At 33.1% G+C, this 121,896-nt stretch overlaps 4 protein-coding genes and 1 long non-coding RNA gene across 5 annotated transcripts; 3 read left to right on the forward strand and 2 right to left on the reverse strand.

The window, feature by feature from the left end:
* Positions 1 to 20,909: 20,909 nt before the first annotated feature.
* On the reverse strand, positions 20,910 to 22,391 carry LOC134704810 (uncharacterized). Its single transcript, XM_063563593.1, has one exon. It carries the CDS (start codon positions 22,389 to 22,391, stop codon positions 20,910 to 20,912), a length of 1,482 nt encoding a protein of 493 aa, XP_063419663.1.
* A 17,124-nt stretch (positions 22,392 to 39,515) lies between these two features.
* LOC134706400 (uncharacterized) lies at positions 39,516 to 64,369 on the forward strand. Its single transcript, XM_063565309.1, has 7 exons — positions 39,516 to 39,984; positions 57,727 to 57,893; positions 58,693 to 58,839; positions 60,341 to 60,445; positions 60,690 to 60,893; positions 62,208 to 62,465; positions 62,991 to 64,369. The coding sequence occupies exons 1-7, from the start codon at positions 39,842 to 39,844 to the stop codon at positions 63,014 to 63,016; spliced, it is 1,050 nt and encodes a 349-aa protein (XP_063421379.1). The 5' UTR covers positions 39,516 to 39,841; the 3' UTR covers positions 63,017 to 64,369.
* On the reverse strand, positions 41,729 to 45,758 carry LOC134708592 (protein LIAT1-like). The gene is made up of 3 exons (XM_063569240.1): positions 45,603 to 45,758; positions 42,143 to 42,751; positions 41,729 to 42,058 (listed from the first exon to the last, which is right to left on the reverse strand). Exons 1-3 carry the CDS (start codon positions 45,756 to 45,758, stop codon positions 41,729 to 41,731), a joined length of 1,095 nt encoding a protein of 364 aa, XP_063425310.1.
* Positions 64,370 to 70,127: 5,758 nt separating the features above from the next.
* Positions 70,128 to 89,367, forward strand: LOC134706402 (uncharacterized). Its single transcript, XM_063565310.1, has 6 exons — positions 70,128 to 70,617; positions 81,595 to 81,752; positions 82,148 to 82,297; positions 87,531 to 87,614; positions 88,200 to 88,400; positions 89,192 to 89,367. Exons 1-6 carry the CDS (start codon positions 70,511 to 70,513, stop codon positions 89,284 to 89,286), a joined length of 795 nt encoding a protein of 264 aa, XP_063421380.1. The 5' UTR covers positions 70,128 to 70,510; the 3' UTR covers positions 89,287 to 89,367.
* Positions 89,368 to 106,475: 17,108 nt separating this feature from the next.
* Positions 106,476 to 121,464, forward strand: LOC134704878 (uncharacterized). Its single transcript, XR_010105426.1, has 3 exons — positions 106,476 to 106,579; positions 114,023 to 114,092; positions 121,407 to 121,464. It is a non-coding gene; the product is annotated as an uncharacterized LOC134704878 (long non-coding RNA).
* The last annotated feature ends 432 nt before the right edge of the window (positions 121,465 to 121,896 follow it).

Genomic DNA, 121,896 nt, shown 5'->3' on the forward strand with positions numbered 1-121,896 from the left:
TAAATTGTTTTACGTTGTCATTTCGGGGTCTTTTATAGCAGACTATGCGGTATAGGCTTTGCTTTTGAAGGCCGTACAGTGACCTATAGTTGTTAATTTCTGTGTCATTTTGGTCTCTTGAAGAGAGTTGTCTCATTGGCAGACATACCACATCTTCTTTTATATATATTTCAATCATTTAACAAGACATCAAATTGTTATTTTGTGTTATTGTTGCATCTATAATTCTTCGCAAAAATTAAAAATTGTTCATGTATTTAAAATTTTGTTCAAAGTCAATGGATTTTTCTATTTGCACCGCTTTAAAAATAAACATATAAAGAACCAACTTCAAAATCTCTGTACTTTAAGCGGCATTTCACATGAGTATAATATAAGGTCAACGTTTGAAAATTTCCGTGGAACAACGTCAAAATCGTCGTTTTATTAGGAACGTCGTGTAACGCAAAGTGGCACCAATACCGTGCGTAACGTCATACTAGTTCAGTGATAATGAACGCCAAACTAATTTCCAAATTGTACACAAGAAACCAAAATCAAAATAATACAAGACTAACAAAGGCCAGAGGCTTCTGACTTTGGACAGACACAAAAATGCGGCGGGGTTAAACATGTCAGTTATGAGATCTCAACCCTCCCCCTATACCTTTAGCCATTGTAGTAAAGTAATGTTCACATGTTTTGGTGGAGACATTTGTATACTATTTTATTGAACTTGAATATTAAAGAGCGTAGATAACATTAATTCGCCTGTATCTGAAAGACAAGCTTCATAACTTTACTTTTAATAGTATTTGTTGATCAGACAAGGTGCTTATGTTTTAGTATTTTATTGATACTTTTGATAGTTTCATGAACATGTATTTAATTGTCTTACTATTTTACATCAACGTCTAAAATTCGCTGTTCTAAACTTGTTTTAAACAATGATATATTTGTTTTCGGACATATAATTTTTGTTTTACAGCTTCTTTAAATACCGGACCGCTATTCGAATTTAACTAATACGATCCGCGACAAATTGCATTTTCAATCGCCATTTTCTTCAGATTCTAATAGTGTATTATATATGTGGAAGTTTAACTGTACTTTTTGTATACGATTTTATATATAATGTACATAGCCTTTTTAGAGGTTATATTGTAACTGTTTGTTCAATCAAAGTAAAGCAGTCCATGACAATAAATATATCAAAAGAAAGATAATATCAAAATTTAAAAGAAATAATTTTTCAATGATATTACGTTACATTGCATTGGTATATAATGGATTTATAGAATCAAAGAAATTGTATGAGTCAAAGAAACCATCGTGGTAAATGTCATCTGAAAAACTTCTTTCACTGATTAATAATTATCAAATATCCTCAGACACGGCTAAACCAATTGACAACAGAAAACTAAGAATTGCCATGTTGAAAGATTGGGAAAAAAATCTCAAAACTGACTCAGAAGGAAAACTTTGCACATATGTTACCTTTAAATCAAATTTTGGTTGTGAAAAATATCTTAATATTGTCAAAAAATTTGAAGATAGACGGAGTCTAACAAGATTTCGCATATCTGCTCACCATTTACTTATAGAGAGAGGTAGATATAGTAATACTCCCCGACACAATAGAATATGTAAGAGATGTTGTAGAAATGAGGTCGAAGATGAAACACATTTTCTTTTCAACTGTGATAGTTTATCAGATCAAAGGAAAGACATGATAACAATGATAAATAATTGCTGCAAGAATTTTCAAAATCTTGACACTAACCAAAAACTGATATGGTTAATGCACAATGAAGATGAGAATTCATTATCAGAATTATGCATGTTCATTAAGAAATATGAAAAGTTTTAATGGGATTTATCTCCCTCTACTAATTGTAATTTGACCTTTATATTTTCTCCATAGTGATTTATAGAGCACCGTCCCTTGATGAATATTTCCCAGTAGCAATGTCAACCCTTGCTACTGTGCAATAGTCATGAGGAGAATCACTATTGGAGTAATCTCATGTATCTGTAGCTAGTTCTAAAGGATCTCCCCTTGATGACCTTTGCATTGTTGTGATGTAAAAGTCCCTCACTACTGTGCACTGGTCATGAGGAGAACTACTGCAGAATGAGATACTATATTCCCGGTTCTATTTTTACTATTTTTAGTTTCCGTATTTTAAAATAAACTAATATCATATCCTTTTAATATTAAATCGGCCTCGTTACACTCAAAGCCTCTTACCATAATTATATCCTACATTGCTCATATTATCAATTTATTATTTGTGTATTACTTATGGTGTATTTCACTAATGTTTATATAATCATTGTATTATGATGTTGTTGTATCTTGCCTAACAAGAGCCCATGATTGGTATAATAAAATAATGTCTAATATCTAATGTCATAGAAAAATAAATTATGTATGTGAAGTTAGCAGCCGGTTCGTTATTCGAGAATGGAAATGGGGAATGTGTCAAAGAGACAACAACCCGACCAAATAATAAAAAAAACAAAAAAACACAACAGCAGAAGGTCACCAACAGGTCTTCAAAGAAGTCTTTTTATACATGATATTTATTAAAACAAAAAGAAAAACCGATAACTTTAGAAACATTTAGGAATATGAATAGATGTATTTATGGAACCCCCCCCCCCCAAAAAAAAATATAGTGAAAACCTACCTTAGACCGCTTAAATGAGGATGAGACACCCCTGGTCTTTCAATATCCATAAACTACAATTAAATCATATACTCTGTATATATAAAGATTGTATTAGAAGGATTTCCCAGAATATGTTTATCTTCGATATCTACAGAGGGCTTAGTTTGTCACTGTTCAGCAAAAAATTGTCAAAATTTTAGTACAAAGGGCACAGGGCAATGGTGAGAGCCCAAAGATCTCTCTATATTTCTAATACTATGCAGACATTTAGTTAATAGGTAGATACAAAAAGGAATTTGGGTAATTTTTCTGTCTTTCATGTTAACAGAGCGCTCAAAGTGCCAGTTGGATATTCAAAATATATAGTGAAAACCTACCTGAGACCGCTTAAATGGGGGTGAGACACCCCTAATATTTCAAATGTCCACAAAAGATGACATTATTCTCGGAAATCCTTTTGATACATTTTTATATATATACAGAGTCTATGAATTAGTTCAATTTGATGTACATTGAAAGAACAAGGGGTTTGATCGTCATTTAAGCGGTCTCGGTTAGGTTTACACTATATATTTCTTTTTTGGGGGGCTTTCCATATTTATTTCTATTTCTATTTCTAAATTTCTAAATGATTCTAGAGTCATCGGTTTTTGTTTTTGTTTTGAAAATATAATTCTTATATCATTTGCATATCTATAAATACTTGAATTGGATTGGTCAAGTAGAATTTTTCTCTTGGTTTACACTTCGATAAACCATGTTTCCAGAACTACTTTTGTAATCTATTCATGCGCGATACACATTATTGCAGGGATACTCGGATTTTCAGCAAGTTGAGATTATAAAACAATTGCATAACAGTTTTTTTCTGTTCTAATGCATATATAACCAAAAAAAAAAAATGAAATAAAATAAATGCACTAAAGCTTCGAAAATGTATAAAAATAAAATTTAAATTAAATTCCGGGAAATTTCACGAATGATTTGGCGAATTTACGTCATGGCAAAACACGACGTCATACGATTGAAAACTTTCAGACGGGAGATTAATTCGTTACTTGTACGCTTCAAATTCGGAAAATATCTAATTAAAATGAAGTTTTTGAGGTAGGTGCTAGTTCATTTTAGATTCTGTTACATTTATTGAACATTTAAGTTTTTTAGAAAGTCAAGATGGCGGCGTACTCCTTAGTTACGACATGTCATTGTGCTTCTGATGGTACATATAGTAGCCATCATAGTAATAATGTAAATTAATAATCGCGTATGTTTGGCTGAAGAATTATAAGGATTAAACACATTTTTTTCTAGAGGTTATTGATGTGTAAACCTGGTCTCTAACTCACAAACTTGACATAAAAGTCCTTCGGACTTTTATTCAGTTTGTGAGTTAACCGCCCCGGTTTACACATCAATAACCTCTAGAAAAAATGTGTTTAATCCTATAATAATTTATAAAATAATATTTTTGATGTCATTTTATTGATAAAAACCTATATATTAGAAAAACAAATATTCAATTTACATAAGCATTGATACGGGTTTATATTCGAGGACAACGAGAGTGTAAGACAACTTGATGGGGTCATAAAACGATTTCTTACGTATCTTTTCGCTCTTTTCAACTATGAAAATCATGCTTTTCATGTTATCAAATTTTATATTGTTTTATGATTTTCAAATAAATTTGAATATCGAATAACGAACCGGCTATTAACTTCACATCCATAGAAAATGTAAGTAAAATATAACAGTGATTTAATAAAAAAAAATATTGTGGATTGTTATCCTATGTATATTTCTTGGTAAAACTATGTACATGGTATGCAGTTTTGAGAATATTTGTGAAATAGCAGATATGTAAATCTGCTTTTTTGAAGCCGTCGACTGTTGTAAAAAGGATTGCCGATGTAGGTAGAAGTTTTATTGTACTATTATATGTGGATAAAATGAGAACTTGCAAGATCTTTATTTGTTTGAATTTTCTACTGTTCTACTGTCTGATTTAAAGAGAATATCTTAAGGATAGATGTGTTGGTGTATGATCTTATAGAATACCACTAGTCTTGTTTGTATACATCTCAATTATAATGTTGGCCACTGTAGGCGATCAAGCACATTTGAGACAGAGCTGGTATTGTGATATCTATGACATGTATAGCGAACAGCTTTTTGTTGGACCATCTCAATTTGGTTGATTTGATTTTTGTTGTGAGGGTCCCAGACGCAAGAGCTGGTACTCAAGCTTAGGTCTAACTAATGACATGTATGTTTTTTTTTTAATTTGTTTGGATGAAAATTTAAGGTATGTTACCCCAACTTATTCTGATTGTTCTCCAGCTAGCATGATTGTCTCTGTACGATGGTGTAAAAAATCCCCAATCCATTCCAAGGTATTATTGTCTATGCCGTAATATTTTAATTTGTAAAGTAACTTTTTGTTCGGGACTTTGTCAAACGCTTTGGCAAAGTCTATCACAACGACATCATTTTTTACGTTGTTATTGTTGTCTTTTGTTAGTTCCTGTATGAAAGACAGTAATTGTGTCTCACGACCTAACTAAGTCTACCTAAGTGTTTTCAAACGCAGGACATCAGTTTGCTCCTCTATATTTGGCTCTGGTTCATCGTCACTAACTACACTTGTGCTACTTCCGGTGTTATAGGTGTATTCAATGTCAAAGTTATAAATCATTGGGTGTCCTTTCCAACGCTTGTCTTAGTATATCTGTTATCCATGGCAATTTCATATTGTGTGTTATTTTTTTTTGTGTTATGTTAGTCCTGATGGTTTTAAAAGATCTTCTTTGAAGTTCATTGGTGTAACTTTTATTATATATAGTTTTTATATTTGTTTCTAGTACTTGTATGTCTGATTCAATGTTTATCCAGTTTGCTTTTTTGAATTGACAAATTTTTCTTGTTGGTGTTTTGTTCCTTTTCAGTGTTATTTTAATATTCAGTGAATACGATGTCATGATCTGCATTCCCAATAGGTGGCATTAATTCCTGTTTATTTTTTATGTTTGATGCATTTCTTAAGATAAAATCGAGTATTCCTTCACCTCTTGTTGGTTTGAAAGTAAGGTTCTATTCTATATCTCCATCAGGAAAGGTTAATCTAATAAACTAATCATAGATACCAGGATCAAAATTTTATATTTACGCCAGACGTGCGTGTCGTCTAAAAAAAGACTCATCAGTGACGCTCGAATCAAAAAATGTATAACAGGCCAAATAAAGTACAAAGCCGAAGAGCACCGAGGACCAAAAATTCTAAATGTTTTGCCAAATACAGTTAAGAAAATCTATTCCTGATGTAGAAATGACTTAGTTTTTTTCAAAAAATCAAATTTTCGTTAAAAGTTGATTAAGAAATAATTCATGGGGGCTTGAATATATCGTGATTTTACCACGGGTTGGCCCTTTATGACAAATATTTTACCCTGAGCGATGAGCGAGGGGTAAAATATCGGCATAAAGGGACAACCCGTGGTAAAATCTAGATATATTCAAGCCCCCATGAATTATTTCGATTCTAATAGGACAAATACGGCAATTATTTTGGATCGGTGATGGCATTATTTGCCGTTCCAATATATAAACGCACTATTAAATTGACGTAAAATAACGGAGCAAACTGAATAAATGATGATGCTTAAACTATTTATAATAACATATTTAGATAATTTTAGATTAATCTAATTATTATTGTACTTATATGTCTCATATGTATACAAAAACGGCTAATATAACTCATTTTAGCATCATTTGTTAACGTTTCCTTGTTGTGATGATTTTCCGTTTCACAAGCGTGTATTTTCCCGTAAATTGCTTATATTCTGACGTCATTGTTCTATGACGTCGAGTCGCTCATTCATTAAAAAACATATGACGTGGGGGTACAATGGGAACAGCCCATGAAATATATTCATATTTTACCACGGGTGTGTACTCAAAGCGTTTGAAGGACGTCATGTTAGAAGTTATAATAATGAACATATCAACGATAACTCAAGTCAACAAGGAAGTGCTGACTACTGGGCTGTTGATACCCTCGGGGAAATAAATCTCCACCAGCAGTGGCATCGACCAAAATCAGGATCAAAATTTTATATTTACGCCAGACGCGCGTTTCGTCTTTAAAAGACTCATCATTGACGCTCGAATAAAAAAATGATTAAAATAGACAGTGGCGGATGCAGGAATTTCTGAAAGGGTGGGGGGGGGGTGCTAGCCCAGGGCAAAAGGGGGGGGGGGGGGGTGCAAAACATATGTCCCGATTCAAATGCATTGATCGGCCAAAATTAAGGGGGGGGTGCGCACCCCCGGAACCCCCCCTCTGGATCCGCCACTGATAGAGTACAAAGCCAAAGAGCACTGAGGACCAAACATTCCTTAAGGTTTTGCTGAGCGTTTGAAAGTAACATATCCAGAAATGAACGCCACTTTGCTTATTTGAATATTATACTAAAGAAATCGGATACGGGTCACGGAATTTACTAAAAATGATAGGGAATTTTGAAAAAAATGCTTTTTTTAATTTAATTTAAGTGATAGACAGGTTGCCGGGGCAGAAAATGAATATACACAACAATATACACCATTTAAACGAAACATTATGACTGTTGTTGCAAAAATACAGGTTCCTGAGCTATTTTAAATATCGAAGCGAGATGCCTTTAACATTGCAGTGTAAAATACAAGCTAAAATGGCTGAAACGTCAAATTTGCCAACTTCGTGCTGAAAATTGGCTTACAAGGTCATTTCAAAAACATGTTGCCGGGGTGGATTTTGAAACTTGAATTTCCAAAGAATAAGCAAGTCCAAACCTTGTATGTGTAGTCGTTGAACTCTAGGTTCCCACGTAAAATTAAAATGTCACTATTTCAAGAAGAATAAACTCACGAAAGCACGAAAAAATCACTAAATTCACGTTCATTGTTTTGATTTTGACCGCCTGACAACTTTACGGAAATATCAAAGTGATTGTAAATAAGGACTCTGTGACGGGCAACTTATAATATCCGTGTTTTAAAGATTTTAATGAAATCAAGCCTATCAAGCCAGTCAAGTTCAAACTACTATCACGTGGTACAATTCTCATTTACATATTATGAATATTAATTAGCAAAACCACTACTCATTTCTGGCTATGATATTCTAAACCTGCCTCAGACAAGGTTGGTCTTAAAATTTGAAACTAATGTTCTATACCTACCCCAGGCAAGGTTGATATTAGATTTCTAAACAAAGGTTCTATACCTGCCCCAGGCAAGGTTGATCTTAAAGTTTGAAACTAATGTTCTATACCTACCCCAGACAAGGTTGATATTAGAGTTTGAAACTAATGTTCTATACCTGCCTCAGGCAAGGTAGATATTAGAGTTTGAAACTAATGTTCTATACCTGCCTCAGACAAGGTTGATCTTAAAGTTTGAAACTAATGTTCTATACCTCCCCCAGGCAAGTTGATCTTAGATTTTGAAACTAATCTTCTATACCTCCCTCAGGCAAGGTTGATATTAGAGTTTGAAAGTTAGGTTCTATACCTACTCAGGCAAGGTTAACCTTATAGAGTTTGAAACTAAGGTTCTATACCTCCCCCTTGCAAGGTTGATCTTAGATTTTGGCTATTCTTTGTGAACACTTAGCTTCTTACGATTTTTACGTTTTTAATTTATCATTGGCCTTCATTTGTTTATGTTTAATTCATCCGATTGAAAGTTAATCCAGAAAAATTGTAATTTTCAGTTATTGAAGCTAAACCTACGTCATCCTATTCAAAAACGACCCATCGAATTATACCTTTATACTTTTATACCTTTATCTTCGGGTCGTTACATATGCCAAAGGCTTCTACTGACCATCTTGGATTGTCGTTTATGATTTCTCATCTCATAATAATTTATTTATATATAATATATTACTCAAAAAACACTTATTTATCAGTTACATCAGTTTAAGGCATTTTGGATTATTCCCCTTGGTACACATAATCTACTTTATTTAATATAATGAAGAACTAGGATACACTTCATACTATTTAACCATTATCCTAACATATTTGTTTTTAATTTAAAAGAGTTTTGATTCATATTTCTTCATATTTTTTATGACATTACTGCTTATAAAAAAGAAGATGTGGTATGATTGCCCGTGAGACAACTATCCACAAAAGACCAAAATGACACAAACATTAACAACTATAGTCGCCGTCACGTAAAATTGGCACCATGATTTTTGGCAAAATTTTCTTAACTATTGACCGCGTTTACTCGATATCATGTTTTTCAATTAGCGGAATAAAAATCTAATCCAAATATATACTACTGTCCTACTTTTTATTGTGTTTGCACTGTATAATCCTGACCTTCACAAAATCCAGGATTATTTTGTATGGTGGAATCCGACATTGTTATTACCGGAAGTGTTGCCGTGGAGTCCACGTGCTCTCAATTTTCTTGTGTCTCTCGGAGCTGTGCGTCATCTTTATGTAAAAAGCGCGGGAAATCGTATCATCAATGACAATGATATTACCGGAGAGTAACGAATGTTATGTAGTAAGGGATCCTCATAGAAACCAAGATGGCGGTTTTACAATGAAAACAATCTTGAAAAATGTAAAGGTCAGGATTATACAGTGCAAACACAATAAAAAGTAGGACAGTAGTATATATTTGGATTGGATTTTTATTCCGCTAATTGAAAAACATGATCTCGAGTAAACGCGATCGATATTAAGAAAATTTTGACAAAAATCATGGTGCCAATTTTACGTGACGGCGACTATAAAGGTCACCGTACGGCCTTCAACAATGAGCATAGTCAGCTATAAAAGGCCCCGATATGTTTACTCCCTGGGTGCTGTTCTTTAATTAACACAAGAACACACCCGTGACTGAATTAAAGTATACTAGTATAACTATGCTCAAGCCTTACTTTAGTATTAGTATTGTCATCTGATACAGTCATGCCGATTATAAGATACACAGTTTTCTCTGCTTTCAAATCTTTCTGTTTAAACCCGTCGAACTATAACTTATCAATTATTGGTAATATTAATTACTTGGAAAACAAAAGGTCATGGAATGGAGTATTTTTTAATCAACAGCATTGTCCTATATTAGTTATAAATAAAGTTGAAATCTTTGAGTCGCTGTTTTACGTCCTACCCGCTAACAAATTGAAAACTGTACCTTTACGCCTTATTTTTGGTCCACATTTTTAGCATTCGTACTGTTATCTCAGAGAGTCTTACTGATTAAAATACTACAATAGGTAACAATTTTACAATTTCGTAGTGTCAACCCTGTGATTATGACCCGTGTATATGTAACAGTAAATTTGGTCCGGTAGTAAAGTTTGTCCGCCAGACTTTTTTTGCTAGTTAATCAAGTCCATGTTAATGATTTTACTAGGAATATAAGTCCTAGGACAAACGTTCCTAGGAAACTTAGTCCATAGCTAGTAAAATATGTCTGGCACTTGTTTTCCTAGGAAAAATTGTCCCATGACTTGATTTTCTAAAAGTTTTATTGTATCTAAAAAATATTCCAAATAGTAGGAAAATAGATCTTAGTTGAGTTTGGAAAGTTTCCTTAGTTTTTCCAATTAACACAACGGACATTTCCTTTATACATGTTATAACTTAATTAAAATATGAATATTGAATTTCCATTGCTTATAACATTTTCCTTTTATAATTAGAGACATGGACATGATTTCCTAGGAAAGTTAGCCTGGAGACAAATTTACTTAGAAATATTGATACAGAACTCTTTTGTTCTGTCTTTAATAATATTAAAACATATTACATTCATGTTCATCTTTAAAAATTAAGGGCATGGACATTTTTACCTAGGAATACTAATGACATGGGCATGATTTCCTAGGAAAATTAGTCTGGGGACATAAATTTTATTTAAAAAATTGATACACAACTCTTTAACATTATTAAAACCTATCATTTATATTCATCTTTTAAAATTAGGAGAAGAGACATTTTAACCTAGAACTATTAATGACATGGACATGATTTCCTAGGAAAATTAGTCTCTTTTGTTCTGTCTTTAACAAGATTAAAACACATTTATTTTCATTTTTAAAATTAAGGGCATGGACATTTTAACATAGGACTATTAATGACATGGACATGATTTCATAGGGAAATTAGTCAGGGAAATTAGTCTGGGAACAAAATTTAACAAAAATATAAATATGCAACTCTTAAACATTATTAAAACGTTACATTTAACATGTTTAAAATCCATGGTTTAAATGTAATTGAATTTTTATAGGATTTTATAGGACATGATTACCTAGGAAAATAAGTCTGGGGACATATATAACTAACATCGGACTAAATATACTAGTAAATTTTGTAACCTTGGACTTTTTATACTAGTTATATTTGTCCACCCAGACATATTTTACCAGGACAAATTTATCACTTACATATATAGCTTATTAATCATGAATACAACGTTTGGAGGTGCGCCTGTCAGATGCAGAACGTACAGATAAGGTAACAGGTGAATATACTATTGGTATCGGTATCGGACTCGACCCGGAACTTCTTAATTATTGGCAATATTAATTACGTGGAAAACAAAAGGGCATGGAGTGGTGTAATTTTTAATCTACAACTTTGTACTATATTAGTTATATATAAAGTTGAATTCTTTGATTCGTCGTTTTTACGTGATGACGGCTGAAAAATTGGACCTCGTTATTTTAGTATTATAGATAGATACACACGTGAATATCCCCATCTTTTCTCTAACGATATCCACGTTTTGTGCATCGGTTGTAAAAGAAGAGGGACGAAAGATACCAAAGGGACAGTCAAACTCATAAATCTAAAACAAACTGACAACGCCATGGCTAAAAATGAAAAAGACAAACAGAAAAACAATAGTACACACGACACAACATAGAAAACTAAAGAATAAACAACACGAACCCCACCAAAAACTAGGGGTGATCTCAGGTGCTCCGGAAGGGTAAGCAGATCCTGCTCCACATGCGGCACCCGTCGTGTTGCTTATGTGATTACAAATCCGGTAAATTGTCTAATTCGGTAGGTCAAATTCATGAAAGGGAAGGGGATTGTAGTTACGACATGAGGAACATATCCGATATCATTGTAACATATATCTGGTTGATCTTCTATGTTCCATATCTAACTCACATGTGTATTTACTGATTAAATTTGAATTTTTTTTTGGCGATGCGAATCTCATAAAATGCTCCTGTACTCAACTGCTAGTTTTACAAGGAAAATGTAGAAGTGAGAAGACAGATCTAAATCAACGGGACATTCCAACTCACAAGTAAAAAGTGAAAGTAGAAAATAGACTGTTGGTTTCACTAGAAACATGCAGAAGAGAGATAAAAAATACCAAAGGGACATTCAAACTCACAAGTAGAAAATAAACTGTTGTTTTTACAAGGAACATCTAGCAGAGAGGCGAAAAATACCAAAGGGATATTCAAATTACAAAAGATAAACTTTTGTTTTTACAAGGAACATGAAGAAGAGAGGCGAAAAAAACCAAAGGGACATTCAAACTCACAAGAAGAAAATAAACTGTTGTTTTTACAAGGAACACGTATAAGAGAGGCGAAAGATACCAAAGGGACATTCAAACACACAGGTTGAAAATAAACTATCGACGTAGACATTGTCTTCTTGGTACTGAAGTGAGTGTGGATGTGTAGCGATTTTTTTATTTGTCATTGGTGTTTTGTATTTCATGACAAAGAGTACCTGCCATTATTCATGATATAATTTCATTTCTCACTTTTCTTCCCTGAGGACTAATTTATCTAAATCTTCATTAGGTGTATTCTAGTCTAATGTTACATAATAGTTATCAAAGGTACCCCAGGATTATAATTTAGTACGCTAGACGCGCGTTTCGTCTACATAAGACTCATCAGTGACGCTCATATCAAAATATGTATAAAGCCAAACAATTACAAAGTTGTTGAGCATTGAGGATCCAAAATTCCAAATACGGCTAAGGTTATTTATGCGTGAGATAAGAAAATCCTTAGTTTTTCGAAAAATTCAAACTTTTGTAAACGGGAAATTTATAAAAAATAACCACATTATTGATATTTATGTCAACACCGAATTGGTTAGTTTAAACATATTTATTTATAGTGGATTGGGAAACAAGTTTTGCAACTTATATTAATCGCTTTCCACTTTGCGGTTGCGAGTGCTGCCTTGTAGCGGCATTAGCCAACTCTTTTTCGAAATCTACAAGGGTGTCTTTAACGTGCAAGAGATGTGGCTCTCTCTTAACACGGGCCAGCCATTTATCGTCCCCGTCCGAGGGACTATCATCGTTTCCTCAAGACCATACTCGCAAATGGTGTCAAGGGAGAGCCGAAAATTGAGTTCCTGAAATTTTCATCCCAAACGGGAATCGAACCAGGAACCTTTGTGTTAGTAGTCCGATGCACTAACCACTACACCACGGCTCTCAACCGAATTGTTGACTACTGGGCTGGTGATACCCTCGGAGTTTAATCCACATTTTTCTACATATGAAAATGTACGTATCAAGTCATGAGTATGGCAGTTGTTATCCATTCGTTTGATGTGTTTAAGCTTATTTTTTAATTGTCCTCGGAGTTCAGTATTTTAGTGATTTTCCTTTTGCAACAAATGTAGCTTTGTGATATTGATCTGTTATTTATTGGTTAAAACTTTTGTCAGCTTTCTGTAAACTGTTCATACTTTTGCTGTATTCCACGACTTTGGTACTTTACCCCTGTGTTTTAAGATCTCTAGAGATAAGTTTTAAGAGCATCTGAAATCACCCCCAGGTTTTTGTTGAGTTCGTGTTCTTTACTCTTTAGTCTTCTACGTTGTATTTTATGTACTACTGTTTGTCTGTTTGTCTTTTTAGATGTTTAGGCATGGCGTCGTCAGTTTTTATTTTAATAATGGGTGGATTTTTACATATATAAACAACTAAAGGTAACAGAAGTATACGGCTATTTGAAAGTCATAAATCGATTGAGAAAAAAAAAATCCGGGTTACAAACTAAATCTGAGGGAAACACATTAACTATATATATATAAGAGGAACACAACGAAACAACAAAAACTCTGAAATGCAACAAAAAGCAAACGACAATGCAACACACACAGAGATATAAATGTATGTTGGAATTGTAGAATTTTTATGTTAGCTTTATCCGTTGAGTTATCGTGCAGTAATCCTGTTGATTTTATTGGTGGTAAACTGACGGTTACTGCATGTTCCTTATCCATATGTATCGTAGAACTTGTTTCTGTCCTTGAGCCATTCCATTGAATCTGAGATTAAGGATAGATAAAGGCAACAGTCATATACCGTTCTTCGAAAGTCATAAACCGATTGAGAGAAAACAAATCTGGGTTATAAACTAAAACAGAGGGAAACACATCAACTTTAAGAAGAAATAACGAAACAACAAAAAACCAAACGACAATGCTAAGTTAAACTTGGTTTTGTAGCGAGCCAAAGTCTCGCGCTTTTATGGCAATTCTAAATATAACACTAAAAGGACAACATTACATGACAGGACTACAGTATAAATAACTTTCATGACAGAGTAATACACTAATAAACAATCCAATCATACATTTCGACATGCTTATAGTTATTAAAGGTACCAGGCTTATAATTTAATAACAGACGCGCGTTTCATTTAAATAAGACTCATCAGTGATGCTCATATCAAAATAGTCAAAAAGCCAAACAAGTTTAAAGTTAAAGAGCATTGATGACCCAAAATACCAAAAAGGTGTGCTAAATACGGCTAATGTTTTTTATGGCTCTGATAAGAAAATCCTTTATTATCTAGAATTGTTCATACTTTTGCAAACAGTAAATTTTTTTTTTTAAAATACCATATAATTGATATTCATGTCTGAGAGAATTAATTGTTTTATCTAGCTATTTCTTTTGAATCAAACTGTAAAAAAACAACAAATCGCGTACGTTTACATAAATTATCTATACTTTAGAACAGATAAAGTTAATTGTGCATTATATATTGACTTAGCTGCGGAACCGTAGCTTTGCTTTGGGTCCTTGTGTTATTTTTTGACTATTTGCGGACCATAGAGCTACGGATTTTTCCTACTTCAAAACGTTCGGAATTTTGACCCAGGTTCAGGTCGCACTTATTTCCCAAAAATCTATTGCTTATAAGCCATGCAAAGCTTATCAATACATATAGTTCGTTTCGTTTGATATTTTTCTATGATAGGACGTACCTATTTATATTTGTATATTCATTTCCTTAACACTATTATCTAATTATTTCCATTTAAAATCTGTATTATGTCTTGTCCGACTAGAGCTTCTTTTGGGGTTTTGTAGGTATTACTCTTCTCCAATCGACGTCTGTTTAATGAATTTACCACAACTTTATTAAAGCATGAGTTAACTCAAAAGGTGTTGAAAAAGATAATAATTGACTGTAAACTTGAAAGCTTTCTATTGTATGAGTTTGCCTTCTTTATGTTTTTCGATTATCTTTGTTTTTTACAAAACGAGACAGATGAATTAAGCAAAGGTCAATTCTTATATGACGTTCGTTCTTCTGTAAAAGAGGGACGAAAGAAAGGTACAGTAACAAAGCCATCTTCTGTTTACGATTGACATCACAATTGAAATTTGAACGTCAGTTGTGTTTTGACCAACGCCTATATTTAAAATAAACATTTGTATTCGTGTTGCTAGCAAGTAAATTAAATTAAGTCATTCTAAATTTAACTAAAACTAACATAAATCTGTTAATTTTTTAATCGTGAAACGGTTGATTTTCTATAACGTTTTGTCTTCATAAAATCAAAATGGATGCTTTTCGAAAAAAAATTTATAGGTTCACTTCGAAGTACAAAACTTTCCTATTATAATCGAAATAGTTCTATCATGGCTTGTTTATAGATATATGAAGATGTGGTGTGAGTGCTAATGAGACAACTCTCCATCCAAATAGCAATTTTAAAAAAGTAAACAATTATGGGTCAATGTACAGCCTTCAACACGGAGCCTTAGCTCACACCGAACAACAAGCTATAAAGGGCCCGAAAATTACCAGTGTAAAACCATTCAAACGGGAAAACCAACGGTCTTATCTATATAAAAAAACGAGAAACACGTATAAATAACATAAACAAACGACAACTACTGTACATCAGATTCCTGACTTAGGACAGGTGCAAACATTTGCAGCTGGATTAAACGTTTTAATGGATCCAAAACTTCTCCCTTTTTCTGAAACAATAGCATAACATCACAACATAGAAAAACACACGATAAAATATCAATTCGCAGGCCTAACTCAATCAAAAAACGTAAATTAATACACTATGAACGAATAAAGATCGGCGATATCTGAATGCAAATGCACTGTTAATAAAATATTAGGGACGAACATTCAAGGCAAAAAAGCAAACAAACAAGTTCAAACAAAGCCATGGCAAGACACCACTGCGAAATATTTAACCCTTCGAAAATTTTCACTTTAGAAAAACAGTTTTAATAATACAGGTAAATCTTGAAGTTTATACAAATGTAGTAAGAAGAACTGAAAATTTGAAGATATTCCAAATAAGTTTATGCCTATTTTAACATGTGAATGTATTATATTTGTCAACATTTCACACCTCGCTGGCGCTCAGTATAAAGATATTGACAAACATAATGCCTACCAAACTTAAGCTGAGCATAGAGCATAGCATTCATGACCTATTTCATAATTTAAAAGATAAATAATTGAATGAAAAACGTTTGTATATATACCAGTATTAGAAGATTCGATTGTTTTCCGTTTTTTAGACCCTTTGTGATATACTAGTAATCGATATATTCAAGGAGTTGTGTTTCGCATGATCTTTTTCTCCTGAAGCCATTTCTTATAAAACAAATTATAGTGTCCATGCATTGTTCATCGTTTATTTAAGACTTATTGTAATTCGGATATATATTTTAAGTATGCTATCAAAATCAAATATGAGAATTTGTGGTATATCAGTGAATATGAATTTGACCGCCACATCCGCTATAAAATAGATACTATACTATAACAGTGCAATTAAGAATAGTACATGGTAGAACAAACAAACTATAGTGTTTCAATGATGACTAGCATTACCTGATATACAGCCAAACGTACCCAGTATGCTGATATTATGTCGAAATTCATTAATGGAAAGGAATTTCATAAACATGCATTCATGTAGGTCTATGCATGTACTGTATTCATTTCTTTGGGTGGTATTGTTATTTTAGAATTGAAAAAAATAATTTAGAATTTAAAAATTACTTCAGACTCAAAACATTATCTTAGTATTTTAAAGTTATAAATTAAAATCCAGATTTTGTTCACGTTATTGTGTACTATTATTGTTTAAATCTGTCACGATTTTAGTAATTTTGCTGGCACTTTCTACCGATTCAACGTAAAAATATCTTAAATGAATAAATAAATAACTTAATAAATAAGTTGCATAACTGCAAAGAAATACCTAGCTGTCTGTCTGCTGTCTGAGGTTTTTAACCGTCCTTTTTTTTTTACCAAAATAATGATGCAAAATGCACTAAGAAATAGGTGATAGTGTATGATTGAATAAATCAGATAAATTGAAAATATTCTATACGATACAATTCGTAATATGCAGACAAAGTAATGAGACTAAAGCAACCACCTACATCGATTACTGTTCAAAAGTGAAACGTCGTGGTGATCCAGACTGATTAAAGTGTGATCTTTATCTTTAAAGAGCTTAATGGCTTGTAGAAGAGCATCATCAACGAAGTCGCTAATTGAGAATTGGAAGCATATTGTCAAAACAATTTACTTCACACAGCGAATATTGTTGATTTGGTTTGGAAAGCTTCCAAACGGATGTTTTCAGTATAATTTTGCGTCGAAGCAATTTAAACTGATTTAAAGACTTTTTTGTAGGTAAATGTTATTCTGAGATATAAAACTAAGGTACACATTACGACTTCCACTGTTTTCTTTAATAAAAGAAGTTATGTTAATTTTGACTTATTTGTATATGTTAATCTCAATAGTGTTTCATTTTTACTTTTTATGATGTTTAAACAAATAAATGTCATATGTTTAGATGTATATAAATACATTATTATATGTTGTGCCTCCTCTCTCTCTCCCACTGTTCTTTCTCTCTCGCTTACTCCTCCTCTCTCTCTCCGGCATAGTAATTGCAGTATCATCCTTTACTACATACAAAACATAGCTGATCTGAGAGATATGGTATATTTCTTACCCCTATCCATCATGTACTGTGTAACTCCATCAACAGACTGCCTTGTTTTGAAACTATAGGCGTTACCCATGTATCATCACTCATTTCACAAACTTTCTTTAACAACAGCTGATCAGTAAGCTGTATATTCTACTTTTCACTATAAACGACATTGATCAACATAAGAAAGCTATATTATTATATAGCCTAGTGGTTCCAGTGGTATAAGTCGCTGGACACAATGCTGACGGTTCTGTCACGACGGAAAAATTGCAGGGCTTCGACTGCCGCCTAGGGAAGAACACTAATAAGATTTATAGATGATTAGGCTAAATTTGAAACGAATTATTTATGTTAATATTTGATAAAATACGTTTTAATAATAACAGAAGTGTTATATTAGTTGCAATCGTTTCGGACAGTACGTTGCGGTGAATATATGAGTTATCACAATTTAATACACCCTACCTCATAGCATAATAATATAGAAAGTTTCATTATACTTAAAAAAAAAAAAAAAAAAAAAAAAAAAAAAAAAAACACTCTTTCTTGACTTTCAAAACGCAACATCTAAGTGTTATTTCCATCTGATGGTACAAATTTCTTATAACATTTTGCCGTTTGTTGATGCGTTCTTCGATGGTTTTCCTGTGTGACTGGTTTTATACTAATCATTTTTTGTCCCTTTATAGCTTGTTATTCAGTGTTAAAGGCCGTACTTACACCTATAGTTGTTAACTTTTTATAGACTTGCAGAGTTGTCTCATACTACTCGTATCACATTCATCATCTTCTAACAATGTATAGACAATTTTCTAGCAATTGCAAGATCTTTCCAAAAAAAAATAAGAAAACAAAGCTTTGAATCTGATTTATTTTTAAAGGTAGTCAAATACAATTCTAATTCCTAGAATATAACCATCGATGTTTTTATCAGGAACATCTTATAATAAGCTTTGGTTTCGTGCATCACTGAAGGAACATTGCTTGTAGAAATGCGCATCTGGTGCAGAACAATTTGTACCGTTTATGTTCATTTTTAGATCTGCATACTTGTGTGAGAGATTCCCCGAAAACACCTTTCTCAAGAAGAAGATCAAAGAAAAATTCAAGCTATTGCATGTATTTGTGAGATTGACAATAAATGACAACCCCGATGCTATATATGTCCAGTATTTCTTCAACTTTATACTTGTTTGACGTTTACACTATTTTGATCTGAGCGTCACTGATGAGTCTTAAGTAGACGAAACGCGCTTCTGGTGTTTCAAATTATAAGCATGGTACCATTGATAACTGTTTCGTCAAATACACTGCTTGTATATTGTCAGTTCTCTGAGGCTATCGTCAGTTCAGTGATCCTTTTTGTCGACACCACAGCCAGCATATTAGTTTAAACATATTTTATTGTTCCAAAAAGAGACAAATGGATTAGACACAAGTTTTCCAACTTAGTAACGTCTTCTCCAATATATACATAAATATACACATGAATGAACATTACATAAATCTGACTTTAACCAATTATTATTTTAGCATGAAGATATAAAAAATAAATTACATATAAATTTTTAGAATCGAATCAATGGATATTTAACACTTAATATAACCAATCGAATGCGCCTATTTTCAGAAGAAATAAATGCAAACACACCGAACTGTAAATTAAATATGTCACATTCCCATGTTACTAGTATTATCCTTATGTGTTCGGTCTTTAGTTGATACCTCGTCTTGTGATCTGTAAGTCAACAAGGCTATTTTATTCACCCACATAACAAATGTTCTGAAGATACATACATTGATGCACTGTTAGACCATGAGCCTTAAAGTTTCATCAGCTCAGTCGTCAGGCAGCACTGGCTTTGTCCAGGGTTATCATCCGCCTAGTGTCTCGTATTTTATTGATAACACTCATGTTGGTTTGCCAGTAATTATTGATTATCATCAACCATGTATTTATCTGCCAATTGTTCAATGTTTTCATCGATACAGGAACATGTGTTCTGTGAGTCCATAAGCCTTTCATAATCTTGGTGTTCGTTGTTTCGCAGACACAAATGCAGGTACTAGGTGACATTCGCCGATGCTATTATTTGCTCAGTGTTCCATCGAGGCCTCTGATCCACTCTCCATCATCCACGTAGTTTTATGTGTTTTGTCGATATCAATGCCGATGTTCTGTCATGTTGTGTGGTGTATATACAACCATGTTCAATATTTTGTTGATATCATTTTTAATGAACCGCCATTAAACTAGTTTTCAGGGTTTCGTCGACGCCATCATTGATGAAATGTCAGATAATGATGCTGTAATTCGCTCAGTTTTCAGTATTCTGTCAATATCATTAACGGCACGCTGTTTGTCTTGAAACTTTCATCCGTGTTGTGTTAAATATTTGGCAGGTACCAAAACCGGTGTATTTTCAGTCCCAGAACCTATCATCTGCTAGGTGAGAAGTCTTGTATATGTGCTTATACTATTATCAGTTTTATGTTTCGGTGATACCACTATCAGCATACTCCTTTATTCAGATGAAATCACCTGCCTATTGTATCGTTCAGTAATTCGTTAATAAATGTCGTATTTGTAAATACCTATTCCGTATAAATATAAAATATAAATACGGATTTATTGTCCGTCAACTGAGACTATCATCAGCTCCTTGTTTAGTGTTTCTTTGATACTATTGTCTGTATTGAATGAAACTCTATGATTCCAAATTGATCATTCGTTTTTTATAAGTTCGTTATACCACTTCCATCTCGTTCACTGTTTTATCTTGCGGCTATAAAATGCTCCGTGTTTACCTGTGTAGTGACCTATCGATGTACTGATATAGTCAACAATCAGACAAGTGAGCCAACTCTTGTTTTTCAAGTGAGTCTGTCTCTGTGAAGTTATCCTCCATACAGTGTGTCTTTGATACCACATTAGGCCTACTGTAGATCCTCGAGATTTCCTTCATACAGTGTGTCTTTGGGCGCCTTCGTCGAAAAGTATATTGGTGTCAATTGTTTGTCCTCTGTAGTTTAGTGGTGCAATTGCGGTCTTCAACAAAACATTTGGGCGATCACGGCCTAGAGATGAATATAAAACTGTTGTCTCAGATTCCTCCGCGTTGTGTGTTTGTACTGTACATGTACTACTTGTACTTGCAGTTTCTTTGTCGTGGTCTTTGTTGCATAGGCTTGTGTGGTGACGTCTTTTACATTTTTTGCAGTTTGATTTTGATTTACAATCTGCTACACTGTGTCGCCCTAAACAATAAAAGCACAGTCTTTCCTTTTTTACAATTGTCATGCGGTCGTTTGGATCAGTATATTTAGTACATTCTGATGAATAGTGGGGCTCCTTGCAGTATGCACAGTTTATGGTATGAGATTTCTGTGTTGAATTGGTTGAATTGTTTTTTGGCCAGATTTTACGTGATTTTGTATTTGTGTAGAACGTAGCTGTAGCGCTCGGACTCTCACCTGTTTCTGTACTCTTACCAGACTCTAAAATGGCCAGCTCCTTAAACCAATCTGTTGAACCGTGTTCACGAGTCAGGTTTTTGCGTATTTCACTGGGCATTTTGTTGAGTATGACTGGTACTAATAACGAGCCGTATGAGTCTTGAGCCTGTCCGAGAGATTCAAGGCCACGTATGTATGTTTCTGTCCTGTCGTAGTAGCTTCTAAGGTGCGTAAGCGTATTCTTTGGTGGGGGTATGTCTAGTAATGCTTGCATGTACGACTGAATTATCTTATGCTTTTGTCCGAATCTTTCATGTATGAGTTCAATAGCTTTGTTGTAGTTTGTGTGCGTAAGAGCAAATCCGGCAATGGTGTATGACGCTTCTCCTTCTAGTAAAGATTTTAGGTAGTTGAACTTTTGAACGTCGGTTAGAGTGTTGTTGTTGTGAATTGCGGAATCAAAAGAATCCCAAAAGGATTGCCATTCAAGTACGTTTCCGTCAAATGTAGGTAAATTCAATTTCGGTAGTTTATGAAAGTTGCTGCTATTGACGCTTGAATTTGAACGTAAAGACGTGAAATTGAGGTCAGTATTTTGTGAGTCATCTCTTATGCTATATACAGGACCAACATTTTGAATGGGTTGCAGTATCTCATTATGTGGCGAAAAACTTCTAGCGGCTGCATTTAAATTTGATGTTTGAACTTGAATAAATTTACGAATTTTGCGTATTTTGGTCTCTAAATTAAATTTATACTCATCTGTGTCAAGTATCTCTTGCTCTATATCCTCCTCTTGTACACTATCCAAAATGTTCTTATCCAAATCCTTTAGAATATCTTGCTTTTCCTTCAATGTATCCAAAATTGTTTCTAACTCGTCCTCTTCCGGTTTATCTTCTGTTTCACTTCTCTCCTCAAATCTTCTTAAAATCCTAGAAACTGCGCTTCTGTGTCCCGCTCGAATAGATTTAAGCTTTGTAGTCATCTTCATCCTGGTCACGGCACCAATATCGTAAAGTGGTTTTACTAAAAACTGCATGTAATAACAAAGACGTCTAAACTGTATGAATTTGTATTGAAGACTAAAGATACAATATTAAGGTCATAAGAACACGACGTCCGATCTACAATAATGGCGCGTTACGTTAACGTTCTTCTGTGCGTAATTTCTAACAATACCACATTAGGCCTACTGTCGGTCCGCGCGATTTCCTTCATACAGTGTGTCTTTGATACTACATTTGACTTACTGTCGATCTGTGAAGTTATCCTCCATACAGTGTGTCTTTGATCCCATATTTGGTTTACTGTCGGTCCGCGAGATTTCCTTCATACAGTGTGTCTTTGATACCACATTTGATTTACTGTAGATCCGCGAGGTCATCCTCCATACAGTGTGTCTTTGATACCACATTTGATTTACTGTAAATCCTCAAGGAAATCATCCATTCAGAGTTTGGATGATACGACTTTTGGTGTGCTGATAATCCTCAGGGAAATCATCTGTTAAATGATTTTTGTTCGTTAATTCAGTGTTTCCTGTTTTTTATTCATTTGTTTTAGGACCTTCCGTTTTAAATTTTTCTCGAAGTTCGGTATCTTTTGTTATTTAACTTTTTTTATACAACTTGGTGTACTATCATTCTTGAAAGTTATTATACGTTCAATGTTCAGTGTTTGTTTCTTCTACTTTGATCATACAGTGACCGCCTTCAACAAATTGAAGATTATGCCACACGAAGATAACATACAACTAGACATAAAGTAATATATATACAAATTAGAATTAAGGAAAAATTAACAATGCAATTAATTTTATGTAAATAGTTAAAATTAATGCTTGATAATTGAAGATTTGAAGGAGTCTGCTTTTAACAATTGATGAAGTTTTCAGATAGTTTGTTCCAATCGGTTATTATTCTCTTTTCTGTACAGTGTTTCGCAGGATCGAATTTGGGAGCTGTTCGAATATGAAAGACTTATTTGTCTTTTTAGTGGAATTTATTTTTAGTTTTTATGTATTGCCACCTTTTCGTATTTTATTTTGTATAGCATTACCAACAGTGTATCTTTTCTGCCATCAGAAAAGCTGTACATATTTATTCATAGTGGATTGGGAAACAAATTCTAATATATTATATAAATCCCGTTCCACTTTGCAGGTGCGAGTGCTGCCTTGAAGCGGCATTAACCTTCTCTTTTTCGGAATCTATGTGGGTGTATTGTACGGACAAGAGATGTTGTTCTATCTTAACACGGCCATTTATCGCCCTCTTCCGACGGACTAGCATCGTTTCTCAAGACCATACTCGCAAATGGTATCAAGGGAGTGCCGAAAATTAAATTCCTGATTGTTCTCCTGGTGACGGGCATCGAACAAGGAATCTTTGTGTATGTAGTCTGATGCGCCAACCAAAACTCCACGGCTCTTCATGTCTTGTTGTAAATATGGACCCCAAACAGAGCAAGCATACTCACTTGTAAACTAGCTCTATAGTTCATGTTGAGCTAAATTTCAGGTTGATACCATTTTTGGTGTGCTGTCAATCTTAGAGTGTATCAGCCTTCAGTGATCCCTGTTTTCCTTGATAACACTTTATGTTAACTGTCTGTCTTCAAGATTTGAATTCGTTCATTGTTTCGTCGATACCACTTTTGGTGCATTGTCGGTCAATGAGGTGATCAGCCGTTCAGTGTTCAGTGTTTCGTCGATACCACTTTTGGTGCACTCTCGGTCAATGAGGTGATCAGCCGTTCAGTGTTCAGTGTTTCGTCGATACCACTTTTGGTGCACTCTCGGTCAATGAGGTGATCAGCCGTTCAGTGTTCAGTGTTTCGTCGATACCACTTTTGGTGCACTCTCGGTCAATGAGGTGATCAGCCGTTCAGTGTTCAGTGTTTCGTCGATACCACTTTTGGTGCACTGTCGGTCAATGAGGTGATCAGCCGTTCAGTGTTCAGTGTTTCGTCGATACCACTTTTGGTGCATTGTCGGTCAATGAGGTGATCAGACGTTCAGTGTTCAGTGTTTCGTTGATACCACTTTTGGTGCATTGTCGGTCAATGAGGTGATCAGACGTTCAGTGTTCAGTGTTTCGGTGATACCACTTTTGGTGCACTGTCGGTCAATGAGGTGATCAGACGTTCAGTGTTCAGTGTTTCGGTGATACCACTTTTGGTGCACTGTTGGTCAATGAGGTGATCAGCCGTTCAGTGTTCAGTGTTTCGTCGATACCACTTTTGGTGCACTGTCGGTCAATGAGGTGATCAGCCGTTCAGTGTTCAGTGTTTCGTCGATACCACTTTTGGTGCATTGTCGGTCAATGAGGTGATCAGACGTTCAGTGTTCAGTGTTTCGTTGATACCACTTTTGGTGCACTGTCGGTCAATGAGGTGATCAGCCGTTCAGTGTTCAGTGTTTCGTCGATACCAATTTCGGTGAACTATAGATCCTGGGGGTGATCACTCGTTCAGTGTTCGCTGTTTAAGTTGATACTGTGTTTTTGTAAACTGGTAGTTCTCTAGGTTTTCATCCGTTCTGTGATAAGCGTTTCTTTGATATCACATTTTTGGTGACTGACTATCGGTCCTCGCGGTTATTATCCGCTCAGTGTCCAGTGTTTCTCAATACCTTGTGTACTGTCAGGCTCCAACGCTATAGTGTGCACAGTGTTTCGGAATTGAACATTTATTTACTGTGGTATTAGGTTTGTAAAACACTGCATTTCACGCAATTCTGAACTCGATTCTTTGGCTAACTGATTAAAATAATATTTGGTTTTTAATAGTTCCGCGTGTTTTTATTCCATACTTATGAGTCAAACTCTTAACTCATAGTGTTTCAGATAAAACTTATCTAGAAATTGCGTGGAAGGCTAACAATTCACAGGTTACACCCTGATGTAATTAACTAAAACAACGAAACATCATTAAATTTGACTTGTTATTGGAGAAAATTAAATCAATGAAGACACTTTTTGAAACACTGAAGATAAAATATGATCTGTGTATCTTTATGTTTGAAAACCAGAGACAAAATTAGCTTGATGATATATATATATATTGTAGAAAATAGCATTTTGAGGGGAAAAAAATTGCACTGTCTATTGGATGCACTGTAATACCCCGTTTACACTTGTACGAAATTGAATCGATCTTAAAAAGATCAGTTTGCGTTGCACAATATTGCACAAGCAAGATCGATCGGGATCGATCTTATTTAACCCAACTAGAACACACCCGTGATATCGCGAGTCCGTGACTGAATTAAGGTATATAACTATGCGCATGCCTTATTTTAGTATTAGTATTGTCATCTGATAAAGTCATGCCGATTATAAGATACACAGTTTTTCTCTGCTTTCAAATCTTTCTGTTTGAACCCGTCGAACTGGAACTTATCAATTATTGGTAATATTAATTATTTGGAAAACAAAAGGTCCTGGAATGGAGTATTTTTTAATCAACAACATTGTCCTATATTAGTTATTAATAAAGATGAACTCTTTGATTCGCTGTTTACGTCATGTATGCCCACTAACAAATTGAAAACTGTTCCTCATTTTTAGTCTTGTTATCTTAGAAAGTCTTACTGATTAGAATACTACAATAGGTAGCTATTTGACAATTTAGTAGTGTCAACCCTGTGCTTATGAACCGTGTATATAGCATATTAACCCTGAATACACCGTTTGGTGGTGCGCCTGTCAGATGCGGAACGTACAGATTAGGTAATAGGTAACAGGTGAATATACTATTGGTATCGGTATCGGACTCGACCCGGAACTTCTTAATTATTGGCAATATTAATTACGTGGAAAACAAAAGGGCCTTGAGTGGTGTAATTTTCAATCTACACCTTTGTACTATATTAGTGATATATAAAGTTGAATTCTTTGATTCGTCGTTTTTACGTGATGACGGCTGAAAAATTGGACTTCGTAATTTTAGTATTGTAGATGCGTTTACACTACAACATAAAAAGAACCTGTCTGACCTTAATACCTCATATTTCGTAAACAAATAATACTAGAAATAGTATATTAAAGAAAATTTTGCATTTCGCACACACTGCAAAATGATGTAGAAAATAGAACCCAAAATGGCAAAATCAAAAACTCATCACATCAAACGCGTGGAAATCAACTGTCATACTCATGACACGATACAGACATTTATTATGAAGAAAATTAGGGTTCAACAGTCAACACAGTGTTATAATCTTAATCATTAAAATGTAACAAAGAAGCACAAAAGTGCACATAGACAAAGCACATAAGCATAAAGGAAAGAATAATGAATTCTACCATGGCACAATATCACAATGACGGAATGTACAGAACTACGTCATATGTTACAAAGAAACACAGGATGTATAAGTACACAGTCACGTCAAATGGTTATCACCAATAAAAAGAGGTATTCATTGAGACACATAAAAGAATACTATAACACGTTATCAAGATAATAAACGTCGCCAGTACACAGAAACTGTACTTCTTTAAGGTGTTGGTACCTTCCAGTGAACGTTTTGGTAAAGGACGATACGTTCTTTGACATACCCCCTGGATAATCAACTTTCTGCTCATACACTAGTGATGTTTTGATGAAGGACGATACTTTCTTTGACATACCCCTGGTTAATCAACTTTCTGCTCAGACACTGGTGAAGTCTAAATAGGAGCTGCAAGGTCTTGAATACCGGGAGTGAGTTGAGAAATGTATATACCATATACAGGTGAAATTGATTTACTGCTACTTAAATGATCATTTCAAAATTAAAATTCGTCTCTTTTGTCAAAGATTCTGGTACTGAGATGACCGTGTATGTCAAATTCGGGAAATAAGTCTAAAAATGAGACGTAGGAAGCCGTGTCTGTTGTCAATTAAATTTCTAATTTTGGGGATATATAAATGGAAGCTACTCAGTAATGTTTGGTTTGTTAATGAAAAGAACCTCATCAATATAACCTGGCTTCTTTGATCTTCTTGTTGTTGACAAGTGTTTGGAGGAATTCCGATTCATATGAAAATAAGAAGAGGTCGGCAAGGAGAGGTGCACAGTTTGTTCCCAAAGTCAGGAAAATTACCATTGTTACATTATATTTCGTTTCTGTGTGTGTTACATTTCGGTGTTGTGTCTCTGTTGTGTCTTAGTTCTCTTATATTTGATACGTTTCCCTCAGTTTAAGTTTGTAACCCGGATTTGTTGTTTCTCTATCGATTTATGAATTTTGAACAGCGGTATACTACTGTTGCCTTTATTTTTACGCAGAAGGATTTGAAGCAAACAAAAAAAATCAACAAAAAACACACAAGTAAGCAAAAAACATTCGAAAGTGTTTTAAAAACATGATTCTATAGTATTTAAAGGAAAGGAATGATACGTATGAATATGTGTTGTCCACCCTCCTCGATGCAAACAAATTGTTAATGAATGAAACAGTACGCTGTATAATGATAAATGCTGATAGAAGTAATATTTAGGGATAACCTAGTTAATCCAGGATGAACGGTATTCATATATTTTTCAATCTGTTAACATTAAAATTTTTCCCTTCCACATGTTAAGAAAACATGGGATTCATCTTCAACCTCGATAATATTGCAAAATTTAAAAATTCTATTTTAATTTTAAATTTATCATCTTTTTCTATTTCCAAGAATTGGCCACCTACTCACATTTTTTTTCCTTTTCTATACTGAACGACTTTAAAACGCAACACTCGTTTTGTTAATATTTTTTTTACCAAATCTTGTTTGATTCTCGTATAACTTCTGTCCATACTTTTCATACTTCTTTCTCCTTACAAAAAATCAAAATCTGACTTACCTGTGGTTATTGAACATACCGAATTTTTGAAGTCGCAAGAATTTCTTAAAGCGAAATTTTGGACCCATGAAAGATTGTTTCAGGTTGTTATGCTTTGTGAAACAGTTCTTTAAATCCTTTGTCTCACTTAATTCAGTTTTAAAATGTTGCATCCCCATTTTGCCAAGACTGAGAAATAAAAAACTGAATTATCCCTTAAGAATACTGCAAACATGAAAACATAAACGTGCTGACTTCAGAAACTCGTCTTACTGTCCTTCCGACAACGAAACAAGTAGACCAGATTTGTTTTTAGCCATCAATGAACAGATCAACGTGTAGTGACAATGAAACGTCAACAGAATTTGAATACGCAACGTCATTTGCCGGCCGCAACGTCAACTGCTTATCAAATTGCCGAGTGTCATTGAGTACAGATTCATGCCATAAATGTTTCCCATAAAATGAATTACCAAAGAATCGACTGAAGGAAAACCTTTAAAGCCCTCAAGTTTCAACCGCATAATTGCCAAAAGCAATTAATGGGTCGAACAAATGCAAAATCAGAAGGTGTAAAACAGAACCTAAAACATGTCAGACAGTATTTGTTGATCTTTCTGACAATCATTTTGGCGTTTGTAACAGGCAGTCATCGCTTTTGACGGTGACACATTCATTCAAAAACAACACAAAAATAATCTAGTGTTGCGTTTCTAAAGCCGTTCAGTATATTTCCAAATATTTTTTAAGAATATATTTGCAAACCGTATTGTGTCTTAGTTTAACTGAACAAGGAAATGTTCATTCTTATATTTATCTTAACATTTTTAATATTTTAAATTTCTATCTGTTTAAAGTTTATTTCCTGTATTTTCTTTGTGCTCGATATATCTTAAAAACAAGAACTGTTTGTGTTGATTCATTAGGATTTAGCTTAAAATACATTTAGCTGTTATTACTGAAAAAAAAAACGAAACAAAACAAGAACATTTATACCGTCTTGATCCTATAGCAAACTTTAAATCTAAATCTAAATCATTTTAATAAAACGAGTGGCAACCGTTGTTATCAGCTCATCCTAGACAATATCTAGTAAAAAAGGACTGATTCTAGGAACGAAAGATACGATATTTGAGTTAAAGCCACAGGCACTTGTCTGCTAAAAAAAAATCCTATATACCTTAATATAAAAAAAAATCTGTATACTTAAATTTAACACGAGTATGTTAATATATTAAGGTATATAGGACACTTGGTTTTTTTTCTGAGACAAGTGGTTGTGGTTATAGCATACATTAATCCCGCTGCAAATGTTTGCACCTGTCCTAAGTCAGGAATCTGATGTACAGTAGTTGTCGTTTGTTTATGTAATATATACGTGTTTCTCGTTTTGTTTATATAGATTAGACCGTTGGTTTTCCCGTTTGAATGGTTTTATACTAGTAATTTTGGGTCCCTTTATAGCTTGTTGTTCGGTGTGAGCCAAGGCTCCGTGTTGAAGGCCGTACTTTAACCTATAATGGTTTACTTTTTAAATTGTTATTTGGATGGAGAGTTGTCTCATTGACACTCACACCACATCTTCCTATATCTATTAGTATTGTATTGAGGAAGGTTGTTTCTTCGTTGATATAAGTCTGTGTTAGACAATCTCTGCAGGTAAACTTGTATATGCTCAAATAACTTGTTATTAATTTTAAGATATGTGCAAGAAAAATTCATTCATTGAAAAGGTTTGTGAATACTACTATTAATGACCATGTTGTAGAACTACTATTATTATAGAAATAAAAACAGATATTTTTATATGAATATACATTGTGATTCAATTACAAAATACAGTTGTAGTATTCTGTTAATAATAACGTAAACCGTCAATCATATAAAAGGGTCAGTAATTATTATTACAATTCCAGGGTCAGTATTTATTGTTATATTTCCTCGTTCATTGATGATGGTGTTGTAAACTGTAAGATACAGATGTTGTTATTGTTGACTGCACTGTGTGATCCCTATCAAGTGTACAAACTGATTGAATGGTTGCCAAAGTTTTCCTATGAAAGCAAACAAACGATGAATAGTAAATTAAACTCTCGTCGTTCACTATAGATTGTTTTACGATCAATTGTTAAAGTAGGCAAGACAAAAAAATCGTTTAGGTTAGTTAGATAAAACAAAAGCAAAATATATTCATTGAAGTTTAATTCTGTGTGACGGATTTTGTGAATCAAAATAATCGAGTGGTAAAAGAAAATAAATTGGTCTATACAAGAGAAAAATAAACCCAACCAAAGAATAGAAAACAGCACAAGGCAACCAATGGGTCTTCAACACAAGAAAATCCACCATAGTATACATATTCTACTCGGAATATGATGGTTTGATTTCATTGAATCCAATAACGAGACAAGCTTAACAGGTAAATTGTGTTTCTCCCTATCTGTCAATACTACGGATATTAAGTAGAAGTGGTAAATTAATTGCAAAAATGAAATAATGAAATATTTACCAACATTGAATAACTACTCTTCATTTCTAAAGAATCGTATCAAACAAAATTTTAAAAAGCATCGTTTAAATGCCAAATCTATCTGCTGTAACTCATAAGTCCTTCGATCTGTAATGAAAATAGTAAACACGCTAATTGTACGTAATTAAAATGTGACGAGATGACATTAAGTTTATACGTACATTCGTCAACTTAGTGTATCGACAGATTATAAGTATTCCAACGGGCACAATTTGTACCCCACAGTTTATAGCCAAACACAGAAAAGAACAGTCTTAATTCCATTTGATTAATAAATTCAACACCACTTTAATACCATGGTCTTCATGATATTTTTCATCAAATAATCACGAATAATCACGAATAATCACGAATAATTACGAATTCTGTAAATCTACTGTCGACATTTTTTCGAAGGAATTTACTTTAAAAAAAGAAATAAAAAGCAATAAACTTCTCTTTCCTAGATTTAGATATTTTAGTTTTACACGGGAATTTCGAAACAAAATTTAGATAATTTTCCGGCTAATTGCAATGATGTCCCTTTGTTCCCAGAGACCATTATATGACATATTACTTATGTATTTTTGGTAAATTATTCAGTCACGGATTTTGTTATCACAAATCACTGAAAACCTTTACTAAATACTAGACGAAACGCGCGTCGGGCGTAAATACAAAATGTAATCCTGGTATCTATGTTGAGTGTATTTACAACCACTAGGTCGATGCCACTGCTGGTGGAGTTTTTATATGCTATTTGCTAATTCCCGTAATTGACCCTAATATTAATTAGAGACCTTTATTTTTGTTGTCTCCCTTTATGAGGGACATTCATTTTTATTTACAATTGAGAGCTATAGCAGAAAGAGCAAATATACCTGTGCGTAATGTGGGTAAACTGAAAAAGCAACAGGCTATGACAATCTATTAAATGAATTTTTGAAGGAGTGTAAATTAGCCCTACTGCCACTGTTATGTAAACTTTTTAACGTAATACTTATTACAGGTTGGATTCCAGAAATATGGGTCAAGAGTGTTTTAGTTCCGCTATTTAAAAAAGGTCAAGTTGATGATACAGGAAATTACAGAAGAATTTCGCTTGTGTCTCATGTTTGGAAACTGTTTACTTCTGTTTATAATACAAGACTATTAAAGTGGTGCAAAGAATACAGTATATTGACTGATGCGCAGTTTGGATTTGTCCCTGGATATGGTACACACGACGCGATTTTTGCCCTTCGTTCTATTGTATCAAAAAGTTTAGGTAAAGGAAAACGTCTCTATTGTTGTTTTATTGATTTTGTCAAAGCCTTCGACAGTGTGTCACGTTATGTTTTATGGCAAAAAATGTTAAAATGTAGTATTAGTGGAAATTTACTGAATCTTATTAAATCAATGTATTCTAAGTTAAAAACTTGTGTTAAATTAGATGGTGAATTTTCAGATTTCTTTCATTGTAATGTTGGCCTAATGCAATCTTTCATTGTAATGTTGGCCTAATGCAAGGCGAATCATTATCACCATTTTTATATGCAACTTATGTAAATGACATAGACATTGAGTTAATTAAACAAGGAATAGAACCATATGAAGTAAAATTGTTAAATCTTTATCTTTTTATGTATGCTGATGATACAGTTCTCTTCAGCGAAAGTATTTCTGATTTACAAACAATGATAGTCATTGTATATGATAGTTCATACAAGAATGGTCTTGACATTAATTTAAGAAAAAACAAAATAGTTGTTTTTCGTAACAAAGGTGTACTGAAAGAGAACGAAAAATGGTATTTGAATCGTAAAATGATAGAAATGTGTGATCAGTTTGTATATCTTGGTTTGTTATTTAACTATAACGGTACTTTTACTGTAACACAGAAAACACTATCTGAACAGGGTAGAAAAGCTGCATTTTGTTTATTGAGTAAACTGTATGATGATTGTTATAACACTGAGACTTTGATATCCTTATTTGATACATATGTAACAAGTATTGTGAATTATGGTTGTGAAATATGGGGTTTCCATAAGGGAGCAGATATAGAAACGCTTCATTTGTATTATTTAAAAAGAATTTTGAAAGTGAGAAAATCGACTGTAAACCATATGGTGTATTTTGAACTTGGGCGTTTACCATTGTATGTAAATAGATATTTAAGAATGATACGTTACTGGTTGAAGTTATTAGAATCTGATAATTGTATATTGGATAGTATTTATGAAGATATGTACGAATCTAGTTTTGTCAAACCGAATGATAAACTCAATTGGAGTTGTAAAATAAGAGACATACTAAACAGGTATGGATTTAATAATATATGGTTAGCACAAAGTGTTGGAAATAGTCAATTATTTTTGCATGAATTTAAAAAAAGAATTGTTGATAATTATACAGCTGAAGCCTTGTCATTTTTTGAAAAATACTTCAAAATGTAATTTATATCAATATATACATGATGGACATACTTTGCAATTTTATTTGAATCGACAATTGAACAGTTTATACCAGTCATATGTAACTAAATATAGAATCAATTCACATTCACTTAATGTAGAAACTGGAAGATACTTTAATATTTCCAGAAATGAGCGTGTTTGTAATATGTGTAATAAGAAAGTAATCGAAGACGAATATCATTTTATATTAGAGTGTGATAAATATGTAAATGTCAGAAGTAAATATATTAAGATATATTATTACAGAAACCCATCTACCTTCAAATTAGTTCAATTACTATCTGTAAGAAATATTAAAGAATTAAATAATCTGGGCAAATACCTCTATGAGGCAGAGAAAATTCGTAACACTTGATTTATGAACCTTTATTACCAATGTAAATTATATGCCAAACTCCGCTATATATTAATGCTGTATATGTTTATGTAAACTGTATAATTTTTGTATGTATTTAATCCTATGAGCTGTATATTTGCTTACGGAATAAAGAATAATAAGGTTTTTAAATCTTTTAATTACATTACTTGGTTGTTTAATACAAATACTTTTGACATCAGAAATTATTTTTCATGAAAAATTAGTTTAATCACTTTCAATTCATCATGCTTTGCATTGGCAAAAGCCAATTTTGTCCAGTATGGAACCAGTCTACGATTGACAAAGGGAAGAAGTTTGTTCAAAAAGTGTGTAATAATAGAATCAAATCGGTAATTGGCAAATGGACTATTCCCCGAGGGTATCACCAGCCCAGAAGTCAGCATTTCTGACTGACATGAATTATCATTGACATGGTCATATTTAAAATCTAACTGTTTACAAAAATTCGGATTTTTTGAAATACTAAGGCTTTTCTATCTCAGGAAAAGATCACCTAAGCTTTATTTGACAAAATTTTAAAGAAATTTGGTCTTCAATGCGCTTCAATGTCGTACTATGTTTGGTCTTTCAAACGTTTTGGGATTCGACCGTCACTAATGAGTCTTTTGTAGGTGAAACGCACGTCGGGCGTAACTACAAAATTTAATCTTGGTATCTATGATGAGTTTATTTACAACCACCGGGTCGATGCCACTGCAGGTGGAGTTTTAATTCCCCGAGGGTATCACCAGCCCAGTAATTAGCACTTCTGTGCTGACATGAATTATCACTGGTATGGTCTTATTTAAAAAAATAATTGTTTTAAGAAAACTTCTGAATTTTTTATATACTAAAGATTTTCAACCTCCGGAATAGATTACCTTAGCTGTATTTGGCAAAAATTTTAGGAATTTTGGTCCTCAATGCTTTTCATTTTCGTACGATATTTGGCGTTTTAACCATTTTGGGATTCGCACATCACTAATGATTCTTTTGTAAACGCGCGTCTGGCGTTACTACAAAATTTAAATTCTGGTATCTATGATGGGTTTATTCACAACCACTGTGTCCATTCCACTGCTGGTAGAGTTTTAATTCCCCGAGGTATCACCAGTCCAGTTGTCAGCACTTCTGTCCTGATATGAATTATCAAAACTATTTAATTTTTTGAATTACGAAGGCTTTTCTACTTCAGGAAAAGATCACCTTAGCTGTATTTAGCAAAACTTTTAGGAATTTTGGTCCTCAATGCTTTTCAACTTAGTTCACTATTTGGCCTTTTAAACATTTTGGGATTCGCGCGTCACTAATGAGTCTTGTGTAAACGAAACGCGCGTCTGGCGTGAAACACAAAATGTAATCCTTGTATATATGTTGAGTTTATATACACCTCTGCACGGTCCTAGATTCTGTCGATACCTATATTTAGGCATTTCAAAAGGTCGTGTTTTTCTCTGATGTCTTATACTATCAAATGTGAACTGATTGCTACACTTTCAGCTATGTGTTTTGTTTCTTTTGTGTTTTAGTCTGTTAGTAATTCTTATCGATCTAATGTTGATAGTAAGCTCTTATGTTGTGTTGTTACTTCATCCTCCTATAGATTGAGTGTTGGATAGCTGTTTATTTTTTATTTCTTTTTTCGTTTATTGTATTGTTTAACTTTTCTTTTGTTGTTCTGTTGTACCGCTGTCCCAGGTTTAGATGAGGACTGGACGTAGTATGAATGCTTTATAGAAATTGTAATGATACAGAAAACAGTTAATAATAAACAACAAAATGTTCAAGAGTATAAGATCTACAATTAAGCCAAAATGTCCAAATGGTCAAATTCCTAATAGGATTTTCTTCCGTAAAATAACGATGTTTTTTTTAACAAAAATGAAATTATATCGAATTTACACAAAACCAAACATATATGATTGTAAGAAAGGTTAAGATAAATACCAAAACGGCATAGGTTTAAGGAGAGCTATAAAGTTTAAAATTAATATCAAAATGGCATAGGTTTAAGGAGAGCGATAAAGGTTAAAGTAAATAACAAAATGGCATAGGGTTAAGGAGAGCGATAAAGGTTAAAATAAATACCAAAATGGCATAGGTTTAAGGAGAGCGATAAAGGTTAAAATAAATACCAAATTGTCATAGGTTTAAGGAGAGCGATAAAGGTTAAAATAAATACCAAAATGGCATAGGTTTGAGGAGAGCGATAAAGGTTAAAATAAATACCAAAATGGCATAGGTTTAAGGAGAGCGATAAAGGTTAATATAAATACCAAAATATGTTTACCAGGAGAGCGATTCAGGCTTTTGTGGGCCTCTTTCAGGGTTTTGATATATTCTGAAATGAAAATTTTCTATGAGCAACATTTTACATCAACAAGGTACATTACTATTTTGTTCTTAGCTGTATCCCAGTGATGTTGAATAAGTTTGAATTCATATATCTATTGTGTTTGAGTGGTTGGGAATGATTGAACCGCTCCTGTAATTTTGTATCAAGAGTTTAACCATGGTAAACGTTGAATAATTTATTGTGATTTCAAGTCGTGTCATTTTTGCTTGTATCGAGGTGTGTCCGAAAGGAAACAAGAAACACTACCTATAACCAAGTACGACAGAAAGTGATTTTCCCCGATTTTAATACTGATTTTTATCATAGATTTTATACTATAGTTCTGGTATTTAAGTAGTTTGAACTAATCAATTGGTCAAAGATGATTTATTCTGTCTGGTCAGCAGTCATTAGTAAGTGATGTCCTGAGGTGGGATTGTCTTGGTCTGGTCAGCAGTCATTAGTAAGTGATATCCTGAGGTGGGATTGCCTTGAAGTTACATCATGCATACTTTAAGAACAAATCAGGGAAAATTCGTTATTGACTCCATCTTCTCTGGGGAAATCTGCACATCGATCGTAAGCATCAAAAATTGAAATCATATTTTTAAGTAATTTCCTTATCTCCTGAAAAAGTACTTTCAGATCAAAATAAATTTTGCACATTTGAAAAGGTATTCTATAATTAGAGTAATAGCATTTAGATATTTGAATAATATAATTATGACACAGATTTTCTTAAATTCATATATAATTACCTTTTTGATGTTCTATACATGTACATATGAAATTCGGGGAAAATCAGTAGTCGATCAAGGAAAGATACTGTTATCGGGGGGAAATTACTATCTGTAGTACTCGGTTACAGACAATGATTAAGTCTCTAATAAAACCTATAAATTTCTTTTTAGATTCGTCACTTTTTTAATAAATTGAACTAGCTGTTTAGTATTAAGGTGACTTTTTTTTTTTATCAAATGACAGAATGTTTACCCTTGAAAGTTCTTGTCTGTCTACGTCTGTTAATTACTGTCATTACTCTTTGGGGAAGATTTGTCTGTACGACATTCTCTTGTCTCGCCCACGTTTTGGTAAAAGCGTACATTCTAAAATATATTTATTACCTTTTCTTAAAGGTGGTTAACGAGTTTTGTAATACTTGAAGCATCAAAGTGTAACAAATTTACAGTCTGTATTTGCTTATTTTATTACCTATAGTAAGTGCATCCTTTCAATGATGTCCGGTAAACAAAACAAAAACAAATACAAAGTAATTACACTGCTTCCATTTTGTTTACTGACCAGGTGGTCAACCATCTCCGTCTTTGACCTCCAAGGAAACCGTGCTGTGGGCTTTGATACTCCTATTAAAAGTATATATATATATTTCTAGAGCCTTACTAGTTTCTTTTGTTCCGTTTTATACACATCAATGTATTTAAATAGCTTGCTGTTCTCTATGGTTATATAAACACTTGATTCAATTCTTTATAAAAGTATGTAGATGCAATGTGTTTGTCAAATAAGACAACAATCCCATAGAGAATAATTGGAATGAAGTTAGCAACTATAGGTCACAGTATTGCATCCAACAATCAGCAAAACCCATACTGCATAACTAGTTATGAAAGGCCCGAAATGACAAAAAAAAGAATAAAGAGAAAAATAACGGTTTAATTGATGTTCAAAACAATGAACGAAAAACAAATAAACTAGTAGTATACAGCAACAAACGGCTAGCACTGATTTACAGGGTCCTGACTTGGGATAGTCACTTACAGAATGACGTGGGATTACAATGTCTGCGGTATGCGAGGCCCCCAACCTTCCTGTAAGCTGGAACAGTGTTGAAATAGTACAAAATAAGAACAAACTAATCAATTAAAATGCTCAACTCGGATAGATACAAAGCATGATAACAGCAAACAAAAATATCAAAGACACAAAGTGCAGATTCGAGATAACTCGCAATAAGTTCAGCCGCTAATAACAACTATTAAGAAATTATGTATCTAAGTCCTAAATATCAATCAGAACACATCCACTACCAACTAGTTCTAGACACCATTAACTGCAAAAGTATAGGTATCGATATAATGTGGGACCGTGAATGTTCATCGTGTATAGTATTGGCCTTTTGGTGGATGTTAAATTATTGTTAACAACATTATTCAAAGATCTAGTTACAGTGTTTGATACGTAACCATTTTAGAATCAGTTATTAAAAGGATCGATGAATTTACATGGAACTTATCTAAATTTACGGGCTCAAATTAGAATATGTGCTATCCCATTTGTAAGTTTTCTACAGGTACTGCCAAACTTTTATACATGTATCTTTGAATGAATTTATTAAGGATTTCAAGTAATTTGTGATAACGAAATTTTTTACTTGATAAATTTCATAGTAATGTTTGGTCATAATCTGTGATTCATAACAATGTAGGAACAAGTCTGCTATTAGAGTTGTGTGAATGGTTGGCCCATAGGAAAACCCTCAACCTTTCGATAAACGTTAACTAGTGCAGAAACATATATATTTGTCAAAAAGAACATTGTTTGAAATGAGTTCTATTTAAATCGTGTCGATCCTTTTTTGCTGTTGAGTACTTGTCTCATTGATGTGTACCTCAAATTATATACGTAGGATGGCTTGTGTTGGAGGGACATCTTCCACACATTTGGTTTTGTGATTTTTTTGTGCATCACTAATACAGACTTTTGGAAAAAGTGCATTTGTAAATGTTTTTTTATAGCAACACTATCATTGGTGACCGTTGTGTTTTTACTATGAAATCTCACTGTTTTACACTCATATATCGGCTACTGTACTGTAAATGGTAAAAATTGGTAATAAGTATAAACAATAAGTACAATGTCAATTGATTGGTCAAAAAACATTTAAACTAAAGGAATAAAATATTCATTGACAGATGTTTGGTAAATGTTCAGCGACACATATTTCATCCATGTACAGATCAAATTAGTTTAGTTTAAACATATTTATTTATAGTGGATCGGGCAAATTAACCAAAAAATGTCAGAGATGTACATTGACGCTAGTAATAGAGGGGTGTTAGTTATGAATGGAACTTTTGTCATGCAATATACACCCTACGGAACCTTCAAGTAGTTTTTAAAGATTTTAAGGAAAGTGCTAATGTTGTCCGCATGTATATTATTGCAAAGAGGAAATGTTGCCTTTTGATCAGGCCTATCATGTGTGCAGCACCATGAATGAAATACTTTACACTGGAAAGTATATTTAGCCACACTCAGTCTATCATTCACAATTTATAATTGTGTGCGTTAGTCTTTTTAATGTTTTGATTTGAATATACTATGGATTTCGATATTTTGTTTTAAATTGTACTCCTTTTCTTCATTGAAGTTTTACTCGAATATGTGTATGCTTAAAAATGCTGCATTTACATTTATCTTTAATGACCATAGTATTCTTGAATTTTAAGAGTTTTATGATTAAGTGTTAACGTATGAACGCCCTGTTTGTTTGTTGGATTGTTTTTGCCACGATGTAGACAGAAGACAAAACCCGAAATTACTATTAGAAGTAACCGTAGAAAGAGTTTTGTTTGGCCTTTACAACGTGTGAGAGAAAGATAAGAACAATTCTTTTGTTGTCACATTAACGAATCAATCAGTCAGTCTATTAATGAAGTTCGCGCCAAAACATCCGTGTTGACCTTTCACCTGAACAGACGCTTGAAAATCGCATTATTCAAGGATACTAAATGGTCTGTCTGGGAACAGCGACCTTAGTTTGCCTAAAACCCCAGACTGAAACGTTTAGAGAGAAGACCCTTAGAAAAACAAAGACTTAAATTAATTTGTGAAGGATCTGAATTATTCCGTAATCAGGGATTGAAAAAAAGATTTTTAATAAGTTTGTTCAAAGTTGTCTTAATAAGATATTTAATTGGACTATTTTCCGAATCATAAACAATGAACATTTTTATAGTATTCATGAACTTTATATATTATTCTGTTGTTTTGTTTTCTGTAAATTTCGTGATTGGTCAGAATGACACGGACACTGACCCTGGAACACCGCACACTAGAAACAGATTTGAAACTATGAGGAGAAGGTAAGAATTATAGTCTTTCATCACCACCCTCGGATCACCACCCCAGGAACTTATTATTTCGTCAAATTTAATATTTCAGTATTATTGTAAACAATTATAATTAATTAGATCACGTCTTGTTTATATTTGTTTCATGGTTTTATGCGTCAAACTTTTGTTCAATATATGAATTACACACCAGTTTACATGGGACAGTACAAATCTGACAAGTGTGACCGTGCAAAAATGTATACCATTCTTTAAACTTATACTTATTACGTGTGAAATTCGATGCATTTCATATACTAGTAATATTTTTAATGAAAATTGCAATAAAAGGAGACGTGTAAACATCATTAAGACAGTGACACAAACGAAAAAAAGGTAACCAAAAGAACATGCTTTAAACAAATGACTACTAATATTTTGTTATTTTTCCGGTTTTTATTATGAATTGAAAACTTTTATCCTGATGATCAAAATTGAATAACGGGTATATTATTTAAACTTCAATGCGAACAATTTCTTTTTTTCTAATACTATTTTTATTAATATAGTTATCTGCTTTATTGTTCCTGTTGAATTCTGAGTAGAATGTTCATCAGTGCAAAATTTCTTGTAAGCAAATGGAAAAAGATTAAAAAAAAAATCTATTGCATGTAATTCAATAGTTATGAAAATTTATTCAAATTTATGTGATTGTATATTTAAAAAGACAATAACTAATAACAGTTATATATATTTTAAAATTTGTTCCTGCGGCCACTGTTGTACGAAGAAATTCTAATTTTGTGAAGATGTATCGAAATACACTAAGCTATGTTTTGAAATTCTTAATCGTTTTGAAATTCTTATAGTTCATTTTATTTTTATACATGTACATGTTATATTCAATTCATATTTTTTTTCCAAATTTAAATTATAGTCTATAAGCAAGACTTCTTTCTGAATTAACACGAAAAAATTAAATATATCTAAAATGAAATTGGATTTTAGTGAAAAGTTCTGCTGCCATTTAAAATGTGTCATTGGTTTGTGTAATTACTATATATATAAAGGACAGTGTGTCTATATTTTACTAATAAGCCAATTTGTTTTCTTTTTATTTGAAAAAGTGAATACATGTAGGATTTTATTCAAGCTGAATACAAATAAACCAATAAATAAAATTCGTTTCTTTTAAAAAAAAAAACAAAAAAAAACCTTTTTCTTCTGTCGTCAATGTGTATTTTTCAGTTAAAAATGTGTAAGATTTGAGAATGACTTTTTATAATTTTTCATTTATATGGAAACTACACCTACATGTTAATGTTCAGATTTTCTATTTGATAGTTAAATCAAAACGAACGTTGTGACTGAACATGTTTCTCTATATCTTTCAATTTTTCCTTTGGTGTTTATTTTAATATAGATCGCAAAAAAAAAACCCAGAATTTATGTTTCCTTGTTAGATAGTTTCTGCAAATTATAAAACTCGTCAATAACCTTTTTTTCCGTATATATATAAAATGTACGTACTTTATAGTTTTAGCTAGTCCCTATATTATTATTTAATCGTGTCTGAAATTGTCTACATGCGGATTTTTTTCACACTTTTCTTAAAAAAATCTTCTCATTTCATGTTATTGTAGGAAGGTGAAACCCTCCTGCCTTTCGAAGATTTTGAATCATTTTTTCTGCCTTTGAAATATTTCGAAAGTCTCTTTCTGATTTTGGAGGTTTGTGAAACTCTTCTGTCTTTGAAATATTGTGAAATCCTTCTGCCTTAGAAAGATTGTGAAACAAACCCTTCTGCTGCCTTTGAAATATCGTGAATCCCTTCTGCCTTTGGAAAATTTTGAAACTCTTCTATAGCATTTGGAAGATGATGAAATTCTATTTTAGCATTTGGAAGATGATGAAATCCTTCTAGAGCATTTGGGAGATGATGAAATCCTTCTATAGCATTTGGAAGATGATGAAATCCTTCTTCAGCATTTGGAAGATGATGAAATCCTTCTTTAGCATTTGAAAGATGATGAAATCCTTCTTCAGCATTTGGAAGATGATGAAATCCTTCTTCAGCATTTGAAAGATGATGAAATCCTCCTTCTGCCTTTGAAATAATTTGAAACCCTTCTTCTGATTTCGAAATCTTGTGAAACCCCTCTTATGCCTTTGATAGATTCCCTTTTCTGACTTTTAAAGCCTTGAAACCCTTTTTTTGAAGTATTGCGAAATTCTGCCCTTGTATTATTGTAAACCCTTCTGCCTTTGAAAGATTTTGAAATCCTTCTTCTGCCTTTGAAATATTTTGAAACCCTTCTTCTGATTTCGAAATATTGTGCAATCCTTCTGCTGCCTTTGAAATATCGTGAATCCCTTCTGCCTTTGGAAAATTTTGAAACTCTTCTATAGCATTTGGAAGATGATGAAATTCTATTTTAGCATTTGGAAGATGATGAAATCCTTCTAGAGCATTTGGGAGATGATGAAATCCTTCTATAGCATTTGGGAGATGATGAAATCCTTCTTTAGCATTTGGAAGATGATGAAATCCTTCTTTAGCATTTGGGAGATGATGAAGTCCTTCTTTAGCATTTGGAAGATGATGAAATTCTTCTATAGCATTTGGAAGATGATGAAATCCTTCTTTAGCATTTGGAAGATGATGAAATCCTTCTATAGCATTTGGAAGATGATGAAATCCTTCTTTAGCATTTGAAAGATGATGAAATCCTTCTTCAGCATTTGGAAGATGATGAAATCCTTCTTCAGCATTTGAAAGATGATGAAATCCTCCTTCTGCCTTTGAAATAATTTGAAACCCTTATTCTGATTTCGAAATCTTGTGAAACCCCTCTTATGCCTTTGATAGATTCCCTTTTCTGACTTTTAAAGCCTTGAAACCCTTCTTTTGAAGTATTGCGAAATTCTGCCCTTGTATTATTGTAAACCCTTCTGCCTTTGAAAGATTTTGAAATCCTTCTTCTGCCTTTGAAATATTTTGAAACCCTTCTTCTGATTTCGAAATATTGTGCAATCCTTCTTCTGCCTTTGAAATATTTTGAAACCCTTCTTCTGATTTCGAAATATTGTGCAATCCTTCTTCTGCCTTTGAAATATTTTGAAACCCTTCTTCTGATTTCGAAATATTGTGCAATCCTTCTTATGCCTTTGGAAGATTGTAAAATCCTTCTTCTACTTTTAAGTATTGTGAAACCCAGTTTCTGCCTTTGGGATATTGTGAAACCCCTAGTCTGCCTTTGGAATATGGTATAATTAATCCATCTTTTGCATTTGGAATATTGTGAAACCCCTAGTCTGCCTTTGAAATATTATAAAATTCTTCTTCTGCCTTTGGATGTTTTGGAATCCTTTTTCTGCAATAGGAAGATTTTGAAACCGTTCTTCTGCCTTTGGAAGAGCTTTGAAAGCTTACTTTATTATATATTACTATAGGACTCAATTTCGTGCTTGTTAGTTATGGCAACAGGTTTAGTTTTTTTTTATTATATTCCCCATTATTGCATATTATTAATAAATACAACAACGATTTAAGATTTGTTTTTAAAGTGTTTACTCTATCTCTATATCTTATTCATTTCATTTTAAATCCAATCATAACTTCATACTTTTTTTTTATATCTTTTGAAATGAAGTTTCTAACATACGTTTAAGAGATGTTTATAATTATTTTGATCTTAAAGATTGATGAGCTGACCTTAGTGCAAAGAAAATATCTGCGGTCAAAGACCGAATTGATTGAGTGTGCACAGTGCAATGTCCGGTTGTAAAATTAGGTGGCAATCTGACCTCTGAACAGTTTTGATTTATCATGGTTATCATGGGTTATATGTTCACAGCCTTTACTCGCCTTAATTCTGACACGAGCAATGATTTCAATATTATCAACTGATCATGTATTTATCATTTTAGTTTAAACAGTATTTTATTCGAATAAATCGATACATAGTATGCAATTCAAAAGGATTCAAATCACAGGATAGATTAAATAAATATATCATGCATAAGGATATCGCAACGCTAAAACCCTGTTATCATTGTTTTCCATATTTTAAGATATTTTACTATTACAGTAGAATAATCCATTTAAATATCACGTTTCCCTTATTTTAAGATGATAGTTTACTATTACAGTAGAATGAAGTTGATATTATTTCATTCAGAAGTTTTAATATATATTAATTTAACATACTTAATGTTCACGAGATAGAATCCACTTTGACATCACATTCGATCTTGTTTACAGAAACGAAGTCATTTGTGCACTATTCTGATAATGAAATTTGATTTTTTAAAAGAGAGTCGGAATATACCAAATGGACACTAAAAATAGTCATTGTTTCAGAGTTGTGTTTTAAGGACATTTAATGTAATAGGCTTCCGTTTGTGTAAAGGAAACAATAAATAAGCGAGAATGTAAATAAGAATCTATTTCTGTCCATCTATTAGGGATTGGTACTTCAAAGTTACCATTGAACAGGATACAATATGATATGTCTGGTACACTACGTGAGGTTTAACAAGTTTATATGTGTTAAGCCTGTACGTTTATTGTTCTACATGTAGTGGCTGGGAAGATCCTGACTGGTTACAAACACTTTTAGTTAATCAATACCAGAATTTTAACCATTCATTTGGTTTAACAGGCAAAATTATGACCACAACAAGAATACACCGACGTTTACAAAAGAATTAACTCTCTGAGGAATCATTGCAAATTAATATAAAGATCAGTCTAAAGAAAGACTTTTACAAGCTTCACTTTTTCATTTTTTTCCCCATTGTGGATTCGTTCACATATGGGGTCCGAGACCACAATTATACGAATATAGTCCCTAGTGTTAACAGTGGGTTACTTGCCAATAATTTTTATACCCCTTCCAAATTTATTTCCCCATGTTTAATGCCTCAAATTGTAAGTAGGGGGTGAAATTACACTGTAAAAAATTTTAGGTCCAGAATTTTACAGGAAAGTAGTGATTTGGTCCAGCTGAAAAAGGTTAAAAATTAGCACTTCGGATGCTGTCAAAAGATTTCAAGACACCCTAAACACAAAATTGTCCATATTTTAAGTTAGAGGCGATGAAGTTTTCTATAATTTTGATATAATTTGTCCCAAAAGTAGTACAACACACTGTAAAAGTTTCATTGAGAAAGCGCAGGTGAGATTTTTTTAATTTTCATTTTATGTTCTAAAAGAAATGCAATACGAATTAATTGTGTTCTCGGAATATATTAACCCTATGGTTTAATCCAAAATGCACTGAGAAATAAACTCTTTTGTGATAATTCCAGGTTTGCGGATTTGAATTTCCCCGGAGAATTGTCAGAAGAATCAACACGGGAATATGCCTTACAATGTAACAAAATTTATATGTGAATTTGAATGATTTGTAATGGCGATATTATTACACAAAAAAAGTAAAATTCTTACATTGTTATGAGAAAGAACGTGTTCTCTCAGACAAAGATGATTTTATCTTTTTGGCCGAAGTTTTTTGGTATTGACGAATACAAACAGTTCATATATTCGTTTTCCCAAAATAAGCTTTATTAAAAACAAAACTGCCGTGCGTAGTAAAATTGGTATCACTTATTTATACTACACAAATTTTGTGGTCTCAGTATCTCACACATTCGATATGTCTCTGTGGATCAGTGTATAGATTGGATATATGTATGTGGTCTAAAACATCCGATACTTCTGCGGTCTCACAATCTGACTTATCTATGTGGTCTCTGGGTATTACACATCTGATATGTCTATGTGGTCTCACTGTTTCACGCATCCGATATGTCTATGTGGTCTCACTGTTTCACGCATTCGATATGTTTATGTGGTCTCACAGTTTTACGCATCCGATATGTCTATGTGGTCTCACTGTTTCACGCATTCGATATGTTTATGTGGTCTCACAGTTTTACGCATCCGATATGTCTATGTGGTATCACTGTTTCACGCATCCGATATGTCTATGTGGTCTCACTGTTTCACGCATTCGATATGTTTATGTGGTCTCACAGTTTTACGCATCCGATATGTCTATGTGTCTCACTGTTTCACGCATCCGCTATGACTATGTGGTCTCACTGTTTCACGCATCCGATATGTCTATGTGGTCTCACTGTTTCACGCATTCGATATGTTTATGTGGTCTCACAGTTTTACGCATCCGATATGTCTATGTGGTCTCACTGTTTCACGCATCCGATATGTCTATGTGGTCTCACTGTTTCACGCATTCGATATGTTTATGTGGTCTCACAGTTTTACGCATCCGATATGTCTATGTGTCTCACTGTTTCACGCATCCGCTATGACTATGTGGTCTCACTGTTTCACGCATCCGATATGTCTGTGGTTTTAGTGTCTCACGCCGCATTCGATATTTAGCTATTATAGATCACCCTATGACCTTCAACGATAAGCTAAACATATAAATCATAGCAAGCCGAAAATGTATTTAACAATTCAAATGAGAAAACTAACGGCCTAACTTACGTACAAAACAATATACAAAAAATCAAATCAAATATGACATACAACAACAAGCGACAACCAACGAATTGCATGCTCCTGACTTGGGAAGGCACATACATAACATTTTTGAGGGCGCCCAACCCTTTCCTGTATTGGGACTGCCTGTTTTACCAAGACTTACTGGTTCTGGTATTTTTCTGGTAGCTTAGTCAATGTCTAGCACGCATTTTATATAGACCGCATCATATCCAAATATAGTATGCACAGACTTCATATGTTCTCACGATTTTACACATTTTCAAAAAACAACAGAAGTAGTAATTTTTCAACACATGTCGACCAAATAATGTCTGTTTAATAGAAATAATAAATCGTCTGGAATTTTTTCATTTATTTCTCCATTCATAAAATTTCAAATACCCAGATGATGTTATTTTTAGACGAATGCGATGACCCAAAGGAAGATCTCCCATAATGAAATAAAGTCAGGTGTTCATTTGAGAAAAACAAAACAGTGAAGGCCAATGTCTAGACTATATCATACTGGTGAAGAAATATTTTAATCAACCATGTGAACTACAAAAAGACAACACTACAACGCAATAATATTATATTGGTAGACACTTTCATAGTAGTCTGACCTAAGTAACATTATACATTCATCCTGAATTAGTATTAGTAGCAAAGAAAATGAAAAGGGATCATAAATGATTCGCTTAATTATTTTTAAAATCGATAAATTATTTATAACATAGAACTTTAACACATACAATTGCTTCGCATCAACTGCCTAAAGATAACTATATATGTAAACATTAGTTATGTATGTGCCTGTCCCAAGTCGGGAGTCTGTAATTCAGTGGTTGTCGTTTGTTTATGTAATACATATTTGTTTTTCGTTCATTTTTTTTTTATATGAATAAGGCCGTTAGTTTTCTCGTTTGAATTGTTTTACATTGTCATATTGGGGCTTTTTATATCTGACTATGGGCTTTGCTCATTGTTGAAGGCCGAACGGTGACCTATTCTTGTTAATGCATGTGTCAATTTGGTCCCTTATGGACAGTTGTCTCGTTGGCAATCATACCACATCTTTTTTTTATATATATATTATTAACTACTTAATTCTATTTTACGTTTAGCGTATTCTTTAGTGTGCTCATATAATTTTTTTTTTCTCATTCTAATGTAAATTAATAAATCAGTGTGTTAGATTTCGTTTCGATTTGTGAGTACTAAATAGGTGGGGTCTAACTCCAACTTTTCTTTACAAGGGCTTTTTTATAAGTATCCTCAAACCATGTACAATATAAAGTGCAGTAATCAATATTTAAATGTGCACTTTTGAGAGCGGCTTTGACAAAAATCGGACTATTTTTTTAGGCATGTTACGGCGACTTAACGATTTATTCAAAGTTTGTAGATTTTAGTTTTCAAGAAATATTGAAAAACACATGAATAAGGACAAACTTAACAGAAACCAAATTATGTTGGCTTATGATGCAAATTCACACGGACATTTTGAAATATTGCATAAAAAGCTATCTTTCAAAACGATGTCTAGTATATTTTGTGTGAATGTATTTAAAACTGTGTCAACTCTATAAAGTCAATCATTTAGACTTTTGAAGAAAGAAAAAATCAATTCCTTGTGAAAAGATCAAAGGGAAAATTAGCACAATCTCTTTTGAATATGATATTATTACGTAAGTATTTCTGCATTGGACCTGTTATTGGTCCGAGGCTTGCTGTATTGGCCATTAGGCGAGTTGACACCTTATATTGCACAGGCAGTTTTCATCATATTTAGTCCAATAACAGTGTAGTTAATCAATAACTAACTATATTGCCTGGGAGAAATTATTAAAGATGTTCCGATAAACGAATACTACCACCTTCGTATAAAGATATGTTTTTAATAAACATTTTTTTTTAAACGCTGTAGTTTATTTGTATTTGCTATCTAGTAGGGTTAATTGTATCCTGCTAATGCCAAGTATATAGTCTGCTTCAAGTGTTGTAATTTGAATTTTTGGTTTTGCTTTTCAATTTATAAATATTCAATTTGGCTTTGTTATTGTTTTGTTACGAGCACTACTGATGAGTCTTATGTAGACGACACGCACGTCTGGCGTTACAAATTATAAGTCTGGTATCTTTGATAGTTTCTGTTCTAAAGTTTGTCTATATATATAATTATAAGTACAAATAATCATGAATGATGCACTACCTACGAAAGCAATCAAGAACAATTATTATCAAAATTTACATTAATCATTTAAAGTAGAAGCAATTCAACGCACTTCATATATAAATAAAATAGATTGAATACACATCAACGAAACAGTAATCCAACCTCCATAACCACAAAATATATATAGATGATAATATTCCAACCTCCATAACCACAAAATATATATAGATGTCAATATTCGGCCTCTTTCAATATAAGAGTTTATACGTGCCTAGCAGAGATATAAAGAGGTAGATAAATTCATCTGAGATTACCAGGCGCAAGTTCCATATCAGGAAAGTCGCCTCCCAAAACATCAATATATACTGAAATTACCAAATATGAATGTCTTTCTACCTTTACATAGAGGGTTTTCTCTTTCGGATACTATTATTTAGGTTTCAGTTATATTTTTACTATGACATGAATAGTGTTTGTTGTACTAACTTATGGAACGCCGGAACTGTCTTATAGTGTAAATATTTAATGTGTTATGTCGCTTTGCCTTTACGTCCTGTCATTTCGTCTTTATGTTATGTGCAGATGCCTTTATGTCCTGACACGGCATCTCTGTGTTATGTCAAATTAGTAATTTGTTTGGTCAAACAAATGTATGATATGTCATTGCTAAACTTTGTTGTGTAAAATATGCATTACATTATGCTGTAACTACTATATATTCTGTGAATACTTCGGAACTTTATGATCAACCACCTTTACATTCTCTCATATTTTATCTATGTTGTGTCTATTCTTCTTTTACGTAGGTCAGTTAATAATTGCGTCCTGTCTCAAGTGTTATTGTTATGTCAAATGTTCTAAACGTTTTGTCGTGATACACCTTTGTTCTATGTAAATCTCATGATATTATAGTCTTTTGGCGTTATGTTGTGTTTATTCAGATGTATCTCTATTGAAAAACATAATACATCATGGTATAATTCATATGCGTTTTGCCGTAGAGTAAGGACTCTCTGTGAGCATTCATTGCGTCATGTGCAAATGCCTTTTACATTATGTGCAAACAACTAATACGTTTTGTGCAAACCTCGTTTACGTTATGTGCAAAAATTGTTTACCTTATGTGCAAACACCATGTAAGTAATGTGCAAATACCTATTACATTATGTCCAAACATCTATTGCGTTATATGCAAACACCTATAACGTTATGTGCAAATACCGCTTACATTATGTGCAAACACCATGTAAGTTATGTGCAAATGCCTATTACATTATGTCCAAACATCTATTACGTTATGTGCAAACACCTATTACTTTATGTCCAAACACCTATTACGTTTTGTGCAAACACCTATTACGTTATGTGCAAATACCGCTTACATTATGTGCAAACACCATGTGAGTTATGTGCAAATGTCTATTACATTATGTCCAAACATCTATTGCGTTATGTGCAAACACCTATTATGTTATGTGGAAACACCTATTACGTTATGTGCAAATACCGCTTACATTATGTCCAAACACCATGTGAGTTATGTGCAAATACCGATTACGCTATGTACAAATGCCTATTACATTATGTCCAAACATCTATTACGTTATGTGCAAACACCTATTACTTTATGTCCAGACGCCTATTACGTTATGTGCAAACACCTATTACGTTATGTGCAAATACCGCTTACATTATGTGCAAACACCATGTGAGTTATGTGCAAATGCCTATTACATTATTTCCAAACAGCTATTACGTAATGTGCAAACACCTATTACGTTATGTGCAAATACCGCTTAAATTATGTGCAAACACCATGTAAGTTATGTGCAAATGCCTATTACATTATGTGCAAATGCCTATTACATTATGTCCAAACATCTATTACGTTATGTGCAAACACCTATTACTTTATGTTCAAACACCTTTTACGTTATGTGCAAACACCTATTACGTTCTGGTAAACGCTTTTTTGACATAGATTGAAATAAAACGCATGATATGCATTTTGAAAATGAAGAAAATTAAATGTTGGACCTTTTTAACAAACTGTGGATTTTCATAATTATATTGAATGGTGTAAAAAGGCTATATACATACTATGTATTTAGTTTTATGGGAAATTATTTTGCTCCACATTAAAAGTGTGCGTTATGCAAACCCCATTAAAAGTTGTGCGTTATGAAATAATTATATTGAATGGTGTAAAAAGGCTATATACATACTATGTATTTAGTTTAATGGGAAATTATTTTGCTCCATATTAAAAGTGTGCGTTATGGTTGCATAACGCACACTTCAGGTGACCCGCCCTCTTATCTGACAATTTTTTTAAAAACTCACAGGGATGTTGGAAAAATTTGATCCAATTTTCAATCAGACAGGTAGACGGGTGTAACAAAAAGCTGCATTTTCTGAAAAAAAACCTGTTTTTTTCATATTAAAAACTACCTTATCCTGTAATCCACAAAAATGACGCATACATATATTAATCTGAAAGAAAGGGTTATCAGCCTTGTTTAACCTTCACTGGCCATACTCAAAATTAAATTCCGCAACTTGAAACTCCAAATAGTGACTTTCATTTATCCGTATTTCGTCTGGTAACTTTTCGAATCGTGTCATCAAGAACGATACAAAAAAATACATAATTTAGTAAATTGTTATTGTTTTCTTCTATTATTTTTTTTATAAGTGATGCACATATCGTTTCTTTTGTTGTCTATAAGAATAAATAGATAATTTCGTGGCTAAAATGGTCATCATAACCTAATTTTTCCTTTGAATTTCAGAAAATACTAACTATCTTTTAAAAAGGATGTGGTGTGAATGCCAATTAGACAATTCTCCACGAAATACCAAAATGACATGGAAATAAATAACAATAGATCCCCTTATGGCCTCGCTTTTCGTCCTGTTTCTAAAGCTCGTACAAAAAAAAAATCACGTTTACCGACAAAGTACATTTATAATCAATACATTATTCCACAGTTGTTGATATGGATTTATCTATTTGTTCAATATTTCAACGAATATCGTCGTATAAATTAGAAACATAAACTTATTTTCCGAACGGAGAGTCTTAAATTCATTGAATATTACGGGATATACGGTATAAACGGTAAGCTTCGATGCGTTTAGTTATAAGCGGGAATGGTTCGATCAATATAGCTAAATACACAATTAAGCCAAATGTTCATAAAATGAATTTGCTGCACATCATTATTCTGACAAATCTTATATAAAAAAATATAAAGTTTCATACAAATATATTCTATTGGATTTCAATGTTATCATTCTAAAATATGTTTTGACAGTTTCTGTAAAATATTGTCATTTTTGTCGAGCCTTCGACTTTAGTCGAAAAAGCGAGACATAGCGATCCTAGATTCCGTCGTCGTCGGTGTCGTCATCGTCGTCGGCGGCGCGTCCACAAATATTCACTTTGTGGTTAAAGCTTTTGAAATTGTAAAAACTTTCTTAAACTACATAAATGTATACTGGATTTCTTCCAAACTTAGACAGAAGCTTGTTTATGATCATAAGATACATGTACATGTATCCTGAATTAAAATTTGTAAAAATTAAATTTATTTTTTTCCGTATTTTACTTATAAATAAACTTAGATTTTCTGCCAGGAAATAATACATTTACACTGTGAAGCAACACATTCACTCTGTGGTTAATGTTTTTAAAATTTTAATAACTTTCTTATACTCTTTTGGATTTGTAACAAACTTGGACAGACGCTTGTTTGTGATCAAAAGCTAGTATCTGGAAAGAAATTTTGTTAAGACCTGTGTTTTACTTAAGAATGGACTTCCAGTTATCATTACAGTCTGAAGTTCTTCTGTAATTTTCCTGCTACTGATTATAAATTAAGAGAGTTCACTTGTCATGTTTAATATTATTGGAATTTTGGAACCCTGTTGTTCATCAGTTTAAAGCACCATGCATGCAACAATTGCCAGGTAACTCCCAGTTTTCAAGAATCTTAAAATGTGCAGTATGTCATTGATACGATTCGAGCTCTCAAAGTGAATCAAGATAATATAAGGACAATAAGACATTTGTAAAAAATATAAAACCCTTGATATGTGTTGTTTCTAGTTAAGAACATCTTTATGTTAAATATATGAATCAAAGCACTGAAGTACTGAACATCGGATAACCGCAAGTTCTTGTGGACAGTCACAAGCACTTGTCCCAGAAAACAAAATCACATCTCTTTACCTGAAAGTGACGTTAAAGTACAGATAGATAGTTTTTTCTGCGCGTGGATGATAAATTCAACCTCATCGAAGAAGTCATAAAAATCAGTAAAGTCTGTTTTTTTTTGTTATACATTATTTTAATATTTGTAAATTACAGTTACATGTATATATAATTTTCATCCATTTGTATATCATTCAATTGCACTATATTAGTTATAGTGCTGTGCAAGTGCATGGTGGACACTCTTCTGTAATATTTCGATTTTTGTAATAGATTGCATTTGAGTGGGCATTCATATTTTCCAGCAAAACATTCAATGTCCCACGAAAGAGGAAGCAAAGACAGATAACTCTGCATGTGATATCGCAAACGTTCTTGAGATATTCTTCCGCATGCGGTAACACACTTTTTCTGTACGTGTGTATAAATATTAAAGATTTGTTTACTTTATTTATGTTTCTCTTTATTTGTGTTAAAATAACTTCGTCCTCAGACAATATAATCTGAAAAGACGTATATATTATGTGTTGACCTTGTCAAAAGTCTATAATAAATAAATGTAATTTGGCGCCTCAAAAACTATATGTTATGATTATGTATGCAAGATATGGCGACCTATGAAATGGCCCGCTTGGTGCAATTGGAAAAGAACATTACATAAATAAGGCCGTTAGTGCTCTCGTTTGAATTGTTTTGCATATTCTTTTCGGGGCCTTTTATTGTTGACTATGCGGTATGGGCTTTGTTGAAGGCCTAACGTTGACATAAAGTTGTTAATTTCTGCATCATGTTGGTCTCTTGTGGAGATTTGTCTCATTGGCAATCAATTCACGTCTTCTTTTTTTTTGTATATCAACTTATTTTCCGTTCACATTTTCCGTAAAGAAATGAGGTTGCATTTTGTTTTTTACATGTAGCTTTTTTTTGCTTCGAATAACAGGGCGGACCTTTTAGTTTCAGTCGACATACACGCTATCTTGAAATAATTACTTTTCACATATAAATTATGTTTGGTTGCTTCATGATGTGGTTGAAATTCAGCAACACCTATTGGCTTACATTAGATAAATATTTACAGACTGTTCTCTTCTGAGGATATTAAGCCATCAAATGCCGGAAAATTAACTGTGTGTATTACATTTCAGATCAAATGTAATTAATTCATGGTCGTTTTATTATGCATATATTACACACTGAAATTGAAAATTGAAATATCAATCATTAATACGTCTTTACTTGCGTTGCTAATCTGCAATATGTAGCCGTTACGAGCGATGTTCGTGACATACGTTATCGCTAAAAAAAAATCATGGTTTAGACGCTACAAAAATACTTCTAGAATAAGTAAAGTTAATGTACCTGTCTGGTTAGGGGAGGGTTTGGATCCTGCTAACATGTTTAACCCCGCCACACTATGTATGTATGTGCCTGTCCCTAGTCCATGTAGTCAGGAGCTCGTAATTCAGTGGTTGTCGGTTGTTTGTGTGTTACATATTTGTATTTCGTTCATTTTAAATAAAATACAGCTCTTAGTTTTCCAGTTTGAATTGTTTTACATTGTCATTGCGGGGCCTCTTATAGCTGACTATGCGGCATGGGCTTTACTCATTGTTGAAGGCCGTACGGTGACCTATAATTATTGATGTCTGTGTTATTTTGTTCTCTTGTGGAGAGTTAATTGTCTCATTGGCAATCATACCACATCTTCTGCGGTACCCCAATAACGGCAATTGTCGGTATGGTGGCCTTATACTTCAAATGGAATATGTATGCAGTCTTTGAAAGTACCAAACAAATAGTTTTCACAAGAATAACATGACAGGTACGTAACTGTCAAATAAGCACCTTTCAAAGAAGAAAAAAATTGATAAAGACTATTGATATTAGGAACGATTTAAAAGATATTGTCTCACGATCTATACTCCCGAGTTCTGCCCTGTTATTCGAAGCAAAAAAAAACTACATGTAAAAAACAAAATGCACCCTCATTTCTTTACGGAAAATGTGAACGGAAAATAAGTTGATAAAAAAAAGGAGACGTAGTATGACTGCCAATGAGACTTCTCTCCACAAGAGACCAAAATGACACAGAAATTTACAATTTTAAGTCAACGAACGGCCTTCAACAATGAACAAAGCCCATACCATATAGTCAACAATAAAAGGCCCCGAAAACAATATGTAAATATAGTTTCTTAGTGTCGTTCAAATGTTTTCCGCAATATTTAAAAAAATCTACCACAGATTGTATTATTTCGTTCCCGCGAAAAAAAAATCTTGTCTACTTGAAAAAGCCCCCGGCTGCGTCCTAATGTCCCTTTCACGAAGTTTCGAAATATTATTTTTGAATAAAAATTATATATCCGTGTTTGAAACAAATGTCGGTTTAGTAACATTTAAAACCAATAGACCACTTTCGAGTTCATCCGTCACCGGCAAAAACTCGTCAATTATACACGCCTTTATGACGTCATTTACCAGACAGAGGGGCTCGCCTGTATCCCTGCACTATTTACGTTCATCAAGCGTCTTAGTGATCGTCTTTGTGCAGGATAAACTAGAAATAATGGTTGCTATGTAGGTACTTACTGACATTTCCCTAATGACAGCAGTGTTGGTTGTCAATTTTGAGAATTCAATTTGCCGAATAATTCGTACAATATAGAATTGTAGTTTTTCAACCACTCGCTCAACATTGGAAGGAAGTGACGACGCCCCTAAACGCACAAATGACGATGATAAAGGCGCGTATAATTGACGAGTTTTTTCCGGTGACGGATGAACTCGAAAGTTGTCTATTGCGTGACTTACATGTATACTGAACCGATAATATAAAGTGATAGTACATGAAATATCCGGCAAAGTTTCTACTCCGTCTACCTCTATGTCGATAAATGAAAGACACATACATAAATATCTAGTTGCGCTGAAGATAAGTTTGCAACCGTACTTTTTGGAATAGTCATGAATTATATTACAGTGCTAATATTGTATAGATGATAAGTTTTCTTTCAAACATTTAAATTGTGCATTTTGCCACTATGCACGGAACTGATGTCTAGCGAATTTGTCTTAAAGTTCTCTAAAGTAATTCAACATGTTACCCGGTCTAGTGTATTTTCTGACAAGTGTAAGTTTTTTCTTAGTTTTTACAGAACTTTATATATTCGTATCGTTTCAAAGAAACATTGGGAGCATCATCCGAAACATTCTTCGTCCGTAAATTTTAAAGAAGACTCTTTAATGCTATAAGATAGAAACGCAAACAAAAAATGCTCATGCAATTACGAATAAACAGCTGTCATGGATGCAAAGAGCTATTGGAGAAACAATTATTTTAATAAAAATATAAATCTTTGTAAGATCTAGTTCAAATATTTATAGTTTTTCACTTGCTTTCCATCACGATATAAATAACGAGACGTGTTTTCAAACACAACCAAATCATCCACCATGAGATCATTTTGTCCAATCACAGAAATGATTTTCGAGCATGCGTATTTTGTTGCCATAGTTAAGCGTCCTTAAGTTCAAAGGGCACAAACAGAAACTATACCGACTACGTCGGAAAAAGAATACAGCGAAGTAGTTCAGAGCTTTTAAGAAAGCTAAAACTTATAGTTTTGAAAGTGTATATCACTGATGCGTTTTGTTTTAATCTGTGTCAAAAAAGCGTTTACCAGAACGTAATAGGTGTTTGCACATAACGTAATAGGTGTTTAGACATAACGTAATAGGTGTGTGCACCTAACGTAATAGATGTTTGGACATAATGTAATAGGCATTTGCACATAACTTTCATGGTGTTTGCAAATAATTTAAGCGGTATTTGCACATAACGTAATAGTATTTGCACATAATGATGAAGTTTTTATACATAACTTAATAGGTATTTGCTGATAATGTAATAGGTGTTTGCACATAAGGTAAACGATGTTTGCACATAGGGTGAACAATGTTTGCACATAAGGTAAACGAGGTTTGCACAAACCGTATTAGTTTTTTGCACATAATGTAAAAACCATTTGCACATGACGTAATGAATGCTCACAGAGAGTATCAGCTGAACGGCAAAACGCATATGAATTATACCATGATGTATTATGTTTTTAACTTGAGATACATATGTATAAACACAACATAACGCCAAAAGACTATAATATCATGAGATTTACATAGAACAAAGTTGTATCAAAACAAAACGTTGAGAACATTTGACATAACAATAACACTCGAGACAGGACGCAATTATTAACTGACTTACGTAAAAGAAGAATAGACACAACATAGATAAAATATGAGAGAATGTAAAGGTGGTTGATCATAAAGTTCCGAAGTATTCACAGAATATATAGTAGTTACAGCATAATGTAATGCACATTTTACAGAACAAAGTTTAGCAATGACATATCATACAATTGTTTGACCAAACAAATTACTAATTTGACATAACACAGAGATGCCGTGTCAGGATATAAAGGCATTTGCACATAACATAAAGAAGAAATAACAGGACGTAACGGCAAAGCGACAGAACACATTAAATATTTACACTATAAGACAGTTCCGGCGTTCCATACTAACTTCTCAAGTGCACGTTCTAGACCCATTCTTTCTAAACTGCATACTATTATAGACTAAAAACCGTTTATAACATATCGTTATGAAATAATTATAAATTTTGATCGTAAGATTCTTTAAAAAGTGTCGCTGTTTTAATATAGTTCAGTGATGAATTCTTCATGAATACGAAGGCAAAAAAAAAACCAAGGACTGCACCCTTTGTTGTTTGAGATCTTAGAAACATACACTGATGAGCGTAGATATTTGAAATTGTTAATAGTTTTGGGTTGTCATTTCTTTTAGGTCAAGAACTCAGAGAATAAACAATATCAGAAGTCATGTATTGTCTACCCTTGGTTTCTCATCACCTCCTCAGATAGACGAAAACATGAAGGAAGAAATTTTGAGAAATCTAAGTATATCAGGAGTTCCTTATAAGGCTGTATCACAGCAGTGCTATGCTGGATCATGTAAGTTATGAGAAATCTAAGTATATCAGGAGTTCCTTATAAGGCTGTATCACAGCAGTGCTATGCTGGATCATGTAAGTTATGAGAAATCTAAGTATATCAGGAGTTCCTTATAAGGCTGTATCACAGCAGTGCTATGTTGGATCATGTAAGTTATGAGAAATCTAAGTATATCAGGAGTTCCTTATAAGGCTGTATCACAACAGTTATATACTGGATCATGTGAGTTATGAGAAATCTAAGTATTTCAGGTGTTCCTTATAAGGCTGTATCACAGCAGTGCTATGCTGGATCATGTAAGTTATGAGAAATCTAAGTATATCAGGAGTTCCTTATAAGGCTGTATCACAGCAGTGCTATGCTGGATCATGTAAGTTATGAGAAATCTAAGTATTTCAGGTGTTCCTTATAAGGCTGTAGCACAGCAGTTATATATGCTGGATCAGGCAAGTTTTGAAAAATCTAAGTATATCAGATGTTCTGAAAAACCCTTATCTGTAATTCATCGGGAAAGTTTGAATGCAATTCTATTTTACTGTATTCTACTATCAAAGTTCAATTATGAGCCACTTTGTATTCTGCACAACATACTTGTATTATCATATGTATAGCTATTTATTCTGTTACTGACATATCAGCACTAAATTTCTTTATTTTTGGGGTATTTTAAAGGCTTTTTTCTATAATATATGATCGACCTCTCGCATTTCTTACGCCTTATGTACGTTTACCAAATAACTCTCAGCGACTTCATATTTAATTTTCAATATTAATATTTTGGTTATTGTTTCACATATAGGTACATTACCAAGTTGGATTGATGAAGATTTATGGAATGACCCAGACACGAAGACTTTACGACTTTTCTTTGATATTTTGCCGCTAGAAGACAGTGGAACAAGTATACTAAATGCTACCTTAAAGCTCCACATCAAAGAAAGAACAGGTAAACCCTATGTCTTTGTTGTAGAGAGTTGCCAAAAGAAAAACAGTAATGTTTATTCTGAATGAAACTTGAATGTCTTTCATAATGATTCAAGATGTGTGCCCTTGGTACATGATAGTAAATTTAGTAAGTGTTCTCGTCAATTTAGATAGTTAGCAATAAAGAAGGTTATATGATTATTAAGACATTTGTTAAAAGATAAAAGGAAAATGTCCTAGATTTAGATGGACTAATGTTTTTAATGTTTTTACACTAATTGTGTCGACATGAACTTAGAAGTTTTAGGAAGGCATGAGATAACAGGAAACACGAATTTATTTATTATGCATTTAAAATTATTTTCAGACTGTGAAATTAGCAATACTAAATTTAATCTGTGGTAGTTAAGAGAGGTTATTAAGTTTGACAATAAGTGCATCACTACATTGAAATCTATAGCTTATCTTCAGGTAATGATTCAAACTTCGTAAGATATAAAGATAAAGTCGACATGAAAAATGATATATACATCATTATCATCGAAAAAAGGGGGGAGATACACACGGTGCAATTATAAATCATTAGTGGAAGATACCATGGCAAAAAAGAAACAAAACCTGAGTAAGTAAATAATGCAAACAGTAGTCGACTAAACATCAATCAGAAAATATTAAGTCCGAACCCCGCCGACCATCGGTTGATATTAGGTGCTCCGGAAGGGTAAGCAGTTGCTGCTCACCTTACACATTAAACTGGTATACATCAAGTGTTGTTATCATTTTAAGCATTGTTGCACGAATTATGAAGATTTTCTTTTTCTATCAGAACTTTCATGATATGCTAGACCTTTAATTATGAAAACCTCAAAAATCCTGTTTTTTTCATCCTCTTATCGGTTTTCTGTTTTAGTACAGTAATAATTTCGTTACTATAAAAGTATATTTAGATAAAAATGTTTTTAAGGCCATATTTGGGCAAAATTGTCATTGTCATAGTTTTTTAGAAATCTATTGTATATATATATGAGAAACATCGTAAGGTCGCGGGAGATTTTTGAAGCATATACACATCTTTGAGATAGACTTATCCTTTCTAGAAAGATTCTCCAGTGTTTCTGTTGTTTCGTTGTTTTCTTCTTTAAAGTTGGTGTGATTCCCTTGTTGAAGGCCGTACTTTAACCTATAATGGTTTACTTTTTAAATTGTTATTTGGATGGAGAGTTGTCTCATTGGCACTCACACCACATCTTCCTATATCTAATTAGTTTGCAACCCGGATTTGTTTTCTCTCAATCGATTTATGACTTTAGAACAGCGGTATACTACTGTTGCCTTTATGTTTTTATCAAAGACAACGTGTGCATACTATTTTCGATTTTTTTGTGTTTATTTGTAGTACCATCGAAAAAATGAAGAATATATAATTTCTGATATCCGAAACACTTGTACATTGTGTGACTTAAAACAATGTGATTTGAAAAAAAATTGTAAAGAATTATAAATGCATATATTTGTTTTTTAAGCATGTCGTTGTTTTACGGAAGACAATGAGTCAGGAGAAGAGGACAGCGTTCGATTTACCGTCTTTGTCAGTCAGTTTCTCAAACCACTAAGACGCAGAAATCGGGGTAAGAAAAAAAGTTTTAAATGTCTAGTTAATCAGATAAATATACTCTTAATATTTGAAGGTTTCACGACTTTTCACACGACTTGTCAATGATGAACCGAACAGTCAAACAATTATCTCTAAACATATCATTTTATCGTAGAGAAATGAAAAAGAGAATACAATGGCAGATACTAACATATTATATATAACTGATTTGATATATTTGATATTCCATTTAACTGTTTATGATTTTCTTTCTTTAGTACCACGAATGAGAATTCTCGATGTGAAAATGGTCGTGGTTAAAAGAGATAAGTGGATAAGCTTCAATGTCAAAGAAGCTGTAGAAGAATGGATGCAGCGACGGAGGCGACGACATGGACTAGAAGTCAACGTCATTGACTCTCAAGGATTCCCGATTGATGCCAAAGCTGTGTTTGGAAATACAGACTGCTTGCTGCCAGTTGGTATGTATATCTCTTCTATATGTCAGGATTACTGTTTTCAATAATGACAGATGCATTTATTCTTTAAATTGTTCCCTTATTGCAAGTTGGGAGTTTATCTAGCTGTAAGGCATGGGGAACCCACTCTTTTCGTGTGAAAATTCCTGTACCAAGCCAGGTGTATTAATTCGTTCTGTTGGTTGATATAGTCCCACGTTTGATATTGTCTGTTTTCAATTACTTTCCCATTCTTGAATTTACCTTGGAGTTTAGTATTTTGTAATACTTTTGATTTAAAAATAAATAATATTCTAGATTTAAAAAGAAATAATATTATAGATTTAAAAAGAAATGATATTATAGATTTAAAAAGAAATAATATTATAGATTTAAAAAGAAATAATATTATAGATTTAAAAAGAAATAATATTATAGATTTAAAAATAATATTATAGATTTAAAAAGAAATAATATTATAGATTTAAAAATAATATTATAGATTTAAAAATAATATTATAGATTTAAAAATAATAATATAAATTACGAACGAAAGTAAATAAATAATATTATAATAGCCATGTTTTTATAATATTAAAAAGAAGATGTGGTATTATTGCCAATGAGACAACTATCCACAAAAGACCAAAATGACACAAAAATTAACAACTATAGGTAACCGTACGGCCTTCAACAATGAGCAAAGCCCATACCGCATAGTCAGCTATAAAAGGCCCCGATAAGACAATGTAAAACAATTCAAACGAGAAAACTAACGGCCTTATTTATGTAAAAAATGAACGAAAAACAAATATGTAACACATAAACAAACGACAACCACTGAATAACAGGCTCCAGACTTGGGACAGGTACATACATACACAATGTGGCGGGGTTAAACATGTTAGCGGGATCACAACCCCCCCTAACCTGGGACAGTGGTATAACAGTACAACATAAGAACGAACTATAAAAATCAGTTGAAAAAGGCTTAACTCATCAGATAGACAAATAATACAAGTGGACGTGGCCGGGTACTTATACATCCCGACACAAAAAGACACAATGAACAGCTCTGAGAGTACTCGCAATAATCTGACAGCTAGTTGAAAGCCACTAACAGCTAAAAAAAATCATTCATCTAAGACTAAACAATCAATCCGTACACATCCAACATCCAATGGATTTAGTGTAAAGACGTCATAAACAGCCAGAGAAAAACATGACCTTGTGCAATGCCAAGTTACAGGTATCGACAGATTGTAGATCCAGAAGTTGTTATGTGAATAGAATCATCAAATAAAAATCCGTAAAAAAATGGAAAAATGTATATTTTAGATGTTGAATGCCAAGACACTAGTTTACCAGTAGCTGTACAAAAAAGTCTGAATTTTAGCACATCCCCAGTGTTGGAAGTTTTTACCGAAACCAGACCTAATATACAATTTAGGGAAAAACGAGATATTGCAACCATTATGCAGCCGTTCACAGAGGAAACCAGAAACGATAGTAACCTTTTCAAAGAAAGTACCTTTCTTAAACGATTACGAGGGATGTCAAACTGTGAAAGTGAGGATTGTGAAAATACAGAGGCAGGTAAGAAAAGTTACTCATATTACAAAAACAATTATCATATACAAATCCTTTGGAAACAACACATTTTACATATATTTGTAATTGTTTTTGTGGCCCAATCCTGCTTATTTTAACATTCAATGTCGTTTAGACAAGATATACGTCATGGCCAAATCTTCATTACCTTATTAAAATGTATTCGATTTGGTAACAGCCGTTTTACATGACTGATCGCAAGTCCCTGTGATTTTGTAAAAGCACTGATCGTGACTGATGACAAGTCCCTGTGATATGGTCAAAATAATTATCATGTCTGATGGCAAGTCCCTGTGATTTAATAAAGGCATTTATCGTGACTTATGACGAGTCCCTGCGATTTAATCAAAGCACTTTTTTATAACAGAAGGCAAGTCCCTGTGATTTGATAAACTAATTTATTGTGACTGATGGCAATTCCCTGTGATTCATAAATGTTTTTTTTCTCTCCAGACTATTTGACAGCAAAATATACGGCTATTATATATAACTTTTTGTCTATATTTTCAGCACCAGTACCTGATGAACAGACTTAGGAGAGGTTGACTTATCACGCGCCACTATTCCACTCTTCTGTCGTACAAAGAGTATTATTAATTGTTTTTCGACTCATCAAACATTATCAATTTCCATAAATCAATCGCATAAAATTCAAGCCGAATCATAAGACGTTTGCACTACATTATTTTTACTGATGCAATACAAAGTGTGTATATATAGAGAATTAACCGCATTCAAGACCACCACGACGAATACTGTTGAAAGACAGATATATACATTGTTGGGTCACTATATCTTATTTAACTAGTTCCATCGACATCCATTTATACAAATGATGCTACAATGACTGCTTGATTTAGAATAATGAATACAATCTTGTCTGTCTTTATTGCTACCTCATTTAATATTGTTAATGTTATTTGTTATTAATGTGTATTTTATTGTATATATATGCATTTTTTTATTTATTGAATTTTGCGATAGGCTTTTGTAACTTGTATATATATGAGAGATAATGCATTGTTTGTAAGTTATCATAAACATCAGTGCTTCTTTTTTCTTTTTTTTTTCTAGGTTTAACATCCTTATTGTGTGTTCTTTTAACAATGGAAAATCGAGTATTGTAAAAACAAATGGTTAAAAATATTAATTTTGGAACTATTCGTCCACTTTGATTGTTTGCAAATGTCCGTGTATTTATTTTCATTTAAATTTTTTCCAACCTTGTAAATGCCACTATTGTTTAGATGAGAGACATTGAAATCTGTCATCAGTTCAATGGTTGCCGGTCGTATTCATTGCCTTATCACAGTGGACTTTAAGTGGTTTAATTTGAACATAAAAATGCATACAAAGAACTGTCCTGTATGAAGAGTTACCCCCTTCTTTAACAATCATTTCGTATAATTTTATCCCACTTTTCAGTTTTCAACAACAAACAAGTGTTGCAGGATCTCAATATTAATGACTCCACTGTGCTTTCAACACAGGTTGTTTAATGAAAGATTTCCCTGTAATGTTGTTTGTCCTTTGATGAATTATCTTTTTGGTCGTAGGGTTGTCTCCTTTTTCAACTTGCCCCTTTGGTAGTTTCTCCCTTTTTCCAATCAATTAGAAAAGTAACGGAGACAACTCTCCAAATGCAGCACTGTTATTGCTTAACATGATAGTCTAAGCTATATCTCAAATTTTGTTGTATTTATATTTTGTTAGTTTTATATACAATGTAAATATTTGAATAAAGTCACACAGTAAATTTTAATTGTCATTATGTATAATTTTTTTAAGTAAGTGAAATACAAATCAAAAGTAAAATGATAATACTTTACACTGCATATGAACTCGAGTTGTATAATAATGATTTTACTGTATAAAACTGTGTTAATGAACATTTTCATTTATCTTTACATATTTTTTGACATACTGGCTTTACACACACGTAAATAAACTAATCATAGATACCAGGATTAAACATTTATATTAACGCCAGACGCGCGTTTCGTCTACAAATGACTCATCAGTGACCCTCGAATAAAAAATCTTAAAAAAGGCCAAATAAAGTACGAAGTTGAAGAACATTGAGCAGTGTCGGATCCAGTCATTTTAAAAAGGAGGGTTCCCAACCCAGGACAAAGGGGGTTCCAACTATATGTCCCCATTTAAATGCATTGATCGGCCAAAAAAAAGAGGGGTTCCAACCCCTGGACCCCCCCCCCCCTGGATCCGCCAATGATTGAGGACCAAAATTCCTAAACGTTTTGCCAAATACGGCTTAGGTAATTTATTCCCGATGTAGAAAAGCCTTAGTATTACCAAATTTTATTTACAGTAAATTTTTAGTTATGAACATAACAATGATAACGCAAGTCAACACATAAGTGCTGATTGCTGGGTGTGTGATACCCTCGGGGAAATAAATCTCCACCATCACTGGCATCGACCAAGTGTTTGTAAGTAAACTCATCATAGATACCAGGATTAAAAATTTATATTTACATTTAGTAAATGTATCTACATTACGGAAAGAACAAAGTAAAAAGTTTGAAAAGATAAGAGTCGTGCCTCTGTCTTTAAAGTCACCACCAACACAAGAATAGTACAGTTTTCATTTTTAATTCCATGAATCTTATAAATACATTTGTTTGTAGAGTTTATTGTTTATTGACATGAATATCAATTATGTGGTCATTTTTATAAATTTCCTGTGTACAAAACTTTGAATTTTTCGTAAGACTAAGAATTTTCTTATCCCAGGCATATAATACCTTAGCCGTATTTGGCACAATGTTTTGAATTTTGGGTTCTCAATGCTCTTCAACTTTGTACTTGCTTTGTTTTATAACTATTTGGATCCTAGCGTCACTGATGAGTTGTATGTAGACGAAACGCGCGTCTGATGTATCAAATTATATCCCGGTATCTTTGATAACTAATTATTGTAAGATTTGAATATTCCATTCATAAATTTCTGAAACAAACCACAATCACTCATAAATGTGTCGTACATGGTAAAATATCTATTCTGTTTACAGGTGAACTTTTATAGACAAAAAGTGCAAATGTCCTATGAATTTAGTAGAGGTGTGTGCATACAAGTTTAAACCGCAAATGTCAATACTTTTGAAATGCAAATGTTCTTTCGTGTTACAAACTTTAAAAATTGAAACAAGTATATATCAAAGAAACAATAAACCGACCAAGATAAGAAAACAGCTCAAGACAACCAATGGGTCTTCACTAGAGCAAAAACAAATACCCGTACCAAGAGGCGGGCTTCAGCTGGTCCCTATACAAAAATGTGTACTTGTTCAGTGAATATAGACGTCACCCTCAACTCCAAAACATAAATGAACTAAAATTTTAAACAAACAAACAAGACTAACATAGGCGGGGTTAAACATGTTTTGTAAGAGCTCATACCTCTACCAAATGAAGGCATTACGCAAAGTAAAAAGTTGAAAAGATTGAAAAAGTTTGGAAAGATATATGAATATAACGGAATTTGAAGCGACTGTCATACAAGTGAGAGGTTTAGCGCTGTAAAACCAGGTTCAATCAACCATTTTCTACATTTGAAAATGCCTGTTCCAAGCCAGGATACGACAGTTGTTGTCCATTCATTTGATGTGTTTTATCATTTTATTGTTTTGAATTGTCCTCGGAATTCAGTATTTTTGTGAATTTACTTTATACATGTTTTAAATGCTGCTCGCGTTGCACAATCTTGAACTGTTGTAATGTTTGTTGGGTTTTTTAAAATTTTAAAGTGATTGTGTATTCTATCTTTCATGTTTGCTTTTTGGTTGACCCGATTACCTTTTTTCAATTTCCCTATTACGAATGCTAACCATCTTTAACAGAAAATAACAATAAGAAGGCAATCAAAAATCTTTTGTTGAAGAAAAGCAAACAAAACCATAACAAAAGAGAAACAGATGACACCATGACAAAAAAAGGAGACAAAACTATGACAAAAAAAGCAAAAAAAACCCAACATAATACACAATGTAATTGAAAAATAGACGAATCCATGACAAAGAAGAACATACAAAACCAAGACAACGGACAGACAGACAAACAGATTATTTTATTATAGTTTCACATACCAATACAGAACAATATCATACATCAATATATAAGTATAAAAATACAAATTAAAATGTAAATCGCAGTTAAAATATCAGTATCCAGCCACAACTGACTTATGAGACACTTTTGCTTAAAAACTTATTCTAGCATTCATTTACAAATAAGTAAGTAAATAAAACTTTTACCATTAAAAGAACTTCTATATATAAAATAGAGGATTAAACATAAAATATAAATATTTTGCTAGAAAGGGTTGTTTATATAAATTCATGCGACATCAGAAAAATAAATTGTTCATCATAATTAAAATAAGAAAGCCAAACATAACCATGACATAAGAAAAGTAGACAAAACTGTGACTAAAGGAAACCAGACAAAACTTTCACAAAAGAAAAAACAAACAAAACCATGACAAAATAATACCAGACAAAACTATGACAAAAGAAAAACAGAAAAACAAATACAAAAGAAAAACGATGAAAAGACAAACAACAGTCAACAAAACATTACCAAGGAAACTTAATATTGAGCAATAACAAACAGCCTCCACCAAAATCTTTATAATAATAATCTTTAATTCCTTGATTTTATTATCATTTCAAAAATCAAACGAATACTCGAAATAGATGAGAATTGTTTTGGAGTAACACAATAGAAATCAATAGATGTGGTATTAGTGCCAATGAGACAACCCTCGATCCAAATAACAATATGTAAAAAGCAAACAATTATAGGTCATACACGGCCTTCGCTGAATTTGCAAGCTCTCAAGGGCATTACAAGGATGTTTACAGTGTTGGTTATAATACCGACCAAAAAAATTACAGGTTAAAAAAATTGGCACCGAATTACATGATTAGTGAATTCAGTTCAATTTAGCCGTTTTCTAACTAGCGAAAAATTTGCAATACAATACCAATTAGAAAGACAATTAATAAAAAAAACATTTAATTTTTTCTTATGTATAAAAATGGTGGCTTAAACCCGGTTGTATAGCTAGCTTAACCTCTCACTTGTATAACAGTCGCACAAAATTCCATTATATTGACAACGATATATATACAGTTGTTATCAAAGGTACCAGGATTATTATTTAATACGCTAGACGCGCGTTTCGTCTCCATAAAACTCATCAGTGACGTTTATATCAAAATAGTCATAAAACCGAATAAGTACAAAATTTCGAGGACCCGAAATTCCAAAAGGTTGTGCCAAATACGGCTAAGGTAATCAATGCCTGGGATGAGAAAATCCTTAGTTTTTCGAAATTCATTGTTTTTAAACAGGATTTTTTTTCAAATGACCATATAACTGATTTTAATGTCAACACCTAAGTGCTGACTTCTGGGTTGGTGATAGTTTCGGGGATAAAACTTCCAACAGCAGTTGCATCGACCCAGTGGTGTAAATGTAAGAAATATCTTAGTTTTTTGAAAAATTCAAAGTTTTGGAAACATTTTTTTTTTAAATGACCATTTAATTGATATTCATGTCTACTGGGTTGGTGTGAACAAAACATTATAGGTTACAATGTCAAACATATGGGATACAACATTCAACATTGTGTTATAAACTTATGATCTTATTCACTATAGAAAACAAAGAAATCAGATAAGTAACAATGAAGCACAAATAGGCGTATGAACAAAGCTCATATACAGAAATGAAAGACAAGGTAACGAAAATCATGTAACCATAGCACATTAATACAATAACGGGATGATATAAGCACAGAGCCACTTTTAGACCATCGTGTAGTATTTGTGAACTTGACAATATTTATAAACAAGGTCTTGGTACTTTACGATTAACTTTTTTAGAAAAAGAAATAGACCGTCTTTGACATACCCCTGGTTCATTAACTTTAAGCTCAGACACTGTTGACGTTTTGTAAATAGTCCAGTCAAACTAAGATTTAACCTCAAACTAATTGCAACAGAAACTGTTTTACTTCTAATCTATAGTATTATGCCCTATATATACACAGAAAAAAGTCCCATAAAATCTAACTTGAGGAAAACTCAAAATTAGCATTTTAAATTTCCTATGGAAATTAACATTGGGAGGGGAGATAACTCTTGCAAAAAATAGTATTTTTTGGTCAGTATTTTTTTTGTTTTTCTTGAAATTTATGTATAGTATGATACTTTGATGGGGTTATAAGTTTGTATTTGACTAAATTATGTAATCGTCTGCTCATGAAATGTACAAAACCGAAGTGTTATGGGTAGTTTTATTTTTTTCATACATTTTTCATTAAAGAAATTGCAAATTTGAAGCTTTGTAACCATTTTGAAAAAATAATGTGAAAATTTGGTATTGTTTAGATCTGTATATTATATTTTTCAGCAACCTACTTATCTTAAGAAACTTTAAACCACAAAAAGAAGAATACGTGCTTAATTATTTTTATTAAATTTGAGATTCTTTTCTTTGACATGTTGAAAAATTCAATAAATGGTCAACTAATAAATTACGAAATCCAGATTATAGCTTGATAAAATAGATGAAAACACCTTTAGAGTTGTTTGTTATACTCTAAAGACCGCTAAAAAATCAAGAATCAATACATTCTGATGAATAGAAGCGGTAAAGTTATCATTTTGTATCAATTTTTTTTATTGATATTTCTGCCTTTTTTGCAAGAGTTATTTCCCTTTTGAATGCAAATCTCCATATGAATTTTAAATGGTGATATTTTTAGTTTTCCTCAAGTTAGATTTTATGTGACTTTTTATTGTGTATATTTGGGCTATAATGCTAAAGATTAAAACTTAAAAATCTTCTGTTGCAATTACTTTCAGGTTAGGGTCAAATTTATGCTAGATTGACTGGACTAAAAGTCTGAGTAGGATATGCCAGCTCTTGAATTCCGAATAAATTGGGAAATGTATATACCATGTGCAGGTGAAGTTAGTATATTGCTACTAACTTTGGGGAAATTGTTAAATTCAAAATTGAAATCGTCTCATTTGTCATAGATTTTGGTACTAAGATGACCGTGTATGTAGAATTCGAGGTGTAAGTCTAGAAATGAGGCGCATGGTGCCGTGTCTGGTGATTCTGTAATTTCTAGTGCTGGGGGATATTTTAATTGAACCCAACCAGAACAGTTTTGATTGTGAAAAGCAACTATCATGCATGATATGAAATCGTTGTTCATTAAATCTGCAATATAGACGCGAAATTTTACCTTCGTGTTTCTGCAAAAACACACTAGTAATGATAAAATACTACACTTAATCTACAAATACAGATGACAAATATATACAGCAATCCACAACCAAGTACACCCAGGCAATCCGAAGAACAACCTCCTAACCTGGAGTATATTAGGACATATTACATACGACAAACCCAAGCTGTACATTCACAACTTCTATCAGCAAAACCGAACTGAAAGATATACTACGACTCTACATATACCATGATGCTTCATATTATTCAATGCCAAAAAGAAATCTGGTGACTGAGTGGGGTTTTTTTCTTCGACAGTTGCGTTGGAGGTGCCAAGTCCAAAGCATAGTTAAAATCCTACAATCAGTTATGTTTTTGCGAAGACTAATCAACAAATTATGTCATCACTTGATATCACACAAAACTACTTCGTGCACTTAAAAATTATGCTTGTTTAATTTAGGTGGAGAGATTATATGATTCCGGTAGGTTTTGACCTTTGACTTATCATTTTTATTCTTAGGAGTTCATACTACGGTCAGAAATAAATGAAAACAACACTTGCGTCATAGCATAGTGATATGTACCAAGAGTATAAAATGAATTATGTTATGAAAGGTGGTAGCTGTTTATAGCACTATGTCAACTTTTTTGTTTTGACATTTGACAATTTCTACCATCGGTGGCCTAATTTTCAAAATGGCAGGTGCAATGTTTTAAATGCAGATGTTAATGAATTAATTTGAACATTTTTTTATACGAAGATGAATTTTCTATCGCTTTGGATTGTATTAATTCCCGTTATTCGTAACGGTTTCACAGACGATGACATTCCGAATACAACAGTGTTCCCTACGTCTACATTACGAAGGTAAGAAAAAGTTTTTTTTATATAAATTGTAGATTTTTTTAAGTTAAGAAAAGAAATTTATATTGTCAAACTCGTCTAACTATATTAAAACAATAATAAAGACCAAGCTCGTATATGTGATTGTCGCGTGGTTATCTTCGTACCACAATGGATAAATAGTTGAATTAATTTTCCTTTCTTTCTGTTAGTTTTCCTTTCATTGATGTTAATGTTCAGTTTGTTTTTCTATTGGGGTTCATTTTCCAGTTAAATCATTCAGTACAAATGTACAATTGCTGTGCTTTAAATTGGATACTTATCTATATTTAAAGACTTTTTTATTTACTTTTGTAATTAAACACATGAAGATAATGGAATTCTCTATTGTAAATTCAGAAATGATTGCGAGGTTTTAATTAATGCAAATAATGCGACTGGGTAGGTATCGCAATAATAAAAACTCATATTCTGATATTCAGAACACATCTGTATGCAACATTTCTTGAAATTCAACACTTATAGAAAAAGAAGATGTTGTATGATTACCATTGAGAAAACTCTCCACAAGAGACCAAATGACACAGAAATTAACAACTATAGGCCTTCAGCAATGAACAAAGCCCATACTGCATAGTCATCTATAAAAGGCCCCGAAATGACAAAAGTAAAACAAGAAAACAAGAAAACTAACGGCAAAATTTATGTACAAAAATGAGCGAAAAAACAAATATGAAACACATCAAAAAACGACAGCCACTGAATTACAGGCTCCTCACTTGGGACAGGCATATACATACAGAATGTGGCATGATTAAACATGTTAGCTAGATTCCAACCCTCCCTCTTACCTGGGACAGTGGTATAATAGTACAACATAAGAACGAACTATTAAAATCAGTTGAAGAAGGCTTAAATAAAGACAACAGTAGTATACTGCTGTTCGAGATTCATAAGTCGATTTCGGAAAAACAAATCAGGGTAACAAACTAAAACTGAGGGACACACATCAAATATAAGAGAAATACGACACAACAGAAACACAACACTAAAATGTAACACAAACAGAAACAATATAATATAACAATGTATATTTTCCTGACATGGTACAGGACATTGAAAAAATGGTGGGTTGGACTTTGTTTTGTGGCTAGCCAAAACTCCCGCTATTAGGGCAGCACTAAATATAACATTAAAATTACAGCAATACAGGACAAGACTACAATACAAATAAATCGTAGAACATATAGGACAGATAAACTCAGATGGATACAAATAGACATACATCTATCAAAAACCCAGAGTGGACGTTACCGGGTACTTGTATATCCAAACAACAAAAATACACCACGTACTGATCTATGAGTACTCGATGGTACTGAAAGCTAGTTCAAAGCCACTAACAACTAACAAAAAAGATCTTGCATCTTTGTCTAAATTATCAATCCCTACACGTCCAACTTCCAATGGGTTTATTGTAAAGACGTCATAAACAGTCAGAGAAAAATTCGAATTTGTGCAATGCCACGATACAAGTAGCGACATATTGTAGATCCATAAATGTGTGTATGTATATTACAAAAATATCTAGTTGTTTTAAAATTATTGATAAGAAAATGAATTTTAATACCAATTTGTGCCAAAAATAACATGTGCATTAATATCTGTTTTTGTGTTTGTACGAATTATTACAATGAAAAATCCACTTTGACAAATTTTATTAAATGTTGTGTGTCTTAAGGCAAAAAAAAAACTGCTGCCAAAATTCCAAATTTCAAGAAATTTTCTCTGAAATAAAATTATCTCTTTATTGAATAATATGGAAATAATGGCTACATAATAATATATTGTATATATTTTATAATTTAGAATACTAACAATTATTAACTAGTTTTTATATAAAATACAATGTTTAAAGTCATATGAAACGAGTGAGTGGTGAACATATGGCTGCTCATTAAATGCCGTGTTTTGAAGTCGAGTTTTACCGATTGTCACCTTATAGTAAACAAATCACAAAAAGCATGGGTATTGAGCACGTGTTTAACATGTATAATCAGATATTTGTTTATTTCTATGACAGATCCATGCGTATTGTGGTCACCGGATTTTTACGAGGAGGGTTACGCTCGGCTCACTATGCATACGGAAAATATGTCAGCGAATTACTTCCTTGAAGCAAGCAATTAAAAATAAGTAAACTTCCCCTAAATGTGGACGAATAAAGGAATTTTCATCAGAAAAAAGTATATGTACATAAGTTGTATAATGAAAACTATCCATTTAGTTATAGAAAACATTTTTTTTTTAGGTTTCTTATGACTTTAACGAGACCGGGATAAGGAAACGGTATTTCGTTATCTAACTAACAAATGTGAAAGTTTTCAATAAAGAAGGTATAGAGCACTTGAGATCACCCCTAGTTTTTGGTGGGGTTCGTGTTGTTTATTCCTTAGTTTTTTTTATGTTGTGTCATGTGTACTTTTGTTTGTCTGGTTTTTTTTCATTTTTAGCCATGGCGTTGTCAGTTTGTTTTAGATTTATGAGTTTGACTGTCCCTTTGGTATCTTTCGTCCCTCTTTTATAGTCCTTTCGATTCGGTTGAAAGTTATTTCTCGACTCTGTACACCACACGTCAACGCAATATCATCGAACAAAATTTCAGTTAGTTAGATGGTTCTATATGTTTGCAATATTTGTTTTGTGCAGTCTCAAATAAAGACTTTCTTTGTAATGAAAAACGTTAATATGGTAATAAATAATTTCTGCTATTAAATCTAGAAATTTCTCATTGACAACATCTTAGTTCGACCATCAGTAACGAGCAAAACCTACACTGTATAACAAACAATAGATGGCCCCGATATGACATATATTAAACAATGTAAATGACAAAACACCTATGATATACAGCTACAAACGACAACCACTGAATTACAACCTATAAGCTGCCTTGTGACATGAACGTGCAGACTAAAGCGGGGTTAAAAATGTATGCATGCGCCTAGACCCCTATCCTAGAACATTGGTGTTAAAACACAACATACGAACAATCTGGAAAAATGACGTAAAAACGGTATGACGCATTATTGACACAGAACAAAAAAAACAATAAACAAATGAAGCAAATTACCGACATAAGAGTACTCACAGTTGCTTAAAGCAAGTTCAAAGCCAAAAACAACAAATCAAAATTTCTTGTTTCCACGACTCAAATATAGATCACTACTCTTCCAGTGGATAAGATAAAGACATTGTTAACAGTCAGAGAGAAAAACATGATCTTATGGAATGCAACAATATAAGTATCTACAGGATTTAGGACCGCAAATGTGTATAGCTGTATATCAATAATATTTAGGTCATTAGTTTTTGTCATTTATAACAAAACCAATGGTTGTACCTATTAACGCAGTATTCGATTTATTTAACTATAATTAAGTTGATAAACTTATTGAGTTTATTTAAATAATTTATAAGTTAACATGTCTCATATCTAAATGCACGGGCTAAAATAAAATCACTGTAAATTAAGTTTTCTACATAAACAACTGTTTAACGATAATTGTTCTGTAATAATTCAGACCGTTAGTAATCTTGTTTGAGTTTCACATTTTATAACTTAAAGTCATATCGATACTACTATCATTGATTCAATACCAAAACCGATTGACGGTCAGTTCCTTGATGTACTTTTCAACTATCATCATTAAAATAAAATTACTGGTTTTAATTTTCTCAGTCCTGGTTGTACTTTTATTTATATAACTACAATCGATTCAATACCGTTATTGGTCTTGACTGTCATTCCCTCGGTGTACTTTTATTCATACTTCTACAATCGATTCAATATACGGTTATTAGTTTTGACTTTCAGTCCTGGGTGTACTTTTATCTATACAACTACAATCGATTCTTTACCGTTACTAGTTTTGACTGTCGGTCCCTGCATGAACTTTCATTCACACAACTACCATCGATTCAATACAGTTCTTGGTTTTGACTTTCAGTCCCTGCGTGTACTTTTATTCACATAACTACCATCGATTCAATACCGTTATTGGTTTTGACTTTCAGTCCCTGTGTGTACTTTTATTCATACAACTACCATCGATTCAATACCGTTATCGGTTTTGACTTTCAGTCCCTGTGTGCATTTTTATTCATACAACTACAATCGATTCAATACCTTTATTGGTTTTGACTTTCAGTCCCTAGGTTTACTTTTAATCATACAACTACAATCGATTTAATACCCTTATATGTTTTGACTGTCAGTCCCTGGGTATACTTTTATTCATACAACTGCAATCGATTCAATTTCGTTATTGGTTTTTACTTTCAGTACCTGGTTGTACTTTTATTCATACAATGACAATCGATTTGATATCTATATTGGTTTCGAGATTCGGTCCCTGGGTGTACTTTTATTCATATAACTACAACAATCGATTCAAAACCGTTTTTTGGTTTTGACTTTCAGTCCCTGATAGAACTTTCATTCACACTACTACCATCGATTTAATGCAGTTATTGTTTTTGACTTTCAGTCCCTGGGTGTACCTTTATTCATTCAAACGCAATCGATTCAATACCGTTTTTGGTTTTGACTGTCAGTCTCTGAGTGCATTTTTATTGATACAACAATCGATTCAATACCAATATTGGGTTTGACTGTCAGTCTCTAATTGTACTTTTCTCCATATAACTACAATTGATTCAATACCGTTATTGGTTTTGACTGTCAGTTTATTCGGGTACTTTTATTCTTACAACTACAATCAATTCAATAGCGTTATTAGTTTTGACTGTATGTCCCTGAGTGTACTTTCATTCACACTACTACCATCGATTCAATGCCGTTATTGGTTTGACTTTCAGTCCCTGGTGTACTATTATTCAAACAACTGCAATCGATTCAATACCGGTATTGGTTTTGACTTTCAGTCTGTTGGTGTACTTTTATTCATACAACGTTAATCGATTTAATACTTTTATTGGTTTTGACTGTCAGTCACTGGGTGTACTTTTATTCATATAACTACAACAATCGATTCGATACCGTTTTTTTTTTTTGACTCTCAGTCCCTGGGTGTACTTTTAATCATACAACTACAATGGATTCAATACCGTAATTGGTTTTGATCATCAGTCCCTGAGTGTACTTTTATTCATATAACTACAATCCATTCGATACCGTTATTGATTTTGACTGTCAGTTCCTGTGTGTACTTTCATTCATATACTTCAACAATCGATTCAATATCGTTATTGGTTTTGACTGTCATTTCCTGGGTGTACTTTCATTCACACAACTGCCATCGATTCAATACCGTTTTTGGTATTGACTTTTATTCCCTGTGTGTACTTTTAGTCTTACAACAACAATCGATTCAATACCGTTAATGGTTTTGACTTTCAGTCCCTAGGTGTATTTTTATTCATACAACAACAATTGATTCAATACCGTTATTGGTTTTGACTTTCAGTTCCCTGGGTTTATTTTTATTCATACAACTACAATCGATTCAATACCTTTATTGGTTTTGACTTTCAGTCACTTGTTGTACTTTTATTCATACAACTGCAATCGATTCAATACCGTTATTGGTTTTGACTGTCGGTCCCTGTGTGTACTGTAATTCATATGACTACAACAATCGATTCAAAACCGTTTTTTGGTTTTGACTTTCAGTCCTTGGGTGTACTTTCATTCACACTACTACCATCGATTAAAAGCTGTTATTGTTTTTGACTTTCAGTCCCTGGGTGTACCTTTATTCATTCAAACGCACTCGATTCAATACCGTTTTTGGTTTTGACTGTCAGTCTTTGTGTGTACTTTTATTTATACAAATGCAATAGATTCAATATCGGTATTGGTTTTTACTGTCATTCCCTAGGTGTACTTTCATTCACACAACTGCGATCGATTCAATACTGTTTTGTTTGGATTGTCATTCCCTGGGTGTACTTTATTCACACAACTGCGATCGATTCAATACCTTTACTGGGTTTGACTTTAAGTTCCTGTGTGTACTTTTATTCATATAACTACGATCGATTTAATGCCCTTATTGGTTTTGACTTTCAGTCCCTGTGTGTACTTTTATTCATACAACTACAATCGATTCAATACCATGACTGTTTTTGACTGTCATTCCCTTGGTGTACTTTTATTCACACTACTGCCATCGATTCAATAGCATTTTTGGTTTGGACTGGCATTCCCTGGGTGTACTTTAATTTATACAACTGCAAACGATTCAATACCGTTATTGGTTTTGACTTTTATTCCCTGTGTGTACTTTTAGTCATACAACAACTATCGATTTAATGCCGTTATTAGTTTTGAATTTCAGTCCCTGGGTTTATTTTTATTATACAACTACAATCGATTAAATACTTTTATTGGTTTTGACTTTCAGTCACTTGTTGTACTTTTATTCATACAACTGCAATCGATTCAATACCGTTTTTGGTATTGACTTTTATTCCCTGTGTGTACTTTTAGTCTTACAACAACAATCGATTCAATACCGTTAATGGTTTTGACTTTCAGTCCCTAGGTGTATTTTTATTCATACAACAACAATTGATTCAATACCGTTATTGGTTTTGACTTTCAGTCCCTGGGTTTATTTTTATTCATACAACTACAATCGATTCAATACCTTTATTGGTTTTGACTTTCAGTCACTTGTTGTACTTTTATTCATACAACTGCAATCGATTCAATACCGTTATTGGTTTTGACTGTCGGTCCCTGTGTGTACTGTAATTCATATGACTACAACAATCGATTCAAAACCGTTTTTTGGTTTTGACTTTCAGTCCTTGGGTGTACTTTCATTCACACTACTACCATCGATTAAAAGCTGTTATTGTTTTTGACTTTCAGTCCCTGGGTGTACCTTTATTCATTCAAACGCACTCGATTCAATACCGTTTTTGGTTTTGACTGTCAGTCTTTGTGTGTACTTTTATTTATACAAATGCAATAGATTCAATATCGGTATTGGTTTTTACTGTCATTCCCTAGGTGTACTTTCATTCACACAACTGCGATCGATTCAATACTGTTTTGTTTGGATTGTCATTCCCTGGGTGTACTTTATTCACACAACTGCGATCGATTCAATACCTTTACTGGGTTTGACTTTAAGTTCCTGTGTGTACTTTTATTCATATAACTACGATCGATTTAATGCCCTTATTGGTTTTGACTTTCAGTCCCTGTGTGTACTTTTATTCATACAACTACAATCGATTCAATACCATGATTGTTTTTGACTGTCATTCCCTTGGTGTACTTTTATTCACACTACTGCCATCGATTCAATAGCATTTTTGGTTTGGACTGGCATTCCCTGGGTGTACTTTAATTTATACAACTGCAAACGATTCAATACCGTTATTGGTTTTGACTTTTATTCCCTGTGTGTACTTTTAGTCATACAACAACTATCGATTTAATGCCGTTATTAGTTTTGAATTTCAGTCCCTGGGTTTATTTTTATTATACAACTACAATCGATTAAATACTTTTATTGGTTTTGACTTTCAGTCACTTGTTGTACTTTTATTCATACAACTGCAATCGATTCAATACCGTTATTGGTTTTGACTTTCAGTCCCTGAGTGTGCTTTTATTCATACAACTACAATCGATTCCATACCCTTAATAGTTTTGACTGTGTGTACTTTTATTCATATAACTACAACAATCGATTCAAAACCGTTTTTTGGTTTTGACTTTCAGTCCCTGATAGTACTTTCATTCACACTACTACCATCGATTTAATGCAGTTATTGTTTTTGACTTTCAGTCCCTGGGTGTACCTTTATTCTTTCAAACGCAATCGATTCAATACCGTTTTTGGTTTTGACTGTCAGTCTCTGAGTGTATTTTTATTAATACAACTACAATCGATTCAATATCGGTATTGGTTTTAACTTTCATTCCCTGGGTGTACTTTCATTCACACTTCTGCGATCGATTCAATACCGTTTTGTTTGGACTGTCATCCCCTGTGTGTACTTTTATTCATATAATTACAATCGATTCAATACCGTTATTGGTTTTGACTTTTAGTCCCTGTGTGTACTTTTATTCATACAACTACAATCGATTCAATACCGTTATTGGTTGTGACTTTCAGTCCCTGGTTGTATTTGTATTCATATAACTACAATCGATTCAATACCGTGATTGGTTTTGACTTTCAGTCCCTGGTTGTACCTTTATTCATATAACTACAATCGATTCAATACCGTGATTGGTTTTGACTTTCAGTCCCTGGTTGTACTTTTATTCATACAACTACAATCGATTCAATACCTTTATTGGTTTTGACTTTCAGTCACTTGTTGTACTTTTATTCATACAACTGCAATCGATTCAATACCGTTTTTGGTTTTGACTGTCGGTCCCTGTGTGTACTGTAATTCATATGACTACAACAATTGATTCAAAACCGTTTTTTTGGTTTTGACTTTCAGTCCTTGGGTGTACTTTCATTCACACTACTACCATCGATTAAAAGCTGTTATTGTTTTTGACTTTCAGTCCCTGTGTGTACCTTTATTCATTCAAACGCACTCGATTCAATACCGTTTTTGGTTTTGACTGTCAGTCTTTGTGTGTACTTTTATTTATACAAATGCAATAGATTCAATATCGGTATTGGTTTTTACTGTCATTCCCTAGGTGTACTTTCATTCACACAACTGCGATCGATTCAATACTGTTTTGTTTGGATTGTCATTCCCTGGGTGTACTTTATTCACACAACTGCGATCGATTCAATACCTTTACTGGGTTTGACTTTAAGTTCCTGTGTGTACTTTTATTCATATAACTACGATCGATTTAATGCCCTTATTGGTTTTGACTTTCAGTCCCTGTGTGTACTTTTATTCATACAACTACAATCGATTCAATACCATGATTGTTTTTGACTGTCATTCCCTTGGTGTACTTTTATTCACACTACTGCCATCGATTTACTAGCATTTTTGGTTTGGACTGGCATTCCCTGGGTGTACTTTAACTTATACAACTGCAAACGATTCAATACCGTTATTGGTTTTGACTTTTATTCCCTGTGTGTACTTTTAGTCATACAACAACAATCGATTTAATGCCGTTACTAGTTTTGACTTTCAGTCCCTGGGTTTATTTTTATTATATAACTACAATCGATTCAATACTTTTATTGGTTTTGACTTTCAGTCACTTGTTGTACTTTTATTTATACAACTGCAATCGATTCAATACCGTTATTGGTTTTGACTTTCAGTCCCTGAGTGTGCTTTTATTCATACAACTACAATCGATTACATACCCTTAATAGTTTTGACTGTGTGTACTTTTATTCATATAACTACAACAATCGATTCAAAACCGTTTTTTGGTTTTGACTTTCAGTCCCTGATAGTACTTTCATTCACACTACTACCATCGATTTAATGCAGTTATTGTTTTTGACTTTCAGTCCCTGGGTGTACCTTTATTCTTTCAAACGCAATCGATTCAATACCGTTTTTGGTTTTGACTGTCAGTCTCTGAGTGTATTTTTATTAATACAACTGCAATCGATTCAATATCGGTATTGGTTTTAACTTTCATTCCCTGGGTGTACTTTCATTCACACTACTGCGATCGATTCAATACCGTTTTGTTTGGACTGTCATCCCCTGTGTGTACTTTTATTCATATAATTACAATCGATTCAATACCGTTATTGGTTTTGACTTTTAGTCCCTGTGTGTACTTTTATTCATACAACTACAATCGATTCAATACCGTTATTGGTTGTGACTTTCAGTCCCTGGTTGTATTTGTATTCATATAACTACAATCGATTTAATACCGTGATTGGTTTTGACTTTCAGTCCCTGGTTGTACCTTTATTCATATAACTACAATCGATTCAATACCGTGATTGGTTTTGACTTTCAGTCCCTGGTTGTACTTTTATTCATACAACTACAATTGATTCAATACCGTGATTGGTTTTGACTTTCAGTCCCTAGGTGTACTTTTATTCATACAACTACTGTCGATTCAATACCGTTATTTATTTGACTGTCATTCCCTGTGTGTACATTTTATTCATTCCTACTATCATTGAGTCAAAACCATTTCTGATAGACTGTAAGTTGCTGGGAGTACTAACCATTCATACTATTATATCGATTCAATGCCGATACTGATTGGCAGTAATTGCCGGGGAAAAAATATGCATTTATACAACTATCATCAAGTCAATACCGTTACCGGTAGGCTGTCTGTTCATGAATGTACCATATATTCATTTTTACTAGCCGTGAGTCGATGCATTTATATTGTACGTCCTTTTCACCAGTTGCGCTTGCTTTAGAATTGGCACATTCTAAATTATTGTAATTTGTTTTCAATTACAACGTATTCAAACTAAGGTTGAAGTTCAACTTAATAGTGAGAATGTGTCTAAAAGAGAAAAATACTGACCTGATTTATACGAAATCAATAGACTATAATCATTGTAAGTTTGTTGATCCTATATAACGGATATCAATTTTTCAATATATTAAGCTTTTTGATTAAAATGGTTTTGGTTTTTTTAGGTAAAGACATTGATTTTTTTATTAATAAATTAAAACATAATTATACAAATATGAGCATTTACGGTTCCACATTCTGCATATACTTAAATTTTGGCATTGCACAAGGCTTTTTTTCGCAAAACTTTTGGTTTTTGTTTTGTCTTTACACTAAACTAATTGGATGTTAACTGATTAATGTTTTAGACTTTTCAATAGTTGGCATAGGCTTTGAACCACATTGTAATTTTCGGTTGCTTGAAGTACTCCAGATCGGTACGTTGTGTCTAAAGAATTTGTATACCTTGTGTTCAATCCAAAAACTTATTTTTCCTCTCCAATCTTTCTTTTTTATTAGAGGCTGGATTGATTATGTATCAAAGTTTGTAAGATTAATTGTGATTTCTATTACAGAATTCGGAATCATAGATTATCCATGTTACGAAGTTACGTTCTAGAAAGTCTGGGCTTTTCATCACCACCTAGAATAACCCATCGACAAAACGTAATGGCCGTTTTAAACGCATATCAGAATAGACGAATAGTTCAAAGTAGATGTTATTTACCGTCATGTGAGTATAGAGTGTTCAAATTTATTTGTTAAGTAAATCAAAGATGAAACTGTTGAAACTCAGAAATAAGTGGTTATTTGTATGTCTAAGTTATACTTGGCAGAAAACTTCCCACTCTAATAGGCTTTGATGAATGATTGCTTTCATATTGCTAACCCAAAATGATTGAAAAAATAATGTGATCGAGGAAAATATCCGTTTGTAGGGAAAATTGTAGCAAAAGAGTATCACTAACTTTTGTTATGTTTGAAACTATGTGGCGTGTTGTCGAAACATAACTTGTAAATTTGAAATGTCGATTTGAAAAAATAAATAACCTAGAATATAATGCATGCGTTAAACAGTAAATAGGTGGACAGCTCTGTGTCAATGTGTCTGACTTTCCTGTGTTACAGGTTCTATTTCCAACAGAATTAATTTGACAATGTGGATGGATACAAATGCCAATGAAATGAACCTGTATTTTGATGTTATTACCTCTGATGTCAATAGTGATGAACAAATTATAAATGCGACTTTAAAATTGCGGGTAAAACCAAGACCAGGTGAGATATTCATACATTGAGATTCAATAATTAAAACCTACTTGACACCTACACCATGTAAAATGTGATACAGTTGTTATCTTTGGTTGCTGTCTGTCGTAGTTGTTGTAGTATAAATCAAGCAGTCGATTTTCTCTGTGGAATAGTCTCAATAATTTGTCATCCTTCGACCTTTTACATCTTTCTATTAGGGTTTTTCTCATTATTGAAGGACGAACGGTGTTGTGCGATTGGTTTGTTTTGCCTTTTGTCATAATCCGGACAGTAGTCTCATTTGTTCTTATACATGTATCACATTTCATTATATACAAGATATTGGTGTACACATCAGGTTGCAAGACATTAAAAGGCATTGTTTTACGCATTGTAAAATACAATTCTGTACAACAGTATCTGAAAAATCTGCAATATTAATTTTTCACCATTGACTTTACCACAACTAAACAAAGGGCTTAATTGCAAGCCCCATTCGTTCGTTCGTCTATCCGCTCGGATTTATTTTAGTCACACTTTTCCCAAGAATCGCTAAGCAGAACAACTTCGTATCCATTCAGTATTTTGCCGTTGATGAGCTGTTATGTTATTTTATGTTGCGAGCACTTTTAGGAGATATCAGATACCGACTTCCTGGATGTTGATACTTCAAATAGTTCAATATGTTGAACGAACTTAAGATTTCTCTTCTCACATTTCTTCTGTACTAATGAAGAAAACGTTTTCTTATTTGGACATCAACTTGATACCTCAGTTAAAACTTGTGAGAGTGTTTTGGATTGGTGGTACATCCTGATTCATTGAATTTTAAAGCATGCAAGAAAACACATATTTTCGTCTCGCTTTTCTCAAAATCTACTGAACGAAATGACAACAGTTTTGACAGTGATGAGTTGTGATAAGGGAGCACTTTTTCAGCTTCCTGTTTTCCGATACATCATGTTGTACTAAGAATTACTTCAGGTATGTTTAGTACGACGACGCGTGCATTCTTGTTAAGCTATCTCTAAACATTAATTAAGCTATCTATATTATTGGTTATATATTCAGTTTGTTCTGCTACAGATAATCTTAGATATGAATAAATAGAAATTTTGGGAGTTTGCCATTGAGACAGAGTTAACAACACAAATTAAAATAAAACAATTTCATATTACAATTTCTCACAGAAATTTTCGCCCCAAATGCATTCGAATTTTTTTATAGAAATATGCATACCAAAAGATTCTTCTTTCCTTTGTGGTGTTTTTTTTCATCTGTCATGGGTTTTTGTTAATGTTTTCAGTTTGTTCCATTTTCCTGCACTTACCGTGATATTCTCCTATTCAAATGTACTATTTGCAATTGCCTTGCTCAAATAATTTCTAACTTCGATACCAAAAATTATTTAAAACAACTAACTTGTATTTCAAATAACGGAATGGTTCACCTTTGATTCACTTTCAATGTTGACATTCTTTTTCTTTTAATGTTTAAACACGACTTATGCATGCGGAACCAATCTCTAGTTGATGGGTTAAATTAAAGGTCATATTAATAAGGATTCAATGAGGTCAAATTATTCATTTGCAAGTAAATAATTCATCAGCGATGTTTCTTTTGATATTTTGACGCACGAGATGTATGAAGTTATATTTAAGTTTCAGTTTTACATACGATGAAAAAAGATAGTTTTTTAGGGGAGGGGGTATTAAAATTTTGTCCCTGTATTTGCATCTAACTATCCACAAAGTCATGGTTTACTACAACGTTCATCTACATTTAATAAGGAACTTGATAGGATAAACGGCAGAAACGGATTTATTTGCGTCAGCAGATTGAATAGTTTATGTGTATTCCTCTTTACCATTGTATTCTTTTATATTTTTAAGTTCATATTTTGTATTGATCTGTTGTGGGTTTTTTTGTTTTCCCACTGGTTCAAGTTTTTAATGTGCCTATTCCAATGCACATATCCCAAACAAAGGCAACAGTAGTATAAGACAGCTGTTCGAAAGTCATAAATCGATTGAGAGAAAACAAATCCGGGTTACAAACTAAAACAGAGGGAAACACATCAACTATAATAGAAAAGTTTTTGTATTAATCTGTGTGTTTTTTTTTTAACTCACCTGGCCTAAAAGGCTAAGAAAGCTTTTCTCATCACTTGGCGTCCATCGTCCGTGGTCCGTTGTCGTCTGTTAACTTTTACAAAAATCTTCTCCTCTGAAACTACTGTGCCAAATTTAACCAAAATTGGCCATAATTATCATTGGGGTATTTAGTTTTAAAAATGTGTCCGATGACTTGGCACGCCAACGAAAAATGGCCGACAGGGCTAAAAAAAAAGAACATAGGGGTAAAATGCAGTTATTTTGCTTATATCTCTAAAACTAAAGCACTTAGAGTAAATCCGACATGTGTAAAAATTTTCACCGGGCTGAGATCTATCTGCCCTGGAATTTTCAGATGAATCAGACAACCCGTTGTTGGATTGCTGCCCCTGAATTAGAAATTTTAAGGAAATTTTGCAGTTTTTTGTTATTATCTTGAATATTATTTTAGATAGAGATAAACTGTAAACAGCAATAATGTTCAGCAAAGTAAGATATAAAAATAAGTCAACACGACCAAAATTGTCAATTGACCCCTTAATGAGTTATTGTACTTTACAGTCAACTTTTACCAGTTTTTCATAATTTTTTGGTATCTTTTGCAAAAATCATCTTCTCTGAAACTACATTTTTACTTACACAAATTTTACCAAACTTGGCCACAATCCCCATTAGGGTATCAAGTTTCAAAAATGTGTCCGATGAGCCCGCCTGTCAACCAACATGACAGACATGGCTAAAAATAGAACAAAGGGGTAAAATGCAATGTATATATCTCTGAAACTTAAGCATTTAGAGCAAATCTGACAGAAAATAAAAATTAATCAGGTTGAGATTTATCTGCCCTGAAATTTTCAGACAAATCAGACAACCCCTTGTTGGGTTGCTGCCCCTAAATAGGAAATATTAAAGAACTTTTGCAGTTTTTTTGGTTATCATCTCGAATATAATTATAGATAACGATAACCTGTAAACAGCCATTATGTTCAGTAAAGTAAGATCTACAAATAAGTCAACAGGACCAAAATTGTCAACTGCCCCTTTAAGGAGTTATTACCATTTGAAATTTTTAACAATTTTTCGTAAATATTTGTTAATTTTCTCCTCTGAAACTACTGAGACAAATTTAACCTAACTTGGCTACAATCATCATGAAGGTATTTAGTTTTAAAAAAATGTCGGATGACCGTACCTGTCAACCAACATAGCCGACTTGGCTAAAAATAGTACATAGGGATAAAATGCAGTTTGCAAAAAATATATCAGGTGAGCGACACAGGCTCCTTGGAACCTCTTGTTTGTTTTCCCACTGGTTAAAGTTTTTATTGTGCCTATTCCAATCCACATATCTCAAATAAAGGCAATAGTCGTATACCGCTGTTCGAAAGTCATAAATCGATTGAGAGAAAACTAATCCGGGTTACAAACTAAAACAAACGGAAACACATCAACTATAAGAAGAAAACAACGAAACAGCAGAAACACTTAAGTGCAAAAAAGACCAAAACGACAATGTAAGACACACGAAAATTAACCTTACGATAACAACTGCTATTTTTCCTGACTTGCACAGGACATTTTAAGGGCGTGAAATGGAGAGTTGAATCTGATTTTGTGGTTAGCCAAACCTGGCGCTTTTATGGCAATGTTAAATAGAACTCTAAAGCGACAACATAACATGACAGGAATACAGTACAAATAAATGCAAGAACATTCAAGACAGAGAAATATACAAATAAACAATACAATAATACATTTCGACATGCTTAAAGTAACTGTTATCAAAGATGACAGTTGGTAATTCAATACGTCAGTCGCGCGTTTCATAGATCTACGTAAGACTCAACAGTAACGCTCAGATCATAATAGACAGACAGACAAACAAGTATAAAGTTAAAGAGCATTGATGACTAAAATATCGAAAAGTTGTGCCAAATATGGCTAAGGTTATCTATGCCTGGGATAAGAAAATCCGAAGTTTTAAAAATAATTCATACTTTTGCAAACAAGTCTCGGATTGTTAAATGTACATATCCCAATTCAGTTTATTTACTTTTTCTAAGTCTGTTAATGTGCCTTTCCAAAGTCTGTTAATGTATCTATCCGAAGTCTGTTTATGCACCTTTTCCAATGCAAAAGTTTCGTCAGTGAATATTGTACATATCGCAAGTAAAGAATATCTTCATTTATAAATGGGTCTACTAGGATTCCAATTCTGTTAATGCGCATATCCCGAAGTCTGTTAATGTTCATATTTAAAGTTTGTAAAAGTGACTGGCTCAAGTCTGGTAATGAACCCAGGTATGTTTATGTACCTTTCCCTAGTCCAGAACGCCGCCAATTGTGTATATGCCATTGTTTTACATGAATGGGTTAAGAAATATCTGACATTTAACATGTTTTAAATGGTAAACCTCAAAACTTCGACGTATTATCACCCTGACGTTGTTATTATGAAAGGGTGTATGAAGAAGTAATGGAAATGTCATATTTTTGTCAGATATTGTTGTTTGGTGAATATTTAGAACGACCGCACGAAAAGCTTTATATTGAGTCAATAACTCAGCGTGATTAAGTGGCAATGATACCAAGAGTGACAATATGTGTAAGACAATTGTCTTTATATTGATGCTGTCGAAGAATTAGTTGATTGATATATATTTGTGTTTTGCGTTGTAACCAAACAATAACATATGTTTTACCTTGTTATTCTGAATTCTAGTGGAAATGTTTACAATCCAAAAACTAGTTCATGTCAATGTTGCATCACCACACATCTCCCTTTTATCCGTATAAGTAAACTGTTAAAGTAAACGATTGTGTTCGACACGTGTTACTGGTGATAGCCTTCGTCAGATGCGCTGGTGATCAATTGTGTGGAAAGCCAAAGAATGCATTAAATTCAATTGCATACAAACTATAAGGACCAACATTGAACATTGTCTAACTTTACTCGAGTGGCTTACGGTCATATTTTAGCAGAATGGAATTCTCTTTTGAACTGGAGATATAGAGAAATTTTATCATTTTAATCATGCCAATACCGGTGCTCAATAGATTTTGAAGAACATCTGGCAGCTTCAAATGCAACAGCACCTAAATAGAACAACCGCAACTATTAGGCTAACCTTATATCACTTTTTCAGTTTGTCTTGACTGTGGTGTTGAACAAGGTGATGAAAGATTCATCGTTACGCCGTATCAGTATGTTAAACCTCTCAGGCGAAAAAGTAAGTATATTGAATAATCTACATTCTTCTACGATTATGTTGTGACAGTTTGGTCCGTTAAAAAGCCTTTACAGAACTTGTAATAGTTCATACACTGCACCAACCAATCAGTTCTTTCAACATAGTATATAGAAGAGTGACACTTCCTTTTTAATAGAAACTACCGGTTTTTAAAATCTGAAAATCTAAACGCGAAAACATGTCGCTTAAGTCAGTCAAGACACATATACGTCGTTGCGGTCAATCGATTTGTGATGGTGACTGTAAATATATGAACTAATAATGTAGTGTCGATTTTTGTTATACCATAACTTTTTTTGGCAATTTATCTGTAAAGAGCACATCCCGTATACTGTGCCCGAGGGTCAAGTATTAACTGAAATATATAAACACCATAGGATGAAGCAGAAGGTCTGTTACTCCTTAGATATCCAGTTTTATTTCATGTGCTTGCGAACAACACAGACTCCACATAAAATCCGGGGGGGGGGGGGGAGCTCGAAAGCTCCGACAGAATAGCTTGTATATATCATAAATAAAATCTGAGTTCTCTTAAACTTTATTAACATCGACTTGTAATTTTAGGAAAAACAAGAATGATGGATGTCAAAATGATACGTTGGTCCGAATCGACATCTTGGCTAGCTTTTGATGTTATTGAAGCCGCAAGGGACTGGCTGTCGGAATCGAAGAAGAATAATGGAATTGCAATCAAAATACAGACCATGACGGGAGTTATTAATATAACAGAAGTGTTTAGTCCGAATGATTGTGCCGCACATACAGGTAATATATATAATAGAAGCGTTTAGTCCGAATGATTGTGGTGCACATACAGGTAATATATATAATAGAAGCGTTTAGTCCGAATGATTGTGCCGCACATACAGGTAATATATATAATAGAAGCGTTTAGTCCGAATGATTGTGGTGCACATACAGGTAATATATATAACAGAAGTGTTTAGTCCGAATGGTTGTGCCGCACATACTGGTTATCTTTATAACAGAAGTGTTTAGTCCGAATGATTATGCCGCACATACAGCCATCTTTGTAACAGGAGTGGTCACAGAATCAGTCCAAATGATTGTGTCTCTCATAAATGTAATCTATAATGTAACAGAAGTGTTCGGTCTAAATGATCGTACCGCAAATACTTGAAAATCTAATAGAACCGATATCTACCCCTTTTTGCGGATGTTGTCTATTTCTTATCATACAACTTGTTCAATTTTTACATACTGGTGCCAACAATTACATGTACAAACATAAATGGAATTGTCACAAAATTGTGATTACTAATAAATATAAATGCCAACATTATAAAGAGCCGAGTTATCTTTCTTTTAATAATGTTTAATCCATGTAATGTATAGGAATATGAAAACGCTATACCGGTTTCAAATCATAAAAATACAAATTGTTTAGTCTCTAGGGAAATCTGGGAAGATTCCCGCTGCTATTTTTGCTAAATAGGTGGCATTTGGATACTCGGTGCAATCTGGGTACCGTCACGTTCATTATTTAATGTTTTTAAGGTGTCACATGTAGTAATGTTCAATTATTTTATTTCCAGATATTGACTGCAGCATTGTTGATACCCCGTTTCATTTTCAAGGCACGCCTAACGCTATCTTAGAAATATTCACCGAGAAAAACATATTCAGGTAGAAACTGGCTCATATGACTTTTGATGTATTGTTATTTGTTTTTTAATCAAACTTTTTTTTTAATAAATTATGTTCAAAATTGTCTAACTGAATAAAGTATGTCTTGTCAAAAGATGTTGATTTACAGTAACACACATGAAACGGATTTAACAGATATTTATTATTATATCAATGCTACATAAAAAAAGAAAGAGAGTAGATATCACCACAACAATGGACATTTGTGTGGTAATGGATTGAAAAACTCATTTATTGTCTTATTAACGCAGTTTGATTTTTTTTTGTATGACCTTGCAAATAAACACATTCTAAATCAATTCGTTTGGCAAGCAATTTATTCTAAATTCTAAATTGTTCTTTGGACATCTAGAACAGAAATACAGTTGCATATCATTCATAATAATTTTGCAGAGTATACTTTTGATAATGAGACAGCAACCAAACAGAACAAAGAAAATTAATCAGATATCTAAAAGTAAAAACGAAAAGTGCCTTCAGCATATGTTAAGCTTTGAATTAACCCGAATCTGGATAAGTTGCACTGATGTTATATTGGGGATGGCGATAATGTAAAACAATTAGATTTAATTAATGAAGTGGAATGACTGTAAATGAGACTACTTTGGTCCAGAGACAAAATGACGTAGAAAGTAAACAGCTATAGGTCACTCTGACAACAATGACCGAAACCAAACCTCACAGTAAACTATAAAAGGCACCGTAACGACAAATGTAAAACCATTGAGAAAAGAAATCTAACCGTAAACTATAAAAAGGCTCCGTAACGACAAATGTAAATCCATTGAAAAAAGAAAACTAACAGCCTGATGTATGTAAAACAAATAATAAACGAAAACAAATTTAAAATACAGCAATAAAATGACTTGGGCTGGCACATTCAGAAGTTGATGAGGTTTAAGATTTTGCTGGCGCCAAGCTCTTACTCTAACCTGTGACGGTATTGTCACAATAAACCATAATAACAAACTATAAAAATCAGTGGAAAAGGGCTCAACTCATCAGAGCAATGACCATCAATACAAGAAAAAAAAACACACATAAAAAACTGATAAGAGCATAATAGACACAAAGCACAGATTTTAGAGTATCCGCAGTTACTGAACGCTTGATCAAAGCTAATAACAACCAATACTGATAAAATCATGTATCTAAGACTAAAACATCAAACAGTTGAGAACCAAAATACGATGTATTTTTTTTTACTCACACATCGTTTTCAATATAATGGAATTGTATGCGACTGGCATACAAGTGAGAGGTTTTACTAGCTATAAAACCAGGTTTAATCCAACGTTTTCTACTAAAGAAAATGCTTTTACCAAGTCAGGAATATGACAGTTGTTTCCCTTCTTTGGTGTGTTTAAACTTTTAATTTTGTCATTTGATAAAGGAATTTCCGTTTTGAATTTCTGTTGAAGCTCGGTATTTTTGCTATTTGTCTGTTTAGTGTAATATAGTTTTGATATGTATAATATACATCCATTTGTCACAAACTTGTGTAAGCATTACTTTGGGAAGTCGAAAAACGGTAATGAAAATGCTAAGGTATATGAAAGTAGTTGCATCCTGACAAAGGCGAAGTAGTTATGGACTGAAACCAGGAATGATAACTAGGTATGATTTATAGGCTTTGATAGCTTGTACCAGTTTTACTTTGTAAGTACGTACTGTATTGGCAGTTCTTGTGCTGCTGTAAATGACAACTTAAACTATATCTCTCAGAGCAAGTGGTTTAGTTCTATTGTCGCATGTCTAAGTTTGATATTTGATTAGGGGCTTTCCGTTTTCAATTTTCCTCGGAGTTCATTATTTCTGTGGTTTTACTTTTCTCTATCTCACCAACTACATTAATTAAACAAGAATGTGTCCATAGTACACGGATGCCCCATCCGCACTATCATGTTCTATGTTTAATGGACCGTGACATGTGTACAATCTCTAATTTGACATTAAAATTAGAACGATCATGTCATAGGGAACATGTGTACTAAGTTTTTTTCTAAGGTAGTGTTTTATGAGTTGAAGTCCAATCAACTTGAAACTTGGTACACATGTTCCCGATAATATGATTTTTCTAATTTTAATAATAATAATAATGAAAATTTATAAAGCGCCCTATATAAAAAATAAGAATTACTCTAAGGCGCTGTACATACACATATAGAATTCAATCTAATTAAAAGCAATGCGATAAAAATGATTTTTTTAGCTGTATTTTAAAAACACTCTAGGGCATTGTCTTAAACTGTTCGGGAGATTGTTTCATAGAGATGCCGCTGCCCAATCAAATTGTCATTCATCGTACGATTTCGTCCTCACTTTTGGAACGGTGAGTAGTTTTGTGGAACCTGAACGCAAAGATCGGTTTGGCATGTGTAGATTGACTAGTTCCCGAATATAAGCAGGGCCAATGTCATTCAAAGCGCAGAACACATAAGTCAGTATTGTGTATTGTGGTTTATATTGGACGGGTAACCAATGTAAATCAGCAAGTATCGGTGTAATATGTTCATGTTTTCTTTTCCTGGTGATAAGGCGAGCTGCTGTATTTTTTACTTTTTGTAATCTGTTCAATGTAGTCTTGTTCAGCAGAATGTTCCCATAATCAAGTGTGGATGTTACTAGACTGTTCACTAGTGTTTTGCAAGCAGTTGCTGTTATGAAGCTGCGAATGCGTCCAATATTACTGATGTGAAAATGACAGGATTTTACTATGCAGAAACTTGCCGTTCCATCGTTAGGTAATGCCAAATGATAGTTTTAATTCCAATTTCACGGTCCACTGCACATGGAAAATGACAGTGCGAGTGAGGCATCCGTGCATGTACTAAGGACACATTCTTGTTTTTAAATATTATGTTATTTTTCCGAAATAGATGAAATAATGAAGATTATTTTTTAAGAATACACATAGCGCATGTTAAACGATTATTAGTATATATTGGTGTTATAACATCATTGCTGTTTCTCGATTAGTCTTTGTTGAATTTGCTCTATTCCAAAAAGTGTGTGTAATTTTTCTTTGAATCAAATAAAGAAATGCTTGACATAAGTACGTGTACAAGCTTCAATCACCATGTGATCTCAAGTTTCTTAGATATTTCATAGAAACATCCAGACAAAAATGGTGCTTTGAAACTCCCAATTAAGATATATTTTTATGTATCCATGAGAAATTGTTTACCGCGAAGAATTTTATGTTTCCATGAGAAATTGTTTACTGCGATGAAAATGTAGTATTAATTTCCTGCAACTGTCACATTCAAGGGAATATTTGTTCGAACCTTTTTCGAATGCAACCTATGATTATTTGGTAATATACCTTCAGAAACCAAACACTGGTCGGAGTTAAAATAATGGACCTGATAGTGCGACATGTGGTCGTAAAGAGATAAGTAGATTTATATGCCACACCTCTACTTATAACAATGCCAGTTTGTTGGTTTATGTTCTTCAACATAAGAGATTATAACAATGGTATTCTTCTGGCAAGCCGGGGAAAATAACCAATGCTTACTTTACAATGAATATGGTTATACTGAAAATTATAAAACTGTTTAAAAAGATTGATATTTGGACACTCTTTTTCTAGATATTGAGAAGATCACTAATTACTACTGCTTAAATCCAGGGAGTATGTGCAAGCTAGTAAAATAGATAAATGACGATCTTGTATAATCCTAAATGTCCACTTTTTAGCCAGATGAAAATCCATTCCTTCTTTATAATTTATTAAAGAAAAAAACACAGTGCAAAAATATAATCGGTACAAACAAAGTCAAAATTGAGTTAAATGCATTTTATTAATAAATGGTAGAGTTTCAAATAAGAGCAATATACTGTCCAAGATTTATAGCATGTCACTTAATTGTCTAACGTATAAAATGAGTGAGTTGGAATGAATCTGCTTGCATAGCATTACTTCAATTAAAACTTCAATGTTGATTGAAATAAGTAATTGTTGTTTTCAAAGTGTCCAGAGCTAAATTTCCATGTATACTAGGCGCATGAACAAATGAACAATAAATTGAATAGTTGGTAGATATAAGACGATGTGGTATGGGTGCCAATAAGACAACTTTCCATCCATATCTCGAATTGAATTTGTAAAAGTAAACCAAAATAGGACAATGTACGGCCTTCAACACAGATCCCCTAACAGCAAGCTATAAAAGGCCCTAAAAAGGTCTGCATAGCTGGTCAACAGGGATGAAAAGTAATCAATATGTCATGTGGATGTGAAGGTATGTTGGTAAGGGTATGGAATTTTGCCTTGCTACAGGCCCTATATAATAATAAGTAGATGTGGTACGATTGCAAATGAACATACTGTCCATAGAACCAAAGGACAAAGATGTCAACAATAACACGTGCCCCAGAGAGCCATTTTACAACCGACAAAGTCTATGATCAATAATTTGATTCAGTACTACTAGTGCCTCTTCTTTGAGTTCAGTATGTTTTCCTGGTTTAGGCTTACACACGTGTTGTAACGGCCACTTCAGTGCTTAATTGTACAATAGTTTTTTAAAACTCGGTATACATTTTTTTTATTTTTTAACCATCAATATAGATGAATAATGATCTATGTTTTTTACTGAAACTAGAGAAATGCCTGTTATACGTTTAAGTATATACACATGTTTTTTTACTGAAACTAGAGAAATGTCTGTTATACGTTTAAGGTATATTCTTATATTATAAAGTATATAAAATATTATGTATAGAAAGTTATGATATGTTTTGATATTTGGAAACTTTGGTTTTCAAATTAGATTGTAAATTTATTGAAAAATCAGTCTAACATTTTGTATATTTAATTTTTTTTGTTATCATTCTTATCGTGATAGGTCGTAGTTTTTGAAGTAAACATTGTATGAAAGTTTAGTTTTGACATTTTACAGCAATTTAAAATTACTAACTATCACCTTTAGCATGACAATAACAAAAAAAATTCTATGCAAACTCAGGTTAGACTGATTTTTCACAACATTAAAGTGGAATTAAAGTCTTATGGGATTGTAAGTATGCTTTATTTTATCACCTTGCACTTTCACGACTTGAATAATTTTATACGGCAGTTTATTCAAATTTCTTACCAATTAAACAGTTTGCTCTTATAAAACAAATTGCAATTTGGTCAGAATTTTGAATAAATTGCAATAGATGGAGAGCAACACTAACAGTCAAGTCACAGTAATAGAAAACAAATCTTTCGTTTATAAAAATAACAAATATATACAAAGAACGACAATTCAAATTGAGTATTGGAAGAAAGGCTTCCTAACAGAACCGCTAAAATATAAATGTAGGTTGTCTTTGATATTCTTTTGATGTTAATTAACACGAGTAATAGCGTTTATTGCAGCATTAAGGTAAAATAAACGCACATAAAGAAAAAACTCTTTGATAAACATAAATCGTAGGTGTTAGGAAGAAAGATTACAAAATGAAAGAAAATGATGATATCTGACAATATCTAATGCGGGGTTCACACATTGCCGATTATTGCTCCCGTTTGAGATCAGATAGCGATACGAATTGAAAAGTGAAAAAGTCGGATTACTATCCTCAATTATCTGGAATGTCCTAGCATTGTATGAACGCAGTCGTTTAAGTTCGCAACAGATTCCTACGGATCGGGAAGGAACCGAATAGTTCGGCGAAGCACCCCGACAGTTATGTGCGTTCCGTAACATTCGGGGTAACTCAGCCGATTTAGTTTAGTCGGATTACAATCGTGCCTATGTCGTGACAAATTCTGCTGTATCGGATCACAATCCTAACAATGTTCTGTATGTTCTGAACGGTGTCCTGTGGAACGGGAATGATCTGGAGAAATTTTTCATTGTTTTTTTTCTGCCGATTGAGTCCAGATTGCATCCAGATCTTGTCGATTGCGAACCGTTTTTGCCGAAACCGTTCCGGAACAGTCCCGTTATTACTACGAAATTCGTCAATGATACCCACGTCAGAGTCCCGACAATTACAGAATACAATACGACTGAGACCAGACAAAGCCGTTTGCAATGCGACAGAGCGGACCGTGATAGGATAACGTTCCGACAGTACCTGCTGATCCCGAATATGCTGATAATTTTCGAACGTCGGTTCACTGTCTGGTCACTGTCTGATCTCTGTCGGATTACATTCGGTAAAAACGGGACGCAGTCGTAACAGGCTCGGTCGAAATTTACCTGGCGAAAGATACAAATTGGATTAGAAGCGGATTGAGAACGGGAGTATCGGGATAGATTCGCTTGGAATATCGGCGCTTCCTGAACAATATCTGATTGTTGTCGTGATTAAATTATTTTACCCATTTTAATTAAAGTTTGAATATCCATCCACGATTCACAGGATCTTGATCAGACTTTTAACAAATTTTAATCGGGAATGGTCCTGTCAAGGACGGCAGTACAAATCGTGAATGTGTGATCCCAGCTTAATACAAAGACTTTGTCAGATAAACAGAACATATAATAGCTATGGAAAATCTTAGTGGTTGGAAACAGAATTAGAATATCTGCTTCAAGAGGGATATTACAATTAAAACAGGAGTACAGAAACAAACGAACACATGTATACTGATTCATTTAAACACTTGTAAAGTCAATATTTCTTAAATGATCTTTAATGATTTCATCAAGCAAATCTGAAATGGATACAAATGTCAAACACCGCGAGAACTAGTCATAACATAATATTGTGTGAAATTACCACTAAAATTAATTCAACATTGAGAAATTACCACTTAAACTTGTTTAGCACTGTGAAAACCCCTAGTGACTACTTAAAACTAGTTGAAGGCTCTGGAAAATACTACTCAGAAACTGATTTAAAACAAGGAGAAAGGACTACTAGAAAACTAAGGACTTAACAACACGAACCCCACAAAAAAACCGGAATGAACCCTGGTGCTCCGAAAGGGTAAGCAGTTCCTGCTTCACATTTGGAACCCGTTATGTTACCCGGAAATCCGTGGTTATATTTGATAGATTTTCCATTAAGGTCAGTCAACTCGTGATGTCATCCGTAAAACTTTCGAAGGGATGAAACCAACAATACCACTTCTAATTCTGAGATCAATTGTTTCCATGTAATCAGAAAGACTCACTTAAGAAAATAATGTTGTGAAACGCAAGCACCGATAGATCGTGTCAATAAGAAGGAGAAATGTAAGTTCCATAATTATGCAGGCAATAGTCGATGACCGTGAAGTCATAACTTTTCTAAAGAAAGGACCGAAATACCGTCCTCCATCTACAATAGATTGGAAACAGTGTCGTCAGGTCATTAAAGACGCTCTGTCTGCCTATTGTAAAAATTGGTACAAACGTGAAAAATCCGATAAAAAATCTTTAGACAGTTATTTGAATAAAATTATGAATACTGTTGATATTCGCAAGATTGTAATTTTTTCAAAGAGAAAGTATAATAAGAATGTTACTTTTAAACTATGTAATGAAATTATTGAAATTAAAGATTCATATGTTTATCTTGGTCTGCTGTTTAATTACAACGGAAATTTCTTTCAAGCTCGTAAAAAATTGGTAGACCAAGCTCAAAAAGCACTTTATGCTCTTTACAAGAAGATTCAAAATATCTCACTTCCGATTGATCTACAGCTAAAATTATTTGATGCTTTGGTGGTTCCTATTTTGACCTATTCCTCGGAAATATGGGGGTTTGAAAATAAAAATAATACTGAAAAGTTACATCTACAGTTTTGTAAGCGCACTTTGGGTGTGCGATCATCTACGCCAAATTTTATGGTATATGGGGAACTTGGAAGATTTCCGCTTGAACTGCAGATCAAGTTAAAAATGGTATGTTTTTGGCACAAGCTAGCAACAAATGATAAAAAACTATCGGGTAAACTTTATAAGTTACTTTGGTACATGCATGAGCATGAAGGTTGTAATTTTAAGTGGTTTAACTATGTAAAATCTGTGTTTAATGATTGTGGCTTTTGTGAACTATATAATTTTCCGGAGCAAGTTGATTATAATTATATTAAAATTAATGTAAGGCAGCGTCTCCAGGACCAGTTTATTCAAAAATGGTTCTCAGATATAAACAATTCATCAAGGGGGGAATTTTATCTACACTTTAAAGAAGAGTTTTGCTTGGAACCATATCTGTTAAAATTAAGGCGGGGTCATAGGGTAAACATATGTAAATTAAGGGTATGTAATACAAAGTTTCCCATCGAAACAGGAAGATGGAGAAATGTACCACGAAATGAGAGGATTTGTCCACTTTGTAAAGCTGGTCTTGGAGATGTATACCACTATATATGTAAATGTACCAACTATGAAGTTAAGGATTTAAGGGGGAAGTTCATACCTCCATATTATTTAAAATATCCAAATGAAAAAAAAGTACTTGGCATGCTTAAATATAGTAATAGTAATGTGCTGTCTAAGCTGTCAATTTTTATTCAAAAGGTAGAAAAGATGCTTGTCTAATTTAAAACTGTAATAAACACAAACTTATTTTTGAAGATGTATAATTTAAAAATGTATTATGTTTGTATGATGAACTATGTTGTAATTAATATTGTGTATATAAATATGCTCCTGTTACGCAGTCTTCTGCGGCTGAGTTTTCTCTAATAAACTATCTAAACTATCATATCTCATTTAGAAAACGATTCTGAAATTAATAATAGGAACCATGATATACCCATTTCTAGAATAAAAAACAAACTCAAGGTACTCGCAGAGCGGTTTGTGTTCGTACCGGCAGACAAGGCAGCAAATAATGTAGTGGTGGTGTGACGCATATACTTCACGAAAGTTCTTCAAAACGAAATTATCAATTCCTCTACATTCAGGTCTGTGCGCACCACAGAGAGTCAAATCGTTAACAAGCATACCACTGCCACTGCCCAGCTTAAAGCATCTTCCGAACATTTGAAAGTCCCTACCATGTACTGGTTACCGAAATTACACAAAAAACCATTTAAATTCCGTTTCATCTCCGCTTCGAGTAAGTGTTCTACTACTAATCTATCAGTGCTTCTAACCACCTCCCTTACTACTATCAAAGAACTGGTTATTAACTTTTGTAATAAAGCTTATGAAAATAATGGTATTAATTATTTTTGGAGTGTTAAAAATTCTTTAGAGGTTTTAGATCAAATACATGCTTTCAATGGTCCTTACAATTCTGTTGACAGTTATGATTTTTCTACTCTGTACACTACACTTCCACACAATCTTATAAAGAAAAAGTTTTTGTATTTGATAAAATGGTCTTTCGAAAAATCTCATTGTAATTTTATTTGCTGTAACTCGTTTAAGGCCTTTTCTGTAACGAAAAAGGAAAGTATGCTAGATACACTTACTGGAAATGTGAGGATATGATTGAAGCTTTAAACTTTCTGCTTGATAACATTTATGTACGTTTCGGCGATAAAGTGTATCGTCAGGTAGTAGGTATTCCTATGGGCACCAACTGTGGCCCTTTAATAGCAGATTCATTTCTATATTGCTATGAATCTCAGTTTATGACCAAACTCAGTAAAGACCCATCATTGTTACATTTGGTTGATACATTCAAAAATACCTACCGTTATCTGGATGATATTTTTTCGTTGAATAATCCAGAGTTCTCTAAATATACTTCAGAAATATACCCAAACGAACTTACTTTAACTAAATCTAACATAAACAGCAGCAGTTGTCCTTTTCTAGATTTAGACATTTCAATTTCAAACGGGAAACTTCACACTAAAATTTACGACAAAAGAGACGATTTTTCATTTCCTATTGTTAATTTTCCTTTTTTAGACGGCGATGTGCCTTTGGCTCCATCATACGGTGTTTATATATCGCAACTCGTTCGGTTTGCCCGTGTGTGTTCTGATGTCATAGATTTTAACGAACGTAATCAATGCATCACTGGTAAATTGTTTTGTCAGGGATTTCGATACCATAAATTACTTAAAACTTTTACTAAATTCTTTCATAGATACAAAGATTTGATTAGTAAATTTGGCTATACCTGTAGAAAGCTTATTAAAAATGGTATTTCTCATCCTAAATTTTATGGTAATATTGTACTTAAAGCGAGGAAATCACTATGTGATCCTTGTAAACTCATCGAACCTTTAAACAAACTTATAAGTAAGGGTTATCGTACCAATATTGTAATTAGATCTCTGAATATAGTTCACATTGGCACTAATATTGATTTTGTCATTAGCAAATTAAAACATAACTAAATATCATTATCTTTTGAGGCGAGATGTATAGGGGACACAGCCACGTTAACTTTTATTTCTATAGAAGTCGCTCTTCACTATACTACTACCTGTCGATACATTTATTTTTGGCATTGCACAAGTCATGTCTTCTTTGACTATTAATGACGTTAAAATACTAAATCCCTGTGATGTGTTTTAGTCGATTTTAGTCTCTGATGCATGATTTTTTACTATTAATTGGTTTTGGCTTTTAACTAGCTGTCAGTAACTGCGAGTACTCTTAAATCGTATTTTCTTGTTAATTCGACCTGTTGATACTGTTTATAATGCTTTTTTGTCATTTTTTATTTATATGGATCTTGTCTGTATACCAGCTTGGATTATTTGTAATATCTTCAATTTTTCACTTATTCTTACAACATTTGTATAAACTTCAAGATTATAAAAAACCGGTTTTTTTTCTAAAGTGAACATTGATTGGTTAAATATTTCTCAGTGTGTTTGAATTTGTTTGTTAGCCTTTTGGTCATGAATGTTTGTCTCTAATATTTAATTAACTGTGCATTTGTATTCAGATATCGCAGATCAAATTTATTCGTTCATTGTGTAATCATACGTTTTTTGATTGAGTTAAGTCTGCCAATTGATATTTTATCGTATGTTTTTCTATGTTGTGATGTTATTCTATTGTTTCAGAAAAAGGGAGAAGGTTTGGATCCTTTAAAATTTTAATCCCGCTGCAAATGTTTGCACCTGTTCTAAGTCAGGAAACTGATGTACAGTAGTTGTCGTTTGTTTATGTAATATATACGTGTTTCTCGTTTCTCGTTTTGTTTATATAGATTAGACCGTTGGTTTTCCCGTTTGAATGGTTTTACACTAGTAATTGTGGGGCCCTTTATAGCTTGTTGTTCGGTGTGAGCCAAGGCTCCGTGTTGAAGGCCGTACTTTAACCTATAATGGTTTAATTTTTAAATTATTATTTGGATGGAGAGTTGTCTCATTGGCACTCACACCACATCTTCCTATATCTAATATACAATGTCAATAAATGAAAACCTATACAAAGAACGATAATTCAAATTGAAATGTTGTAAAGAAACCTGTTTTTATCAAATATCTTGATCTATCTTAACATTCTTTGGCAAACATTTCATAGATATAGGAAGATGTGGTATGAGTGCCAATGAAACAACTCTCCATCCAAATAACAATTTATAAAAGTAAACCATTATAGGTCAAGGTACAGTCTTCAGCACATATAAATATAAAGAACGAGGACTTATTTACGGTTTATGGCATTTTTATGTCGAAGAGGATCAATGCTTGAGACTGTATGCTGCTAATTAAGCGTCTATTGGTTATATGTAATGTTGGATTGCTGTCTCATTGACATCTATTATCCCACCACATATTTTATTCGTTCATTATCTTGTACTAATGGATAATTGATTGATTGATAGATTGATTAGTTCTAATGTTACTTTCAGCACTAATATGCTATTTCGTGGTGGTCATCTCTTATTGGTTGAGGAAGCCGGAGACAAGTGTCCGGAGATATTCACCGACCTTCGATAAGAAAACTGGCAATTCTAATCAATTAAGATTGGAGGCGAGGGCACCTGAAGTTATATGATTGAAATTAACAAATAAAGGTAATCAACATATATAACAACTTTACCGGATATCATCATGATATACATGTAATTTTATTAAGTTTGTTGTCGAAAACTCAGAAAGGTAGAATTTGTTGCTTTGATTGGACGAAGGGGTAGGATAAGGGTACAAACTAAGTGCGAGTCGCCTCTCTATTTGGGCAGACAGAAGCACTGGACGAAGTTTATATACTAGTATGTACATCGTCGACTACTGATCACTACTGGCGTTTGTTGCGGTTTAACTTACTATAATTACGATTTATGTTCTTGTTTTAAAAAAAATTATATCATGTTATAAGAAAAAAATCGTATTTAATGCTTTAAGACGAGCAGTTCATTATATTTTAATACGTTTGAAATAAAAAAAAATAATTGTCATTGAATGATTTTTTTTCATGTGTGGTAAACGTCCAAGTTTTTTTTTCTGAATTATTAGTTCAATCCAGCATCATATAAAAAAGAAGATGTTGTATGAGTGCCAATGAGACCACTCTCCACAAGAGACCAAAGTTGACACTTAAATTAACAACTATAGGTCACCGTACGACCTTCAACAATGACCTAAAGCCCATACCGCATAGTCAGCCCCGAAATGACAATGTTAAACAATTCAAACGAGAAAACTTATGGCCTATATATATATTAAAAAATTGAACGAAAAACAAATATATAACATATAAACAAACGACAACCACTGAATTTAAGGCTCCTGACTTGGGACAGGGACATTCGTAGAGAATGTGGCGGGGTTAAACATGTCATCGGGATCCCAACCCTCTCCTTATTTGGGACAGTGGTGTAACAGTTCAACATAAGAACGAACTATAAAATTCAGGTGAAAAGGGCTTAACCTATCAGCTGGATAAAAATACAAATACTACAAATACAAGTGGACGTGGCCGGGTACTTATACATATCAACAACAAAAAGACACTAAGTACAGATCTGAAAGTACTCACAGTTACTGACTGACAGCATATTCAAAGCCAACAACAACTAAATCAAATTAAAAAAAACATGCATCTAAGACTAAATGTCAATTATTAAATAAGCACTAATGCGTGAAGTAATCCTAGTAATTTTTGTATATGAACATGTGGATAACATTTATAGTTATCCAAATGCAGGAGTCAACAAGGACTGGTGCTGAAAGGACAAACAACCAAATAAATATATATGAATGTTTAAAGGAGCACTATCTGTCAAATTCTTGTTCACCGATTTGACTCAAATTCTCATATTTGATCTATAACTTGAAATGTATAACATTTATCCATATCATAAAAAGTCTAAAATAAACAATTTACATGACAAAGGCTCAATCTTATGTAGCTTCGTTTCATGCGTATTTTAGTCAAGACGCTATTTAATTTTAACTGTCGAGTTGACCTCTGTCGGAAAACCACCGATGCTTATATAAGCGATATACACATAAACATAGATATAAATAGAAACTTAACTCGTGCAATTGGATTTTTCTAGGTCTGTTTATTTTCACATTATAGATTAAAGATATATATAATTCATCGTTTTTATCTGTATAAGAATGATTTCTTGTGGTTTCAATGTTGACATCATTTCCCTTTAAATAATTAAACACGCACAATGCATAGTTAAGGGGTTGAATTGAAGTTCACATGAATACGAAATCAATGAGGTCGAATTATTCACTTGCAAGTGAACAATTCATCATTGATGCTGCTTAGCTTATTTTGACAAAAATTGAACCATACTGTGTAGATTTTAGTGTGTCTTTTGATGTATTTTATCTAATGAGGATGTTATAGATTTTTATACGCAAACTCTTTTTGTTTAATTAATATGAATGTATAATTTATAGTGTCCACCGTTTATCCCTGGACGATGGATCATTGTAAACACATGACCCTTTTAGATAGTTAACTTATCAAAATTGCATATGTGTTGTCAGTGTTGTATGTTAATTGCACCGTTTTATTTAAAACTGACAGATTTCTAAATGGTAACATGTGAAAAATGTTTAAATGTCTGAAATTTTCATTTTCTTTAGCAAGTGAAATGGCAACCATGGCTAAAAATAGAAACAAATATGGTAAAAAGTGTTGTCTTTTATTTTGAAAACTGTTGATACGACTAGAGAAAAAGCTGAGTGTAGCATTGAAAAGTTTACAAAATTTAGAGCCCTAAAAATTTACCATATACTGCCATGGCGGTCGAGTATCATAAACTTTCTGGTCAGGCCGGGTATATTGAAACAACGGATGATTCAAAAACACATGATCCAATAATTCGTTGTCTTGTTGTCAAAGAAATATACAAGTAAATTCACTAATCTATTTATTAAAATTCCATTCCGGACACTATTTACATAACATACAGTTTACAAAATGCATAGTTCATATATTCATTGGCACATTACTTTCACACATCACAAATGGATTCCATTACAACTCCGCATCAAAATCAGCAACAGTGTCCAATATTGTGCACACCACAGAAAAACGTCACAGGCATAGTGTTCTAAACCACGCAACAGTCTGAGCGGACAAAATATCAAAAATACATACAGTTGAATAGTAATGTAACACAACTTTCTAAGAATCTATAAGTTCTCCAAAAATCGGCTAAAAACTGCCCAGAATAATAAAATCCTTTTAACGTTTCATAATGTATAGTTCCTTTCTCACCTTCAATTCTCTTTTAAATAACCTTTTACATTGTATTGCTCTTAACTTTCTTGCCTTCAATCCCCTATACACTAAAACTTCCAAGAGCTCTTATATACCTATGATCTCCAAATGTTCTCCAAATATTCTCCAACTGACCTAAATATTCTCCAAATATTCTCCAACTCTTTGTTTACAAAAATAAAACATATAAATCAAATAAAAGTATTTACTACGTGACCTTGGTGAACATGCTATGCTAATGTCTTATAGCAGGATAGCCATTTGACTTAATGACTTTAACAGATGATAATTAAACATTAATATGACAAAAATAATTACAGTGGACATAAAGTTACACTTGTACATACATCAAAATAGTCGGACAACTTTTTATAAGAGTCACTGCCCTTAAATTTTTTAAATGAAATTTTTAACCTTTTCTCTGTTTTGCCAGAGACAGTCTCTGGTTTTGCCTATAATCTTTAAAAGTATAATTATAATACATAGAAACATTAAATTACAAAAAATGTCAGCTTGGCAGGTTCTACAAATAAGATCCATTGTCGAATCCCTCAGACGACTTATTACTAGAATTGATAGAAGTAAACTTTAAATAAAGAAAAATGATCAGCAAGTCAAGACCTACTATGAAGAAAATAAAGAGTCAATTGTCCAATGTCTCCTTGGATTCATTGCCTTTAAATGACAGTTATATGTATAATGACAACAAATGCAGAATTAAATTTCAAAATGGTATGAGCCATGAATTTATATCAAATTATGGAGTAAAACAAGGGGATGTACTTAGCCCCACTTTGTTTAATATTTATATAAATGGCCTTGTAAATGACCTTGATCATGCAAACACTCAACCAATTATTATAGGAGATGTTAAATTAACATCATTATTATATGCAGATGACATTATTTTATTATCTGAAACCCAAGAAGGGCTACAAAATGCACTAAATGAGTTAACTAAATTTTGTTCCCTATGGAAACTTGATGTTAACAAACAAAAATCAAAAATTATAATATTCAATTCTAATGGAAAATCTCACTGTAATTATTTTAAAGTAGAAAAAGAACATCTTGAGACTGTTAAATCTATTTGTTACCTTGGAATAACTATAAATTGTTCAGGAAGTTTAAGTCATTCAAAAAAAAATCTTATGGAAAAAGGGAGAAAGGCTTGGTTTAAAATTAAAAAAAACAGTCTCTTTAGATAATTCCTGCAGTATGCTTGAAAAATTATTTGATACTTTAGTTGTTCCAATAACTCTTTATGGGAGTGAAGTTTGGGGTGTAAGCCAAGTGTTCAAAGATTCAGATCCATTTGAACATTTACATATTAAATTTATTAAAGAAATTTTAGGTGTACAGTGCAAAACAACAAATGTAGCCTGTTTAACTGAGACAAACAGAATCCCTTTGTACTTTAAAATTCAGCTTTCAGCTATAAAATTTCTAAACCATATTGTAAACTCGCCTAACACTTTAGTCCATAAAATATATAATAATGTAGAGAAAACAAGTAAATGGGTTAACATTGTAAAAGACTGGTTAAATAAATTAGGTTTTGGTCATCTCACTCTTGATACTTTTAATTTAAAATATCACATAAATAGTATCCAACAAAGAATCTATGACCAGGCTTATCAAATTATGAATTGTTCTATCAATAAATGTGAAAAATTAAATTTCTTTTGTCATACTAAAAGAATTAGAAAAAGGCCCCCATATATTGATATATGTAAATTCAAAACTGACCGATCAGTTTTCAGTAAATTTAAACTAAGTGCACATTCCCTAGCAATTGAAAGAGGGCGTTATACCAACATTGAAAGAAGTAAACGCATTTGCTTATCCTGTAACAGACAAGAAATTGAGGATGAATACCATTTCTTCTCAATCTGTCCATGCTATAAATCATTAAGGGATACCTATATACAAAATATTAATAAGAATCTTAATTTCAATTTTATTAAATTGCAGTCCACTATAACACTTAAGCATTTGACTGTACTTTTAAATAGCAGTCTACCAGTCATTATAAAAATCACCATAAAGTATATTAATGATTGTCTTTTATTAAGAACATCTGTATAACTTGTATTTCTTTTAATATGCAATGCCAACCTAATTTTTGCTTGTGTTCTTTTTTCAATTGTTCATGAACATTAATAATGTGTTAACTGTTGATATTTATAGCCTTTTTTCTTCTTTGCTGTGAATACCACTGTCACTCTAATATAATTGTAATCAATTCAACTATTGTAAGTTTATTGTCTTAATTTTGTATGCCATAACCATTTAATGTAAATGTGTTTGTGCGAATAAAATATTGTCTATATTGTCTATTGTTATTATCGTTTTTGGTGGTTTTGCCACAAGTGGGTTTTGCTTTACATAATAACCATTATAATAGATAAATAGAAGATTTAAATCACAAAAATATATTCAGAAAGGCAACACATGTCAGTTTTCTACATATAATATAAAAATTGAGGTAAAAGCATGCGTCTTTATACAAGAATCATCTGATATTTCATACCAAATATGCAGGCATTTTAGTTCACGATTGCATTTCTTTTTTTAAAAGTACATTTGGGTGATCGGTCCGAGTAAAAGTTCGCAACACTCCCTTCTCATAGTTGTCTCCTTTTGGAATGAGATTTACTTATATTCCCCCTGGATGAGATAGGGGTGCTAATATACTAGCTAGTCTACAATGATTGAAATTAAAGTTCGCACGTAAGAATAAACACTAACTACTAGACTCTAAGTCCTGAGACTACTATAACACATGTGTTATAGTAGTCTCAGCTAAGTCTTAACTCATTAAACATTCTTTGATGAGTGATTCTCAGCATGACAAAAGTTTTATAAAATTTTAAAAAGTTATGCCACCACTCAGGCACTGGCACTGCACTAGCATGACTTACATTGTACAAAGTCCAAATAATTATGAAGTCTTGGAATAGATATAGGAAGATGTGGTGTGATTGCCAATGAGACAACTCTCCATCCAAGTAACAATTTAAAAAGTAAACCATTATAGGTTAAAGTACGGCCTTCAACACGGAGCCTTGGCTCACACCGAACAACAAGCTATAAAGGGCCCCAAAATTACTAGTGCAAAACCACTCAAACGGGAAAACCAACGGTCTAATCTATATAAACAAAATGAAGTCTTGAATGAGTTCTCAACTAAAATTTCAAATTCTCATGTACAGTTTTTTTCAAACATTCCGTGAAATAACTAGGAAATAGCATATTTCAATGAAAAGATGCTAATTTTGAAAAGTTTTCTAAGTATTTCTCAATTTTTTAATTGCTTTCATATTTTGCATAAGGTAGCATCTTTTTATAGTACGTATGCTGTGTGTTTTATTTTATATGCTTTTGGCATTAAAATTTGATGTAGATGCTGTTTTTGAAATAATAATGTAATGGCGCATCTTACTATTACATGGATGCTAGTTTTGCATATATTTTGTAAAAAAAATTATTATTTTTTGGGGATGCTGGATTTCCTATATATTGAAATGCTGGCATTCAGTTTTTTTGAGATGCTGGCATCCCGTTATTTTGGGATGCTGGCATCCGGTTATTTTGGGATGCTGGCATCCCATTTTATTGAGATGCTGGCATCCCGTTATATTGAGATGCTGGCATCCCGTTATATTGAGATGCTGGCATCCCGTTATATTTGGATGCTGGCATCCCGTTTTATGTAGGAGTGCAGACATTGCAAAATATCCAAATGTAGTAATCCTTCAAGTTGGAAGGCTATTTAAAATTTTTGCTTTGATGCCTTTGCCTTTCAAGATGTCATAATTATTTGGACCAGCACTGCAACATAATTTTATTTGAGGGGGGATAGGACCTTTATCTGGACTCCAGGATCGGGTGTTTTTAAACTCAGGATTTAGGGATTTACTCTTTCGGGATCCAGGAATTCTTTTTTTTTCGGGACCTCTGGATTTTGGATTTTTAAGCCCGGGATTTGGGGATTTCGTGTTTTTAAGCCCGGGATTTCGAGATCAGGACCCCTCCTATATATATATATATATTGAATACCTTCTGTTAATATTATATATAATATATGACCTGGTCACCTAATCAAAATAATTATGACCTCTTGAAACACATTTATTTTTTGCTTAAAACAAAAAGTCTTTCAAGATGACATAGTTATTTGGACTTCAATGCACCAAGCTATAAATTCATACTGCTATTAGTATTAAAAAAAATCTTAAATGTAAATAGATTCAAGCAGGAATGGGAATTTGACTACACAAATCTACAAATCAATAAAAGAAGATATGGGATACAACAATATATATGTGTAAAACTGAGAATAGAAATAGGGAATGCGTCAAAGAGACAACATGACCAAAGAGCAGAAAACATCAAAAGGTCAGCAATGGGTCCTCAAAACAGCAAGAGAATACGGCAACCATAGGCATGATTCAACTGGCTCTGTCGAAACAAAAATGAGTACTAGTTTAGTGATAATGGGCATCATACTCAACTCTAAAACATACATGTATAAATGAACCAAAATTGAAAATGATACAAGACTAACAAAGGTCAGAGGCTCCTGACGTGAGACAGGTATGTATACGACAATGAAACAGAAACCAAATTACACAATATTTGATCCAACTCTGGCAACTGTTTATCTGCTTGCTTGGATTACTTAAAGCAATGTTGTTGTATAGAATGTTTTCTTTTTTCTGTCTTGAAGGATTCATTATGACTTTGAGATTAAAAAATAGACAACAAAAGCACTGTCCCTTAACTTTGGGCTTTAATTAAATTCACGTAGGTATTTTACCTACAGATTATTTGAATAAGATAACAAATTAATGAATAAATGTTCTATAAAAATACACAATTTAACCATAGTTAATCTTGAATGAACTATGAATGAAGCAATCTTGGACCACCAAACCATTTTAAATAGGATGCTCACTTCAGGATTGGGACAGTCTCTTAACAGCTTTATTTTCACTTTTCTAGAACTTTGATGACTAATATGATGAATTTAAACTAAGGCTTCCTTTCAGTAATTGGAAGAAATTTTTATTTGAAAAATAAACTGCTGATCTTTCTTTTATCACAAATTCAAATAAAGGTAGTTATCTATAAAAATTCCAATTTGATTTTTGTGTGCAGTTCTTTAAAAACTGAATCATTTATTTTATTGATGAAGGATGGGGGCTGTCAAATATATTTTACTGACAATTTTTATCAATTATGAATTTTAATATAAATAAATGACAAAAACAATTTTAACTGTGCTTGCTGTGACGCAGATAAAGAAATGATAGTTTTTAAGCTATGACACCATTATTTTCTTTAATTAAGATATAAGTGTTTTCTTTGAGTTATTGATTACTTTTGTACAACTATCAGAAAGAATTTTCAGATTTCATGTTCTGTATGTGTTAACATATGGCAGCCTTCAAGATAATTGACAGTTGTAGTTAAAGTTATTGACAAACCTACAGATATACAGAGTTAAGAGTGGACTCGGTAGTTAAAGTTATTGACAAACCTACAGATATACAGAGTTAAGAGTGGACTCTGGAGAACCTTTTCTAGCTATACCTATATACAATCTCAATAGGCAAAAGAAACTTCATTAAGAAAATTTTAAAAGATTTTAGAAATTTTACAATTTTTCTTAGCATCAATATGAAAAAAGGAAATACATGTAGAAATAGATGGAACTAAAAAATATAACGATAGGCCATTTAAGCGAAAAAGATGAAGAATGATAACAGGGAACCCCTTCCTAGCGCCAGATATAATCTGTTACCCCTGATCATCGTGGGGATGTGCAAGTAGGCTTTTGAGTCGTCTATAGGTAATTAAAATGTGGAGTTTTTACCTCAGAAAGGTTAATACATCTTTGAATTATAGAAAAAATAAAGCAACTCAGCAATGGCATGATTTACAAGTCAGGCTTGAAATTTATATCCTAGGCTTCTGACACAAAAAACCCTCGTTATTTACCTACTCTTTTATCTGCCTTTTTAAAAATATTTTCTTAATTCACATAAAAGTATCAAAGGAAATTTTACTCAAACATCCTATATGATAATCCAGGTAAGTTAATATTTCTGCGCTTAATGTCCTATGATTCCTGCAATCTATGATCCTATGTGCACTTTTAATGTTTTGCTCAAATGTCTTATGCCCATCAGAACATGTTTCTTTATTAGATTTTCATATTAGTAATTGTTGAATTATGTTTGCACAAATATTTTGAGGACAAAGTTCAGCTGATTTGTTACATGACACGAGTTTTAGGGGGTTTGTGCCAGTAATTTTCTATTTGTAATAGAATTAATTAAAAATAAATCTTAAATCTTAAATGACACTTGAAAAATTGCAAAAAATGTTGAATAATAGATCTATCTTAAAGATGAGCATGCATGCAATTACAATACTAAAAAACGTCAGACTCTCATAGTCATTTATCATGGTCTGTGCTAAAACCAATTTGATGAGAAAATAGATTTGTGTTTACTTCTTTGTGGTGTCTAGACTAATTAACATCTGGGTAATTGAATTAATGACTCTAGGGTTCTTAATGATCATATTGTCTTCTGGAATAATGTGATCAATGAGGCATCACAACCTTGTAGAGTGGTGTTACTATTTATAACAGTTCTTTTCTTTAATCTAGGCATTATTACATGTAGAGTGGTGTTACTATTTATAATAGAAAAGGTTCTCTTTAATCTAGGGCAGCAACCATTTGATTTTCTGGGGGGGCTATGGTTTTTTTGGAAAAAAAAGTTTGTTTCCAGTTTTTGGTGAAAAAAATAATTTATTTTGGACCCTGAGAAAAAAAAATTGTTTGTTTCACCCTCAGCTGCCACTATATGTAATGCTAAAATTGAAAGGAAAAAATTGTTTTCGGTTTGTCGCTAAAAAAATAGATTGTTTTTCGCCCGAAAAAAAAAAAGTTTGTACAGAAAAAAAACCCATAGCCCCCCCCCCCCCCGAAAATCAAATGGTTGCTGCCTAGGTATATATCAAGCTCACATTAATATATGCTTTAATACTGCACCTTTCTTTGTTTATAAACTTTTATTTTTAAACATGGATCCCTTTTAATTTAATTTTATTGGGAACTACTGGGACTATTTAAGTAAAATATTCACAGGAAATTCTAAAAGGGACCATCCAATGGTCAGTTATTTTGTAAGGTTTTAAACAATGTTTACAAAATGTGTAAACTAGTATTTAATCCACTCAGTACACAGTATGGGTTTTGTTTTTTTGTTTTTTGTTTTTTGAAGGTTGTACAGTGCCAGTATCAGTTTACACCTTTGTCCTCACATATCTTGTGGATAGTTGCCTCCCTTGTCCTCCCATCTCTTGTGGATATTTGTTTCCCTTGTCCCACATTAGTTGTGGACAGTTGTCTTTCTTGCCCTCACATCTCTTATGGATAGTTGTCTTCCTTGTCCTCACATCTCTTATGGATAGTTGTCTCCCTTGTCCTCATATTTCTTGCAGATAGTTGTGTCCCTTGTCCGCTCATCTCTTGTGGATAATTGTCTCTCTTGCCCTCACATATCTTGTGGATAGTTGTCTCCCTTGTCCTTACATCTCTTGTGGGTAGTTGTCTCCCTTGTCCTTGCATCTCTTGTGGATAGTTGTATCACTTGTCCTCACATCTCTTATGGATAGTTGTATCACTTGTCCTCACATCTCTTATGGATAGTTGTTTCCCTTGTCCTCACATCTCTTGTAGATACTTGCCTCCCTTGTCCTCACATCTCTTGTGGATAGTTATCTTCCTTGTCCTCACATCTCTTGTGGATACTTGCCTCCCTTGACCTCACATCTCTTGTGAATAGTTGTCTCCCTTGTCCTAACATCTCTTGTGGATATTTGCCTCCCTTGTCCTCACATCTCTTGTGGATACATGCCTCCCTTGACCTCACATCTCTTATGAATAATTGTCTCCTTTATCCTCCCATCTTTTGTGGATACTTGTCTCCCTTGTCCTCACATATCTTGTGGATACTTGTCTTCCTTGTCCTCTCATCTCTTGTGGATACTTGTCTCCCTTGACATCACATCACTTGTGGATAGTTGTCTCCCTTGTCCTCACATCTCTTGTGAAAAGTTGTCTCCCTTGTCCTTACATCACTTGTGGATAGTTGTCTCCCTTGTCCTCCCATCTCTTGCAGATAGTTGTCTTCCTTGTCCTCACATCTCTTGTGCATAATTGTCTCCCTTGTCCTCAAATATTTTGTAAACAGTTTCCTCCCTTGTCCTCACATCACTTGTAGATAGTTGTCTTCCTTGTCCTCCCATCTCTTGTGCATAATTGTTTCCCTTGTCCCCAAATATCTTGTAGACAGTTGCCTCCCTTGTCCTCACATCTCTGTAGATAGTAGTCTGACTTGTCCTCACATCTCTTGTGGATTGTTGTCTTCCTTGTCCTCACATCTCTTATGGATAGTTGTCACTCTTGTCCTCCCATCTCTTGTGCATACTTGTCTCCCTTGTCCTCATATAACTTGTGGATAGTTGTCTCCCTTGTCCTCACATATCTCTTGTGCATAGTTGTCTCCCTTGACCTCATATCACTTGTGGATAGTTGTCTCCCTGTCCTCACATCTCTTGTGAATAGTTGTCTCCCTTGTCCTCACATCTCTTGTGCATAGTTGTCTCCCTTGTCCTCATTTCTTGTGGATAATTATCTCCCTTGTCCTCCCATCTCTTGTGGATAGTTGTCTCCCTTGTCCTTAAATCTCTTGTGGACAGCTGCCTCCCTTGTCCTTAAATCTCTTGTGGACAGCTGCCTCCCTTGTCCTCAAATCTCTTGTGGACAGTTTCCTCCCTTATCCTCATATCACTTGTGGATAGTTGTCTCCCTTGTCCTCACATATCTTATGGATAATTGTCTCCCTTGCCTTCACATCTCTTGTGGATAGTTGCCTCCCTTGTCCTCATATCACTTGTGGATAGTTGTCACCTTTGTCCTCCCATCTCTTTTGGATACTTGTCTCCATTGTCTTCACATCTCTTGTGGATAGTTGTCTCCCTTGTCCTCATATCTCTTGTAGATAGTTGTCTCCCTTTTCCTCACATCTCTTATGGATAGTTGTCTCCCTTGTCCTCCCATCTCTTGTGGATAGTTGTCTCCCTTGTCCTCACATCTCTTGTGGATACTTGCCTCCCTTGTCCTCACATCTCTTGTGGAGAATTGTCTCCCTTGTCCTCACATCTCTTGTGGATAGTTGTCTCCCTTGTCCTCACATCTATTGTGGATAGTTGTCTCCCTTGTCCTCACATCTGTTATGGATAGTTGTCTCCCTTGTCCTCACATCTCTTGTGGATAGTTGTCTTCCTTGTCCTTGCATCTCTTGTGAATAGTTGTCTCTCTTGTCCTCACATATCTTATGGATAGTTGTCTCCCTTGTCCTCATATCATTTGTGGAAAGTTGTCTCCCTTGTCCAAATATCTCTTGTGGATATTTGTCTCATTGACAATATTAATATATCTTATTATTTTATATTGTTCAATATGGTATATTTATGAAAATAACAAAAATGTGGAGGCTAATGACACGAAGACAGCAATCTATTAACAAAGTTTAATACTGTAAATTCATAAATTATTGTGAGCATTTATCATTGCAATTTTTGACGAAAGGACAAAAATGTGAGTTTAATTATTGCCTTATTGAAAAATCCTCATACAGTTTTATGTTTTTCAGTTATCAAAATGCGAGTTCTAACTATTGTGATACTAGTCCAATCATTTATTTGCATTAATAAAAAGCTTGCAATAATTTCTGAATTTACAATATATAGATCTAGAGGTCAACATATTGTCATCAATATTAATAAGTATCAAGAACATAGGACAAGTTCTGAATGGCCATGTACAAGGTATATTATAAGCACCAAAAACCAATGATCAACTAATCAAGATAGAAACCATAACTGCAGTAATAAATTAAGATTTGTAACATAGTAGTAGAAAACTACATTGATCTGATTGTTTACTTCTTATTTCTCTCTTTATTAATGAACAGATGAGATGGGTTTTTGTTTAATGCAGCTTGATAACATTGGAAAAGTAATTGAAGAAAATATTTATTAATTGAAATGTGTTGCTTTAGGAAATAATATGATACATTTGTCTTATTTTAGGAATAACTGACACTGGTCCCTTGTCATTCAGATTCTGTAGATAGGTTGTAACTACTAAGAGAGATACCAGGTAACAGATTCAAGCTGCTTAGTTTATCAATTTACAAACACAGATTTGAAGGACCCAACCTGAAGTTTTATAGTATTAAATTTAAATCGTTTATTTTTAAATATAGCATTTTAATAGTTAAAAAAGAAACACCAGAAAGAAAATGTTGTGGAACACATGCTTAGAAAATTAAGTTCATTTGTTCAACAAAAATTCAAATTTTAAAGTTTGAATATCTTTTAGATATATAGGCCATATAAAAAATGTGTTATCTGGACTATAGTACAGATTTATTTCTCCAGAGTACAAGAGTACATATAGTTTATAATGTTATTCAATGTCAAACATGTGGTCTTTACTCTAGAGGATGTGGTCATGTGAAGAATAATTTTATTGGAATCTAGAGACTTTGTATTGTCCCATTCACTGATCATAAATATCTTTAACAATACTTATTAGATATATCTGGATGTTATGAATACTGAAAAAAAATAGAGAAATATTTCACTCACATTTATATATAGATGGATACTAAGTGCTACATTACTTCTACATTACTTGTTCGTAGAATTTGACTTTTATGGTCATAAACTTACCAGAACTTTGACAATTTAAGTATTTTCTGCATACTAGGAAACATTAAGGTATTTTTTCTACAAAAAATCTACAAGTGACACATGAAGTGTTGTATTAAGTTTGTGTGAGGTAACATCAACTATATTTGAATTGATAATTGATGGGAATAGAGAAACAGTCCAGTTCAGAAGTTTGTTGGTATCATAGGATTACATTGAAACTAAAAGGTAAAACAATTATATTAAAGAAGGTAAAACAATGATAATTTCATTTTCAAGATATACTTTCTAAAAATTCCTATACAAGTATTCAGAATGCTGCAGATTTGTGATGAAATAGCCTTCTACATGTCTTAAAGGCTTTCAACAATGAGCAACACCAAATTCACATAATCAGCTAAAAAAGGCCCCTATTTGACTAAAATTTCACCCTTCATTTCAGGTGCATCTCAACATGTCTTTACATTTCACCATAGATAATCAGGTGCTAAAAAATGGTGATGACACATCTCTACATGTTTACATTTCACCATAGATATCAGTAGCTTCAGAATGGTGGTGACACCTCTCTACATGTCTTTACATTTCACCATAGATATCAGAAGCTCTAGAATGGCGATGACACCTCTGTATGTCTAAACATTTCACCATAGGCATAGATATCAGAAGCTCCAGAATAGTGATGACACCTCCTATATGTCTTGACATTTCACCATCAATATCAAAAGCTCCAGAATAGTGATGACACACCTCTTTACATGTCTTTACATTTCACCATAGATATCAGGTGCTTCAGAATGGTGATGACACACCTCTCTACATGTCTTTACATTTCACCATAGATATCAGGTGCTCCAGAACGGTGATGATACAACTCTACATATCTTTACATTTCACTATAGATATCAGGTGCTTCAGAATGGTGATGACACACCTCTCTACATGTCTTTACATTTCACCAGAGATATCAGGTGCTACAGAATGGTGAAGACAAATCTCTCTACATGTCTTTACATTTCACCATAGATATCAGGTGCTCCAGAACGGTGATGATACAACTCTTTGTCTTTACATTTGACTATAGATATCAGGTTCTCCAGAATGGTGAAGACACACACCATTCTATATGTCATAACATTTCACCATAGATATCAGATTCTCCAGAATGGTGATGACACTCCTCTCAACATATCTTTACATTTCACCATAGATATCAGGTGCTACAGAATGGTGATAGCACACCTCTCTACATGTCTTTACATTTCACCATAGATATCAGGTGCTACAGAATAGTGATTGCACATCTCTCTACATGTCTTTACATTTCACCATAAATATCAGGTGCAACAGAATGGTGGTGACACCTCTCTACATGTCTTTACATTCCACCATAGATATCAGGTGCAACAGAATGGTGATGTCACACACATTTACATGTCTTTACATTTCACCATATATATCAGGTGCTACAGAATGGTGATGACACTCCTCTCTAAATGTCTTTACATTTCACCATATATATCAGAAGCTTCAGAATGGTGATGACACTCCTCTCTACATATCTTTACATTTCACCATATATATCAGGTACTTAAGAATGGTGATGGCACACCTCTCTACATGTCTTTACATTTCACCATAGATATCAGGTGCTACAGAATGGTGAAGACATTAAGAATGGTGATGGCACACCTCTCTACATGTCTTTACATTTCACCATATATATCAGGTGCTACAGAATGGTGATGACACTCCTCTCTAAATGTCTTTACATTTCACCATATATATCAGGTACTTTAGAATGGTGATGGCACACCACTCTTCATGTCTTTACATTTCACCATATATATCAGGTGCTACAGAATGGTGATGACACTCCTCTCTACATATCTTTACATTTCACAATATATATCAGGTGCTACAGAATGGTGATGGCACACCTCTCTAAATGTCTTTACATTTCACCTGGATATCAGGTGCTACAGAATGGTGATGACACTCCTCTCTTAATGTCTTTACATTTCACCATATATATCAGAAGCTTCAAAATGGTGATGACACTCCTCTCTACATGTCTTAACATTTCACCATAGATATCAGGTGCTACAGAATGGTGATGACACTCCTCTCTACATATCTTTACATTTCACTAAAGATATCAGGTTCTCCAGAATGGTGAAGACACACCATTCTGTATGTCATAACATTTCACCATATATATCAGAAGCTTCAAAATGGTGATGACACTCCTCTCTACATGTCTTAACATTTCACCATATATATCAGGTGCTACAGAATGGTGATGACACTCCTCTCTACATATCTTTACATTTCACTAAAGATATCAGGTGCTACAGAATGGTGATGACACACCATTCTACATGTCTAAAGTTTCTTTTTGGAAAGTATTATAATCTCAGCAATGCACAAAAAAATGAATAATCAATACTTTATAAATAATTTGAATCATATCTGTTGTTTCATTATACATGTTATATATATCTTTTTGTTGTTTTTATTTTCTGTGTCTTTCGGCTATTGTTTTTATTGCAGTTTAATATCTTTCTATTTCTATGAGCATCAAGGTAATAATAATCCTCTCTTGTATTTGAATTTCCTCTAATACAACAAAGTAATGGCATCTTCTGAAAGAAACAAGTTCTAATGAAAAGTTAATTTTCGTTTTATAATGTCATATGTCATTTGAAATTTGATTTTTGTGTAATATCTTTCGGAAGACATATTAGTTGCTAGTTTTACTGAGGGAAGCAATTACAAGTCTGATTGTTCAAATAATGAATGTGATTTTAAAAGTAATAAATCTGTGGAAATCTAATAAAATCATCGACTTACTAGAGAGAATAGATTTCCAAGCTAACTATAAAACATCATAATGGAAAGAAACATTGATTGTTTTGTCATTTGTTAGCAGTGTGGCACTTGTGAATTTCAAGTCCTAATTCTGCCAAATTTACTTTTCCTCAAGTTATGGTCTGGAAGAGGTGATATTTTTTAATAGATATTTTTTTCAATCTTATCAAAATTGAATGTTGTGATAAGCTACACTTCTCTAAGGTCGAGAATATCATAGCTAAAACTAACAGCTGATTTTAATAAGATATTTGATATTTTTGTGAGATGATTTAAAAAATATTTTTCTCATTTGACTGCAATGATAAAAAAGTGATGTATCTTTTAATATTGGTTGTTTTGAAGATTTCATATTGGTAATATGATTTAAATATACATTCTGTGTTCACACTTAGCCTTTAAAGATCTGACAGGGCTCGGATTTACTTTCTATTTTAAAGCTTTGAAGCCTAAAAAGATCTGAGAGGGCTCCGTTTTACTTTCTTTTTTAAAGACCTTTGGAGCCTCAAAAGATCTGACAGGGCTCTGTTTTACTTTCTGTTTTAAGACCTTTGGAGCCTCAAAAGATCTGACAGGGCTCTGTTTTACTTTCTGTTTTAAAGACCTTTCTGGAGCATCAGGTGTTGTCCTACTGATGCTTGCCTTCAACAGATTAAGGCAAGAATTTATATGGATGATGTTATACATGTAGTTACTTACACCTTATAAGCAAAGTGGACATAGGACATGTATTTTAATCAGATGTCAATTTGGGAAATGAAAAAATCTTTTAAACTGATGGAAAAAAAATGTTTTTTCTAAAAAAAGAACCTGAGAGTTTGTTTATAAATGACATGCTAAATGAGAGGAGGTAGGACTTTTATTGGGATTGGGTGTTTTTAAGCTCCTTTTTGAATCCAGGAATTCTTTTTTATTGAATTTCGGATGTCGGGATTTAAAATTCTTTAAATTCGGGTCTTTTCGATTCCATGTTTTTAAGCACGGGATTTCGGGATCAGGACCCCTCCTACCCCCTCCCAAATGCAGGGGCTTCTAAAACTTGAAAAGAAGATGGTAAGTGAGTATCCTCTTAGTTCACAATCAGCTCTAATGGACATGTACTTTCACTGATTGGTTTGGTGACTATGTGGATTTGATCATGGACATGTACTTTTACTGATTAGTTTGGTGACTATGTCGATTTGATCATGGACATGTACTTTCACTGATTAGTTTGGTGACTATGTCGATTTGATCATGGGCATGTACTTTCACTGATTAGTTTGGTGACTATGTGGATTTGATCATAGACATGTACTTTCACTGATTAGTTTGGTGACTATGTGGATTTGATCATGGACATGTACTTTCACTGATTAGTTTGGTGACTATGTGGATTTGATCATGGGCATGTACTTTCACTGATTAGCTTGGTGACTATGTGGATTTGATCATGGGCATGTACTTTCACTGATTAGTTTGGTGACTGTCGATTTGATCATGGGCATATACTTTCACCGATTAGTTTGGTGACTATGTGGATTTGATCATGGGCATGTACTTTCACAGATTAGTTTGGTGACTGTCAATTTTATCATCTCATTGAACATATAGGTTACTACATATGCAGTTTAGCTTTCTTTATATAATGAGTTACATTCAGAAATTAACAGCATGAGTTGGTCAAAACTAAATTTTGCAACAACAAAAAAAGGGATTTCAGTTTTGCCCATTGTGATCTTTCTATGAAGCAGCATTCCTACAGCACCTGTATATGGAGCATACCGTATATCTCTTGGTTGATACCATACTGAAGATTGGGACTAAGGCTTGTGTTTCCTATCGTGGTTTCCTTGCTTGAAGGTTGTTGATTATAGGATACATGTAGTTATAAAACCAAAGGTTTGTTAATGGAAAAATTGAGGTAACTATTATCTCTTGAAAAGTTTTACCCGTCATCATTGTGATTTCCTTGACCATTTACTGGAATGTCTGTGCCATAAACCACAGGTTCAACTTCTTCTTAGATATAGGAAGATGTGGTGTGAGTGCCAATGAGACAATCCATTTCCAGAATGTGACATCAATGAATGTGACTTACATAATATATGAATGGATATTTACCCTTATCGGTCGTCCCACTGTATATATCACTCTGTTCAGCTCTTAATATTATTCCGTATCATGTCTTTGTGACGTCAAATACGTTGACCCGGCCTTAATAACTTTGACCCGGACATATCAGCGACGTCATAATGTTTGAACCGACGTTAATAACTTTGACCCGAACTTATCAAGTCATCTTTTGTGTGCTGGTGAAACAAAGAAAAGACATCTGAAACACGCAAATATAGCCCGATAAATCGATTATCAGATTATCTGCATATTATATTGTAAAATATCAGCTGCTTGACATTATATGAAGGCTTTTTGATCTCGTTCGCTACGCTCACTCGACAAAAAGCTTCATATTATGTCTCGCAGCTGATATTTTACGATATCGGTACAAATCATCAACAACATGAGGGTTTGCTTGAAGTTGAGCAGGAACTACTGACACTTTTGGATCATCTGGTTCCTTTTAATAACTGTTGGAGGATTTCATTTTTCTCAATCTTTTTTCTGGTAGAATTTTCTTGACTGTAATTTCTTTAGTTTGTGTTTCCTTTTGCCCACTTTGACCTTCTATCCCTTGTTTTAGCAATACACCTTTTGTTTTCTTTAAATATGGATGTTGTTAATATTCTTCATAGATAAATAGGTCATTAATTAAAGGTATGTGATCAAGGAAGACAGCACTGCAATGACAAAAAACTGAAACACATCTAGTGGTCAACATATGGTTATAATTGAAAGTAACATATTTCAAGCTCTAAATTGACAAGAGTCTAAAATGGTTAACCATTAAAATTAATTACAAATGCAAATCTGAATGCCAATCATGAAATGCACATGTAAGCATTTTATGATATTATTCCCCACTTATAAAGTGAACACAAACTATGATGTATGGTAGAATTCCAAACACAAAGTTAGTCGAGAAATTTCTTATGCATACTTTAGAAATCCATAGTTAAATCTGCAAGTTTTAGTCTCCAACCATTTGATGACAGACTGCCTGATGGTCTATAGCTGTGGTCTTTGTAGTTTGACATCTGTATTTTGTCTGTAACTACACAAGGGAAGCAACATGAATCAGGGTCTAAGGTTAACTGTATGATAACTGCATGTTAATGGACAAAAATAATTCACTGAATAATGGCTTACTGTTAATGTATTAAAGCAACTTGTAAATAAAACTTTAATGTAAGGGTGAAACATCAAAACAAATTTTCTAACTGGGGAAATTATCATTTTATACATTTTATGGTGTGATTGAAAAATGTATTGGAAACAATTAGCCATTCAGACATTGATAACTTGGTTACATTCCCGATGGTTTATTCTAATACAATCCCAACGGTAAGTTTTACCATATTTATGTAATATTGTTTGTTGTTAAAAAACAATTTTCTGAATACCCTGAAATGCAATGTTTCAATAATATTTACATAGAAAACAAATAACAAATAAACCAATAAAAAACAAATGAAAACTTGTAAAATAAAAAACACGACAAACATTAGGACAAATGAACACAGTGGTAGAATGTTTAGGTGACACTGTAAACACAACCAATCATCCTAACGCTCTAACTTTCTTGTATAACTTTCAATTTCTCTGTCCAATTACATTTAACTGTTTCTTTAGAAGAAAAAAATACTACGAAAGATATTGAATTAGAAGATGAGATTGAAGGCTTGTCTAGGTATTGATTTAAGCTCCGGCTCACATTGTAACATACTTTTATTGTAGTTTGGGGAATCATTTTAGACCGTTACAGTGCTGAAAATTACTTATTTTATTTCAGAAGAATCAAAGTGTAACAGGAATGGAAAACTTAGACCAAGTCAGAAAAGGTAAGAAAATTATACAGTTATTATCTATTACAAGCAGACCATTATCTTAAAGGAAAAAGGGAGATTCAGTTAGACATAGATGACAATTATCAGTGTTACTATGATTTAACAAATGATAAAAATTAGATATCTGTTTAAAAGACATTCAAAATGATGCTGAAAATTAAATCTACAGAGGAAAATGTAATTTGACATAAATATAACAACAATAACTACTTTTTTTGTGGAGCTGTCAATTTTGGGACAGTTGATACGTTCTATAATGTTGTCACAGCAAACTTATCAAATTTAATCAAGGAAATATTTGAAGAGAATGATGGTCCTAAATGCTTGTTTACAGAGCTAGAAATTGTTAAATTTCTGACATAATTATTTCAACATGGTACAGTACCAATAAAAAGAATAACTGTCACAATTTTTAAAATATCAAAATTTAGTTGT

Source organism: Mytilus trossulus, chromosome 2 (assembly GCF_036588685.1).
Source record: "Mytilus trossulus isolate FHL-02 chromosome 2, PNRI_Mtr1.1.1.hap1, whole genome shotgun sequence".
NCBI lineage: Eukaryota > Metazoa > Mollusca > Bivalvia > Mytilida > Mytilidae > Mytilus > Mytilus trossulus.

Coding starts and splice junctions, on each gene's coding strand:
- LOC134704810 (XM_063563593.1), bottom strand. CDS start 22,391: ATGACTACAAAGCTTAAATCTATTCGAGCGGGACACAGAAGCGCAGTT.
- LOC134708592 (XM_063569240.1), bottom strand. CDS start 45,758: ATGCGTGAAACAGTGAGACCACATAGACATATCAGATGTGTAATACCC. Junction 42,752..45,602: donor CACAGAGACATATCGAATGT/GTGAGATACTGA, acceptor ATTATTTCAAAG/GCAGAAGGAGGATTTCATCA. Junction 42,059..42,142: donor AGGGTTTCAAGGCTTTAAAA/GTCAGAAAAGGG, acceptor ATTATTTCAAAG/GCAGAAGGAGGATTTCATCA.
- LOC134706400 (XM_063565309.1), top strand. CDS start 39,842: ATGAACATTTTTATAGTATTCATGAACTTTATATATTATTCTGTTGTT. Junction 57,894..58,692: donor GCAGTGCTATGCTGGATCAT/GTAAGTTATGAG, acceptor TTTCACATATAG/GTACATTACCAAGTTGGATT. Junction 60,446..60,689: donor ACTAAGACGCAGAAATCGGG/GTAAGAAAAAAA, acceptor TTCTTTCTTTAG/TACCACGAATGAGAATTCTC.
- LOC134706402 (XM_063565310.1), top strand. CDS start 70,511: ATGAATTTTCTATCGCTTTGGATTGTATTAATTCCCGTTATTCGTAAC. Junction 70,618..81,594: donor CCTACGTCTACATTACGAAG/GTAAGAAAAAGT, acceptor TTTCTATTACAG/AATTCGGAATCATAGATTAT. Junction 81,753..82,147: donor TAGATGTTATTTACCGTCAT/GTGAGTATAGAG, acceptor CCTGTGTTACAG/GTTCTATTTCCAACAGAATT.